This window comes from Ambystoma mexicanum, chromosome 10, assembly GCF_040938575.1.
Source record: "Ambystoma mexicanum isolate Mex_15411 chromosome 10, UKY_AmexF1_1, whole genome shotgun sequence".
Lineage (NCBI taxonomy): Eukaryota > Metazoa > Chordata > Amphibia > Caudata > Ambystomatidae > Ambystoma > Ambystoma mexicanum.
Genome location: NC_090932.1, coordinates 1,431,362,578 through 1,431,506,756, shown reverse-complemented (window position 1 = coordinate 1,431,506,756; position 144,179 = coordinate 1,431,362,578).

The following is a 144,179-nucleotide window of genomic DNA, read 5'->3' as shown; positions in this document are numbered from 1 at the left end:
CCAAAAAGTCTCTAGTGGAGATGCATTCAAGTCTGTATTGCAAATTGTTATCGGTGGATAGAACCAGTTCAGAACAACGAATGAGAAAAGCTTGGAGGCGACCCAACGGAACGGAGAGGATTAAGACAACACACTCGAACCGATCGAAAGGGAAGCCAGGCGCACACAGTACCTTGTTGTGGAGGGCAGCTCCGGCGGGGGCAGTTGTTCCTGGTGGTGGATGCATGTTGGTTCTTTGCCAAGAGTAGAGATGATCTCGTCGTCGAAGAAAATGAAGTCCGGTGCACCACCAGGGAAGAGACCAGGCGCGGAGTGCACCGTCACAAGGCACCACCTTTTGGTCGCGGTTCAGGGGTAGTGGCTATCCGGTTGCCTAGGTGCTTCTGCACGGGCAATTTGACCACTGAGTCATGAGGCGAATAAAACGCAAAGGGGACTGGTTGTTCCCACCAGTCAGGGGAAGAGACTCTCCGGCAGGGAGATCTCCTCTGTCATCGGGAAGTGGTGAGTCGGTTCCGCAGGGCTCCACCGGAGGTGTCGTCGTGTAGGTCGGCTCAGCGTTACCCTCGTCGGATTTTTTGGTCCTGTGGCGACTTCTGAAGATCCAGTCCCAAAAGCCCTGCTTTTATGCAGAAAACCCCATTCATTCAGCCTAGCTGTCAATCAACACATGCTAAGTGGTGAGCGGGAAGGCTCACCACCTGGGCCAATCACTCCAGAGTGCGACCGGAGTTGTCAAGGCAACTCGGTCCAGGGTGCCTAAACCCCCCCCCCACACCCCTGTGGAACCCAGACAGAATGGCACCACTTTGGAGGGTCTCTGTACAGAGGCCCGCCAAAAGTGGAACAAAGGGCTCAACCTTTGGTTTAGGAGTCACAGAGAAGAACACAGACGCCATTTTACAAACCGAGTTCTGGCAGAAAATACCACTCGATAAACCTATTTAAGATAAGTAGATCGGTGGTACGTCAGAGATAATTGAGAAAAAGTATCAATCTCCAACAATGGGACGAGTCCCATAGGGTTATGCTCGGGGTCGAACATAACAAGTAGTTTCCACTGCCACCAGCCAAAACTCGACGAGGGGGGACGAGACAGTGCCCCCTCGAGTAACAGATCCAGGAGTAATCGAATTACCCCTACTAGTACGTCCACAATAAGATGGTTTGTACTAGTTCTGTTAGTAAATTTAGGTCTAGTAAAGCCAATGGTGACTTTACATGCCCGGGGAGACAGTAGTCAGTCCCCGGGTATGGAGTCTATGTTTGGGGACCCGCTAGGGCGCCCCCGTGTTACGGCACGTAGGGTGCGGTGTAACACACATAGAAAAACACATGAGACCCTATGGAGTAAAAGACCCCATAGCCCATCGAACACATTGACATTTCAAAGGAAATACACACATACCCGTCCAAGAGTGGGAGAAAAGAGTCTCACTCTTGGCAGGATGGAAAAAACAAACTCCAGAAATCCAGCAAAGCCGCTTGGGGACTTACTAGGTTAGGAAATTCAGCCTAAACAGTGTCCTCCCTAACAGGCACCCTCCACCAGGCCCCAACTCATGTTCCCCTGCACCCCCACACCCCAGCACTGTGGGGCACCTGCCAGCAGGCCCCCACTCATGTCCAACTCATGTCCCCCTGCACCCCCACCCCCCAGCACTGTGGTGCACCCTCCACCAGGCTCCCACTCATGTCTCCCATCACCCCCACCCCCCAGCACTGTGGTGCACTGTCCACCAGGCCCCCACTCATGTCTCCCATCACCCCCACCCCCCAGCACTGTGGGGCACCCTCCACCAGGCCCCAACTCATGTTCCCCTGCACCCCCACCCCCCAGCACTGTGGGGCACCTGCCAGCAGGCCCCCACACATGTCCAACGCATGTCCCCCTGCACCCCCACCCCCCAGCACTGTGGTGCACCCTCCACCAGGCCCCCACTCATGTCTCCCATCACCCCCACCCCCAAGCACTGTGGGGCACCTGCCAGCAGGCCCCCACTCATGTCCAACTCATGTCCCCCTGCAACCCCACCCCCCAGCACTGTGGTGCACCCTCCACCAGGCTCAAACTCATGTATTTCAGGGGTTCCGTGGAGTACTACACGTGAATTGGCCGTGTGGGTCCTCCCAGGTGTTCGCTCCACAACCTCCAAGGCCCCTGCAGGCAGCCCACACCACGGGGGACTAGCCTGCACCCCCACTCATGTCCCCCTGTACCCACACCCCCCAGCACTGTGGTGCACCCTCCACCAGGCTCCCACTCATGTTCCCCTGCACCCCCACCCCCCAGCACTGTGGGGGACCTGCCAGCAGGTCCCCACTCATGTCCAACTCATGTCCCCCTGCAACCCCACCCCCCAGCACTGTGGTGCACCCTCCACCAGGCTCCCACTCATGTCTCCCATCACCCCCACCCCCCAGCACTGTGGTGCACCCTCCACCAGGCTCCCACTCATGTCTCCCATTACCCCCACCCCCTAGCACTGTGGGGCACCCTCCACCAGGCCCCAACTCATGTTCCCCTGCACCCCCACCCCCCTGCACTGTGGGGCACCTGCCAGCAGGCCCCCACTCATGTCCAACTCATGTCACCCTCCACCCGCACCACCCAGCACTGTGGTGCACCCTCCACCAGGCTCCCACTCATGTCTCCCATCACCCCCACCCCCCAGCACTGTGGTGCACCCTCCACCAGGCCCCCACTCATGTCTCCCATCACCCCCACCCCCCAGCACTGTGGGGCACCCTCCACCAGGCCCCAACTCATGTTCCCCTGCACCCCCACCCCCCTGCACTGTGGGGCACCTGCCAGCAGGCCCCCACTCATGTCCAACTCATGTTCCCCTGCACACCCACCCCCCAGCACTGTGGTGCACCCTCCACCAGGCCCCCACTCATGTCCAACTCATGTTCCCCTGCACCCCTACCCCCCAGCACTGTGGGGCACCTGCCAGCAGGCCCCCACTCATGTCCAACTCATGTCTCCCATCACCCCCCAGCACTGTGAGGCACTGTTAGGCGGAAACCTGTGCAGTTCCCTCTGGGACCACTGCAAAATATTTAGGACTACAGGCGTTGGCGGTGAACCCACTTGGTAGCAGTCTGCACCACATAGATTCACGTGGTAGCTGTGGCTGAGCAGTCAGACCTCTCTCAAGAAAAGTTGAGCAGTATGTGGAGTATACAAAATAGGGCAATTCTTCATAGCAAGACAAGCAAACCCGCAACAAGGCTTAGTGTAAAGATATTAAGGTATTTATTTATAACAAAATGTCTATGAGAAACACTAAGGCAAATCACGGCAAACAAATCAAACACAATTACTCTACGAAGTAGACGATCAATCCCCCTAGCAATATCGACAACTCTAGGTTCTACTGGTACCACTTATTTTCAGACAGAGGTGTATACCTCAACCCAGATGACACTCGAATATTAGTTAGGACGGGAGAGAAAAAAAGATAGGCAGGTTACGAAATCAACACAGTTCGATCCAAGCGGATAAAATGCAAGGCAGGAAGGCAAGAATCACAATAGATCATAAAGTTCAGAGGCCAGGCCCACTCGGAGAGAGGCAAGGCGCGATGTCCCAAAAAGTCTCTAGTGGAGATGCATTCAAGTCTGTATTGCAAATTGTTATCGGTGGATAGAACCAGTTCAGAACAACGAATGAGAAAAGCTTGGAGGCGACCCAACGGAACGGAGAGGATTAAGACACCTCACTCGAACCGATCAAAAGGGAAGCCAGGCGGACACAGTACCTTGTTGTGGAGGGCAGCTCCGGCGGGGGCAGTTGTTCCTGGTGGTGGATGCACGTTGGTTCTTTGCCAAGAGTAGAGATGATCTCGTCGTCGAAGAAAATGAAGTCCGGTGCACCACCAGGGAAGAGACCAGCCGCGGAGTGCTCCGTCACAAGGCACCACCTTTTGGTCGCGGTTCAGGGGTAGTGGCTCTCCGGTTGCCTAGGTTCTTCTGCAGGGGCAATTCGACCACTGCGTCCTGAGGTGAATAAAAAGCAAAGGGGACTGGTTGTTCCCACCAGTCAGGGGAAGAGACTCTCCGGCAGGGAGATCTCCTCTGTCGTCGGGAAGTGGTGAGTCGGTTCCGCAGGGCTCCACCGGAGGTGTCGTCGTGCAGGTCGACTCAGCGTTACCCTCGTCGGATTTTTTGGTCCTGTGGCGACTTCTGAAGATCCAGTCCCAAAAGCCCTGCTTTTATGCAGAAAACCCCATTCATTCAGCCTAGCTGTCAATCAACACATTCTAAGTGGTTAGCGGGAAGGCTCACCACCTGGGCCAATCACTCCAGAGTGCGACCGGAGTTGTCAAGGCAACTCGGTCCAGGGTGCCTAAACCCCCTCCCACACCACTGTGGTAACCCAGACAGAATGGCACCATTTTGGAGGGTCTCTGTACAGAGGCCCGCCAAACGTGGAACAAAGGGCTCAACCTTTGGTTTAGGAGTCACAGAGACGAACACAGACGCCATTTTACAAACCGAGTTCTGGCAGAAAATACCACTCGATAAACCTATTTAAGATAAGTAGATCGGTGGTACGTCAGAGATAATTGAGAAAAAGTATCAATCTCCAACAATGGGACGAGTCCCATAGGGTTATGCTCGGGGTCGAACATAACAAGTAGTTTCCCCTGCCACCAGCCAAAACTCGACGAGGGGGGACGGGACAGTGCCCCCTCGAGTAACAGATCCAGGAGTAATCGAATTACCCCTACTAGTACGTCTACAATAAGATGGTTTGTACTAGTTATGTTAGTAAATTTAGGTCTAGTAAAGCCAATGGTGACTTTACATGCCCGGGGAGACAGTAGTCAGTCCCCGGGTATGGAGTCTATGGTGGGGGAGCCGCTAGGGTGCCCCCGTGTTACGGCACGTAGGGTGCGGTGTAACACACATAGAAAAACACATGAGACCCTATGGAGTAAAAGACCCCATAGCCCATCGAACACATTGACATTTCAAAGGAATTACACACATACCCGTCCAAGAGTGGGAGAAAAGAGTCTCACTCTTGGCAGGATGGAAAAAAACAAACTCCAGAAATCCAGCAAAGCTGCTTGGGGACTCACTAGGTTAGGAAATTCAGCCTAAACAGAGAATTCTCCCTAACAGGCACCCTCCACCAGGCCCCAACTCATGTTCCCCTGCACCCCCACACCCCAGCACTGTGGGGCACCTGCCAGCAGGCCCCCACTCATGTCCAACTCATGTCCCCCTGCACCCCCACCCCCCAGCACTGTGGGGCACCCTCCACCAGGCTCCCACTCATGTCTCCCATCACCCCCACCCCCCAGCACTGTGGTGCACCCTCCACCAGTCCCCCACTCATGTCTCCCATCACCCCCACCCCCCAGCACTGTGGGGCACCCTCCACCAGGCCCCAACTCATGTTCCCCTGCACCCCCAGCCCCCAGCACTGTGGGGCACCTGCCAGCAGGCCCCCACTCATGTCCAACTCATGTTCCCCTGCACCCCCACCCCCAGCACTGTGGTGCACCCTCCAGCAGGCCCCCACTCATGTCCAACTCATGTTCGCCTGCACCCCTACCCCCCAGCACTGTGGGGCACCCTCCACCAGGCCCCCACTCATGTCTCCCATCACCCCCACCCCCCAGCACTGTGGGGCACCCTCCACCAGCCCCAACTCATGTTCCCCTCCACCCCCACACCCCAGCACTGTGGGGCACCTGCCAGCAGGCCCCCACTCATGTCCAACTCATGTCCCCCTGCACCCCCACACCCCAGCACTCTGGGGCACCTGCCAGCAGGCCCCCACTCATGTCCAACTCATGTCCCCCTGCACCCCCACCCCCCAGCACTGTGGTGCACCCTCCACCAGGCCCCCACTCATGTCTCCCATCACCCCCACCCACCAGCACTGTGGTGCACCCTCAACCAGGCCCCCACTCATGTCTCCCATCACCCCCACCCCCCAGAACTGTGGGGCACCCTCCACCAGGCCCCAACTCATGTTCCCCTACACCCCCACCCCCCAGCACTGTGGGGCACCTGCCAGCAGGCCCCCACTCATGTCCAACTCATGTTCCCCTGCACCCCACCCCCCAGCACTGTGGTGCACCCTCCACCAGGCCCCCACTCATGTCCAACTCATGTTCCCCTGCACCCCCAACCCCCAGCACTGTGGGGCACCTGCCAGCAGGCCCCCACTCATGTCCAACTCATGTCCCCCTGCAGCCGCACCCCCCAGCACTGTGGTGCACCCTCCACCAGGCCCCCACTCATGTCTCCCATCACCCCCACCCCCCAGCACTGTGGGGCACCCTCCACCAGGCCCCAACTCATGTTCCCCTGCACCCCCACCCCCCAGCACTGTGGGGCACCTGCCAGCAGGCCCCCACTCATGTCCAACTCATGTCCCCCTGCACCCCCACCCCCCAGCACTGTGGTGCACCCTCCACCAGGCTCCCACTCATGTCTCCCATCACCCCCACCCCCCAGCACTGTGGTGCACCCTCCACCAGGCCCCCACACATGTCTCCCATCACCCCCAGCACTGTGGGGCACCCTCCACCAGGCCCCACCTCATGTTCTCATGCACCCCACCCCCCAGCACTGTGGGGCACCTGCCAGCAGGCCCCCACTCATGTCCAACTCATGTTCCCCTGCACCCCCACCCCCCAGCACTGTGGTGCACCCTCCACCAGGCCCACACTCATGTCTCCCATCACCCCCACCCCCCAGCACTGTGGGGCACCCTCCACCAGGCCCCAACTCATGTTCCCCTGCACCCCCACACCCCAGCACTGTGGGGCACCTGCCAGCAGGCCCCCACTCATGTCCAACTCATGTCCCCCTGCACCCCCACACCCCAGAACAGTGGGGCACCTGCCAGCAGGCCCCCACTCATGTCCAACTCATGTCCCCCGGCACCTCCACCCCCCAGCACTGTGGGGCACCTGCCAGCAGGCCCCCACTCATGTCCAACTCATGTCTCCCATCACCCCCACCCCCCAGCACTGTGGGGCACCCTCCACCAGGCCCCAACTCATGTTCCCCTGCACCCCCACCCCCCAGCACTGTGGGGCACCTGCCAGCAGGCCCCCACTCATGTCCAACTCATGTCCCCCTGCACCCCCACCCCCCAGCACTGTGGTGCACCCTCCACCAGGCTCCCACTCATGTCTCCCATCACCCCCACCCCCCAGCACTGTGGTGCACCCTCCACCAGGCCCCCACTCATGTCTCCCATCACCCCCACCCCCCAGCACTGTGGGGCACCCTCCACCAGGCCCCACCTCATGTTCCCCTGCACCCCACCCCCCAGCACTGTGGGGCACCTGCCAGCAGGCCCCCACTCATGTCCAACTCATGTTCCCCTGCACACCCACCCCCCAGCACTGTGGGGCACCCTCCACCAGGACCCAACTCATGTTCCCCTGCACCCCCACACCCCAGCACTGTGGGGCACCTGCCAGCAGGCCCCCACTCATGTCCAACTCATGTCCCCCTGCACCCCCACACCCCAGAACTGTGGGGCACCTGCCAGCAGGCCCCCACTCATGTCCAACTCATGTCCCCCTGCACCTCCACCCCCCAGCACTGTGGTGCACCCTCCACCAGGCCCCCACTCATGTCTCCCATCACCCCCACCCCCCAGCACTGTGGTGCACCCTCCACCAGGCCCCCACTCATGTCTCCCATCACCCCCACCCCCAGAACTGTGGGGCACCCTCCACCTGGCCCCAACTCATGTTCCCCTACACCCCCACCCCCCAGCACTGTGGGGCACCTGCCAGCAGGCCCCCACTCATGTCCAACTCATGTTCCCCTGCACCCCCACCCCCCAGCACTGTGGTGCACCCTCCACCAGGCCCCCACTCATGTCCAACTCATGTTCCCCTGCACCCCCACCCCCCAGCACTGTGGGGCACCTGCCAGCAGGCCCCCACTCATGTCCAACTCATGTCCCCCTGCACCCGCACCCCCCAGCACTGTGGTGCACCCTCCACCAGGCCCCCACTCATGTCTCCCATCACCCCCACCCCCCAGCACTGTGGGGCACCCTCCACCAGGCCCCAACTCATGTTCCCCTGCACCCCCACCCCCCAGCACTGTGGGGCACCTGCCAGCAGGCCCCCACTCATGTCCAACTCATGTCCCCCTGCGCCCCCACCCCCCAGCACTGTGATGCACCCTCCACCAGGCTCCCACTCATGTCTCCCATCACCCCCACCCCCCAGCACTGTGGTGCACCCTCCACCAGGCCCCCACTCATGTCTCCCATCACCCCCACCCCCCAGCACTGTGGGGCACCCTCCACCAGGCCCCACCTCATGTTCCCCTGCACCCCACCCCCCAGCACTGTGGGGCACCTGCCAGCAGGCCCCCACTCATGTCCAACTCATGTTCCCCTGCACCCCCACCCCCCAGCACTGTGGTGCACCCTCCACCAGGCCCCCACTCATGTCCAACTCATGTTCCCCTGCACCACCACCCCCCAGCACTGTGGGGCACCTGCCAGCAGGCCCCCACTCATGTCCATCTCATGTCCCCCTGCACCCCCACCCCCCAGCACTGTGGTGCACCCTCCACCAGGCCCCCACTCATGTCTCCCATCACCCCCACCCCCCAGCACTGTGGGGCACCCTCCACCAGGCCCCAACTCATGTTCCCCAGCCAACATGTCATCACAATCTAGATCCCTGGTCCCTATGGTCAGCCTCCAAATGCAAAACACCCACCCGAGTATTGCATCCACCCACTTAGAAATGGCAATAACATGATAGAACCCCATTGCAAGTTTGGAAACGAACACATGTCCCTCACATACACCCAATGGGTGTCAGTGAATCTCAAAACCCATATCATGATATGCATGAAACCAATGAGATGATACTACACATTGAAGTTTGAACAAAAAATATGTATTAAAGGAAACATAAATTGAATCAAAAATAAACAAACAGAAATGGGAATGTAAAAAAATAAAAAGAAGCATGTCCGTGAAAAAATGCAAAACCAAAAATCATAATCCAAAGGAATGGTGTCCAAAGTCACAGTCCACAAAAGAAAATCCAATGGAAAATTTTAATTGAAAGCCATTGCTCCATGGGAAAATTGTTAAAAAAAAAAGAAAATCCAACAGTCAACTATGTACAGATGAACAAGCCAGGGTCCATGATCCCAACAGAAGAAATGAAACCTATCTAATAACACTACCTAATAAAAAAAAACTATATACAAAAATGTGGCCCATTGTCCAAAAGGCCCAAAAAAAATGCAAAACCAAAGGAAACCTAACACTAACTACAGAACTATGTACAAGGGCAGCGGGCTAGTCCGACGGCTCACTTTTGGATGTCCCGGGCCAGGGCATCATCGAACTCCTGCTCAATGTCCCGGAGGCGGTCCTCCTCCATGGCCCCGAGGGTCCGCAGAGCCATCGACGTGTCCACCTCCAACCCCCTGCGGATTGCCTCGAGGCACTCGGCCCGCCTCAGGGCCCTCCGCATGGAGTTCTCCGCCCTGACCATCATGAGCCGTGCCTCTTCCGCCCGCTGCCGCTCTGCATCTATGGCGTGGCCCAACCGCTGCCACACGGAAGACATTTTCTGTCCTGGGTCCTCCTACCCTATGGCCGATGCCTGCCCCTCCGATGTCAAAGGCCCCGAGCCTTCATGGCTCCCACCACGTGGCTGCTGCGCCTCTGCCCGTGCACTGCCTCCTGCTGCCTGCACATCCTCCGCTGGCTGGGGTGCAGTCATTGATGTGGCCACCCCTGCTGGACGTCCGACTCCCGACTGTGGCAGGGATGCCTCCTCCACCAGCCTGGCCGCACCGTCAGAGGCAGCTCCACAGGGCACCCAGGTGACTGATGGGTGGGAAGATGGCACGGAGGACGACTGGCGCATAGGGGGTTCAGTTGAGGAGGGGGTCGTAGCAAGCCCCATAAAACGGAGGAATCCGGCCTGGGTGACGTGTCCCAGTAGGCCGACGCAGTCAACGAGCCATTCAAGATGACGTGCAGTCTCCTCATGAAAAGACTGCAGGTCACCTCGCATGCCCCGTTGACGCAACGCCACACCAGTCAGGACAGGCTCAACCCGGACAGCCACGTCCGCAGGCAGAGGAAGGCCAGTTGTCGTGAGCTCATCCCCTGCCTGAAAACGGGTCTGGACGTAGGCATCCCTGCTGGTGCAAGATGATGCAGGGACAGGATCAGGGACAGGATTGCACACAGGCACCTCCGCGGCGGCCTGTGCTGCCTCCTGTCCCTGGTCCTGCACTGCACTACTAGCACCAGTGGAATCCCCACCTCCAGACCCCGTCTCTGTTGCTTGCACGGCCTCCTCCTCCACCAAACCCCCCACCAACCTGGATGACTCCATGCCATCTTCCCCCGTTGGGCCCTGTGGGGTCCCAGCTGCCCCTTCTGCTGCCGAGGAGTCCAACTCCAACCTCTGCCTCTTGGACCTCCCCCCGGCAGCTGCGGCCTGGGACGCGGCACCGGACTCCTCACTCCCCGACGAGATCACAACCTGGGAGGGGAGCCGGGCCTTGCGTCTCCGGCTGGCGGTGGGATCCCCGCCGCTGTGCTCCACAGCACCTTCTCCGCCCTCTTCATCAGTTGACGCTGCAGACAGGGAGAAATAAAACACAGGCATCAGGGCACTGTACAATGGGCACATACACACATGACAGTTTTACATGAGTGGCATTGGCAAACCTCAGACATGCCATCACAATCCCCAACACACATGTAATTTCAACTGGCACACATGAGCCATACCACAGCCATATCGCAACTGCCAGCACCATCCATACACATACAACAGCATGAGCAGGCAAAGCTGAGCTAGACATCACATGCAACACAGGAAGTGCACTAGACATGTACACACACCACCACACTTGCATGCATGTGTACACCTCTGCCAAGTGTCGCAGTGTTCAGATGGGCATCCATGTCACATCTGCCAATCAGGCTTCCACATCCCGCTGTCACATGCATCCATGTTGCATCACTGTTGCACCCTTGTCAAATACACACAAATGCACATGTACACAGTGCTGATACATGCAGCTGAAAACAACATACATGCGTGACATCACGAACATGTCTACTTACATACACATTCATCCAAACATGTGTGCCCACACAACTGCATTTGGCATGCAAGCCTACACACACAAGCACCATCCATGTCTCACACATTACAGCCCTCGCATGTGTTAGCCTCACGGCCCTGTACACCCCCACCCATACTCGACCCCATACAAACAGATGTGCAACCTGCACACTACTGAAACATCACCACACGCACAGCTCGCAATCAGGATGCATGTACACTTACCGCTCGACTCCAGACGGGTCTGCCTCTCAAGGACCTGGACGTGGAGCGCTGGGGATATGCGTTCCAGGACCCTCATCTGATCTTCCGACAAGTGGCCCCGGCGCCCCTTAGCATCCGCTGCCTTCAAGAGGCGCCGGGCCTTGTTCAGGGTCCTGGACCTGAAGTCCTCCCAGCGCTTCTTGACATGTTGGAAGTCGCGGACTGCCACCCCCTCCGCGTTGATGGCAGTCACGATGTCCATCCAGATCCGAGTCCGTCCTTCCTTGTCGGCGCGGGAACTTCCGAAGAGGGCATCATACTGCCCCAGGACTTGCTCCACCAGGACACCAACTTCCCTGGCACTGAAGCTGGTGTCCCTCTGCCTCTCTGGCCAGGGGTTGTCAGTGGTGCCAGATGTTGCAGTGCCCGACATGACAACCCCAGAGGCAGGTGGGCAACTGGGTCCTGGGGCTGGGCTGTGGAGCGATGGAATCCCAGTCGGGAGTCTTCGGTTCCAGCAGGGGTGGTCACAGCAACAGCACCCCTTGCTGATGTGCAGGCAGCAAATGGCAGGGCACGTGGGCAGCAGGCAGTCAGGCAGCAGCAGATGGCAGGTGGGAGCGTGCTCGGGGCTCTGGGGGGCAGTAATTCGGCCTTCTGGGCAGGAGCGTGGTCTTCCGTGTGCTTAAGCGTGGCCAGCTTGATACGGAGTGATTTGGCACGTGAAAATTCTGCACGTCAGCGTGTAATTCGAGGAAAGGCCCTTAGCGCGTAAGAGCGTCTGCACGCATACGCAATTTCATTGGACAGAAGGCCCCTCAAGCGCAAGCGCCCCTGTGACGTGACGCACGCAGGCGTCCATGGGCATTTCAGCGCGTGTGAAAAACTGCACGTCCGCGTGTAATCCGAGGAAAGGGGCCATGCGCGTAAGTGACGTGACGCGCGTGGGCGTTTACCTCAGCACGGGTTGAAGGTGAGCAGGCCCAGCAGCTCGCTGTACGTGCCTTTCGTGGAGACCGACGTGTGTTGCTGCTTCCTGTTGTTTCGCGCACCATCACAACTTCACAGCTATCAAGGACGTATCTCTTCTTTTGGCGGGGGTATTGGCTACGCGTGTTTTTCTGCATCGCGCTAGTCAGATGGTGAGTCGCACACGCTCTTTTTCCCACTGCGGGTGTCCCTGTGTATCGCACCCATTTTCGATGTCATAGTAGCCTGCGTGTCCCACGCGTACGCGTTATTCGTGTTACTGGGTGCCACCGCGTACTGCGGGAGGTTGAATCCACGCACGTAGGCTGCAGGGTTGTGTGCACGGTTTTACTGCAGTTTTGGGGTGCCTGAGCGTTGCGTGACCCGTCACTACATCACCGGGGTCACATACAGCCTTGCAGGTGCAGGGGGGCTGTTAACATCTTGCTTCCCACCCCCTTCACCCCAATTGCCCAGGTCAATTGTGGTGTACACCTCCCATTGGCACCACTCCATCTGTGCCGGCACTACTACATCTGTGCCATGGTTGGGAGGCCACCAAAGGTGAGGGGCGCCTCAGCTGGGCGTCCTCCTCGTGGGGGCGTGGTCGGGGACATGGCCGTGGTGACCAGGGAGTAGGGGGACTCCAGGGTGTCCAGGGCGGCCACAGAGTGGGAAGACCAAGACACGTGTCCCTGGGGCAGTCATGTCATCTGCTGCCCTGAACAGCCGGGTGTTGGCAAGTGCAGGGGCAGATGCACCCAACAACACCCCGGTTGTGAGTCTGCCAACCAGGACTGTTGCGGTCAATGACCCTGCCACAGCTGATGTTGCTGCGCAGGGTCCATTAGAGGGCACCCAGCTGCCACTGACACAAGTCAGGCCTTTGGTCGTCCCTCCACCTGCCACTCCCTCGGCTCAATCCACCGAACCCACTGGCCAGACTGGTCAGGGTGGCATTAGCCAGCCAGGGTCTGTGCCACAGTCCAAGAGGAGGAAGGTTGCACCTGAAGCACAGGCTGGGACCCCACACACAGCCATGACCTCCTGCACGTCGAGGAAGAAGCCTTTCTGTAAGCAGGAACTGGACTTCCTCGTGGACTACGTGTGGGGCCACAGCCGTGACATGCTAGTGGGTGCCAATAGTCAGACTACGGCTGCCCAACATGACACCCAGTGGAAGCATGTTGCGGAACATGTCAGTTCATTCGGCCATGAGGTGTGCACGGCGTAAGAGTGCAAAAAGCGTTGGAATGACATCAAACGCAGCACTAAGGCTAAGCGTGCCTCTAATTACAACTTGACTCTGGTGACTGGCGGTGGGCCTGCACCAGAGGAGGAAATGCTCACTCCGCATGAGGCACTCGTTGTGGAGTTCATACCACCTGAATTGGTTGAAGGAGTGGGAGAGATGCTGGACTTTGATGCCCAGTCCAGTGAGTGTTGATGCGTGTTTGTTGAGGACGTGTGTGTTTCACTTGTGGGATGTGTTGTGCATGTTTGCCACTACATGTGACATGTACATGGTTCTGATGTGTAAGTAATGCAATGCTTCCGTGATGCATGTCTCCTCTGCCCGCATGCGGGGACTCCATGTAGGCATGCTCCCTTGCCCCTCCTCCGCCACTCTGCACCCCAGTTCCACCTTTGCACTGGTCTGCTGCAATCTTGCCAATGTGTACTTTCTTGTTCATGCGTCCTGTGTAGATACTAACTTCCAGCGTAGAATCTGCCAAACATATGCCGTGTGGTACAGCCTTAGTACTTGATGCAGGGTATCTCACTTGTACTGTGCATAGGTCAGATGTCCCGCAGGGACATGAGTGCCCATTCATGCTCCATGTGCATTGCACGCATGCCCCTATGTGTCCTTGACTGGATGATCACTGTAATACAAGTCCTTGGTTACATACATTGCCTGGCATCTCATCAGCCTTCCCATGTCAACTGTGGCTCAGTCCTGCATTGCACACATGTTTAGGGTCTGACAATCTGTGTGGCTCACAGGCCTCAGCCTGTTCAATGGCCAATGACTCTGTCCAACTGTTGTTGTGTCTTCTTCACACATGGGCGGCATCCAGAGTTTTCATCATGTGTCCTGCTTACTGTCCCAGCATCATTTGCAGTGTTGTCACTTGAATCACATTAAGCTGTTGATGCCAGTCAACACTGCCTGTCAATACACAGGTGTATGGTCAGCCTTTTGATACCATGTTAGGCATCCCTGCTTTGGTACTGGGGTGGAGGGGTGCTTGGCTTCTAGATATGGTACACATTGAATGCACAATGCACGTGATGTCTGAATTTGACATTGCACTGCCTTCACATTTCCTGGCACACACCATGGAGTCCTTGTACATGTAGGTAGTGAGTGGCGTACACATTTTCTGCACTGCATAGACCCACTTCCATGGAAACTGCCACCTTTCAACAGGTCTGATCACAGAAGCAATTCAAAGTTGACCCAGCATGCATGCCAGGTTATATGTTGTGTGTCACATGTCTGCCTGATGCGTTTGGTGTCAGTGTGTGTGTGTGTTGTGTGCTTCTGACATGTGTAGTGACCTTTTTTCTCTCTATTTTTCAGGTGAGGATGCAATGGAGGCGGAGGATGGTGTTGTCATGCCAGACACAGGGTTGTTACCACTACATCAACCCGGCACTAGTTGGGGTCGTGGGGTGGCAGGCCACGAAAACCCCCAAGTGCTACAGTCCATCTTGTCTCTGGCTGCCTATGAGTCCAGCCTTGATGACGACTCTGATGTCCATGTTGAGTTGGATGAGCATCAAGTCCATGTGTCAGGGGTGAGTGATTCTGATGTGGACACTCCTCTGTCTGCGACACCTGCACTGAGGGATCAGACAGTCTTGGTTCCTCCGCCCGTGGTGGATCGGGACGCAGGGTCACCCTCCACACCAGTCACTGATGTGCCTGGAACATCACGTCGACGGGGGCATATAGTCATGCAGCCGCGGGCGGTGCCAACACAGCGAGGACCCCCGGTCCTTGGGTCCCGCAGGGGTCAAACCCGGCAACGCGGTCGCCGCAGTATACTGAGTGGGAGCAACACATGACTGCCAATTCCGAACGGCAGGGGGCAGCAATGGAGAACATCGCTGAGAGCATGGAGCGTGTGGCCGATCTGTTCTCCCCCCTGCTAGGCAGGTGCTTCTCCAGCAGCAGGCGGCACGGTCCACGGCCCGCTCGCTCAGGCTGGGCGTGGCGGCCTCAGACAGGGCACGCCAGGCTGAAATGTCGTCTCTGCGTCAAGCAATTGCTGCTCACGCAGAGGCGCACATGGATGCCCTGAGGGAGGAGTATGCTTCCCTCAAATACACTCTGGGTGTCCTTATGATATCCCAGAGGCAGCGGGCAGAGGAGAGGTTTGCACAGCTTGAGCGTACCATCTCGGCTGAGCTACAGGCTTTCCGGGAGGTGCAGCGGTTGTCCAGCCAGGCCTTGCAGGAGAAACTCCGTGTTACATGTGCTACCTTGCAAGAGGAAGCACGTGTATCCAGTGAGGTTCTGCATGCAGACCTACGTCACATCGCCACACAGAACCAGGCTCACCCGTCCGGCAGACTTGCTGCCGACGAGGGGCAAGCTGCGGCTAGGCATGGCCAGGCTACTGTGCCATGTCCTCTTTTACAGGATGAGCCAGACTTGGACGACCATCTATCTCCCACATAGGTCGGGCTGTGCAGGCGTTGAGCCCATGGAGGTTTTTTTTTTGGCTCAGCATCATCGCATGTGGATGTTGAGCAGCACCCTGTACCTCCCCCCTCCTGGGTGCCTCCCCTCCCCCCCGGGTCGTATGTGGCCATTTTTGAGTTTTTCTTTTAGTTTAGTTAGTTAAGTTTCTGTTTGATAGTTAGTTTAATTAGGTAATGTAGGTTTTCCATAGTTAGTGTAATTAGTTAATATAGTTTAAAATTGCTTGTCTATTGTGCTTTCATGTGACGGTGCGGTGCTTTGTGGCTTTTGAAGGTATCCACTGTCTGTTCCAGCTGGGCCCTTCAGGCTTGTCTTGTGTATGTGTTTGCTGCTTGGGGTCCTTGACTCACATATGCCACTCCTGCCTCCCTTATCCATGGGCTCGCAAGGATGGTTCGGTGTCACAACCTTTTACACAAGGGCTTTGGACTGTCATATCTGTGGCATGTCTGGTGCTGTGTGACTTGTGTTTACACCCCTAGTGGGGATGATTTTGGTGTTATTGTCCACTGTTCAGCTTTTGCTAGATGGGGTGTTTCATGATTAATGTGTACATTCATTGCTATGCATTGTGTAGTATGTTTCTTATCTTTACTGTACACGTGCTTGTTGCAATTCATGCCGTAGATAGTGTTCCACACTTTGGATGTGAAAGACGGACTGATGGTGTGATTTCTGATGTGACTCTCTGACATGGCCAAGTAAGGAGATGCCTGAAGAGACACACACAGATGACTTTGAAGCATTAATCATGTGTTTCATGCCCTTTCTGCAGGGGGATGAGCCTCCAGAGCACCTTTGCCAGCAGACATGGCCCATTGGATGTCTGAATTCTGGAGACGTCTGTTGGTTCCCACATGCACATGTGTGCACAAGCAGAGGCACAGGGATCGCAGACCTACATCCTAGAACTGCTGACGTGTTCCAAGGAACTCCAGGCAAGGTGAGCAGCACAGGGGGGCCACAACACAGCAAAGCTTGCACCAGGCGAGTTGCACATGCAGGCTTAGTCACAGCACTGAGGGTGAGCTTGGACGAATATTGGTGTTGAAGCACACAATGCAGCTCAGATGTGTTGGTGGACTGATGGCTGTTGATTGTAAGGTTGTCTGGGACACCTGCAGGGGCAGTGGCACATACCCTCCGGTACACCAAGGTCCATTGAGGCACTTGTATCAACCATGTAGCCTTCTGAAACATGGAAAGGGGCAGCTCACAGGGACATACATTAAGGGACATACTCGGGTGCAGTGCATTTCATTTCCATGTACATTTTGATAAATGCACTGCCAACTTTGTTTCGGTCATGGTGGAACACAACTTGCTCTGAAGTCATGGCTTGCTATATGGGTATGTCTGCTTACCCAGGGAACATTGCATGTTGTGTGAATTGTGACACATTGGTGTTCCATTTGCCACGCACCCACCGGCGGCTGGCTTACTGCATTGACTGTGTATGACCCATCACAGGGGTAATGTTATATATGGGTACGAAGCATCTACACCAGATTGTCTGTTTGTAGAGTAGTTTGTTGCTATGGGGCATGTTTGGTGGTGTGTTTTTGTGTAATTGGCTGTTGTTGACTGTGGCTCTCTTTGCAGCATTGCAGTGCTCCTGTAACCAGACCTGAGAGTGCGCAGGCAGGAGGCCAGCACTCAAAACCAGAGCTAAGTGTCTTGTTGTTTTTCTTTCAAATTGCTCTGCATAGGCTTGCTGGGGGGTGCACTAATGCATGGATGAATGTGTAATTCAATTTGGTATTTTTTCCCCCTAATAACCGAGAATCCTATGCAATTTTGAACCCTGTACCCTCTACCCGGTGTTCCTGCTTCCCGTACCTATCCAAGCAACGTTCCCTAACCCTCTTTCCCCACTGGGGTTGCGGATGCCTGTGTAAGCCCCAAACATGCAGGCGCCAAAACCCTAGAGGGGGTGGTTCGTTCGTGCCACTCCTAAGCCTGGACTACAGAAGGCCATGACAATGATGTCCAAGTTTGTTTGGATTGTGTATGTGTTCATAAAGGTAGTACATTTTCCTGCATTCCCTACTTTCATGTGTCATTCCTCCTCCCCTCTCCTGCCACTCATTCCAGTTATCCAGTGTGCCAACACCTGTCCTGACTGCATATCCCTGACCCTCCTTCCCCACCAGGGTCTCAGGGGCCTGTGTGAGTTTGACCTTGCAGGCACCCGGGACACGGTGGAGGTGGTTGTTTCGTGACACTCCCGCGCCTGTACACGGGACCTGTGACAGTACACATCCGTTCATGGTGCATCATTCTATGTTATGTACCACACATGGTTCACATCCTGTTGTGACATTGTTTTACTGTGCTACCTTGGTTGTTGCATCATTGTGGTAGTACTTGGCCTTTGTGAGGTACTGCTACGTCAAGTCATCTACTGGAGGGTGTTCTGGTTCGTTTTTCTGGCTTGGATTTTGTGATTTTGGAAATGAGTGAGGATTCTGAGGGTCCAGGCACCTTTTTTACACACAAGGTGGGAGATGGTGACGAAGGGGAAAGGTGATCCTGTGGCCAGGTGGAATTGAGGGTTGAAGGCTCCATGACCCAGGTGCAGTTGTTCAGTGGGTCATGGTCATTTCTGAGGGAGTGGGGGGGGGGTTGTTGTTGATAGTTGCCTTGCCCTGCAGTGTGATGGGAACCCTGACATTGTAATGGTGGTATCCTATGTACATGTTGTGTTCTGCTGATCAATGCCTGTTCACGTGTTGTGTTTACCTTTCAGGTGCGAGGGGATAGTTGTGGTTTGACATGCTGGGGTGTACACATGGTGAATGTTCACATGTGATGTGTAGAGAACACTGATGGTCACTTGATTGCACATGCATATGTTGAGTGCATGTCCTTGCTGACCCACACACTTGCACTCTGATGCACTACATGTACAACCACCCTTGCATATCCACGTGTACACTGTTTGCCTTCTGGTGCCCACTGTGTCCCTGCAGCACATATTCTGTGACCAATTATGGATCCTGTACATGCCTAATTTGCTTTTTGATGTGGTCTGCCGCTTAGATGTGATGCTCAGGGTGTGCATCACACACAATGGCTCTTCACTGTGCTGTGCGCTGGGCAGTGTGTTGCAAGAGTAGGACACAGCACACAGAAGCTGCAGTGTTGATTTTGCAATGCACAATGTGTATGTAGACAGGCATTCATTGTTATGTTATGTCTACAACTCTTGTAATGCATTTGGAAATGACTTATTTTGGGTGGGAGGTTGTTGGTCAGTCATTTCATCTGATTCCAGGTCAGGCATCATTGTCTGATGCCACTGTACATTTTGGACATGGCAATGTGTACCTTATTGTTACTGTGTTGGTGTATGGGTATTGCTGGCCATGTCATGTTGTGGTTTGGGAGGGTTTGAGTGACATACCAGTGATGGCCATGGCCTGTTTTGCAGGTATGTGTGATTCACACCTTGCATGTCAGGGTCATCCGCTTCTCAAAGCAACTAGCTGGGGGTAGATCTCTCTCCGCGGCAGGGCCCTCCCTCTGGAACAGCCTTCCTGCCTCACTGGAACTTGAGGAGAACCATCTCCGGTTCGGGAAGCACCTCAAGACCTTCCTCTTTGCTTCTGCTTTCTCTCTGCCTCTCCCTTGCTAAATTCTTCACTGGAACTGCACTGGATCTGCAACTGGGCCACTCTCACCGACCTCGGTCCCTGGCCCAGCCACTCTCCACTTGCACTGCCTCCCTGGCAACCCCTGCACTGCGGGACTGTCTCTCTATCCCTACAGCCCCCCCTTCCCAGCACTTGTCTGCACTTACCTTTGCAGTTGCCACCAGCTGGCCTATGTATTTGTTTTTTGGTCTACGTATCCTGTACTGCACTCCCCCCTCCCTTTCCCCTTGCACTTTTCCCTTCCCCCTACCCCTGCACTTGCACAATCTAAATTACACCTGGCCTAGTAGTACCGTTGTCTGTCTTCCCTTGTTCCCCCCTCCCTGCCTCATCGCACCTTGAAATACTTGTGTATAGGCCATAACATGTCATGTCATATGTGTGCCTTTTGGTCACACAGGATAGCTTGTGTTTAAGTAGCTAGGGATGCAGACAATGTGGCACTTCCATGGCAACTATCTCAGGGTGGTAGGGTTGTGACAGTTGACTGTCTCTTTGTCATCATCGATTGTCACCTGGTATGTGCCAGGCCTGTGTGCACTCCGCAGGGGTTGGAGTTTAGGTGAAAAATGTGGCCACAAGCTGGGTCCGGGCTTCCTCGCCACATGCCCTGTCCCCTCCCATGGACAGCGCCTGTGCCTGTGGCTGGGGATGTGGGGGCACCACCATGTCCACCGGGACGCCCTGCCGTGTTGCAACATTGTGCAGGACACATGCTGCCGCAATGATCCTGCACACTACTGGTGGTGCATAGAGTAGCTGCCCGCCAGAGCGGTCAAGGGAGCAGAAACGTGACTTGAGCACTCCGAATGTGCGCTCCACTATGGCCCTGGTTGCAATATGGGCGGCGTTGTATCTTACCTGGGGTGGTGTGGTGGGGTTCCGGATTGGCATCATCATGTGGTTGCTCAGAGGGTAGGCACTGGTCCCCTGGGGAGGTGTAAATGGTTGTGATTATTGGGGTTTGTTTATTTGTGTGTGTGTGTGTGACATGCATGCATGTGCAAGGGCATTTGTACTCACCTAGGAGCCAGGTGTCGCCATGCTGCCCAGCTTCCAGGGCCCGGCTCAGGGTGGACATTCTGTATATGAAACTGTCATGGGTGGAGCCAGGGTAGTTTGCATAGACAGAGGTGATGATTCCCTTTGCATCGCATACCACCTGTACATTGATGGAATGCCAGTGCTTGCGGTTTTGGTAGATGTGCTCAGTGGCCCTAGGTGGACGTAGGGCCACATGGGTGCAATCTATGGCACCGAGCACTTTGGGGAAGTGTGCCACCCTGAAAAAATCCAGGACAACGGCCTGCCTTTCTGCGGGTGTTCTGGGCATGTATATGTGCCTGCGGACTGAGGGGCGCGCTGTCATGATTGCCAGTACCTGGTGTAGGCAGCGTGACTGCGTGGCCTGTGAGGACCCCCCACTATGGCAGTAGTCCGCTGAAATGACCCAGTGGCCAAAAAATGCAGGACATTGAGCAGCTTCTCCAAGGGGCTCAATGCTTGGGAGCAAAGGGTGGGGGATGTAAGGTCATCTTCCCACTCCCTGACCAGGTCTAGGATGATGTGGGGTGGAAACCTATACCTGCCGTAGACCTGGTCGTCAGGCATCCCAAAAAGGCTTGTCCGTGGTGCGAAAATGCGTGCCCTGGCTATTCTCCTCCTCCTGCGGTGTCCCACGATCAGTGCTGCGACAAATGGGGCATTCATCGTAGCTGTATATACGTGTTTGTTGTTTGCGCGCACTTTTATACTGTGCGTGGGGAGGCTTCCGCCTGCCTTCGTGTGGTGGACGCGTTGACGCCTGTGTGCGTCATTTGCCGTGCGCGGGCTTCCTGTATTCGAATCCATGAATACGGGTTGTTGGCGTGCGTGTAGTTCCCTGCAGTACTTCCCCAGTTACGCCTTCTTTTTCACACGTTATTCCCCATTCCGCGTGTTACGCCCACTGTTCCGCCCACTTTGGTTGTGTGCGCCGCGCTATGTGCGCTTTTGCTGTGTGCGTAGCGCACGCCGTGTGTGCCTGCGTGAGCCATGGCAGGATTGGGCGCACGGACAGCGGGAAACACGCGCAGCGTCTTCCTTGAATCACACACGTGCGCATGCGCTGCGTTTCTCGCGCTTGCGCTACCTTGCGCCTGCTTGCGCACGTTTGCTCCATGAATTGACCCCTAAGTTGTGCAGAATATGCATGGGAAGCTTTGCACAATTTCCTACGCATAGCAAACAAAAACAAAACAAACATAGATATAAAACACCAGGAGAACTCTGCTCTCTAGATGCTGTAAATGTATGAAGATATTTCCATCATCGCTTTATTGCCATGCTACACTTCATTTGTAATAAAACAGTGCCTCCCCTGGGAGAGGTGCAACACTTCTTTTGGAGAAAAGAATACCCAGCCAGAGGAGCATCACACATCCACATGCTTTTGTAGATTAAAGATGCTCCTAAATTTGGTCAGGACAGTGATGCGACTGTTTTGCAGTTCATTCAGAAATATGTCACTTGTGAAATCCTTTCACAAATTACACATAGTGACCTACATGCACAGATTTTACAATTTCAAAGACGCAAGTGTGGGTTGTATTGTCGGCGCAAATATACAAAACAAAGGGAAATACTACACCAAATGTCACTTTGGTTTCCCTAGACCAGTTTCAACAACAGGTCAAGTGAACAACTTCATGTCTTCAGTTAGACATAATGTCAAAGGTAAATCACCTAAGAACACTTACTGCATAAAAACAACAGAAGGATCAAAGTACATCAACGATTACAATGCAATTATTGCCTTCCTTTGGAATGAAAATATAGATGTGCAATACATTGCAGATAATTCTACTGCAATTGCATGATATGTCACAGCCTACTTAACCAAAGCAGAAAAAACAGAGCTCAAAGACCTCTGGGACGACATATCATCTGACAAAACACTGTCACAGAAATTGTACAGTTTAGGCATAAAAATGCCCTCCCATATAGAATGTGGCTGCTCCAAAGCCGCAGACTGTTTAACTGGTACCGAAAATCTGAAAACATTGTATGGCTAAGCCTTGGACCTGCCAAATCCAGAAAAAATTGTTCTTAAAATCATATGAAGACATAGAAACAATAGCCAATAATGATCCCAACAGCCAAGACATTTTGAAAAACTATTTACTAGACACATACTACCCAAACAGGAATACCACTTTGGAAACCATGTGTCTATACTGCATAGCCCAAAATTTCACATACAAAAATAATATTAAACCAGATGAGAAGAAAGGTAGATACAAAGTCGTAAATTGTGAAGGCAGCCTAGTGAACTGTATTACATGTCTCTACTACAACCTTTTAAACCATGGAGAAAAGAAGATTTATGAGATACCCATGCCTACTATGAAGATGCTTTCAAAGAAATTGCAAGCACTATAACAAACATAAATATTTTGCAATACAAAACAATGTTAGACAGTGAACAGCAACAAGAAGAAGAACTCCAAGGACTTGAAGGACTATTTCTAGTCAACTTTGATGCAAGTAAAGTAAATGCTGATATTCCGTGCATTCTAGAATACAATAGACCATGTGCACTCTACACACCCCATCTCAAAACCTATCCTGTTCCTCAAAAAGCAAAGGTTTGTAAAAGAAAACTAGCTCAGACTCAAATTATACAGGATCTAACAACCATACCTCCAAAGAAATTAAAAGAAGCTAATACTTCATCAATGACCAGACCAAAGAGGATCTACCACACAAACAAAACCAACTACATCTTCATAGATACAACACACAGTTCCAATAAATGTCTTAGACACAGAACCATTTGGCCCATTCAAATTTTCAAATACACTGGTGTAAATTGCTATGCAAATGTAGCAATCAATATTTTATTCCAATTGCCACCAATTATTGAAAACATTTACTTAAACGGGACAGACAAATTATGTTTGCAAATGTTAGCTCTTCACAGAAATGCAACCAACAATCCTGACAACACCTACAGTGTTTCTGGAATAAGGCAGGAATTGGATTACTGTGCTGGAATGGCAAGATTCACTATAAACACAAAAGAAGATCCACAAGAATGTCTAATGTACTTACTATAAATACTGGAAAACAAAAACATACCTATAAATGAAATCTTCGAGATTTCATACATATGGAAGCATACATGCACTCTCTGCAACCATGTGGCACAGGTACAAATCCCTAATGAACACTTGGGGCCTCATTACAACTCAGGCGGTAAGGGTTTTACGGCGCCGTAAACAGCGCCGACCCTTACCGCCTGAGTACGAGGTCCCTTAGCGCCATGGCGGATTTAACACCTGCTTTTAGCAGGTGTTAAAATCCATGGCGCTAAGGGACCATGGAGTTAATTACGCCACCGTAATTTACGGTGGCGTAATTAACGCCTTCCCCACTCCCATTATGCCCTATGGGGCAAAAATGGGAATGGGGAAGGGTAAATGGGGATTGGGGACTTACTGCCCCGCCAAGGTCGGAATGGGGCGGTAAGTCCGCCAACCACCATGGCGTAAATGTAGTTTACGCCATGGTGGTAAAGTCACGGCCCAGGCGGTAACTTACCGCCTGGGTCGTAATGAGGCCCTTGGTGTATGTATCCATACCTAACTATGAATCTATTCCATTTCAGCAACTTGTACAAAATGCAAACCATGGCAAATTATGTACTACTTGCAATTCTGACAATCGTTCCACTTTACAAATACAATCACATAGTGAATACGTAATAGTAATGCTTTTACGTTACACTGGAGATGGTACCAAAAACAACTGCAAGCTGACTGGATTCACACATGGACAAGTATCACTTGGTAAGAAAACCTTCACAACAGTAGGCATAATCTACCACAAAGGAGCCACAACCAATGCAGGTCACTACACTGCATACATATAAAAGAAATTTGGATGGTTTGAATGTAATGATACTTCCATTACACTAAAACAAAGATTAACAGCATATCTTGTAAATGTACTCACTATCCTGAGTATAAACATCTACAAAATTTCCTCAACAACCTTTAAATCCACAAACTAATAGAATAGAACAACAGCTACCTAACAGTGAAAAACTATAAACAGTTAGAATACACCAACCGGTATCTAATAACAACCAGAGAACTGCAATATACATTTTCTAAGGGAACCCTACAACACTTATTACTATTTAAACAATCTCAACAACTTCAAAACTATTAACAGTTAGAATATGCCAACAGGTATCTAATTACAACAATAGTACCACCACTTCCAAACCAAAAACCATACACCTATTCAATTCCTCCTACTGAAATCAACCAGCGAAAAATATTGTACCATAATGTAGAATTCTTTTTTTTTTAATCCTCATGGATTTTTTATTCCACAGACCCAATGATTTTACGAACAAACACAGGAACTGGGCAAATTGCACAGTACACTGGTTTGAAGCATAGTGCTTCCAAAGCACTTCCTATAAGGGTCGACAAAGTGCAGAAATGTTTGCGATCCAATGCAATAAATCATTACAAACTACCTAAACTAACATGTGATCTTTTCTTTTATCACAGAGAATGAAATGTCTGCTCCAGTTTCAGATACCATGTACAAACAACATACAAAGTCAACAAAACAAACAGTAAGTATACAATGATTGGAGTCACAAACACTGCAACATAACACACCAATAAAAGCAAACACCTAACCACTCACCACAACCCAAAATGCTTGCTTGCATGGGTGTCTTATACTGCAATGGTTGTGACCAGTGCCTACAGTCTTGGGTGCATTGCGTGACAAAATACTGCATACAGCCTCAACAAAGCAAACAGTAAATATACAATGATTGGAATCACAACCACTGCAACATAACAAACCCATGCAAGCGAACACATGGCCACTAACTACAACCCAAAATGCCTACAGTCTTAGATACCAACATTCAAAACACAGGCCAACAAACCAACTACCACACACCATGTCCACTGCCCTATAAATACTATTACACTACTGGCAACCAATGCACAAACTTTTGAAAACATACCCCCGAAGCAGCACACATACCGCAGTCAAAATATGTGCTTGCATGGGTGTGTTATGCTGCAGTGGTTGTGGCCAGGGCCTTGAGTCTTGGGTGCATGGCCAAAGAGCCAGTGGGAGCATGAATATGACCTAGAACTGAGAAACGTACTCACAGGACACAGGTTCAAATGGCAGCAAGATCCTCTCTGCACCCCTGCTGCTTCTCACACTGCTCACCCAGCCGCCAGCAGACCGCTTCTTGGGCCCATCTCCGCACCCATAGTCAGTCTAACACTGCTCAACCAGCCCCCAGCAGACTGTCTCTTGGGCCCTTCTCAGCATGTCCGCGAACAGCCGCGGTGACCGTGGACACCACAATCACATCACAGCCTTTTCCCACCTAAACAAATACAGCATTTAACCCATCTCTCAATCCCTCACCCTCTCCAGCCATTCTTCCACACCAACACACTCCCCAAAATTGAATTCCAGCTCTGTCCCACGGCGCGCTGTCCGCAATCCAACATTGCGGGCGCATCGAGAAAATGTGACGCTCCTCATGCTTCACTCCAACCAATCAGTGAACACAACGCACGTCCATTGACCAATCAATGTCCTGTCCGTGGAGCGAACAGGTAAGTGTGTCCATGGAGTGGACCCAGATATCACTAATTTTCATTCACCTACTTTTTTATCATTTTAAAAATAACTACTGGACGGATTTCCACCAAATTTACAAAAGCACGCTTTCGAGACCAAGCAGCCGCTCCTGCCGCACATGGTGAAAATCCATCCATCGGTTTTGGCTGTAGGCATGATTTCTCTCCTTTCAGTCTATGGCAAAAAAAGAAATTTTGGGACCCCCCCCTATAACTTTTCCGCCCTTGACCAAACTTTGCAAAGAAAATCAGAGACAGCCATATACTTTTTTCACAAAGTTTGGTGAGGATTCGTCCAGAGGGAGCAAAGTTATAGGCTGCCCAAAAAGTGTTCTTTCTATGAGATGAGCAACTTAACCATAACTACTGGGCCACTACCGCAGGCCCAGTAATAACAGGGCCAAACATAACCCAAACATCTCTTCATCAGGGGCTGTGTACTACATACATTCTAAATAAAAGTGTAAATAAGGTACATTCAGTGGAGTATTTCCTATTGACAATTAATTACAATGCACTCAAATATTCAATAGGCATTCTCATTAATAAACTCAATAACAGTATGACCATGATATTTTATGATCTCCATGTAATCAGTGTCTAGGAATTACGCAATCAATCTCTTGCTCTTTAGACCATTGTACCTTTCTTGTCTAGTGAATCCACTTGAACCCTATTTTAAAACAGATCCATAGTCTGTACCATCTTCATATTTGCGATCTACTCATTCAGTAGTCATAAAGATAATGCACGGTTCACTACAGTTACTTTCTAAGAGCCTGAATGGCATGACATTCTAACCTACTAATGGTCCTATGAACTTGATACAATGCACTATGCCACTGAAAGGTTGTCCAAAAAACTAAAATGAGCTCACCTCTCTGCAGGTGTAGTGATCTCAGAGTTAGAATAGCAAAATCATATGTAAAAATCACCCCAATGCTCACAGGGGGTTGTGAAATCTAAAAATTAAACAATGTATCTATAAACCACTAGCTAAAATACCTATGTCTTGTCATGCAAGCTAAAACAATAGTATGACTTTATTGAACAATGGAAAGTGATTGGGTCTATAATCCATGACTCACCATGGGAATCAATTCATGGATCAAGGATAGTCCCAGGATGGTTCAACCAGGTTTCACAAAAGCTAGATCATCTCCTAGTGCGGCCAGAATCTATCAAAAATATATTTAATAAGGACATTCAAGACTGTCACCTGTCTCTTTGTGATACCATATGTCTAGCCAGCTCCCCCCTTAAATCACATGAACTTCTTTCTGGTATATTTACCTGTGTAGACAGCAAGCCTGTCTTCAGAAGTTCTGTTGACGGGTGCCCTGGCCAAAAACCGTCCGAATGCACTGGCCACCATTAAAATAGTGTGATAACAACGTACTGATGTCATCACGCTTGACGAGTAATGTTTATATTAGCTATGTCTTCCTTGGTTACAATGTAGCTATTTACATGCAAAAATATAATGAGAATATACATATGGATTATGTATACTCTGACATTATCTACAGATTTGGTACAAATCAAGAGGTTTTCTAGATATAGCAGAAAAATACAATGTGAGAGTAAATGTCTGTACTGCAGTCTCTACTGATTTAGCAAAATAAGAGGTTTTCCAGATATAGTGAAAAACTACAAACTCAGAGTATATATGAAAACGTACTGCGTTATTTACAGATTCAGCACTACACCCTATAGTTAAGATGAATCGGACTTCGATAGGAACCTCAACACATTCTATTGCTAACAACTTTTGATTTGGTCAAAATTTTAAAGTCAATTAAGGATGTGTGGGCCCGCCCAGACTGCAACATTTGGGAAAGATTTGTTTAAAAATAAAAAAACGTATTAAGAATAGAACAAAAACAAAAAAATCAAAGTTGCAGTCTACTTCCCATTAATTTTCCTATAGACAAGCAAGGTCAATGTTTGACGGACCACACAGCCCAAACCACTGGACGGATTTGGACCAGGTCTGAAACAACTTTGTCACAAAGTGTTTACTGGAGGCCTTTTTGTGGTTTGGGGTTATTCTGTCCAATAGTTTTCTAAATATCTGAGAGAGAATCGTCTGCCCCTTCTCCAAAATTGATAGCTATAGCTCGGGTAAATTGGCAAAATCTTAGAAAGGAAACAGCTGCCATCTTTATTTGTGCTCGATGCAAGAGATAGCCGAGGATATAGCCGAGGTCATCCAAACATGAAACGCTGGGAAAAATGCCATTTGGACGTAAAAAAACATGCAAATGCATCTGTCTAGATGTGGAGGTGAATAGAGGACACCAAGTGAAATTAGGGAGTTGGAGGGGGTCTAGGGCCTGCCTTTGTAACACAAACCTCTTCTGTAACCTCAGCTATACCTGAGAATAGCAGACATCTCAAAGCAAACTGTGTCACAGAAACAGTGGTTATTGTGAGGAATCGGAGAGGGCAGTGAGGTAAGGAGGCCATTTGGGGAGTGGGAGAGCTGGCACAGATGAAGGGGGCACTTGCTGAGGGCCTGGGGAGACAAAAAAAGCATTTTCTATCCAATATTTTTGGCTACAAAAACTACAGATAACTGTCGCTATCTGTAGTACAGAAATAAAATGACCACAGATAGCCGAGGGTATCTGTAGTTCTGTACCTGTGGCTATAGACATTTTTTCTTAAAAATAAATAGATATTTTCACAGCTACAGTGGCATCGGGGTTGAATATCACTGGCCATGGCCATTGAAACAATATCCATCCAGGTCTCCCATCCATGCAGCAACCAGGACCGATGCTGCTTAGCTTTAAAGCAAGGTAACATCAGCACCCTTAGACCATGTTGTTGAATAAATGAGCACAAGGTACAAGACCACTTAGAACAACTTTGCCTGATGGGCTGGCCCCTTCCTCGCTTTGAAGCTAAGCAGGGTTGGTCCTGGTTACTGCATGTATGGGAGACAGCCACAGTCCTGGATGCCTTGTGTTTTCTTAGTTTTAAATATCTCATGACACAATAATAAAACACACAGCATCTGAATTCTTTTTGTTTTTAGAACCGTTCTACTGTCAGTCCTTGAAAGTATTGCACTTAAACTTTTTTTTTCTTTTGCTGAATTGCATTCTGGTATTTGTAGTTTACCAGTCATGGTAGGGGGAATAATGCCACAATTTTACACCTTTTGCCTAATATAGTTCTATAAGGGTTTATATATTTGAGTAACACTGTGGTAGGTGTACTTTTCAAGATATCTTTATAAAGCAGACTAATGCAGAAAGCCAGCCCTGGTGGTGAGGAGGGGAAATGATGAGAGGGCAAGTAAGTCATGAGTATTTGCCCATGATGTGGCAAGATATTTTGCAATCCTGGACACTGGTGCCGTTATTTGCCCCTGATTGTGATTGATTATTAGGACATATGTGGGTGGACAGCGTAACTTTGTTTCAGAGGGCAGACACAACCCCTGGTTTTTAGGTTGGCAAGCTTGCTCAAGTATTTGGCTACCCAGATTTTACACAGGTTGTCATGTTCCCATTGCAGATGCTAACCCACAAGACCACAAGCATTTGTTTCATATTGGGATTTTGTTTTCCTGGGAATATTTCACGACAGAACGATGGGTTTAAAAGGGGTGAACATTTTATACTTTGCCAGCATTTTTAATCAAACATTTCCTCTCTCAAATTATTTTTCTGACGTTCATTACTTTTTTTAAAGTCCAATGCTATTTTGTCTTTAAGATATGTGTTCACTTACTGTGCATTTATTCATGGTAGACAGCTTTTTATTTTCGCTATGCAGCATGTAGATGGGCATATGATGTTCTTGCAGCCGGTCATTTTGTTTGGGTTGTGCGATGTATCAAAGCAGTCACCAAGAGACCGACCATAAAACAAGGGGCTTGTACCACACTGCTTAGCCAAAGTGTGTGATCTATGGCAAATAACGTAATCTCACTGCGCATTGCCTAAAAACATTGTGAGTTCTCAAAGCCGGCAATCTTTTACACATACCAATAACATTGTCAAAACAGGTCATAATCAGTTGGATGGGATGAACATCTTTGAGCTATGGGTTGCAAGTGTTTTAAAAAATAGAGTTGTTTGGTAGTGTTCTATAATGAACAGTGCAGCCATGGCCAAAGGGTTTGTTAGTGTTTCAAATTGGACAATGGGCACGGTCGAAGGCCGTGGTCACTGGCCATGGTGGAAGGCCATGACTAGTGGTCTGGTAGTGTTGGAAAATATACAGCGGGCCCAGCCGTAGGCCGTGGCCACTGGCCATGTGCAGAAAAATATATGGAATAACAAAACACTTGAAATTCAAGGCAAACACTTTAGTTGCAGGGATGTTAAGGTGAGCAAAAGATTGTAACAAAAACTTTGAAATTCAAGAAATTAGTGGTGCCACCAGTGATGTCATCAAGGATGTCATCAGTGATGTCATCATTGTGGTTATAGGCTATGCAACAAGGGTTGCAAAGTTAAGGTGGTTTTTCCGGAATTTCTGGGGTTTTGTTTTTATAAGTTCTCACCTTAACGTCCCTGCAACTAAAGTTCTTTCCTTGACAATATATATATGTATATATACTACAGTATATTGAGATACAGCATGGCACTAGAGGTTTCCCAGATACAGCGGAAACCTGAAAAGTGAGATGATATATCTGTACTGCACTCTCTAATGATTCAGCGCACTAGTAAAGGTTTTCTAGACAGTGGAAAAATGCAATGCAATGGCATACATATGTTTTACATTATCTTTGAATTCTGCACCATAGTAGATACTTCTAGATACAGTTGAAAACTGTAAAGAGAGAGATAATGTCCGTACTGCATGCTACAGATTCAGCACCATACTAGAGGTTTTCTAGATACAGTTAAAACCTACAATATTAGAGTATACATCGCTAGAATATACAAATTTACTACAGTGTATTGAAATTCAGCACAACACTAAAGGTTTTCTAGATACAGTACTAAACTACAAAAAAAGAGTATAAACATCAGTCTTTTACAGATTTAGCCCAATACTAGAGGTTTTGTAGATACAGTGGAAAACTACAAAGTAAGAGTATCCATATGTGCTGATACATGTGCACTGCACCATCTACAGATTGAGCACAATACAAGTGGTTTCTAGATACAGTGGAAAACTACAAAGTAAGCATATCCATAGGTGCTGATACACGTGTACTATATTAGCTTCAGATTCAGCACAATACTTGAGATTTTCTAGATATGGTGGAAAACTGCTAGTGAGTGTGTACATCTGCGCTTTGGTCTCTACAGGTTAAACATACAGTGGAAAGTGAGAGTATATGTCTATACAACACTATCTACAGCTTTTACTGTATTGGTTAAATCATTTTTTATTTGTTTTGTGTATGTTTTATGTTTATAATTTCAGGTTTATTGTTTAGTAAATTATATGTATTTACAATGACATGTACCTTGATAATTAACATTTGTATTTGTATTAATTCATGAAGTTATATGTTAATTGATATTATTTTGTTTGTAAAGTATAAGAATTGAATGCTTGTGTATATTTTGTTATTGTAGATTTATTTTTGAAAATGTTCTGTGTATTTTTAATTGCAATTTATTTTCTGGGAGTAATTATGCCTATGTATATTATAATTTAAATGTATTATTTTGTAGTGTGTGAGTCGTGAGAGAGACCAGTCTTCTCCAGTCCTTGTGTGTTTTTCCTGGAAGAGGAGCTGCAGAAACGTGTTCTTGCGAAAGACTGTCCCTTTAATTTTGAAGCCTGCCTGCTTAACCTGACTCACGGCTAATAGCGCTGCGCGAGTTGCGAGAGAGTCCACTCTTCTCCAGTCCTTGTGTGTTTTTCCTGGAAGAGGAACTGCAGCGATGTGCTCTTGCAAAAGACTGTCCCTTTAATTTTGAAGCCTACCTACTTAACCTGACTCCCGGCTCATAGTGCTGCGCGTGAGTCGTGAGAGTCCAGTCTTCTCCAGTCCTCTCCTGGACAGGACTAGACCATCAGAGGTATGCAACAGTGAGACCTGGTATGGCTGGGCAAAAGGGCCCTTTGACACGCCAAAAACTAATACAATCTCACCGGCGGAGGGATGACTCCTGTCAGGACGCTGAGACCCAGGGCCATGCACAGGTGAGGGTTTCTAAGGACTTGCTAGATGACGAGAGTAATGCAGCTTATTCTTCCGTTATTCTCCGTTAACAGTGATCTCAGTGGATTGTCTCTGTAAAATGAGCTCTGCCATTCTGGATGTAAACTATCCTTCGGTTACCATCATTAATAGACTTTCACTAATGAACGATGCAAAGCTTTCACTTGCAAATAGAATTACGAAAGGGAAGGAACTATCATATTTTCAAATGGCAGACATCAACCCTAAACTCATCGTGAATCAGCTTGTGAATCGGTTTGACATAACTGACTCTGAGTTAATGGAAATACATTTGCCAAATTTGTCAACATCACAAAATGACAACGATGAAACAAAATTAGGAGAAAATGTTGATATCAGTTCACACTGTAACAACTTTGAGTGGAGGGGAAATTGCCATTTATACTGATATTTCTACTCTACCTGAAACCAAGCAAAATATGCAAATTATGGTAACTTGGAAAGAGACGATTCTCCAAAATGAAATACTAATGGTGTCTCTATGCATTTTAGACGTGCAGCATAAACACTAGTTTGTCGCTCGGATCAACTTGACAACCACCGAGGAAGCCACAAGTGCATCAAGTTGTTTGCAAAAATCAATAATTGAACCACCTTTAAAAACCTAGACCAGCACCAAGTTTTGCAAGTGACCAGGAGGCGCTATCAAACTTGATGTTCATCAATTAGCTCTGTCAGGGTATGCTTCTGATCGAGTAACGTATACAATGGATAAAGGTAGCACACAAATTTACCTTTCATGTTACAATCCAGCGGCTCAGGAAGCACGGCTAACTGAGTGACTAAAATCAGACTTTCTGACATTAAGGGGGTAATTCATAGAATCCAGCGCACAAGTGGCGCACGCGGCTGGCGCACAGTGTGCGCGTGCGAATCCCTGCGCCAGCCGCGTGCGCTAAAATCCAATTCCGCGCACAGCGTATTCATGGATTCCAGCCACCAAAACCAGCCGTGGCGCACAGTGGCGCAGCGACCCTGCAGCAGCGCCAGTTACACCCCCAAGAACGCCTCTCGCGCAGGGAAAAGCCATCAATATACCCAATCCAGCTCAAAGGGCTGCGCTAACCCTGTACCAGCACAGCAAGTGGGCTACGTATCACTGGGATGCGTGGGAAGTACCTCACGCGATTCCATCAGGGTACGTGTATTTCGGGGTGCGCGTGAAGTTCCACACGCGATATCAGCAGGGTACGTGTATTTCAGGGTGCATGGGAAGTTACACACGCGATTTCCGCAGGGTACGTGTATTTCAGGGGTGCGCGTGAAGTTCCACACGCGATATCAGCAGGGTACGTGTATTTCAGGGTGCAGGGGAAGTTACACACGCGATTCCATGAGGGTACGTGTATCTCAGGGGTGCGCGGGAATTTCCACACGCGATTGGGCCCGTGCGAGCAGGGTACACGTATCTCAGGGGTGCGCGGGAAGTTCCACATGCGATTCCATCAGGGTACGTGTATTACGGAGTGCGGGGGAAGTCTCACACGCGGAATCAGCAGGATACGTGTATCACTGGGATGCGTGGGAAGTACCTCACGCGATTCCATCAGGGTACGTGTATTTCGGGGTGCGCGTGAAGTTCCACACGCGATATCAGCAGGGTACGTGTATTTCAGGGTGCATGGGAAGTTACACACGCGATTTCCGCAGGGTACGTGTATTTCAGGGGTGCGCGTGAAGTTCCACACGCGATATCAGCAGGGTACGTGTATTTCAGGGTGCAGGGGAAGTTACACACGCGATTCCATGAGGGTACGTGTATCTCAGGGGTGCGCGGGAATTTCCACACGCGATTGGGCCCGTGCGAGCAGGGTACGCGTATCTCAGGGGTGCGCGGGAAGTTCCACATGCGATTCCATCAGGGTACGTGTATTACGGAGTGCGGGGGAAGTCTCACACGCGGAATCAGCAGGATACGTGTATACCAGGGGTGCGCGGGAAGTTCCACACGCGATTCCATCAGGGTACGTGTATTTCGGGGTGCGCGTGAAGTTCCACACGCGATATCAGCAGGGTACGTGTATTTCAGGGTGCAGGGGAAGTCTCACACGCGATTACAGCAGGGTACGTGTATTCCAGGGGTGCGTGGGAAGTTCCACATGCGATATCAGCAGGGTACGTGTATTTCAGGGTGCAGGGGAAGTTACACACGCGATTACAGCAGGGTACGTGTATTCCAGGGGTGCGCGGGAAGTTCCACACGCGATTCCATCGGGGTACGTGTATTTCAGGGGTGCGCGGGAATTTCCACACGCGATTGGGCCCGTGCGAGCAGGGTACGCGTATCTCAGGGGTGCGCGGGAAGTTCCACACGCGATTCCATCAGGGTACGTGTATTACGGGGTGCGGGGGAAGTCTCACACGAGAAATCAGCAGGGTACGTGCATACCAGGGGTGCGCGGGAAGTTCCACACGCGATTCCATCAGGGTACGTGTATTTCAGGGTACGCGTGAAGTTCCACACGCGATATCAGCAGGGTACGTGTATTTCAGGAGTGCGCGGGAATTTCCACACGCGATTGGGCCCGTGCGAGCAGGGTACGCGTATCTCAGGGGTGCGCGGGAAGTTCCACACGCGATTCCATCAGGGTACGTGTATTACGGGGTGCGGGGGAAGTCTCACACGCAAAATCAGCAGGGTACGTGTATACCAGGGGTGCGCGGGAAGTTCCACACGCGATTCCATCAGGGTACGTGTTCTTCGGGGTGCGCGTGAAGTTCCACACGCGATATCAGCAGGGTACGTGTATTTCAGGGGTGGGCGGGAATTTCCACACGCGATTGGGCCCCTGCGAGCAGGGTACGCGTATCTCAGGGGTGCGCGGGAAGTTCCACACGCGATTCCATCAGGGTACGTGTATTATGGTGTGCGGGGGAAGTCTCACACGCGAAATCAGCAGGGTACGTGTATACCAGGGGTGCGCGGGAAGCTCCACACGCGATTCCATCAGGGTACATGTATTTCGGGGTGCACGTGAAGTTCCACACGCGATATCAGCAGGGTACGTGTATTTCAGGGGTGCGCAGGAATTTCCACACGCGATTGGGCCCGTGCGAGCAGGGTACGCGTATTTCAGGGGTGCGCGGGGAGCACCACACGTGAATTGCACGTGTGGGTCCTCCCAGGTGTTCCCTCTACACCCTCCACGGCCCCTGCAGGTGGCTCACACCACAGGGGCCTACCCTGCACATGTCCTGCAGGCACCCCATCCACCATGGCCATGCCCCCCAGCCAACCCACATGTCAACTTGCACTACTGCCCACCAACGCATGTCCCCCTGCACCCCCAGCCACCAGGGGCACCCTCCACAGGCCCCCACCCATGTCTCCCACCACCCCCACCCCCAGCCACCAGGGGCAGGCTCCACCAGGCCCCCCACCCATGTCTCCCAGCACCCCCACCCCCCAGCACTGTGGGGCACCTGCCAGCAGGCCCCCACCCATGTCCAACTCATGTTCCCCACCCCCCTACCCCCCAGCACTGTGGGGCACCTGCCAGCAGGCCCCCACCCATGTCCAACTCATGTTCCCCACCCCCCCCACCCCACAGCACTGTGGGGCACCTGCCAGCAGGCCCCCACCCATGTCCAACTCATGTTCCTCACCCCCCCCACCCCCCAGCACTGTGGGGCACCTGCCAGCAGGCCCCCACCCATGTCCAACTCATCTTCCCCACCCCCCCACCCCCCAGCACTGTGGGGCACCTGCCACCAGGCCCCCACCCATGTCTCCCACCACCCCCACCCCCCCAGTCACCAGGGGCAGCCTCCACCAGGCCCCCACTCATGTCCCCCTGCACCCAGGTCCTCACAATCCCCAATCATGTGCGTTATGGTCAGCCTTCACAGCCAAAAGGCCCTACCAAGTAACCCATTCACCCACATGGAAATGGAAATTACATGTTACACCCCCAATGTTCATAAAGCAAATGAACCCATGTCCATCACACACAATGGTTGCAAATGAATGGGAAAACACCCAACATGACATGCATGAAACCAATGAGATGATACCACACAGTGAAGTATGAAAACAAAATTGTATTAAAAAAAATTGAATGCAAATGAAATGAAACAAACTACAATGGCAATGAAAAAAAGATAAGCTGCATGTCCGTCCCAAAAAATCAAAACTACAAATCCAAATCCAAAAAAAAGTTGTTCAAAGTCACATTAAAAATAAAATCAATCCAATGAAGAACTATGTACAAAACATCCAAGGGTCCATGAGCCCAACTGAACAAAGGAAACCTACAAAAAACCCTAACTAAAATGCAACTATATACAAAAAGTGGAGCTGTGTCCGTCGACTCCAAATCATAAGAAGAAACAAATGAAACCTAAAACTAAAGAACTATATACAAAGACGGCGGGCAAGTCCAGCGGCTCACTCCGTGGTGTTCCGGGCCAGGGCTTCATCAAACTCCTCATCTATGTCCCAGAGGCGGTCCTGTTCCATGGCCCGAGGGTCCGCAGGGACGACGCCATCTGCTCCTCCAACCCCCTGCGGATTGCCTCGAGGCACTCGGCCCGCCTCAGGGCCCTCCGCATGGAGTTCTCCACCCTGACCATTGTGAGCCGCGCCTCTTCCGCCCGCCGCCGCTCCGCACCTATATGCTGGCCCAACCGCTGCCACACGGAAGACACTTCCCGTCCTGGGTCCTCCTGCCCTCCGGCCGATGCCTGCCCCTCCGATGTTGATGGCCCCGAGCCATGATGCCTCCCACGTTGACTCCGCTGCTGCCTCCGACGCCACTGCCTCTGCCAGCACGACGGCATCCAGGCTGATGGAATCCACCGACGCCGTCGTGCACGTGCCCTGCCTGATGATGCCGGCACATCCTCCATCTGCTGGGGTACAGTTGCTGTGGTGTCCACCCCTGCTGGACCTCTGACTCCCGACTGTGGCAGGGATGGGATCCCCACCGAGCTGGCTGCATTGGTCAGGGCAGGTCCACAGGGGGCCCTGGTGGCATCTGGGCCGGAAGACGGCAAGGAGAACGACTGGCGTATAGTCTCCACAGAGGAGGAGAGGGCCGCCAGATTGTCCGACACATGCAGGAAACCCCCGAACATGGACGATCCCAATTGGGCCACGTCGGCACGGTGCTCTTCGTGATGACGTGCGTGCTCCTCCTGGGAAGCACGCACGGCATCACGAATCACAGCCGTGCGCATCGCGTCCCCAATCAGGACCTTCTCCATACGGCCAGGGGTCCCCTCGTCCGCAGGTGGAGGGGAGTCAGATGACATGGACATCCCCTCTACCTCCGGACAGGCCTGGGACGGGGCATCCCTGCTGGTGCATGGCGGTGCACCCACAGGGTCAGGGACAGCGACATGCACAGGCCCCTCCACGGTGACCTGTGCTGCCTCCTGCCCCTGCCCCTGGACTGCACCACTTGCACCAGCAGGGATGCCCCCACCAGGCCCCATGTGCGCCTCAGTGGCGGCCTCCTCCTCCTCTGTGGAAACCACCAACCTGGATGGCTCCTCACCGTCTTCCGCCGTAGCAGGCCCCTGTGGGGGCTCACCCACCCCTTCCGCTGCAGCCGTGGGGGCATCACTGCCGCCTTGCTCCACAGCGCCGTCTGCGCCCTCTTCTTCACTAGCCGCTGCGTAGAGGGAGACATAGAACACAAGCATCAGGGTACTGTACAATGGTCCCCTAGACAGGAAGCACTAGCAGATGAGTGCCACTGTCAAAGTACACTTCCATCATGTCCCTCCACAACACATGTGTCAGTCCAGGCAAAACACACACAGTGACAGTCATGGTGCATGCCATGGACATTTCCATACATGTCCAATGGACTCTCGAAACATACAATGTAATGGAACTCACATGCATCATGGGTCATGCCTATCACATGCACACACTTCACCTCAGTCACATCCATCTGGCCCCGTACACCCCAATCACAGTGGATACAAGGATGACTAGGCTGCATAAGTGAATATGTACATTGTCACAGACATGTATCATGCATCCATGGCATCCACAAGTCACAGACATGCAGGTCAGGCACACAGACATGGACACCATATATGTACCTGGCATCAGCACCCATCCCCCACCCCCACCCATGTCCAGGAACAGATACTGCCATGCTCTCATGTGTACAATCTGCATAGGGCTCCCCATGTCGCATTTAAACACATGCAACAACCGTGCGGTTCACACATTACTGGTCGCACATGCATTACCATGATGTCCCTGCACACATACATGCGTACATGGCCTATGTCACACATACAGGCAAGTATCAGACAACCAGCACACTGCAACATGCCCTGCGTCACACAGCAATGCTTGGCCACTTACCGCTCAACTCCAGACGGGTCTCCCTCTCAAGGACCTGGGCGTGGAGCGCTGGGTGTACGCGTTCCAGGACCCCCATCTGGATGGAACTCATGCGGCCCTGGGCCAACTCCATGAGGCGCCGGGCCTTCATGAGGGTCCTGGACCTCATGTCTTCCCAGCGCTTCTTGACCTTCTGGATGGTGCAGGTTGCCACCCCCTCCGCGTTGATGGCAACCACCCAGTCAGCCCAGATCCTCTCCCGTCCTTCCTTGTTGGCGCGGGACGATCCGAAGAGGGCATCATACTGCCCCAGGACTTGCTCCACCAGGACAACAACTTCGGTGGCAGTGAAGCTGGTGCCCCTCTGCCCCTCTGGCCGGGGGTTGCCACTGGTGCCAGATGTGGATGTGCCCGACATGGCAACCCCAGGGGCAGGAGTGGGTGGGCAACTGGGTCCTGGGGCTGGGCTGTGGAGCGATGTTATCTGAGTCGGGAGTCTTCTGTTCCAGCAGGGGTGGACACAGCAAATGGACCCCTGCAGATGGCTGATGTGCAGGCACCAAATGGCAGGGCACGGTGGCAGCAGGCAGGCAGGCAGCAGCAGATGGCACGTGGGAGGCTGCTCGGGGCACTGGGGGGAAGTAATTCGGCCTTCTGGGCAGGAGCGTGGTCTTCCGTGTGTTTTCGCGTGGCCAGCTTGATACGGAGTGATTTGTCACGTGAAAATCCTGCACGTCAGCGTGAAAATCGAGGAAAGGCCCTTAGCGCGTAAGCGCGTCAGGACGCGTACGCGATTTCATTGGACCAAAGGCCCTTACAGTGTAAGCGCGTCTGTGACGTTTTGCGCACGGGTGTTGCCCTGGCAGGGCTTGGAGATCCCGCGTGCCTTTACACTGTTCTGTACGTGCTTTTTGTGCGGTGCGTATGTTTTCCATCCGTTGGGGTTCACACGCTATTACTTCACAGCGGGTGTTGGCTACGCGTTCTTCTACACGCAAGGCAGACAGTGAGTGGTACCCCGCTCCCCCAGGCCCGATCGCGTGAAAAACTTCACGCGAACCCCTGAAATACACGTAGCCCGCTCCCTCAGGCCCGATCGCGTGAAAAAGTTCACGCGAACCCCTGCAGTACACGTAGCCCGCTCCCCCAGGCCCGATCGCGTGAAAAAGTTCACACGAACCCCTGATGTACACGTAGCCCGCTCCCCCAGGCACGATCGCGTGAAAAAGTTCACGCGAACCCCTGAAATACACATAGCCCGCTCCCCCAGGCCCGATCGCGTGAAAAACTTCACGCGAACCCCTGAAGTACACGTAGCCCGCTCCCCCAGGCCCGATCGCGTGAAAAAGTTCACGCAAACCCCTGATGTACACGTAGCCCGCTCCCCCAGGCCCGATCGCGTGAAAAAGTTCACGCGAACCCCTGAAGTACACGTAGCCCGCTCCCCCAGGCCCGATCGCGTGAGAAACTTCACGCGAACCCCTGATGTACACGTAGCCCGCTCCCCCAGGCCCGATCGCGTGAGAAACTTCACGCGAACCCCTGAAATACACGTAGCCCGCTCCCCCAGGCCCGATCGCGTGAGAAACTTCACGCGAACCCCTGAAATACACGTAGCCCGCTCCCCCAGGCCCGATCGCGTGAGAAACTTCACGCGAACCCTTGATATAAACGTAGCCCGCTCCCCCAGGCCCGATCGCATGAAAAAGTTCACGCGAACCCCTGAAATACACGTAGCCCGCTTGCACAGGCCCAATTGCTGTATGTTGCTACTTTTGTAATGCGCAGGGACGCTACCTCCTGCCTTCGTGTGGCGGACGTGTTTCGGCTTGTGCGTGTCTTTGGCTGTGCGTGGCTTTGCCCTATTCGATTCCATGAATACGTGTGGTTCGAGTGCGTGTGGGCGTTCCGTCTGCTTCCCTGCAGTACATCCCCAGTTACGCCCTTATTTTCGCGCGTTGTTCCCCATTCCGCGCGTTACGCCCCGTGTCCCGCCCACTTTCTGGTGTATGCGCTGAGGTTGTGCGCTTTCACTGTGCGCGTCGCGCACGCCTTTCGGAATGTTGCTGTGACTTGTGCGCCATGCACGGGTTTGGCGCACATCCCAGGGTGTACACGCGCAGGGACTTCCATGAATCGCACGTGTGCGCATGTTTTTTTCCGCTTGCGCCTGCTTGCGCCTGCTTGCGCCTGCTTGCGCGTAGATTTTCGGCGCACGTTTGTTCCATGAATCGGCCCCTAAGAGACCGGCTCAACGAAAGTAGCACTGACTCTTATAGAAATAGCTCCATAAAATCCAACAGATTCACCAAGGTTCATCTTGAACTGAAACATCGACAAAGATCTGAATTAGATTCTAACTTCAAAGATTTTTCTAGTACGCCGCAATCGGGAGCATCGTCTATGAAGTCAAAGCCTCTTCAAAAGAGTCCAGACAGTGACATTCTGACACCGTCAAATAATGTCGATCTCATAGATTGTGTACGGCCCGCTGCAGTGAATGTACAAACAATGACCGATGAATACTCTACATCATGTGTTCCAGATGCAGACACAGAAACAATGGACAAAAGTAATCTCTCTGTAGCGGCGGGGATTCAAATTCATAACAATGTCTTGGCGGCGCATCAATCACACTAATCCCATTTGTAAAACTTTACGAGGCGATGAATGAAGTAATAAAAGATCAAGGGTCTCTTTTGGCTACCATGATTGCTAAAATAGAAGTTATGGAAGTACAACACCGCCTAAATAATGAATCTGAATCCTCACAGAAAGGGCAGGATTGATTAAGCGACCTAGCAACCAGTGAATTAGTTGCAAAAGCTGATCTCTTTGAGGCAGTCTTAGAGTGCACAAAATGGATGTGACACAACACCAACAGACCCCTTAGAGATGGAAATCCTTTGACATGTCTGTGTTATCCTAAGCACATGTCGATGTCATCTGAAACAACTACGATTCCTCAGTCCAGCAATGGTTCAATCACAGGGAGACTAATCCCTCCCAAGACTGATATTGGAGTGGCCAAGACAACAGAACACTTACCTAGACCAGGATTGCCTTCGTACAGAACTGAAGACACTCCAATGGTCTCACACGACATTCCTTAAACAACATCCATAGCATGTCCTTTGGATTTCCTCCCAAATCTTCCAAATGACAGTTCTGTGTCATTAACGGGTGGACAACTTTCGTTGGTTAAAGCAGTAGTAACTGAAAAGCGAGCTTGTGATATCATTCCAACCGCAAGCGCAGCCACCTACTACATCTGCCAATAAACTCTCATTTGGGATTTTTTCAGGAGCGCAACATCAAACTGTGCCCAGGCAGTAACAAAAAGAAAATTAAACCAAATGGTGTAAAAACCGCTCTATGAAATTCGAGGAAGGAGAAAGTGCAACCAGCACCAAAGAACAGAAGAAATAGTTAAAAAAAGGTTTATTAGAAACCTAATGAACTTAGACAACAGAACACTTACCTAGAGCAGGATTGCCTTCGTACAGAACTGAACACACTTCAACGGTCTCACACAACATTCCTTTAACAACATCCATGGCATGTTCTTTGGATTTGCTCCCAAATCTTCCAAACGACAGTTCTGTGTCATTAACGGGTGGACAACTTTCGTTGGTTAAAGCAGCAGTAACTCAAAAGTGAGCTTGTGATATCATTCCAACTGCAAGCGCAGCCACCTACTACATCTGCCAATAAACTCTCATTTGGGAGTTTTTCAGGAGCGCAACATGAAACTGTGCCCAAGCAGGAACAAAAAGAAAAATGAAACCAAATGGTGTAAAAACCGCTCTATGAAATTCGAGGAAGGAGAAAGTGCAACCAGCACCAAAGAACGGAAGAAATAGTTAAAAAAAGGTTTATTAGAAACCTAATAAACTTAGACAACAGAACACTTACCTAGAGCAGGATTGCCTTCGTACAGAACCGAACACACTCCAATGGTCTCACACGACATTTCTTTAACAACATCCATGGCATGTTCTTTGGATTTGCTCCCAAATCTTCCAAACGACAGTTCTGTGACATTAACCGGTGGACAACTTTCGTTGGTTAAAGCAGCAGTAACTCAAAAGTGAGCTTGTGATATCATTCCAACTGCAAGTGTAGCCACCTACTACATCTGCCAATAAACTCTCATTTGGGAGTTTTTCAGGAGCGCAACTTGAAACTGTGCCCAGGCAGGAACAAAAAGAAAAATGAAACCAAATGGTGTAAAAACCGCTCTAAGAAATTCGAGGAAGGAGAAAGTGCAACCAGCACCAAAGAACAGAAGAAATAGTTCAAAAAAGTTTATTAGAAACCTACCCACTTCGCCACGATCTGGGCTGTTTGAACGAACAACATGAGACGCTCCATTGGAGAAAGCAAAAATTCAACAGGGTACAATATTACCAACTCAATATGACCTTAAAGATCCAATTAATCCAAATAAAAGGCTTAGAATCGATTTAGAAGAATCAGCAAAATCGGACGCCTCATTGTCAATTGATTTATGTGACTTATCAACATACTCACTGGAAGACGATGAAACAGAAGTTGAGGAGAACAAAGCAATCTACGAGTCAAACAAAACTAATAAATCTCTAGGCTCGTGGCCACAACAAAACAGAGACCCAAAGATATTCCTGATATCCAACCCAAGAGATCTAGCTGAAACTCAATCTACTCACCAACAATAAAAAAAAACACATAACAAGGCTTCCTCGCCAGAAAACAGGAGAAAAGTCTCACAAAATCAGAATGAGCATAAGGAAACGATATCTATTTCAAAACTAAATCCAAGACTTACCTCAGCTCAACTTCAGCGACAAGAGTTGGGCTTGTCTGTATGAAGCCGTTCTGTTAAGTTTTCAAACTCCAATCCATATAGGATTCTACAACTGGAAAACACACTGTGCAAAAAAAATGAGATAAACCTGAACAGACGCAAAATTCTAAAATTTTTCCATTGTATTCCCGCTTTGAGGACAATCACAACTGACGATATCACAATCGTGGAATACGCTTCAGAAAAGCATTCTGATTGGGTATTCTTGCACGTTCAATCTCAGTTTGTTGAAATAATATTAAGAGAAGCCAAAGATGAACTCCTCTTCTTTGGTTTTGAGCTATCTCAACATACACAAATTGAAGGAAGATGTCTTGAAGATGTAAAAGACTCCTCAGATGATCAGTCAATAAATGAGCAATGAAGACAACAACTACATGAACATATGAGTTTCATGAATTCCACTTCGGAAGCTGTACGACGACATATTGAAAGTTCAAAAAGACCTGATTGGTCATCTAAGTGGCAATCCAGTAGACAATAGTTCAACAATGGCATAAGCCACAGCCAGCATTCCTTGATCTCTTGGAACACTCAAAGGTTCAACCACCACTTCCAGGACTTCGTTTTCATAGCAGAAGATTATTTCCTGATCTGTCTGCAGGAAACTTGGATGCAAGAGATTCCAACACATGACAGATACTCTATTCTGTTCAAAGCCGCAGCTAAAAATTAAACTGTTTGTCCATTCTCTGGCTTGCTAACCATGGTAAAGAACAATATAAATTGGAGGATAGTAAAATCTGAGAACACAAATGTATTTGTGCAAGGAACATTAATACAAAGAACATGCTCCATACCGAATACAATCAATAACTTTTTGATTGTAAATACATATTAGAATATAGCAACGATTGCCACTGAAAAGTATATTGCATCAGTGACCACGATTATTGACCACTGTATGCGAGATTACAATGACTTAGTGATCATTATTGGTGGCAACTTGAACCATTCGTGGTTCAACGAAAAAAGACAGCCAAGATGTACGGATGCCATTCAACAGCGTAATATGGATGACCGTGGAACCCGTTGGAAGATTGCTTTAGATATCAGAAATTGTTCCATTTTAATGGACACACCAGAGAGGACATACCGTCCGCCTGCACCTGGCATAGAGATCAATGCCAAAAGTCGCTCAATTACATCTGGGCTTCAAAAAAATGTATCAGTAAGATCAATAACTTGACAATATTACAACTGTCAAGTAGTGACCACGATGCTGTTAGTTTAACTTGGCAAATGGCAACCAGGAAAATGCTTGTTGACAAAGATCATCATATTGCAATTAATCAGGGCCTAAATCGGTTGCATATGAATAGGAATAAAATTGAAACCTTGATGCTCCAAATGGCATCTAAAACGAACCTTGATAGCACTTAAGTAAATTATGCACCATTATTGTCACAATTTAGATCAAGAAAATGTGGCTTTAAAGTTGATTGCCAAGAAAATCGGCATTTCTTCAGTTTGAAAGTACAGACGGAAAAGAAAAAAATTGAATAAGGATAAAAGGCGCCTGAAGAAAGATGCCCCTGCGAATCTAATCGAGGCTCTTAAGATACGATGCCAAAAATATCAAAATTGGACTAAGTCATATGCTCTGATACGTGACCAAGAAAGAGGTGAAGAAATATTACATCTGATCATTAATCACCACAGGAGAGATACCTGGTCAATTATTAATGAGGGATCTTTAAATCAAAATGCCACGATGATCAATGATGTCCCCCCTGATGCTTGGACAACACATTTCTTGAAAGTTTATAAATGTTCTGATGCATTGTACACTGACCTTAACTTAACATATGAAGGTCCTTGGTACGTTTGTGAAACAAAGGATGACATTTTAGCTGCTATTTCAAATTTAAAGAACTCAAGGGCCACCGGCCCCGATGGAATGTCAAATGTAATGCTAAAAGCAGACACAAATCTCTGGGCGATATTCATTGAAGATCTGTTCAGAAAGATTTCAATAACAAAAGAACTGCCCTCATCAAGGAGATCAGCAATCATCGTACCCATATTCAAAAAAGGCAATCAGGACGATCCGTACAACTGTTGCCCAATTGACTTGCTTGATACTATTGGAAAGATCTTTTCAGCCTTTCTTCAAAAAAGACTTTCATCATGGGCTACTGGTGCTGGAATGATTGACAGTCGCCAAACCGGTTTCACCAAAGGGGTTGGCACTGAGTTAAATGTAATTCTGCTTAAGGTATTGAAATTACAGACCCTGCCAGAAGGAAAAAAGCAGTTACTTGCATTGGTCGATCTCCTTCAAGCCTTTGACGGTATCAACAGAGAAAAGTGTTGGAAAAAATTGCAGATAAATGCTTGTCCGCCAGAACTCTTGCAACCCTTAATGGCTTTACACTCCAAAACAACGATAAGAGTAAGACCAAATGCCAACAGTGACCTCGCAGATGAAATTCCAACAAAAAGAGGCATAAAGCAAGGGTGCCCACTGGCAGCTCTGATTTTCAAACTGTGTATCTCAGACTTACCATCAGCACTATCGAAAACAAACTCTTTTCTCTCATAGATTAATAGGAACCCAATAAGTTGAGCCATCTATGCCGATGATCTGGTACTGATTGACACAACACACATCGGCCTACAAAGGCTCTTATTCAATCTCCAAGAGTACCTACACTTAAACGACATTTGTGTAAACGTAACAAAATCAAAAATCTTTGCTTTTGGCACTAACTTGGGGAAAAGAGGTAAACATTTCAAATGGTTCATGGACAATGAACCATTGGAATCTACCAATAGTATTCGATATCTCGGGATCTTATTTATTAAGTCGATACAAGAATGAGAATGGCATCAAGATCTGAAATCTAGAATGATTAAATTATCTCTGCAAGGTGCAAAGTTAAACACAGCATATGGTAAATTTACATTAAAACCCGTAATAATGTTTTACACCCAAAAGGTTGTACCTACAGTGACCTTCGGCAGTGAATCTGGTTTTAATATAAGTAGTCCAACATAGGAATCTCTAGAGGGGCTGTTCTGGTGGAAAACATTAAGACTTCCTCAAAATGTTTCAATAACAGCAATCAGGTATGAACTTGACCTAGAATCCTTATTCTCAATTGTGGTTTGGAAATCTGTGGCAGCACTAAGATAAATGCGATTATATCCAACATCTGCTCCTTACCAGATATTATATTTACCACAGGAAAACACCCATACTGGTTTGTTGAAAATTTGAACAGATAAAATCGATGCTATCTTAACTCAAGCTGATAGTAAAATGGACACACTTTTGAATAATCCTCAACTAACAAAGAAAAAGCTCAAGTGGTGGGACTGGAACAATACCATCGAGCAAAGATCGAGGTTAGCTTCATCATTAACTGAAGGAACTGTTGCACGAGGAGAAAATCAAACCCTGATCTACTTATTAAAGTTTCCCTCAATGTACCACATAGATCAGTTTCTGCGGTTTTGAATACATCTCTACTATACAAAAGAGATGTTATTCATGAAACATGATAAGGACACACCTTCAAATGTATGTGGGTTCTGAGAGACAACAGTTGAATCCACAAGACACTTAATCACAGAATGTTTAAGTTTGAATACTCAAAGGAATACTTTTTTAAGTTCACATGCTCCCCTGAATGACAACATGGAGGAATAGTGGTACATCTTGATAACTGGAAATAACTTTAAGTTGAGCTGTGATGTGATTGAATTTTTGGATAAGGTATTATCTGCTGTTTAGATGCTGTTTAGTGGAGCTAATGATGAGGAAAAACTGGAGAAATAATGAATGAATTATGGACTTGTGATGTTATCTTGATAGGGGGGCTGTTAAAAAGTTGATAAAAAGTTTGATAAATGCTTCTATAGGAAGAATTTAAAGGAATGTAACAAAGATATGTAACAAAAGTTTGAAATAAACTAGAGTTTACTAATAAAAAAAAATGTAGTAATTTTGTATTACAAAAAATATTGTAAACTTTCTTTTAACATTTATTAGAGGTGTGCAGTTAATGTACTTTTGCATAATTTGACATTTCATACCATTACTTGTTTTTATGTGTGAAATTACTATAATTGTTTGGCAATAATGTATGCTTTTAATTGAGTGTGTGAGTTAAGTTTGCCATATTCGATTTTAATATAATATTTTTTTAATGTATTGATAATGTTTATGTTACCATAACTTTATTATTTGTGATATGTGTAGACTTTAAGATTTTGTTGGTTTAACCTGAACTTTTTTGTAAAAATAAATAATAATCAAATCATTTCAAACTTTTCTTATGGTTACATTACTATTGTTTCTGAGTGTTTGTTGTAATACTAGCCTGTGTTGTTAGAAAATGTGGTGTGTGTGTGTGTGGCACAACAGCATGCTGCGTAAGAGTGAGTGGTATAAGTATATATGTATAAGTGCATGTGTCTTAAGTCTGTGTGTCATAAAATTGTGAGTCATAAATGTTGTAGCAGCACGTGTTGTAGGAGCATGCATTGTAGGAGCATGTGTTGTAGGAGCGTGGATTGTAGGAGTGCATGTTATAGCATTCTGTGTCCTAGGAGCATGTGTTGTAGGAGTGTGTCATTACAGTGTGTGTCATAAGAGTGTGTGTGGTAGAAGCATGTGTCATAGGTGCATGCATCGAGGGTGCATTTCTCCTAGGTGCATGTACATAAATGCTATAATAATAATAATAATAATAATAATAATAATAATAATAATAATAATAATAATAATAATAATAATAATAGGTGCATGTGAGAGCATGTGTCGTATGTCCACATGTTATGTGCAGTAGGTGCATATGTAGTAGGTTCACATGTTATACAAGCATATATGATAGGAGTGTGTGTCATAAGAGCATGTGTCCTAGGAGCATGTGTCATAGGAATGTGTGTCATTAAAATGTGCATCATGAGAGTGTGCAGTAAGTGTGTGTCATGAGAGTGTGTGAGGTAGGAGCATGTGTCGAAGCATGTGTTGTAGGAGCATGTGTCATACATGTATGTGCTCTTGGTGCATGTCAGAGCACATGGTGTACATCCACATGTCATATTTGGTAGGCACAGGTGTAGTAGGATGATTTGTTGTAAAAGTGTGTGTCGTAGGAGCATATATTGTAGGATCACATGTCATAGAAGCATGTGTCATAAGAGTGTGTGTGTATAGTAGGAGCATGTGTAGTAGCTGCAAGTGTCATAGGAGCATGCTTTGTAGGAGCACATGTTGGAGGAGTGTGTCTCATAAGAATGTGTCATAAGAGTGTGAGGTAAGTGTGCATTGTAAGAGAGTGTGTTGTATGAGTGTTTGTCATAAAAGTGTATATGATTGGAAGATGTGTGGTAAGAGTTTGTGTTGTGCAAGTTGGACCTGGGAGGGTTGGTTGGAGAGGAAAGAAGTCAGCCACGCCAGAGCCTGACCAGTGATACCCAGGTTATCACGGAGATGGTTGAGCAGGATGGCATGGTCGACAGTGTCAAAGGCAGAAGAGAGATCCAGAAAGGTGAGGACGCACGGGGTGTTGGAGTCAAGGTTGGAGAGCAGGTCTGCACGGATGTCCAGGAGAGCAGTTTCCGTGCTTCTGGCAGCTCTGAAGCCAGACAGGTGGTCATGAAGACAACCAACAAATTCAGTGTGGAGATTAAGCAGGGAGATGGCCAGTTTCTCCAGGAGCTTGCCCAGGAAGGGAGTGATGGAGATTGGACGATAGTTAGCAGGGCACGAGGGGTCGGCAGAGGGTTTCTTAAGAAGAGGGTGCACAAGGGAGTGCTTCAGGGGGGAAGGGAAGACTCCCATGGTGAAGGAGTGACTGCAGAAATCAGCCACTTAATATGGTCTAGGTCACTGTAACCTGATTTACTCTGTGTATTTTTCTCCCGATTCTTCCAGACGTGCTCCTTCTGTAATCCTCCACCATTGTACTGGATTTCTCTATGCAACCATCACATTCCCTATATTTGGAAGTATGTTTGACTTAACAACGTTCTCCTTTTAAATGGAAGCTATAAAGTCCTTTGTGCATTAGATATTGTATGTGTGGGTTATGGCAAGAAAGAGACTTGTGAAAAACGTTTGTGTAGTCTAAAAATATTAAAGCGTGGTGCCCACGTTTGTGGATCACAAGCAATGTTTATATTCATGTTGATTTATATTATATAGCAATTGTGCATGCAGAGGTTTTATGGCACAAATAGGTTATAATCAAAATGCAGTACAAGCTTCATCAGCAAAAAAAATCAGTTACCAAACGTTAATTAATGTGAGACAAAATCGTGCCACGACAGATATTACATTGAATCCGACAGAATTTCAAGAAATACAAAGCAGCTGTACAAAATGCATAGCTATCAAGCCAATCACATCATATCTAGTTCCTTTAAACACTCTGACAAACTACCACCTAATATTGTTCTTGATTTAATCTCTAGTGAGAAGCGGTATAACAGAATGCAGATCTTGACCTCTGCCAGCAGCTCCAGTCATGGAGACAGGCCTTAACCTCTTCTGCATATAAAGTAAATGAAAGTGATTGCTTGGGTGCTGCAACATTCCTAGCTTTTCAGAAGCCCACTTGCACTACCACCTCCCACACCTCCAGCACCCCTAGTTCCAGTGCCACTGCCTCAATCATGAATTAGAAAAAAGCTACACAGTAGCCAAATCAACCTTTGTTCCTACCAACTGTCAAATTCTTACACTTACAGTAAGTCCCCTCAAGTCCCGCTTTGCCACGGATGACTGTTGCAGTCAGACGTGCTTTGGACCTGCTTTTCTTCATACTTTTGCTCCGTGCATGCAAGAACTACTCTTACCAGAAGGCTTTCATATCTCCAGGAGATGGAGTTACATAAACTGGTCTGCGCGCGCACCGCGTGCGCACACCCAGCAAGTCCCCTCAAGTCCCGTTTTGCCGCGGGTGACTGTTGCAGTTGGACGTGCTTTGGACCTGCTTTTCTGCTCTGTGCATGCAAGAACTACTCTTACCAGAAGGTGAACCCTGCCACTACTTTATTGACTTTACTATAGCACATTGGTGCTGAAAGGGCTGCCAGGACTTACTAAAGGTTTTACTTTCATTTTGTATAGGCTTTCGTATCTCCAGGAGGCGGAGTTATATAAACTGGTCTGCACGTGCACTGCGCACGCGCACCCAGCAAGTCCCCTCAAGTCCTGCTTTTCCGCTTAGCCACGGAGTTGCGGCTTTGAGGCCAGGGGGCTTTGACCATAGATTTGCAACGCTTTGCTTGGTATTTCTGAGTGCTGAATTGAATCTTATATTTATTTGAATTTTATTCATTTTTTCTTTTAATGTGGTCATTAGTTAACATTATTTTTGTTTACATTATTGTTTGCTGATTGTTTGCTGATTGTAATAACTAATTGCCATTGCTGAATATTAGCTTCATAGACGGAGTGTCACTTATGAGTATGCTACCATATACCCTCAAGTCTAATATGCCTAATTTAATTACACAAACAGGCACCCCCTCGCGCGTTGACTCGAGTAAATCAAATGATACATTAAAAAGAGTTTACTCATGCACTTCTATCACATTAACGCCGTAAGTCAAAACTCGAGTTAAAACTCCTACTTCAAGTAAAGACATTAGACAGTTTTGTCCTCCCTTGAAAATTATGCCGCAGGACACCACTACTTCCCTACCACAGACCAGCCTCCTTAATGCAACAACAACGAACCAAGGAGAACTCCAAAACCCACTAAATCCCTTGGCCCAAGCTGCTACTCCTTCGTTAGCTCAGATCAGCTCCCCCAAGACTGCTTCCATGAGTCATGAAGACATGCAAAACTCATTAAAAATCAAAGCAGAGGACCCTGTCATATCATCGATGAATCACAAAGAATCCCAAAATCATGAGGAGCATCCTGTATCTGACAACACTATGCTGCAAACGCTTAAGCTTTCAGAAAAAGACAAACAACCGCAACAGCAATTGGTTCAAATTGAGGAAATCTCAGATACTGAAGAACATGAAGAAGTTTTCTCGGAAGTCTCCATTCAAGCCAGTAATCGAGGAATGATCGCATCCCCGCGATCTGCAGCAACGGACTACCGCCAACGCTGCTCAATGGATTCCTCTATTTCCTTAGCGGCTTCATACATTCTTCCAACTCCCAGACATCGAGCTTCCTCAAGAGAAAAAGTGGTAACTTCATCGAATACTGGTTTACTCGAAATTACATTGTTTGCAGTAAACTCTACAATCGAAAGTTTACTTAAACTTTTTGAGTAACTTGAACAAAAAATTAATCTGCAATCTGATAAGATTGATCAAATTACAACTTGGATCAAAACACATCCTCATCATAGATTGTTGCCCCCACAGAAGGCGTCAGATGAAAATGACATTTCCAGGATCCTCGCAAATGTGATAACACCTTTAATGGCCGCCTCAAGACCTGTGCAAATTCTTCCCTCTTTTGAGAATATCATCTGCCCAATTGAATCTGACAGTCCTATTACAGCGGATCCTAATTCTTCATGGATAAGTGTGGACAATAATCCAACAATGGTCAACCAGCAGTCAAATAAAGTAACATATGATGTTTTTAGCAAACGTCCTCATGCTAAAGGTAAAGCAAGACATCTCATTACCAAACCCTATCAACCGAGTAATAAAACAACTAAAACCAGCAATCTTCCTCCTTGTACTCTTACGATTGATTTAACAAAACCCACGAAGAATACTGGTGAACAATCATGCTTAGCCGGACAGACATCTAAAAATCAAACTCCCCCAAGACAAATGGAAAAATCGGTCCAACTGCTAATGAGTCACTCTCCTTTGAACCAACTCATTACTGCACTTGAGGCTGATGTACCCACTCCCCACATTGAACTAAAGCCACAAGGACCCTCTAAGGAATCCTTGCAGATAGCGACCTCTGCTCCTTTACTGCTGCTGTCGCCGCAAGCAACTGACTCAAAACATGTGCATACCCATATTGATGCAATTAAAACTGCCGTGGACGCATATCTTTTACAATGCGTAAAGGAAACAAAGGCGGTAGTGCCTGTAAAAGAGACTGAACCAAAAGCTTTAACCATAAACTCGCAATTATAAAATTCAGGTGAAGCTCTGCTACAAGTGAAGCCGCAAGCAATTATGGCACAAGCAAGACTACCCAGTTCAATGAACTCTCCTTTATCAACAATAAGGGAAAACAAGCTTACTCATAGGACTAATGAACAGAATGAGTCTATCAAGGCAGTTATTGAAACCTACTTGGCGCAACACATCCAGGCGCTGAATCCTAGTGCTCAATAAAAAGACATAGAGCACAGCCTCATTCATACCAATAGCAGTGCTTCTTCTAATGAGCTTGTATCTCGACAAAAGACTCCTTCTGTGAAAAACCTGTTAAACTAAAACCAGCACACAACAGAAGGTCCCTACAATAAACATCAGAAGATAGACCCTAAAAAAAAATGCCTTTGCCAACTATCATACGCTGATATTGAAATGTTGTGTGGCTCCTCATCAACAGTATGATCTATCAAGAGCAAGTGTTCTTAATATTTTTAATGACATCCATGCACTAGAAGATCTGACGTCAGCGGACATTGAACTAGTGAAATTCATTTGCGATGTGAACTTATCCATACTTCGGTTATGGATGAAATCTGGACTAGTGTTGACTACATTATGGCAAGCAAAGATGGAACTATTTAGAATGGGTTTCCTACTGGCCCAAGATCCTGAAAGGAAGAATTATGAAACATCTCGCGAGACACAAATAACCAAAAAATCTTGCATTACCGAATGCCAATGCACGTACTTGCCTTTGAACAAAGTTCTCTCACACTCGTATGCTGGAATACGAGAGGTAATTACCATTTGCAATGGGAACAGAACAACAATCTCATTGAAGCGGACATAGTAGTTCTTCAGGAAACTTGGATGACCGTCATTCCAACATGGGACAATCATGACATAGCCCTCATTCCAGCGATAGCAGCGCAAAAAGGCGCCCGATGGCGGGACTTTTAGTAGCTGTTAAATCCAGTTCGGTTTAAAATTACAACCATGGGCATTTCCGAATAATTACATCCAACTTGTTAAAATCTCAGTTGATTCTCAAGACCTGGCTTTAATTAACATATGTAGAAATCCCGCAGTGATATCAGATAGTCTCTTTTTAAAGACTTGTCTGTGTTATTTGAATTGATTGCAAAAACAAACTGAATTACATCAATTATCCTAGTGGGAGATCTTAATCTCGATTGCATTAAAACAACCAGTGGGAAGAAAACACAAGAAATTCATAAATGGAAGCTTCATGAATCATGTCGGCATGCGAATGGCCAATGGCTCACTACCAGATGATATACCATTGCAAGTGACATGGCATAGAGGAGCCTCGACAAGTGCTATTGATTACATATTTCTATCTGAGGCCCAATTTATACTGTCAACATGTTTCAAAATAATAACGCAATCTGCGAGTGATCACCATATGTTAATGTTAATCTGGCCTAGGAAGAGCTCTGATGATCAACAAGAACGCCAATGGATGTCCCAAACTCTAAGCATTAACAACGCTAAATCTTGCTTCAAGTGGACCCTGAAGAACTTGTTATCGCTAAACGAGACATTGAATGCGCTGTATAGTTCAGATCAACCACAATCCTATGTAGATGCATTGTCATTTTACAAAAATCTATACATACCCACCAGGACCAAACATAATCATGCATTTGACCCTCATATGCAACAGGCAAAGAAAGCATATAGAAGAGAACTGAGAACTACTAAACATCTTCCATTGATTGAGAGGATTAAAGCACGTAAAGCTATTAAATCTCGCTTCAGAACCTGGTCTAGATCTCATAAAGGTAAATTGTTCCAGCAAGACGGTGAAGCTTTCCTAGTGGCAACATCCAATAAAAATGCTTCACAAATTTGGCAATTACTAAATGCAAACTCCAATCACAAGCAATCCCAGTCTCAATTAAATGGACTTTCTGAGAGTCCGTGGGTAACACACTTTACGGCCCTATATGCCAACAAATATTTTGATTCATTTCTTTACAAAAGCCAATCCGCATCATCCTGGACTTTGGAATGTTCGGAGCCCATAATAGAAGAACTTATTTAGAAGTCATCATCATCACAGGTGGCTGGACCGGATGGTATTACCAACTATATGCTAAAACAGCATCCCAATTATTGGGCAACCATACTAAACAATATCTTTCAACACATCATCAGCTCACAGAAAATACCGGATTCATGGCGTACCTCACTTATAGTTCCGATTTTCAAAAAGGGTAATCATGGAATCCCTTCAAATTATCGACCAATAGCCTTTTGGACTCCCCAGGCAAAATCTTCAATCGCCTAGTTCTAAGGGACTTTAATAAGTGGGCACAGTCGAACGATTGTCATGATCGAAATCAGACAGGCTTTGTTGCCGGTCTTGGAATGGTAGTCAACTTAATGATACTTAATGCTCTAAAAGAACAAGCACAAAATACAAAAACCTCACTGTTCTTTACATTCATTGATCTAAATGCTGCATTTGACTCAGTCTCAAGAGTGAAGTTAATTGAAAAACTGATCAAAGCACTATGTCCTCAGAGTCTGATTGACATCATTTTTATGCTACATTCATCTACCTCTATACAGGTTCGAATGACCATCATGGGGTTGTTGTCTGCTGTAATAAGAACATCAAGAGGGCTGAAGCAGGGCTGTATCCTTGCTTCAGCCCTCTTCAATTTCTGTATCCATGATGTCAGAGATAACTTTCTTTCCATAGCATCAGACTCACCCTAAATGAATTCAATTGCAATACAAGCATTATGGTATGCTGTTGATCTTGTTCTTATTCAAAGACCCCAATAGGATTGCAAAAGTTATTGTCAGCACTTACTACTTACTTTGATGAGAATTAACTGTATGAATGTAAATAAATCGCAAATAGTAGTATATACTCCTAAATCAACACACAGAAATAAATTTGTATGGAGGGTCAAAGAGTTTACACTGGATGTTGTCCCTAACTATAGATATCTAGGTTTACCATTCGTAGGCAATTCTTCTGCCGCATTGCTTCTCCATACATTGCAAAACAAATTAATGACAGCCATATCTCAAACTAAATTAATTCTCCATAAATATGGCAAATTCACAATTAACCCGGCGCTGCACTTTTGGCAACAAAAGGTATTTCCTGTGCTGTTATATGGGTTGGAGCCAAGAGCTATCACCACTACTGAGTGCTTGAATAAATTAGAAGCCACATTTTGGAGACAACTTTTAAATGTACCGCAATCCACTCCTCGCATATGTTTCAGATATGAGTTGGGTTTCACATCATTAAGTGCAAAATATCACTGGAAATGATGTGCTTTACTTCGCAAATTTCTTGTTAATACCAATGAAGCGTCAATTCTTGCTGTGTTATCGTCTTATATGTTTTCATCAAATCATATATTTATCCAGAAATGGATTAAATATGTTTACCAAGTTATGGCTGAGGCAGATGTTCATCTGGAAACCCTGATAATGAATCCTGTAAGAGCAAAAAAGAAAATCTTCCTCCAAGATTGGATTGATACTTGCTCATTATTTCTGCATTATAAGCACTTTAATAACAAATGCTATGTTGTTGAGAAAACGGGGATTGTTGAAGCCTATTTGTCTAAATCCCCCTCACCACAAATACGTACGGCAATGGTTAGAATGAGATTTAACTTATGGCACACGCAAGATGTTTTGGCCCAACGTAGACAAATCGGTATGACAGAGAATTTCTGTAGATTTTGCAGTGATCCAGCACTTAAAGAAACCTTAGAACATCTTATCATAGAATGTACAGCATTGATTCCCCTGAGAAATAAATTGTATGAGAAGCATATGGCTGCAGTTGCAAACGTATAGCCGGAACTTAGATGGGCTTTCATACTTAATTCTGCCAATATCAGCCTAAACGTAGCCTCGGCAAACTTTCTTACTGCTCTTTCCTTAAATGATTAAAAGTGTAAGTGTGAATTTGATGAAATGTTAAAAAACACAAATTTCTAATTAACAGAATTTTTGGTAATTTTTAGCCTAGATATAATGTTTCAGGTAAACATCTCCTTGACTGTCTGTGTGTAGAGAAGCAGTCTGATTTACTACACTCTTTGGATAAGATCTGATGTTACTGAAGTAAATAATCAAAGTTTTATTGTGCAATTAACTTAGATTGGTTTTCTTTTTTTCTCTTTTTCTTTTCTTTTTTCTTTTTTTTGTTTATTCTGTAACTTAGATTCGATCTACAAAATGTATTTTGAAAAATGTTGATTCATGTAAATAATAATTATTTTTTTTGTAACCTAGTATGGATTGAAGAAATAGATTTTTTGATATATTGAGAAAAGTTGATTGACTTCAGCTAAAATTCAATAAAAAAAATAAAAAAATACAGTATTTTAAAAACACTTTCTGCAACAGTTCCTATTTAAAGTAAAAGTATAAGAACACTGACAATTAGACAGTAGAGGAGTGCCGGGGGGCGCTAGAGAGCCCAACAAAGATGGCTGCAAGCCTGTCAGCTCTGCGCGACCTAACCAAGATCCAGAGCAATACCAGTAGATTCCCCTGTTGGAACCCTCTAAATAGCATAAATACTGGGGTAGAAGCAGACACGGCACAAGCTGGGAGAAATTCCGGTGAAAATTGGAGCAGTGGAACCCTGATATTGAGGCTTGGAGGCAGCTAGCGGATGTCCTGGGTTCGTCAAGGGGCAAGGAGGAGGTGCCCTGGGGCACGCCTGCAGCCTCTTGAACGACAGCAGAGATGGTGCAGCACCGAGTTGGCAGCGAAGGTAGGGGGGCCCATACACGGGACTCCTGGTCATCCGGAGCATCGAGTCGTGCAGTGCCTGGCACCTCAGCCAGAGGGGAACATGCAGCGGCTACCCACGGGGTCCCTCCCGCCAGCACAGAGCGCACTGCGGACGGACCTGGGGACCCGAGACAAGGGAGGTCTTCACCCGAGGCCTCGTGACACGGGCAATGCTCCCGATGAGGTCCAAGGCCTCCCAATAACTAAAAGTGGTCCCGGAGGCTGCACAGGCAACAGTCAGGTGGTGCCGAGAAGCAACCAGCCAGAGTCGACCACGAGGGTTGAGGAGTTCCGACCATCTGGCGAGCTCTCCACTGAGCAGAGGGCAGCATAAAACAGTGGGAGGGTGGCCCGAACAAAGCGTGGGCAGAGGTTTGGCTACACAATATCCCCCGTGGCGTGGTGACTGCCTTCCAGCCGCACATCCTGGTGGTCCGAGCTGGAGGACGCAATGCCTGGAACCATGAATAATTTGACATCCACCGACGAACACTGGGTCCGAGGATCGGCTCGGTGGGCTGCGTCTCCCCCGTTGCACGTGAGAGAAGAGGTCCGGGACTCTATACCCAGCGGCGGACCTCTGCCAGCGAGTAAGACCAGGTGCATGTTGACAGGGCCCACTGTACCGGGAGGTCAGTGGCAGGGGCCCCACACTCCCTGCACACATTCGGACTCGTATGAGACCTGAGGAATGCATCAGAGCCCTCGCGTTGCCGCTGGAGCTGGCACGAGGTGATGTGTGGCGGGAGCTGGGCAAGCCACCACCCGGACAAACAAGGGTCGGCGAAGAGGTCCTGCGGGACGGTGTGAGGCACGGACTAACAAGGCTCACAGCACTCTCCAGGAATACACTGTACAAATCGAGCCTCGCTCAATAACGTGGGTGGGCACAGTCCACTCCGGATCAGGGCTGAGAGCAATGCGGCACATTCTACACCACAGGAGTATAAGCACCGGGGTAACACTCAGCACGACGGAACCCCGTGGGCTACATTGGATGTGGAGCCACAGACTGCTGGCAGAGGAAGGGTGTGAGGCCCGCACCGAGAACAAAGCAGGCCAGGAGTATTAAACAAGACAACCCTATCCCAAGTGGTACAGGGGATGGAAGTGGGCAAGAGTTACAACAATCCTGAAGACATTAGGGTCGCAGGGCAGAGGCCACCATAACGTCAAGAAGCTGGGCACCTCACAGAGTGTGCCATGCTTGCTGGGGGATCACTGGTGGGGCTGATCACACACTCCATAGAACTAATGGATAGCAGGTGAGAGGCTGACCTAGCGACCTGAGGGTAGTCACGCCTGCCCAGTCACCATTGCCTGCCGCACTTGTCATGTGCAGCACAGATAGGATTGTGCACACTGGTCGGCCTGGAAACGTAGGCCGGGCCCCAAAGAGAGCCACTGGAAGGTGGCAGGTCACCATTGCGCTGCCACGACCCAGACCAAACAAATCTACGGCGGTGGAGACTAAAGGGCAGGCCCCGCCCACAGCTGCCCACAATCACTACTACAAGACCACCAGAACACACTGGGGTGAACTCTGAGGCTAAGGACGAGTCTCATCCAGATCTCATAGAAGGCGCAGTGGATAAGTAGGCTCATAAGAAGGAATGCCAGGCAGACACCCACAGTTTGGGGATCCAGCTATGCGCAGTAACCTAGGTGGCACACATCGCTGGTGGAGCATTGCGTCACAAACTTGGTCAGAACTGGCGAGAGTCGACTGTTCTCTCTGGACAGTGTTGCACTGCTGATGGTGACCAATCCTTAAATAACAAGTATCAGCAATCCCTCATTCATCGTTTATCCCAGCCTCTGGCGGAGTTCAAGTTAGGGAAAGGAGGCAAGCACCAGGCCAAATTGCACTTTGATCCACCTGCTCCAGTCAAACATAACAAAACAATGGAGACTACATCGGAAGTGCACCCTCAAACCCTGGCTTAGGACCCGACGAGCGCATTTCAGGACATTAAAGAGATGTTCACACAGCTGCAATCCACCATTAAATTCTTGGATGATAAATTGGACTCCCTGACCTGCAAGGTGGACAACATGCAGGTCCGTCTTGACAAACATGGAGAGAGGCTGGACGAAGCGAAAAGGAAGGTCTCGGAAGTGGAGGATATCTCCACCTCCACCGCCAGGGAAATGTCTGAAGTGAGAAGAGCCTTGAAAGAGCTTATAGATAAACAGGATGATCTGGAATCCAGATCAAGCAGAAATAAAATCAGAATTATAGGGCTCTCAGAGAAAACAGATCGGAAAGATATGGAGGCCCTAGTGGAAGAAATACTGCACAAAGCTCTGGCCCGAAGAGTTTTTGGAACTGTGCATAGTAGAAAGAGCACATCGAATTCCAAGCAGAGGAGACCCGTTCCGGGGGTGCCACCGCGCCCTCTGATAGCATGACTACTAAATTATCAGGACTGGGATGTGGCACTATGCAAGGCTCGGGAGAAAGGGACAGTTCACGACAAAGACTGTGCACTCAAACTTTTCCAAGACTTCGCGGACAAGGTACAGGCATCGAGGAAAACGTTTCTGGAAGTCAAAAAATGACTGCGGGATTGTGGGATGAAATATGCAATGATGTCTCTGGCGAAACTGCGAGTTGAGCATGGTGGCCGGGCGCTCGTCTTCAACAAACCGGAGGAGGACACAATGTTCCTGGAAACACTGCAGAGGAGTCCCAGACTACGGGGGAACACTGACTGATAATGCCTAGTGGGAATATATCCTCTTACTATTTTTCTGCTCTGACGCTTACAGTGATATGCCTTCAAAATCACAGGGGGTCTATGGTTTATTCGGCTGTGTTAGGAGGTTGGGCTCATAGTGGCCCACCGAGCGGAGGCTTGTAAGAGTATATGTTCAGGGAAGAGGGACAGCTGAATGGTTGGGGTGGTCAGCACAGAGGGAGGGAGTAGGCTCGGAAATGTGAGCTAAGAAGTTGACAGGGAAGCGGGAGGGCAGGGAGGGGATTCAGAGTTCACTGATGAGTTGGGGTTGTCAGTAGGGGAGGGGTGGACAGAGGATACACCGACCATACTATCAACGCCCTACCTGGCACCTTAAAGGACTGGTTCACAGGTATGCACTACGAGTCACCAATCAATCATGCAACAGGCAAAACACGGGAAAGAAATTAGGTCAATACTGACAATCCTGGGTGCATGGGCATTGCTAAGAGAGAACCAGTTTTATCTGTTAAATATAAGACATGGCCACGCTGAAATTCTGTACATGGACTGTAAGGGGGCTGCAATGTCCCACCAAATGCCGAATAAAACTGTTGTACATGCAGCGACAGAAAGCAGCATAGCATTCTTACAGGAAACTCATCTTACTTCAGACATGGAATCCAGGTTTGGGAGGGTCTGAGGCTGCCATAGATACTTCTCTTCATATTCATCATACACAAGAAGTGTGTGCACCCTAATACACAACAATCTGGTGTTCTATCAAACCACAGTGGTAAAGGATGAAGGGGGTAGAGGTCTCATTGTCCAGGGCACCATCCAGGGGGAGTTGTATATGTTAATTAACTACTATCGCCCAAGTCTTGACACAGTGGACACACTGGAATGGGTGGATCGACAACTTGGGCAGCAACCACCTGGGAAGATCATTTGGGCTGCGGATTTCAATGCAGTGATGCAACCGGCACTAGACTGGGCAGGGGGATCTCAGGGATCTGGGAATAGAGGGACTAACAGGCTGCAGGGTATGACCATTTCATGGGACATCATAGATTTTTGGAGAGTTCATAATCAAGCAGAGAGACAATACACATACCATTCAAACACTCATAACTCTGCATCAAGGATAGATTTCTTTTTAGTATCGCACTCGCTAATGGATCAGGTGGTGGAGGTGCACATACATGCCGGTGCCATGTCTGACCAGGCCCCTGTCATGCTAGAAGTGAATTTATCAGGAAGGGCAAAAGGGAGGCCACCCTGTTGCTTTAGAAGCAAAGGGCTTACTGACACAGTCTTTCGGGAAAGCATAACTACGTCAATAGACACCTTCTTTGAAGAGAATGAGGGATCAGTGCACTCGGCAGGGACTCTGTGGGAGAGATTTAAGTGTGTACTGAGGGGAGAAAGTATTTCCAAGGAGGTAGGGATTGTCAGGCAGATTAGGCGACAATTAGAACTTAAGGAAAACAGCATACGCATGCTGCAGAGGGCTCCCCAGAGCCCCACGGATCGAGAACAAGCCGAGATCCAGGTCCAGTTACAAGAATTTCAAGATTTAGCACTGCGGGAAGTGAATTATATTAACAACCAGACTAATGTACGTCAATATGGGGAGGGGCACACAACCGGCAAGACCTTGGTAAAGGAGACCAAAATTGACAAATTGAACAGCAGGATCCAGTCCATTACAGATGATATGGGAAAAGACAAATTTGAAGACGCTGATATAGTACAACAGTTCTTCAATTTTTATAGTCAATTATGCTCCTCCCAGATACATGCCTCTCAATCTTATATAGAGGAATACCTAGAACAGGTGGCCTTACATTGGTGCTCCGAGGACCAAAGAGAACTGTTGAATCGCCCATTGACATTATTTGAAATACTGAATGCCATTAAATATCAGCCTAATAGGAAGTCGCTGGGACCCAACGGGTTCACGGCAGAATTCTATAAACATTACGCAGAAAAACTGGGACCCCACCTGTTGGGAATGTATCAACAGAGTCTGGCGAGTGGGTCTCTACTGGATACACTGAGGGAGGCAGTGGTCATAGTACTTTTAAAGCCGGACAAACCTAGCAATGATTGTTCATCCTACCGACCAATCTCGTTAATCAACCTGGATAATAACATTTTGGCAAAGATCCTAGCGTCCAGGTTATCACCACTGATGCCGTTGATGGTTCGGGCAGATCATGCAGGCTTTATCCCAGGACGATCTTCATCCTATGGTCTTCAAAGGATGTTTAGGATGATGGCGGCGATACCGCCTGAAGACTCGGTAGTGGCGGGCCTAACAGATGCCACTAAGGCGTTCGGTTCGGTCGAACGGCCGTTTTTGTTCACTCTACTGCAACAAATGGTCCTGGGGGCTGGTTTTATCTCCATGATCAAGCTGTTATAAACACAATACGTGGCTAGGGTGAGGGTGAACGGCCAGTTGACACCACAAATGGCCCTAGAGAGGGGTACCTGGCAGGGATGCCCGCTTTCACCACTGCTTTTCGCTCTGTTCATCGATCCATTGGCCGAGGAGATGCGGGAGACGCACATACACCGAGGTGTACAGCTACAAACACACAGGATAGTAATTTCGCTATATGCGGCCGATATGGTGTTGTTCGGCAGGGACCCTAAAACCAATTTAGAACCAATAATGAGGGGTGTCCAATGTTTTGGGGAAATATCTGGTCTGAAAGTGAACGCCTCTAAATCAGTACTCTTTCCACTGACAGATGCTGTTGAGCAATATCAGTATGGGTGGGGTTTCCAGTGGCACATGACTCAGACTTGCTATTTGGGTATCAATGTTGCAAGAGATGAAAATGCGGTGTATCATAGCAATTATCTGAGAGTTCTGAACCAAGCCCAGGCAGCTGTGACACAGTGGATGAATCTCCCCTTAAATCTCAATGGTTGGGTATCCCTAATTAAAATGCCACTGCTACCCAGGTTCCTTTACGTGTTTCTGAATGCTCCGATTGCGGTACCCAGGGTATACTTCCGGAACACAAAATCGATCATCTCACATTTCTTGTGGGTGGGGAAACACCCCAGAGTTTCCTGGGATACTCTAGCGGTGCCGGTCTCTGCTGGGGGCCTGGAACTACCTGATCCTGAAACATATTACCATGTGGCACAGGCGGGATATCTAAAACACTGGTTTGAAATGCAGGGTGAAAGGAGACATGTAGAGGTGGAAAGAGCGGTGGCGGCACCAGACCTTCTCAGATCAGTCATACTCACAGCACCAAACAGGGCACACTCAACACAGAATCTAGTGGAAATGACTTGAAGGGCATAGACAAGCCTTGAACATAAACAAGGGGAGCAGTTATCTATTCCCCCAGACATCCCGTAAAACATGTGCACGGGATCCCGATCACAGCCAAACCAGGCTTTGTGGTTCTGATGAAAAGGTTGAGGATATCAATTTTTTGGAGAACTCTTCCCCAAAGGGAAATTTGTGTCTCTGGAAGGACTAAAAGAGAAAGGGGTAATGTCAGCTCTAGACATATTTACGTACCTTCGCTTACTGGTGAGTTTGAACCAAGTATTTGCTGCACTTCCGGAGCAACCCCAGATCTCCCCCATGTTGGACAAACTGCTGCAGGGTATGGTCGGTAGTAAAGTGAAGGGCGGGCTATATGCTAAGTACATGAACACTGAGGGGCCGATTCATGGAACAAACGTGCACCGAAAATCTACGCGCAAGCCGGCGCAAGCAGGCGCAAGCGGAAAAAAAGAGGCGCACACGCACGCGTGCGATTCATGGAAGTCCCTGCGCGTGTTCACCGTGGGATGTGCGCCAAACCCGTGCATGGCGCACAAGTCACTGCAACATCGCGAAAGGCGTGCGCGACGCGCACAGTGAAAGCGCACAACCTCAGCGCACACACCAGAAAGTGGGCGGGACATGGGGCGTAACGCGCGGAATGGGGAACAACACGCGAAAATAAGGGCGTAACTGGGGATGTACTGCACGGAAGCAGAGGGAACACCCACACGCACTCGAACCACACGTATTCATGGAATGGAATAGGGCAAAGCCACGCACAGCCAAAGCCACGCACAAGCTGAAACACGGCCGCCACACGAAGGCAGGCGGTAGAGTCCCAGCGCATCAAAAAAGTGGCGCCGCGGGAAGTTAAATACGCGATTGAGCGGGGTACGTGTATTCCGGGGGTGCGCGGGAAGTTACACACGCGATTGAGCGGGGTACATGTATTCCGGGGGTGCGCGGGAAGTTACACACGCGATTGAGCGAGGTACGTGTATTCCGGGGGTGCGCGGGAAGTTACACACGCGATTGAGCGGGGTACGTGTATTTCGGGGGTGCGCGGGAAGTCAAATATGCGATTGAGCGGGGTACGTGTATTTCGGGGGTGCGCGGGAAGTTACACACGCGATTTGGCCGGGTACGTGGATTTCAGGGGTGCGCGGGAAGTTCCACACGCGATTTGGCCGGGTACGTGGATTTCAGGGGTGCGCGGGAAGTTCCACACGCGATTGAGCGGGGTACGTGTATTCCGGGAGTGCGCGGGAAGTTACACACGCGATTGAGCGAGGTACGTGTATTCCGGGGGTGCGCGGGAAGTTACACACGCGATGGAGTGGGGTACGTGTATTTCGGGGGTGCGCGGGAAGTCAAATATGTGATTGAGCGAGGTACGTGTATTCCGGGGGTGCGCGGGAAGTTACACACGCGAATGAGCGGGGTACGTGTATTTCGGGGTGCGCGGGAAGTTCCACACGCGATTTGGCCGGGTACGTGGATTTCAGGGGTGCGCGGGAAGTTCCACACGCGATTTGGCCGGGTACGTGGATTTCAGGGGTGCACGGGAAGTTCCACACGCGATTGAGCGGGGTATGTGTATTCCGGGAGTGCGCGGGAAGTTACACACGCGAATGAGCGGGGTACGTGTATTTCGGGGGTGCGCGGGAAGTTCCACACGCGATTTGGCCGGGTACGTGGATTTCAGGGGTGCGCGGGAAGTTCCACACGCGATTTGGCCGGGTACGTGGATTTCAGGGGTGCGCGGGAAGTTCCACACGCGATTGAGCGGGGTACGTGTATTCCGGGAGTGCGCGGGAAGTTACACACGCGAATGAGCGGGGTACGTGTATTTCGGGGGTGCGCGGGAAGTTCCACACGCGATTTGGCCGGGTACGTGGATTTCAGGGGTGCGCGGGAAGTTCCACACGCGATTTGGCCGGGTACGTGGATTTCAGGGGTGCGCGGGAAGATCCACACGCGATTGAGCGGGGTAAGTGTATTTCGGGGGTGTGCGGGAAGTCAAATATGCGATTGAGCAGGGTACGTGTATTTCGGGGGTGCGCGGGAAGTTACACACGCGATATTATCAGGGTATGTGTATTACAGGGGTGCGCGGGGAGCAGCACACGTGAATTGCACGTGTGGGTCCTCCCAGGTGTACCCTCTACACCCTCCACGGCCCCTGCAGGTGGCTCACACCACAGGGGCCTACCCAGCACATGTCCTGCAGGCACCCCATCCACCTTGGCCATGCCCACCAGCCAACCCACATATCAACTAGCACTACTGCCCACCAACGCATGTCCCCTTGCACCCCCAGCCACCAGGGGCAGCCTCCACCAGGCCCCCACCCATGTCTCCCAGCACCCCCACCCCCCAGCACTGTGGGGCACCTGCCAGCAGGCCCCCACCCATGTCCAACCCATGTCTCCCAGCACCCCCACCCCCCAGCAGTGCAGGGGCAGCCTCCACCAGGCCCCCACCCATGTCTCCCAGCACCCCCACCCCCCCAGTCACCAGGGGCAGCCTCCACCAGGCCCCCACCCATGTCTCCCAGCACCCCCGCCCCCCAGCAGTGCAGGGGCAGCCTCCACCAGGCCCCCACCCATGTCTCCCACCACCCCCACCCCCCAGCACTGTGGGGCACCTGCCAGCAGGCCCCCACCCATGTCCAACCCATGTCTCCCAGCACCCCCACCCCACAGCAGTGCAGGGGCAGCCTCCACCAGGCCCCCACCCATGTCTCCCACCACCCCCACCCCCCAGTCACCAGGGGCAGCCTCCACCAGGCCCCCACCCATGTCTCCCAGCACCCCCACCCCCCAGCAGTGCAGGGGCAGCCTCCACCAGGCCCCCACCCATGTCTCCCAGCACCCCCACCCCCCAGCAGTGCAGGGGCAGCCTCCACCAGGCCCCCACCCATGTCTCCCAGCACCCCCACCCCACAGTCAACAGGGGCAGCCTCCACCAGGCCCCCACCCATGTCTCCCACCACCCCCACCCCCCAGCACTGTGGGGCACCTGCCAGCAGGCCCCCACCCATGTCCAACCCATGTCTCCCAGCACCCCCACCCCCCAGCAGTGCAGGGGCAGCCTCCACCAGGCCCCCACCCATGTCTCCCACCACCCCCACCCCCCAGCACTGTGGGGCACCTGCCAGCAGGCCCCCACCCATGTCCAACCCATGTCTCCCAGCACCCCCACCCCCCAGCAGTGCAGGGGCAGCCTCCACCAGGCCCCCACCCATGTCTCCCACCACCCCCACCCCCCAGCACTGTGGGGCACCTGCCAGCAGGCCCCCACCCATGTCCAACCCATGTCTCCCAGCACCCCCAGCCCACAGCAGTGCAGGGGCAGCCTCCACCAGGCCTCCACCCATGTCTCCCACCACCCCCACCCCCCAGTCACCAGGGGCAGCCTCCACCAGGCCCCCACCCATGTCTCCCACCACCCCCACCCCCCAGCAGTGCAGGGGCAGCCTCCACCAGGCCCCCACCCATGTCTCCCACCACCCCCACCCCCCAGCAGTGCAGGGGCAGCCTCCACCAGGCCCCCACCCATGTCTCCCACCACCCCCACCCCCCAGCACTGTGGGGCACCTGCCAGCAGGCCCCCACCCATGTCCAACCCATGTCTCCCAGCACCCCCACCCCACAGCAGTGCAGGGGCAGCCTCCACCAGGCCCCCACCCATGTCTCCCACCACCCCCACACCCCAGTCACCAGGGGCAGCCTCCACCAGGCCCCCACCCATGTCTCCCAGCACCCCCACTCCCCAGCAGTGCAGGGGCAGCCTCCGCCAGGCCCCCACCCATGTCTCCCACCACCCCCACCCCCCAGCAGTGCAGGGGCAGCCTCCACCAGGCCCCCACCCATGTCTCCCAGCACCCCCACCCCCCAGTCACCAGGGGCAGCCTCCACCAGGCCCCCACCCATGTCTCCCACCACCCCCACCCCCCAGCAGTGCAGGGGCAGTCTCCACCAGGCCCCCACCCATGTCTCCCAGCACCCCCACCCCCCAGCAGTGCAGGGGCAGCCTCCACCAGGCCCCCACCCATGTCTCCCACCACCCCCACCCCCCAGTCACCAGGGGCAGCCTCCACCAGGCCCCCACCCATGTCCAACCCATGTCTCCCAGCACCCCCACCCCCCAGCAGTGCAGGGGCAGCCTCCACCAGGCCCCCACCCATGTCTCCCACCACCCCCACCCCCCAGCACTGTGGGGCACCTGCCAGCAGGCCCCCACCCATGTCCAACCCATGTCTCCCAGCACCCCCACCCCCCAGCAGTGCAGGGGCAGCCTCCACCAGGCCCCCACCCATGTCTCCCATCACCCCCACCCCCCAGCACTGTGGGGCACCTGCCAGCAGGCCCCCACCCATGTCCAACCCATGTCTCCCAGCACCCCCACCCCCCAGCAGTGCAGGGGCAGCCTCCACCAGGCCCCCACCCATGTCTCCCACCACCCCCACCCCCCAGCACTGTGGGGCACCTGCCAGCAGGCCCCCACCCATGTCCAACCCATGTCTCCCAGCACCCCCACCCCACAGCAGTGCAGGGGCAGCCTCCACCAGGCCCCCACCCATGTCTCCCACCACCCCCACCCCCCAGTCACCATGGGCAGCCTCCACCAGGCCCCCACCCATGTCTACCACCACCCCCACCCCCAGCAGTGCAGGGGCAGTCTCCACCAGGCCCCCACCCATGTCTCCCAGCACCCCCACCCCCCAGCAGTGCAGGGGCAGCCTCCACCAGGCCCCCACCCATGTCTCCCACCACCCCCACCCCCCAGTCACCAGGGGCAGCCTCCACCAGGCCCCCACCCATGTCCAACCCATGTCTCCCAGCACCCCCACCCCCCAGCAGTGCAGGGGCAGCCTCCACCAGGCCCCCACCCATGTCTCCCACCACCCCCACCCCCCAGCACTGCAGGGGCAGCCTCCACCAGGCCCCCACCCATGTCTCCCACCACCCCCACCCCCCAGCAGTGCAGGGGCAGCCTCCACCAGGCCCCCACCCATGTCTCCCACCACCCCCACCCCCCAGCAGTGCAGGGGCAGTCTCCACCAGGCCCCCACCCATGTCTCCCAGCACCCCCACCCCCCAGCAGTGCAGGGGCAGCCTCCACCAGGCCCCCACCCATGTCTCCCAGCACCCCCACCCCCCATTCACCAGGGGCAGCCTCCACCAGGCCCCCACCCATGTCCAACCCATGTCTCCCAGCACCCCCACCCCCCAGCAGTGCAGGGGCAGCCTCCACCAGGCCCCCACCCATGTCCAACTCATGTTCCCCACCCAACATGTCATCACAATCCAGAACCCTGGTCTCTATGGTCAGCCCCCAAATGCAAAACACCCACCCGAGTATTGCATCCACCCACTCATAATTTGCAATTACATCACAGAACACCAATTGCAAGTTCCGAAACAAACACATGTCCCTCACATACACCCAATGGGTGTCAGTGAATCTCAAAACACATAACATGAAATGCATGAAAACAATGAGATACCACACATTGAAGTTCAACAAAAAAATAATGTATTAAAGGAAACATGAATAGAATCAAAAATGAAGAAACAGAAATGTGAATGTAAAAAAATGAAAAGAAGCATGTCCGTTCAAAATTAAAAAAAAAAAAGAATATTGAAATCCAAAGTAATGTTGTACAAAGTCAATGTCCACAAAACAAAATCCAATGGGAAATAAAAATAAAAGCCATTGATCCATGGAGAATGTTAAAAAAGAAAGTATGTACAAGTCTACAACTATGTACAATGCAAGAAGCCAGGGTCCATTATCCCAACAAAATAAAGGAAACCTATCTAACTACACTAACTAATAAAAAAAAATATATACAAAAATGTGGCCAATGTCCAAAAGGTCCAAATGAAACAAAAACAAAAATGAAACCTAACACTACCTACATAACTATGTACAAGGGCAGCGGGCTAGTTCCACGGCTCACTTCTGGATGTGCCGGGCCAGGGCATCATCGAACTCCTCCTCAATGTCCCGGAGGCGGTCCTCCTCCATGGCCCCGAGGGTCCGCAGGGCCGTCGACGTGTCCACCTCCAAACCCCTGCGGATTGCCTCGAGGCACTCGGCCCGTCTCAGGGCCCTCTGCATGGAGTTCTCCGCCCTGACCATTGAGAGCCGTGCCTCTTCTGCCCGCTGCCGCTCCGCATCTATGGCGTGGCCCAACCGCTGCCACACGGAAGACACTTTTTGTCCTGGGTCCTCCTGCCCTCCGGCCGATGCCTGCCCCTCCGATGTCGAAGGCCCCGAGCCTTCATGGCTCCCACCATGGTGCTGCTGCTGCTGTGCCTCTGCCCCTGCACTGCCTCCTGCTGCCTGCACATCCTCCGCCGGCTGGGGTGCAGTCGTTGACGTGGCCACCCCTGCTGGACGTTCGACTCCCGACTGTGGCAGGGATGCCTCCTCCACCAGCCTGGCCGCACCGTCAGAGGCAGCTCCACAGGGCACCCAGGTGACTGATGGGTGGGAAGATGGCACAGAGTACGACTGGCGGGTAGGGGGTCCAGCTGAGGAGGGGGTCGTGGCAAGCCCCATCAGACGGAGGAATCCGGCCTGGGTGACCTGTCCCAGCAGGCTGACGTGGTCAACGAGCCATTCGAGATGACGTGCAGTCTCTTCATGAAAAGATTGCAGGTCACCTTGCATGGCCCGTTGACGCAACGCCACACCAGCCAGGACAGGCTCAACCCGGGCCTGGATAGCCACGTCCGCAGGCAGAGGAAGGCCAGTTGACGTCAGCTCATCCCCTGCCTGAAAACTGGTCTGGACATAGGCATCCCTGCTGGTGCAAGATGATGCAGGGACAGGATCAGGGACAGGATTGCACACAGGCACCTCCGCGGCGGCCTGTGCTGCCTCCTGTCCCTGGTCCTGCACTGCACCACTAGCACCAGTGGGATCCCCACCCCCAGACCCTGTCTCTGGTGCTTGCACGGCCTCCTCCTCCACCAAACCCCCCACCAGCCTGGATGACTCTGTGCCATCTTCCCCCGTTGGGCCCTGTGGGGTCCCAGCTGCCCCTTCTGCTGCCGAGGAGTCCAACTGCAACCTCCGCCTCTTGGACCTCCCCCCGGCAGCTGCGGCCTGGGACGCGGCACCGGACTCCTCACTCCCCGACGAGATGACAACATGGGAGGGGAGCCGGGCCTTGCGTCTCCGGCTGGCGGTGGGATCCCCGCTGCTGTGCTCCACAGCACCTTCTCCGCCCTCTTCATCAGTTGACGCTGCAGACAGGGAGAAACAAAACACAGGCATCAGGGCAACGTACAATGGACACATACACACATGACAGTTGTACATGAGTGGCATTGGCAAACCTCAGACATGTCATCACGATCCCCAACACACATGTCATTACTACTCGCACACACGAGCCATACCACAGCCATATCGCAACTGCCAACACCATCCATACACATACAACAGCATGAGCAGCCAAAGGTGAGCCAGACATCACATGCAACACAGGAAGTGCACCACACATGTACACACACCACCACACTTGCATGCATGTGTACACCTCTGGCAAGTGTCGCAGTGTTCAGACGGGCATCCATGTCACATCTGCCCATCAGGCTTCCACATACCGCTGTCACATGCATCCATGTTGCATCACTGTTGCACCCTTGTCAAATACACACACATGCACATGTACACAGCGCTGATACATGCAGCTGGAAACAACATACATGCGTGACATCACGGACATGTCTACTCACATACACATTCATACAAACTTGTGTGCCCACACAACTGCATTTGGCATGCAAGCCCACACACACAGGCACCATCCATGTCTCACACATTACAGCCCTCGCATGTGTCAGCCCCACGGCCCTGTACACCCGCACCCATACTCGACCCCATACAAACAGATGTGCAACCTGCACACTACTGAACAATCACCACACGCACTGCTCACAATCAGGATGCATGTACACTCACCGCTCGACTCCAGACGGGTCTGCCTCTCAAGGACCTGGACGTGGAGCGCTGGGGATATGTGTTCCAGGACCCTCATCTGTTCCTCCGACAAGTGGCCCCGGCGCCCCTTGGCATCCGCTGCCTTCAAGAGGCGCCGGGCCTTGTTCAGGGTCCTGGACCTGAAGTCCTCCCAGCGCTTCTTGACATGTTGGAAGTCGCGGACTGCCACCCCCTCCGCGTTGATGGCAGTCACAATGTCAGTCCAGATCCGAGTCCGTCCTTCCTTGTCGGCGCGGGAACTTCCGAAGAGGGCATCATACTGCCCCAGGACTTGCTCCACCAGGACACCAACTTCGGTGGCACTGAAGCTGGTGCCCCTCTGCCTCTCTGGCCGGGGGTTGTCAGTGGTCACAGATGGAGTTTGCCCCGACATGACAACCCCAGAGGCAGGAGTGGGTGGGCAACTGGGTCCTGGGGCTGGGCTGTGGAGCGATGGAATCCCAGTCGGGAGTCTTTGGTTCCAGCAGGGGTGGTCACACCAACAGCACCCCTGGCTGATGTGCAGGCAGCAAATGGCAGGGCACGTGGGCAGCAGGCAGTCAGGCAGCAGCAGATGGCAGGTGGGAGCGTGCTCGGGGCTCTGGGGGGCAGTAGTTCGGCCTTCTGGGCAGGAGCGTAGTCTTCCGTGTGCTTACGCGTGGCCAGCTTGATACGGAGTGATTTGGCACGTGAAAATTCTGCACGTCAGCGTGTAATTCGAGGAAAGGCCCTTAGCGCATAAGCGCGTCTGCACACATACGCATTTTCATTGGACCAAAGGCCCTCAGCGCGTGAGCGCGTCTGTGACGTGACGTGCGAGGGAGTATCCCTCATTGCACGTGATGACAGAACACACGTGGATTTCAACCAATCGCGTGTGAAAGTTCACGGCACCCCGGAACACACGTACCCAGGCCAATGGCGTGTGGAACTACCCGCGCACCCCGAAACACACGTACCCAGGCCAATGGCATGTGGAACTACCCGCGCACCCCGAAACACATGTACCCAGGCCAATCGCGTGTACGCTCGCTCCCCTCCGATCACACGCGATGACACCCGAATACGGGAAACCAACGAGTCCGCCCACACGGAGGCGTCCCGCGCCCGCGCACAGCATAAAAGTGCGCGCAAACAACAAACGCGTATATACAGCGACGATGAATGCCCCATTTGTTGCTGCACTGATTGTGGGACACCGCAGGAGGAGGAGAATAGCCAGGGCACGCATTTTTGCACCACGGACAAGCCTTTTTGGGATGCCTGACGACCAGGTCTACGGCAGGTATAGGTTTCCACCCCATAACATCCTAGACCTGGTCAGGGAGTGGGAAGATGACCTCACATCCCCCACCCTTTGCTCCCAAGCATTGAGCCCCTTGGAGAAGCTGCTCAATGTCTTGCATTTTTTGGCCACTGGGTCGTTTCAGCGGACCACTGCCATAGTGGGGGGGTCTCACAGGCCACGCAGTCACGCTGCCTACACCAGGTACTGGCAATCATGACAGCGCGCCCCTCAGTCCGCAGGCACATATACATGCCCAGAACACCCGCAGAAAGGCAGGCCGTTGTCCTGGATTTTTTCAGGGTGGCACACTTCCCCAAAGTGCTCGGTGCCATAGATTGCACCCATGTGGCCCTACGTCCACCTAGGGCCACTGAGCACATCTACCGAAACCGCAAGCACTGGCATTCCATCAATGTACAGGTGGTATGCGATGCAAAGGGAATCATCACCTCTGTCTATGCAAACTACCCTGGCTCCACCCATGACAGTTTCATATACAGAATGTCCGCCCTGAGCCGGGCCCTGGAAGCTGGGCAGCATGGCGACACATGGCTCCTAGGTGAGTACAAATGCCCTTGCACATGCATGCATGTCACACACACACAAACATCCCAACCCTAATAATCTCAATTATTATCGCCTCCCCAGGGGACAGTGCCTACCCTCTGAGCAACCACATGATGACGCCAATCCGGAACCCCACCACACCACCCCAGGTAAGATACAACGCCGCCCATATTGCAACCAGGGGCATAGTGGAGCGCACATTCGGAGTGCTCAAGTCACGTTTCCGCTCCCTTGACCGCTCTGGTGGGCAACTACTCTATGCACCACCAGTAGTGTGCAGGATCATTGTGGCAGCATGTGTCCTGCACAAAGTTGCAACACGGCAGGGCGTCCCGGTGGACATGGTGGTGCCCCCACATCCCCAACCACAGGCACAGGCGCTGCCCATGGGAGGGGACAGGGCACGTGGCGAGGAAGCCCGGACCCAGCTTGTGGCCACATTTTTCACCTAAACTCCCACCCCTGCGGAGTGCACACAGGCCTGGCACATACCAGGTGACAATCGATGATGACAAAGTGACAGTCAACTGTCACAACCCTACCACCCTGAGATAGTTGCCATGGACGTGCCACATCGTCTGCATCCCTAGCTACTTAAACACAAGCTATCCTGTGCAACCAAAATGCACACATATGACATGTGACATGACATGGGCCATACACAAGTATTCCAAGGCGCAATGAGGCAGGGGGGGGGGAATAAGGGAACACAGAGAACGGTACTACTAGGCCAGGTGTCATTGAGATTGTGCAAGTGCAGGGGTAGGGGGAAGGGAAAAGGGGAAGGGTGGGGGGGAGTCCAGTACAGGGGAAGTAGGCCAAAAGAATAATACGTAGGTCGCCTGGTGGCAACTGCAAAGGTAAGTGCAGACAAGTGCTGGGAAGGGAGGGCTGTAGGGATAGAGAGACAGTACTGCAGTGCAGGGGTTGCCAGGGTGGCAGTGCAAGTGGACAGTGGCTGGGCCAGGGACCGAGGTTGGTGAGAGTGTCCCAGTAGCAGCTCCTGTGCAGTTCCAGTGAAGAATTCTGCAAGGGAGAGGCTGAGAGTAAGCAGAAGCAAAGAGGAAGGTCTTGAGGTGCTTCCAGAACTGGAGATGGTTCCCCTCATGTTCAAGTCAGGCAGGAAGTCTGTTCCAGGGGGAGGGCCCTGCTGCGGAGAGAAACCTACCCCCAGCTAGTTGCTCTGAGAAGCAGATGACCTGGACATGCAAGGTGTGCATCACACACACCTGCAAAACAGGCCATGGCCATCACTGTCATGTCAGTCAAACCCTACCAAACATCAACATGACATGGCAAGCAATACCCATACACTGACGCAGTAACAATAAGGTACACATTGACATGTCCTAAATGTACAGTGGCATCGGACAATGATGCCTGACCCGGAATCAGATGAAATGACAGACCAACAAAATGTCCCACCCAAAATAAGTAGTTTCCAAATGCATTGCAACAGTCGTAGACGTAACATCACAATGAATGCCTGTCTATATGCACTTTATGCTTTGCAAAATCAACACTGCTGCTCATGTGTGCAGTGTCCCACTCCTGCATCACACTGCTCAGCGCACAGCACAGTGAACAGCCATTGCGTGTGATGCACACCCTGAGCATCACATCTAAGTGACAGACTACATCAAACATCAAATTTGGCATGTACTGGAACCATAATCGGTCACAGAACATGTGCTGCCGGGACACAGTGGGCACCAGAAGGCAAACAGTGTACACGTGGATATGCAAGGGTGGGAGTACATGGAGTGCATCTGAGTGCAAGTGTGTGGTTCTGCAGGGACATGCACTCCACATATGCATGTGCACTCAAGTGACCATTAGTGTTCCCTACACATCACATGTGAACATCCACCATGTGTACACCCCAGCATGTCAAACCACAACTATCCCCTCGCACCTGACAGGAAAACACAACACATGAACAGGCATTGATCAGCAGAACACAACATGTACATAGGACAACAACATTACAATGTCAGAGTTCCCATCACACTGCAGGGCAATGCAACTATCAACAACAACCCCCCCCTCCCACGCAAATGAACATGACCCACTGAACAACTGCACCTGGATCATGGAGCCTCCAACCCTCATTTCCACCTGGCCACAGGATCACCTTTACCCTTCGTGTCCATCTCCCACCTTGTGTGTAAAAAGATGCCTGAACCCTCAGAATCCACACTCATTTCCAAAATCACAAAATCCAAGGCATGAAAACGAACCCAAACACCCTCCAGTAGATGACTTGACTTAGCAGTACCTCACAAACGCCAAGTACTACCACAATGATGCAACAACCAAGGTAGCACAGCAGAACAATGTCACGACAGGATGTGAGACATGTGTGGTACATGACATAGGATGATGCACCATGAATGGATGTGTACTGTCACAGGTCCCCTGTACAGGCGCGGGAGTCTCATGAAACAACCACCCACACCATGTCCCGGGTGCCTGCAAGGTCAAACTCACACAGGCCCCTGAGATCATGGTGGGGAATGAGGTTCAGGGATATGCAGTCGGGACAGGTGTAGACACACTGGATGACTGGAATGAGTGGCAGGTGAGGGGAGGAGGAATGACACATGAAACTAGGGAATGCACGAAAATGTACAACCTGCATGAACACATACACAATCCAAACAAACTTGGACATCATTGTCATGGCCTTCTGTAGTCCAGGATCAGGAGTGGTACGAACCAACCACCCCCTCTAGGGTTTTGGCGCCTGCAAGTTCGGGGCTTACACAGGCATCCGCAACCCCAGTGGGGAAAGAGGGTCAGGGAACGTTGCTTGGATAGGCACGGGAAGCAGGAACACCGGGTAGAGGGTACAGGTTTCATAATTGCATAGGATCACGGGTGATTAGGGAAAAAAACATACCAAATAGGACCACACATACATCCATGCATCAGTACACTCCCCAGCAAGCCTATGCAGGGCAGTTTGTAAGGAAAACAACAAGACACTTAGCTCTGGTTTTGAGTGCTGGCCTCCTGCCTGCGCACTCTCAGGGCCGGTTACAGGAGCACTCCAATGCTGCAAAGAGAGACACAGTCAACAACCTGTATGTGCCAATTACACAAAAACACAACACAAAACATGCCCCATAGCAACAAACTACTCTACAAACAGACAATCAGTGCTCGATGCTTCGTACCCATATATAACATCACCCCTGTGACGGGTCATACACAGTCAATGCAGTAAGTCAGGCGCTGGTGGGTGCGTGGCAAATGGAACACCAATGTGTCACAATTCACACAACATGCAATGTTCCCTGGGTAAGCAGACAGACCCATATGGCAAGCCATGACTACAGAGCAAGTTGCGTACCACCATGACCAAAACAAAGTTGGCAGTGCATTTATCATGAGGTACGTGGAATAGACATGCACTGCACCCAAGTATGTCCCTTGCTGTATGTCCCTGTGAGCTGCCCCTTTCCATGTCTCGGAAGGCTACATGGTTGATACAAGTGCCTCAATGAACCTTGGTGTACCGCAGGGTATGTGCCACTGCCCCTGCATGTGTCCCAGACAACCCTACTATCAACAGCCATCAGTCCACAAACACATCTGAGCTGCATTGTGTGCTTCAACACCAATATTCGTCTAAGCTCACCCTCAGTGCTGTGACTAAGCCTGCATGTGCAACTCGCCTGGTGCAAGCTTTGCTGTGTCGTGGCCCCCCTGTGATGCTCACCTTGCCTGGAGTTCCTTGAAACATGTCAGCAGTTCTAGGATGTGGGTCTGCAATCACTGTGGCTCTGCTCGTGCACACATGTGCATGTGGGCACCAACAAACGGGTCAGGAATTCCGTCGTCCAATGGGCCATGTCTGCTGGCAAAGGTGCTCTGGTGCCTCATCCCCCTGCAGAAAGTGCATGAAACAAATGATTAATGCATCAAAGTGATCTGTGTGTGTCTCATCAGGCATCTCATTACTTGACCATGTCAGAGAGTCACATCACAAATCACACCATCAGTCCGCCTTTGACTTCCAAAGTGTGGAACACTATCTACAGCATGAATTGCAACAGGCACGTGTACAGGAAAGAAATGAGACATAATACACAATGCATAGCAATCAATGTCCACATTAATCATGACACACCCCATCTAGCTAAAGCTGAACAGTGGACAATTACACCTAAATCATCCCCACTAGGGGTGTCAACACAAGTCACAAAGCACCAGACATGCCACAGATATGACAGTCCAAAGCCCTTGTGTAAAATTCTGTAACACCGAACCATCCTTGCGAGCCCATGGATAAGGGAGGCAGGAGTGGCATATGTGAGTCAAGGATCCCAAGCAGCAAACACATACACAAGACAACCATGAAGGGCCCAGCTGGAACAGACAGTGGATGCCTTCAAAAACCACAAGGCACCGCACTGTCACATGAAAGCACAATAGACTACAAATTTTAAACTAACTCAACTATTAACTAATTACACTAACTATGGAAAACCTACATTACCTATTTAAACTAACTATCAAACAGAAACTTAACTAACTAAACTAAACGAAAAATCAAAAATGGCCACATACGACCCGGGGGGGAGGGGAGGCACCCAGGAGGGGGGAGGTACAGGGTGCTGCTCAACATCCACATGCGATGATGCTGAGCCAAAAAAAAATACCTCCATGGGCTCAACGCCTGCACAGCACGACCTATGTGGGAGATAGATGGTCGTCCGAGTCTGGCTCATCCCGGAAAGGAGGACGTGGCACAGTAGCCTGGCCACGCCTAGCCGCAGCTTGCCCCTCATCGGCAGCAAGTCTGCCGGACAGGTGAGCCTGGTTCTGTGTGGCGATGTTACATAGGTCTGCATGCAGAACCTCACGTGATACACGTGCTTCCTCTTGCAAGGTAGCACGTGTAACACGGAGTTCCTCCTGCAAGGCCTGGCTGGACAACCGCTGCACCTCCCAGCAAGCCTGTAGCTCAGCCGAGATGGTGCGCTCAAGCTGTGCAAACCTCTCCTCTGCCTGCTGCCTCTGGGACATCATAAGGACACCCAGAGTGGATCTGAGGGAGGCATACTCCTCCCTCAGGGCATCCATGTGCGCCTCTGCGTGAGCAGCAATTGCTTGACGCAGAGACGACATTTCAGCCTGGCGTGCCCTGTCTGAGGCCGCCATGCCCAGCCTGAGCGAGCGGGCCGTGGACCGTGCCGCCTGCTGCTGGAGAAGCACCTGCCTAGCAGGGGGGAGCACAGATCGGGCCACACGCTCCATGCTGTCAGCGATGTTCTCCATTGCTGCCCCCTGCCGTTCAGAATTGGCAGTCATGTCTTGCTCCCACTCAGTATACAGCGGTTGCGCGCGGCGACCGCGTTGCCGGGCTTGACCCCTGCGGGACCCAAGGACCGGAGGTCCTCGCTGTGTTGGCACCACCTGCGGCTGCACGACTACATGCCCCCGTCGACGTGATGTCCCAGGCACATCAGTGACTGGTGTGGAGGGTGACCCTGCGTCCCGATCCACCACGGGCGGAGGAACCAAGACTGTCTGATCCCTCAGTGCAGGTGTCGCAGACAGAGGAGTGTCCACATCAGAATCACTCACCCCTGACACATGGACTTGATGCTCATCCAACTCAACATGGACGTCAGAGTCGTCATCAAGGCTGGACTCATAGGCAGCCAGAGACAGGATGGAATGCAGCACTTGGGGGTTTTCGTGGCCTACCACCCCACGACCCCCACTAGTGCCGGGTTGATGTGGTCTTACCAACCCTGTGTCTGGCATGACAACACCATCCTCTGCATCCATTGCGTCATCACCTGAAAAATAGAGAGGAAAAGGTCACTACACATGTCAGAAGCACACAACACACACACACACCGACAGCAAAGGCATCCGGCAGACATGTGAGACACAACATATGACCTGGCATGCATGCTGGGTCTACTTTGAATAGCTACTGTGATCAGACCTGTTGAAAGGTGGCAGTTTGCATGGAAGTGGGTCTATGCAGTGCAGAAAATGTGTACGCCACTCACTACCTACATATACAAGCACTCCATGGTGTGTGCCAGGAAATGTGAAGGCAGTGCAATGTCAAATTCAGACATCACGTGCATTGTGTATTCAATGTGTACCCTGTCTAGCAGCCAAGCACCCCTCCACCCCAGTACCAAAGCAGGGATGCCTAGCATGGTATCAAAAGGCTGCCCATACACCTGTGTATTGACAAGCAGTGTTGACTGGCATCAACAGCTTAATGTGATTCAAATTGCAACACTGCAAATGATGCTGGGACAGTGGGCAGGACACATGATGGAAGATCCGGAGGCCAGCCCCGTGTGAAGAAGACACGACAAGAGTTGGACAGAGTCATTGGCCATTGAACAGGCTGAGGCCTGTGAGCCACACAGATTGTCAGAGCCTAAACATGTGTGCAACGCAGGACTGAGCCACAGTTGACATGGGGAGGCCGATAATATGGCAGGCAATGTATGTAACCAAGGACTCATATTACAGTGATCATCCAGTCAAGGATACATAGGGGCCTGCGTGCAATGCACATGGAGCATGAATGGGCACTCATGTCCCTGTGGGACATCTGACCCATGCACAGTACAAGTGGGATACCCTGCATCGAGTACTAAGGCTGTACCACACGGCATATGTCTGGCAGTTTCTAAGCTGGGAGTTAGCATCTACACAGGACACATGAACAAGAAACTACACATTGGCAAGAATGTAGCAGACCAGTGCAAAGGTGGAACTGGGGTGCAGAGTGGCGGAGGAGGGGCAAGGGAGCATGCCCACATGGAGTCCCGCATGCAGGCAGAGGAGACATGCATGACGGTAGCATTGCATTACTTACACATCAGAACCATGTACACGTCACATGTAGCAGCAATCATGCACAACACATCCCACAAGTGAAACACACACGTCCTCAACAACTACGCATCAACACTCACTGGACTGGGCATCAAAGTCCAGCATCTCTCCCACACCTTCGACCAATTCTGGTGGTATGAACTCCGCAACGAGAGCCTCATGCGGAGTGAGTTCTTCCTCCTCTGGTGCAGGCCCACCGCCAGTCACCAGAGTCAAGTTGTAATTTGAGGCACGCTTAGCCTTAGTGCTGCGCTTGATGTCATTCCAGCGCTTTTTGCACTCCTGGGCCGTGCGCACCTCATGGCCGAATGAACTGACATGTTCCGCAACATGCTTCCAGTGGGTGTCACGTTGGGCAGCCGTAGTCTGACTATTGGCACCCACTAGCATGTCACGGCTGTGTCCCCGCACGTAGTCCACGAGGAAGTCCAGTTCCTGCTTACAGAAAGGCTTCTTCCTCGACGTGCAGGAGGTCGTGGCTGTGTGTGGGGTCCCAGCCTGTGCTGCAGGTGCAACCTTCCTCCTCTTGGACTGTGGCGCAGACCCTGGCTGGCTAATGCCGCCCTGACCAGTATGGCCAGTGGGTTCGGTGGATTGAGCCGAGGGAGTGGCAGGTGGAGGGATGACCAAAGGCCTGACTTGTGTCAGTGGCAGCTGGGTGCCCACTAATGGACCCTGCGCAGCAACATCAGCTGTGGCAGGGTCATTGACCGCAACGGTCCTGGTTGGCAGACTCACAACCGGGGTGCTGTTGGGTGCATCTGCCCTTGCACTTGCCAACACCCGGCTGTTCGGGGCAGCAGATGACATGACTGCCCCAGGGACACGTGTCTTGGTCTGAGCAGCCCGGCGTGCCCCTATGGTTTCCCCCCTGGCCTGTTGGAGATCTACCAAGGGCTCTTCAAGTGCCAACGCAGCCTGCGCTGGCAGACCTTGAGCCTGGGTGGCGGTGTCCACAGCTGCACCTGCAGCTACTGCTACCCTTGGGCCCGTGGCAGTCGATGGAACGGACTGCCGGGTCATACGGGTGCCAGTGCCAGATGCAGGAGCTGCATCCCCCGGAACCACAGGGGGTGGTGGCATGGCTGCACCAACACATGGCACAACATTGTGCTCAAGTGGCGCACCCCTGCCTCTTCCCCCTCTGTGGCTGCCCTGGACACCCTGGAGTCCCCCTACTCCCTGGTCACCACGGCCACGTCCCCGACCACGCCCGCCACGAGGAGTACGCCCAGCTGAGGCGCCCCTCACCTTTGGTGGCCTCCCAACCATGGCACAGATGTAATAGTGCTGGCACAGATGGAGTGGTGCCAATGGGAAGTGTACAGCACAATTGACCTGGGCAATTGGGGTAAAGGGGGTGGGAAGCAAGATGTTAACAGCCCCCCTGCACCTGCAAGGCTGTATGTGACCCCGGTGATGTGGTGACGGGTCACGCAATGCTCAGGCACCCCAAAACTGCAGTAAAACCGTGCACGCAACCCTGCAGCCTACGTGCGTGGATTTAACCTCCCGCAGTACGCGGTGGCACCCAGTAACACGAATAACGCGTACGCGTGGGACACGCAGGCTACGATGACATCGAAAATGGGTGCAATACACAGGGGCACCCGCAGTGGGAAAAGGAGCGTTTGCGACTCACCGTCTGACTAGCGCGATGCAGAAAAACACGCGTAGCCAATACCCCCGCCAAAAGAAGAGATACGTCCTTGAGAGCTGTGAAGTAGATGGCGCGCGAAACAACTGGAAGCAGCAACACACGTCGGTCTCCACGGAAGGCACGTACAGCGAACTGCTGGGCCCGCTCACCTTTAACCCGTGCTGAGGGAAACGCACGCGCGCGTCACGTCACATGCGGACGTGCAGTTTTTCACGCGCGATTACGCGCGGACGTGCAGTTTTTCACGCGCGATTACGCGCAGAGGTGCAGTTTTCCACACGCGATTGGCCTGGGTACGTGTATTACAGGGGTGCGCGAGAAAATCTACACGCGATTGGGCTGGGTACGTGGATTTCAGGGGTGCGCGAGAAAATCTACACGCGATTGGCCTGGGTACCTGTATTACAGGGGTGCGCGAGAAAATCTACACGCGATTGGGCTGGGTACGTGGATTTCAGGGGTGCGTGAGAAAATCTACACGCGATTGGCCTGGGTACGTGTGTTCCGGGGTGCCGTGAACTTTCACACGCGATTGGTTGAAATCCACGTGTGTTCTGTCATCACGTGCAATGAGGGATACACCCTCGCACGACACCTCACAGACGCGCTCACGCGCTGAGGGCCTTTGGTCCAATGAAAATGCGTATGCGTGCAGACGCGCTTACGTGCTAAGGGCCTTTCCTCGAATTACACGCTGACGTGCAGATTTTTCACGTGCCAAATCACTCCGTATCAAGCTGGCCACGCGAATACACACGGAAGACCACGCTCCTGCCCAGAAGGCCGAATCACTGCCCCCCAGTGCCCCGAGCAGCCTCCCACGTGCCCTCTGCTGCTGCCTGCCTGCCTGCCTGCCTGCCTGCTGCCACCGTGCCCTGCCATTTGGTGCCTGCACATCAGCCATCTGCAGGGGTCCAGTTGCTTTGTCCAGCCCTGCTGGAACAGTAGACTCCCGACTGGGATACCATCGCTCCACAGCCCAGCCCCAGGACCCAGTTGCCCACCCACGCCTGCCTCGGGGGTCGCCATGTCGGGGCAAGCACCATCTGAGACCAGTAGCGACCCCCAGCCAGAGAGGCAGAGGGCCACCAGCTTCAGTGAGAAGGAAGTTGGTGTCCTGGTGGAACATGTCCTGGGGCATTATGATGCCCTCTTCGGAAGACCACGCGCCAACAAGGAAGGACGGGAGAGGATCTGGGACGATGTAGTGGTTGCCATCAACGCGGAGGGGGTGGCAACCCGTGACATCAAGCACATCAAGAAGCGCTGGGAGGACTTGAGGTTCAGGACCCTCAATAAGGCCCGGCGCCTCGCGGAGGGGGGCCGGGCACGCCTGAGTGACATCCAGATGAGGGTCCTGGAACGCGTAGACCCAGCGCTCCACGCCCAGATCCTTCGGAGGCAGACCCATCTGGAGTTGGCCGGTAAGTGGCCAAGCATTACTGTGTGAGACAGGGCATGTTGCAGTGTGCTGGTTGTCTGATACCTGCCTGTATGTGTGACATAGGCCATGTACGTATGTGTGTGTGCAGGGACATCATGGTCAGGCATGTGAGTACAGTGATGTGTGAACCACATGGTTGGTGCATGTGTTCTATTGCAACATGGGGGGCTCTGTGCGGAATGGACACATGGAAGCATGGCAGTCTCTGTTCCTGGACATGGGTGGGGGTGAGGGATGGGTGCTGGTCCCATGTACACGTATGGTGTCCATGTGTGTGTGTCTGACCTGCGTGTCTGTGACTTGTAACTGCCATGGATGCATGACACATGTCTGTGACAATGTTCAGATTCACTGATGCAGCCTAGTCATCCTTGTATCCACTGTGTCTGTGGTGTACGAGGCCAGATGGATGGAACTACGGTGAGGTGTGTGCATGTGATGGCAAGACCCATGATGCATGTGAGTTTAAAACCAACATTGCATGAATCATGAGTCCCTTGGTCATGTATGCCAATGTCCATGGCATGCGCCGTGCCTGTTACTGTATGTGTTTTGCCTGCACTGACCCATGTGTTGTGGAGGGACATGATGGAAGTGATGTATGACAGTGCCACTCATCTGCTGTTGCTTCCTGTCTAGGGGACCATTGTACAGTACCCTGATGCTTGTGTTCTATGTCTCCCTCTACACAGTGGCAAGTGAAGAAGAGGGCGGAGAAGGCGCTGTGGAGCAGAGCGGCGGGGATGCCGCCACCGCTGCAGCGGAAGGGGTGGGTGAGCCCCCACAGGGGCTTGCACGGGCGGAAGACGGCGTGGAGACATCCAGGTTGGTGGTTTCCACAGAGGGGGAGGAGGCCGCTACTGAGCCACACATGGGGCCTGGTGGGGGCATCCCCGCTGGTGCAAGTGGTGCAGTCCAGGGCCAGGGGCAGGAGGCAGCACAGGTCGCCGTGGAGGTGCCTGTGCATGTCACTGTCCCTGACACTGTGACTGCACCACCATGCACCAGCAGGGATGCCCCATCCCAGGCCCGTCCGCAGGTAGGGGAGATGTCCATGTCATCTGACACTCCTCTACCTGCGGACGAGGGGACCCCTGGCCGTGTGGAGAGGGTCCTGATTGGTGTCGCGTTGCGCACGGCTGGCATTCGTGATGAGGTGCATGCTTCCCGGGAGGAGCATGCACATCATCACGAAGAGCACCGTGCGTACGTGAACCATTTGGGAGCAGCCATGGTCGGGGGTTTCCTATATGTGTGTGGCCTTCTGGCGACCCTCTCCTCCTCTGTGGAGGCTATGCGCCAGTCGTGCTCCATGCTGTCTTCCGGCCCAGATGCCACCAGGGCCCCCTGTGGACCTGCCCCGACCAACGCAGCCAGCTCGGTGGGGACCCCATCCCTGCCACAGTCGGGAGTCGAAGGTCCAGCAGGGGTAGACACACCAGCAACTGTCCCCCTGCAGATGGAGGATGTGCCAGCATCATCTGGCAGGGCACGTGCACGACGGCATTGGTGGATTCCATCAGCCTGGATGCCGTCGTGCTGGCAGAGGCAGTGGTGTCGGAGGCAGCAGCAGGCTCGACGTGGGAGGCATCATGGCTCGGGCCATCAAGATCAGAGGGGCAGGCATCGGCCGGAGGGCAGGAGAACCCTGGGATGGCAGTGTCCTCCGTGTGGGAGCAGTTGGTCCAGCGGATAGGTGCGGAGCGGCAGCGGGCGGAAGAGGAGCGGCTCACCATGGTCAGGGCGGAGTTCTCCATGCGTCGGGCGTTGAGGCGGGCTGAGTGCCTCGAGGAAGCTCGCAGGGAGTTTGAGGTGGACACGGGGTTGTCCCTGCGAGACCTCGGGGCCAGGACAGAGTCCCGCCTCCGGGACATCGACATGGAGTTCGATGATGCCCTGGCCGGCAACATCACAGAGTGAGCCGCAGGACTTGCCCGCTGCCATTGTATATAGTTCTTTAGTTAGTGTTAGGTTTCCTTTATTTTTAAAGTTTTTTTTGGACCGCTCGGACAATGGCCACTTTTCTGTATATATATTTTTTATTAGTTAGTAGTAGTAGGTTTCATTTATGGTGTTGGGCTCATGGACCCTGGGTTATTCTTGTACATAGTTTGATGTTTGGAAAACATTTGTTGGATTTATATTTGTGTTCACCATGAGGCAATGGTTTTTCCTTATTTTTTCCCCCCATTATTTTGCTTTGGACTACATTAGTTTTTGGATTCCTTTGTTTTTTGATTTTTTCTATTAGTTCTCGGACATGGACCATTTGTTTTGTCATCCCCATTGTTGTGTGTTTTATTTCTTTACTTCATTTTCATCTTTAATACATATATTTATTACTTACATTTGTGGTATTTTCTCATTGGTTTCATGCATGTCATGATATGGGTTTTGACATTCACTTGCACCCATTGTGTATGTGTGTGTGAGGGACATGTGTTCATTTACATACTTGCCATTGGGGTTGTATCATGTAATTGCATCTACTATGTGGGTGGATGCAATCTTTGGCTGGGTGTTTGTGCTGGGTATGCTGCCCATTACTGCCATGATTGCGTTTCGTCAGGACCTGGGGGCAGGGGGACATGAGTGGGGGCCTGCAGGGGGTGGGGGTACAAGGGGACATGAGTGGGGGCCTGCTGGGGGGTGGGGGTGGTGGGAGACATGGGTGGGGGCCTGGTGGAGGCTGCCCCTGGTGACTGGAGGGGTGGGGGTGGTGGGAGACATGGGTGGGGGCCTGGTGGAGGCTGCCCCTGGTGTCTGGAGGGGTGGGGGTGGTGTGAGACATGGGTGGGGGCCTTGTGGAGGCTGCCCCTGGTGACTGGGGGGTGGGGGTGCAGGGGGCCATGAGTGGGGGCCTGCTGGGGGGTGGGGGTGCAAGGGGACATGGTTGGGGGCCTGCTGGCAGGTGCCCCACAGTGCTGGGGGGTGGGGGTGCAAGGGGACATGAGTGGGACATGGTTGGGGGCCTGCTGGCAGGTGCCCCACAGTGCTGGGGGGTGGGGTGCAAGGGGACATGAGTGGGACATGGTTGGGGGCCTGCTGGCAGGTGCCCCACAGTGCTGGGGGTGGGGGTGCAGGGGGACATGAGTGGGGGCCTGCTGGGGGGTGGGGGTGCAAGGGGACATGGTTGGGGGCCTGCTGGCAGGTGCCCCACAGTGCTGGGGGGTGGGGGTGCAAGGGGACATGAGTGGGACATGGTTGGGGGCCTGCTGGCAGGTGCCCCACAGTGCTGGGGGGTGGGGGTGCAAGGGACATGAGTGGGACATGGTTGGGGGCCTGCTGGCAGGTGCCCCACAGTGCTGGGGGGTGGGGGAGCAAGGGGACATGAGTGGGACATGGTTGGGGGCCTGCTGGCAGGTGCCCCACAGTGCTGGGGGGTGGGGGTGCAGGGGGACATGAGTGGGGGCCTGCTGGGGGGTGGGGGTGCAAGGGGACATGGTTGGGGGCCTGCTGGCAGGTGCCCCACAGTGCTGGGGGGTGGGGGTGCAAGGGGACATGAGTGGGACATGGTTGGGGGCCTGCTGGCAGGTGCCCCACAGTGCTGGGGGGGTGGGGGTGCAAGGGGACATGAGTGGGACATGGTTGGGGGCCTGCTGTCAGGTGCCCCACAGTGCTGGGGGGTGGAGGTGCAGGGGGACATGAGTGGGACATGGTTGGGGGCCTGCTGGCAGGTGCCCCACAGTGCTGGGGGGTGGGGGTGCAGGGGGACATGAGTGGGGGCCTGCTGGGGGGTGGGGGTGCAAGGGGACATGGTTGGGGGCCTGCTGGCAGGTGCCCCACAGTGCTGGGGGGTGGGGGTGCAAGGGGACATGAGTGGGACATGTTTGGGGGCATGCTGGCAGGTGCCCCACAGTGCTGGGGGGTGGGGGTGCAGGGGGACATGAGTGGGACATGGTTGGGGGCCTGCTGGCAGGTGCCCCACAGTGCTGGGGGGTGGGGGTGCAGGGGGACATGAGTGGGGGCCTGCTGGGGGGTGGGGGTGCAAGGGGACATGGTTGGGGGCCTGCTGGCAGGTGCCCCACAGTGCTGGGGGGTGGGGGTGCAAGGGGACATGAGTGGGACATGGTTGGGGGCCTGCTGGCAGGTGCCCCACAGTGCTGGGGGGTGGGGGTGCAAGGGGACATGAGTGGGACATGGTTGGGGGCCTGCTGGCAGGTGCCCCACAGTGCTGGGGGGTGGGGGTGCTAGGGGACATGAGTGGGACATGGTTGGGGGCCTGCTGGCAGGTGCCCCACAGTGCTGGGGGGTGGGGGTGCAGGGGGACATGAGTGGGGGCCTGCTGGGGGGTGAGGGTGCAAGGGGACATGGTTGGGGGCCTGCTGGCAGGTGCCGCACAGTGCTGGGGGGTGGGGGTGCAGGGGGACATGAGTGGGGGCCTGCTGGGGGGTGGGGGTGCAAGGGGACATGGTTGGGGGCCTGCTGGCAGGTGCCCCACAGTGCTGGGGGGTGGGGGTGCAAGGGGACATGAGTGGGACATGGTTGGGGGCCTGCTGGCAGGTGCAACACAGTGCTGGGGGTGGGGGTGCAGGGGGACATGAGTGGGACAGGGTTGGGGGCCTGCTGGCAGGTGCCCCACAGTGCTGGGGGGTGGGGGTGCAGGGGGACATGAGTGGGGGCCTGCTGGGGGGTGGGGGTGCAAGGGGACATGGTTGGGGGCCTGCTGGCAGGTGCCCCACAGTGCTGGGGGGTGGGGGTGCAAGGGGACATGAGTGGGACATGGTTGGGGGCCTGCTGGCAGGTGCCCCACAGTGCTGGGGGGTGGGGGTGCAGGGGGACATGAGTGGGACATGGTTGGGGGCCTGCTGGCAGGTGCCCCGCAGTGCTGGGGGGTGGGGGTGCAGGGGGACATGAGTGGGGGCCTGCTGGGGGGTGGGGGTGCAAGGGGACATGGTTGGGGGCCTGCTGGCAGGTGCCCCACAGTGCTGGGGGGTGGGGGTGCAAGGGGACATGAGTGGGACATGGTTGGAGGCCTGCTGGCAGGTGCCCCACAGTGCTGGGGGGTGGGGGTGCAAGGGGACATGAGTGGGACATGGTTGGGGGCCTGCTGGCAGGTGCCCCACAGTGCTGGGGGGTGGGGGTGCAAGGGGACATGAGTGGGACATGGTTGGGGGCCTGCTGGCAGGTGCCCCACAGTGCTGGGGGGTGGGGGTGCAGGGGGACATGAGTGGGGGCCTGCTGGGGGGTGGGGGTGCAAGGGGACATGGTTGGGGGCCTGCTGGCAGGTGCCCCACAGTGCTGGGGGGTGGGGGTGCAGGGGGACATGAGTGGGGGCCTGCTGAGGGGTGGGGGTGCAAGGGGACATGAGTGGGACATGGTTGGGGGCCTGCTGGCAGGTGCCCCACAGTGCTGGGGGGTGGGGGTGCAAGGGGACATGAGTGGGACATGGTTGGAGGCCTGCTGGCAGGTGCCCCACAGTGCTGGGGGGTGGGGGTGCAAGGGGACATGAGTGGGACATGGTTGGGGGCCTGCTGGCAGGTGCCCCACAGTGCTGGGGGGTGGGGGTGCAAGGGGACATGAGTGGGACATGGTTGGGGGCCTGCTGGCAGGTGCCCCACAGTGCTGGGGGGTGGGGGTGCAGGGGGACATGAGTGGGGGCCTGCTGGGGGGTGGGGGTGCAAGGGGACATGGTTGGGGGCCTGCTGGCAGGTGCCCCACAGTGCTGGGGGGTGGGGGTGCAGGGGGACATGAGTGGGGGCCTGCTGAGGGGTGGGGGTGCAAGGGGACATGGTTGGGGGCCTGCTGGCAGGTGCCCCACAGTGCTGGGGGGTGGGGGTGCAAGGGGACATGAGTGGGACATGGTTGGGGGCCTGCTGGCAGGTGCCCCACAGTGCTGGGGGGTGGGGGTGCAAGGGGACATGAGTGGGACATGGTTGGGGGCCTGCTGGCAGGTGCCCCTGGTGACTGGGGGGTGGGGGTGCAAGGGGACATGAGTGGGACATGGTTGGGGGCCTGCTGGCAGGTGCCCCACGGTGCTGGGAGGTGGGGGTGCAAGGGGACATGTGGCTTGGCTGGGGGGCATGCCCATGGTGGATGGGCTGCCTGTGGGACATGACTAGGGGTGCAGGGTAGTCCCCTGTGGTGTGGGCTGCCTGCAGAGGTCGTGGAGGGGGTAGAGGGGAGACCTGGGAGGACCCACACTGGCAATTCACCTCTTCAACTTCCCGCACACCCACGTAATACACTGCCCCACTCGCACCCCTGTAATACACGTACCCAGGCCAATCGCGTGTAGATTTTCTCGCGCACCCCTGAAATCCACGTACCCAGGCCAATCGCGTGTAGAATTTCTCGCGCACCCCTGAAATCCACGTACCCAGCCCAATCGCGTGTAGATTTTCTCGCGCACCCCTGAAATCCACGTACCCAGGCCAATCGCGTGTAGAATTTCTCGCGCACCCCTGAAATCCACGTACCCAGCGCAATCGCGTGTAGAATTTCTCGCGCACCTCTGAAATCCACGTACCCAGCCCAATCGCGTGTAGATTTTCTCGCGCACCCCTGAAATCCACGTACCCAGGCCAATCGCGTGTAGAATTTCTCACGCACCCCTGAAATCCACGTACCCAGCCCAATCGCGTGTAGAATTTCTCGCGCACCCCTGAAATCCACGTACCCAGGCCAATCGCGTGTAGAATTTCTCGCGCACCCCTGAAATCCACGTACCCAGGCCAATCGCGTGTAGATTTTCTCGCGCACCCCTGAAATCCACATACCCAGGCCAATCGCGTGTAGATTTTCTCGCGCACCCCTGAAATCCACGTACCCAGCCCAATCGCGTGTAGATTTTCTCGCGCACCCCTGTAATACACGTACCCAGGCCAATCGCGTGTAGATTTTATCGCGCACCCCTGAAATCCACGTACCCAGCCCAATCGCGTGTAGATTTTCTCGCGCACCCCTGTAATACACGTACCCAGGCCTATCGCGTGTGGGGACACCCGCACACCCCTGAAATACACGCTCCCCGCTCTGCGTTTGCTGCTGCCCTTTGCGCTGGATTGGGGATTTTGATGGCTTTTCCCTGCGCAAGGGGCGTTCTTGGGGGCGTAACTGACGCTGCTGCAGGGTCGCTGCGCCACTCTGCGCCACGGCTGGTTGTGGATGTTGGAATCCATGAATACGCTGTGCGCCTGAATGTGTTTCGGCGCACGCGGCTGGCGCAGACTACCGCACGCGCACACTGTGCGCCAGCCGCGTGCGCCACTTGTGCGCCGAATTCTATGAATTGGCCCCTAAGAGTAATAATGTCTGTAGCTCACTGAGGGCAAAATGGGAAAACTCCTTAGGGAGGGAAATCCCGGAAGAGATGTGGACATTTTGCTGCATAGGGATTAGAAGGGGGGCCTTTAATGCACAATTCAATCTGATTCACTTTAAATACATTCACCAGTTTTACCACACCCCTGCTAGGCTTAATGAATTCTACCCAGACACCTGAGGGAGATGCAAAAAGTGCAACACTGAACAGGCAGACTTCCTTCACATGTCTTGGAATTGCCTGGCCATACAGCGATACTGGGACAGTGACATAACAGGCCCAACAACACGTTTAGATCCACTAATAGGCCTATTGGGGTACACCAAAGAAGTCCACAGGCACACCAGGAAACTGGTTAGTCTATTACTCATACTGGCCATACGGCGGGTGGTGATGCACTGGGATGGGCGGGGGGGGGGGGGGGGGGGTCAAGGGGCCCAAAACATTTGCAATGGAAATTAGACATAACATTCTGTGTCAATATGGAAAATGGCTGGGGGTCACTGAATCAAATTTGTGGCAATGTCGGTAATATTTGGGATGCATATGCACACTATTTGATTCGACTAGCTGAGGATGCTGAAGAGCGGAGTGATGCACAGCAAAGTAAAAACTAAGGAGTGATTGTGACATGGCTATCACTATTATACCAGCACAAGATTGATGTGACTCAACGCATGGGACAATAAAGCATCGGGACCCCTGAACAGTAATATATCTCTGAAACAGTAATAAAGCTCTGTAACGTTGGGGGTGTACGGGGGTGGGGGGAATAGAGGGGGATTGACAGAACATGATGCTGATTGTTTGTTCTGTGTGGAACTAAATGCCAATAAACAGAGTTAAAAGAAAAAAGTAGAGGAGTGTCACTTCGATCACTTACCTCTGCACTCCTTGATCAGGGGTCGCAGGGGCAGAGCCAGAGGTCGCAGGGGAATCACCAGGGGTCACAGCCAAATTAATTGCCATTTTCAAAATATTTAACTTTTGTGAAGGCCTTCTATAGACATTTCCAGCCACAGTGAAATGCTGCCACTTGCTGTACAGTTGGGTTATTGCACTGCAGATTTTTTAATCTATGTGCTGCCTTCTTTTCACGACCTCCGCAATGCTATTGGGCCCCTCCCACAATGCTTTTAGTGGGAGATGCACAGGGAATTCATGCCTGTCCTGCATTACGGTGCAGTCACTGACAACGCTTTTGTCTTTGTGTACCCGTTCCTAGTGCACTGCCTTACATGCAGAATCATACACGCAGCATGGAGGGTTTGGAATGCAGTACTTAGCTGATAACATCAGACCTCTTTATGCACATGACAACGGTTGTCAATGGTGGCTCAGCCTCCAATCATGTTTGGAAGCAGTTTAACTATGATATAACATGATCCAAGGAAATATAACATTTACCAAGAGAAATAACATTGAACAATGTTTCATCACATGGACGTTATCCGTATATCAATGTATGCATACTGGATTGATAATGGTATGTTATTTAAAATAAAAAATATGTTCCTTTCTGAAGAAATGCAGTGCATTGTCTCAGTGCATAGGCACTGTGCTAGGAGTTTTTCACTTGTAGGTACACTCACATTGATGCAGACCACTGATGGTGATTGCTGTGTGAAAATATGTGAAATCACTGTTTAGCTGTCTCTGCCTGCTCTTAATGAAAGCTCTGTTTTCGAAACTAGCATGTATCCACCACAAACAACGCCCAACAATATGGCACATTGCAGACAAATAAATGGATTGTTCAATAGAGGGCCTATGAAATATTGTAAAGAGCAGCTTCCTTTCTCTCACTTGTAAAGGAGACATTCTATTCCTTGTGGTTTACAATAAAGAGACAATGGCCAAAACAATAGGTTCAGTAGCCCACTTCCTACTGCCACTAGGCACTTGGAAAACATGTCATACTGCTATTGGGGAATTTTACTAGTGCCCAGTTATCCATATTGACTGCTCACCAGTTGTGATGAATTGCCATCTGGAAAAGTTGTGCAAGCCCTGGCTTTTATCTGTATTTTTATGAAATAATAGAATGATGCAGGTAATTCCGTCTCTGAAAGGGAAATCTGCTAGTCATACTCCCCTGTCATAAGCAATAACATGCAAAAAGCATAGTGTGTAATTGTGCCCTGCATTATCAATATCCTGATTCGCAGCACCTGCTCTAACAGTGACACAGAGGTCACAGGTGCCCTATTAACAGCTGCAATGACATTCATGTCTCTGCAGCACATGGACTGTATGTAAAATAGGCACCTCTGTTCCATAAACCCTATAATTATGGATCTACATCGTGGTAGCAGAGTAATCTTTTAACATAAACCATGCCTGAGTTAGGGTATGGTGGAAGGTATTCTAATAGCAATATGACTCAAGTGGCGGGGGCATTACCAACTCAGGTAATGCCCCGGGGCCCATAAGTATAGGCCCGAGCGAAGCATTATGCGCTTGACCAGGGCACTAAAAGCATTTTTTTCTGTCCCGAAACGCTGCAGCGTTTTGGGGAAAAAAAAATAATAAAAGAAATGACCAAGAAAATGGGCGCCATGGAAAGGGAAAACGGAGTCCATTTTCCCTTTCCATGACGGCCATCGGGAGTGGACGCGCTGGGAACACAAGTGTTCCCAGCGCGTCCGCTGTCGAAAAAGGATCAAAAAGAAGGTAAGTGGGGTTGGGAGGGCGGGAGTGGGATGGGGGAAGAGGGGAAAAAAAGCGTACCTGCGTCCCCGGCGGGGGACGAGGTAAGCCCCCAGCCGTGTGGAGGCGCAGAACAGGAATGGCCCCGCTCCGAGTCTCCACACGGCTGGAGGCTTCCGTCGTCCCCCGCCGGGGACGCAGGAACAAGAAGGTAAGTTGGGGGGCGGGTGGGAGGGAGGGAGGGAAGGAAAAAAAAAAAAAGACTTACCCGTGTCCCCGGCGGGGGGCGAAGGCAGCCTCTCGACCACAGGGAGGCTCGGAGCGGGGATGGCCCCGCTTCGATCCTCCTCATTGGCTGAGGGGTTGCCACGCCCCCCGCCGGGGACAAAGGCTGTGGAATCCCGACGGAGGGATTCCCGGCCTGGTAATGACTCGGCGAGGGTCAATCAGAATGGTTCTTGCATTCAGATTGCGCCCTCACCGGGTACTAATAATTATTTCACACATCTGTCAGCCCGGTGGACCCAGTTCGGCTGTAGAAGGATTATGTGTATTCCTCCCAGACAATGCCCACCCCTAACAGGACTGAAGCCTTAGTAAATTGATTCTCTTTGTTCTTTTGAAAGGGCAGGTAACACCCTTGACCCCAGAACAGCCACTCCACAGGATGCTGGCCTTGGAACAGGAATCAAATGGCACACCCATTAACAAACAGCCAGGACTCACACCAAGGGGCTGTGTTTCTAAAGGCTGTTGTTTCTATTGAGAAGGGAAGGCGGTAGAGTTAAGAGTAGTCAGGGGAACTCTGTTCAAGGGAAGGGAACTTCCACCATTTTGAATCTCACTGCCTCTCTTTGTCTTTCCTGTCTCCTCCACTTCCTGTGGCACAAGCACTTTGGATGTGATGTCATAAGGTCAAAGTCCAGTCATTTCAATAGCAGGGATCAGACTCTTAAAGCGGGCTAGCTTTAGTCCAACCGCCGGCAGGCTTTTGCCTTTAAAACAAGGGATCCCATGCCACTTCTTGGAATCATCTTGAAGCATCTTTTGGATTATCAATTGAGAAGATTTTGCTGGACCCTTCTGAGAGAGCAGTCCTCTTTAAAGTCCTCCAGTTGTGAGTTGGAGGCAGGTGTTCCAAGAGAACGAGGGATCAGTGCAGTCGGCAGGGACTCTGTGGGAGAGATTTAAGTGTGTACTGAGGGGAGAATGTATTTCCAAGGAGGTAGGGATTGTCAGGCAGATTAGGCGACAATTAGAACTTAAGGAAAACAGCATACGCATGCTGCAGAGGGCACCCCAGAGCCCCACGGATCGAGAACAAGCCGAGATCCAGGTCCAGTTACAAGAATTTCAAGATTTAGCACTGCGGGAAGTGAATTATATTAACAACCAGACTAATGTACGTCAATATGGGGAGGGGCACACAACCGGCAAGACCTTGGTAAAGGAGACCAAAATTGACAAATTGAACAGCAGGATCCAGTCCATTACAGATGATATGGGAAAAGACAAATTTGAAGACGCTGATATAGTACAACAGTTGTTCAATTTTTATAGTCAATTATGCTCCTCCCAGATACATGCCTCTCAATCTTATATAGAGGAATACCTAGAACAGGTGGCCTTACATTGGTGCTCCGAGGACCAAAGAGAACTGTTGAATCGCCCATTGACATTATTTGAAATACTGAATGCCATTAAATATCAGCCTAATAGGAAGTCGCTGGGACCCAACGGGTTCACAGCAGAATTCTATAAACATTACGCAGAACAACTGGGACCCCACCTGTTGGGAATGTATCAACAGAGTCTGGAGAGTGGGTCTCTACTGGATACACTGAGGGAGGCAGTGGTCATAGTACTTTTAAAGCCGGACAAACCTAGCAATGATTGTTCATCCTACCGACCAATCTCGTTAATCAACCTGGATAATAACATTTTGGCCAAGATCCTAGCATCCAGGTTATCACCACTGATGCCGTCGATGGTTCGGGCAGATCATGCAGGCTTTATCCCAGGACGATCTTCATCCTATGGTCTTCAAAGGATGTTTAGGATGATGGCGGCGATACCGCCTGAAGACTCGGTAGTGGCGGGCCTAACAGATGCCACTAAGGCGTTCGGTTCGGTCGAACGGCCGTTTTTGTTCACTCTACTGCAACAAATGGTCCTGGGGGCTGGTTTTATCTCCATGATCAAGCTGTTATAAACACAATAGGTGGCTAGGGTGAGGGTGAACGGCCAGTTGACACCACAAATGGCCCTAGAGAGGGGTACCTGGCAGGGAGGCCCGCTTTCACCACTGCTTTTTGCTCTGTTCATCGATCCATTGGCCGAGCAGATACGGGAGACGCACATACACCGAGGTGTACAGCTACAAACACACAGGATAGTAATTTTGCTATATGCGGCCGATATGGTGTTGTTCGTCAGGGACCCTAAAACCAATTTAGAACCAATAATGAGGGGTGTCCAATGTTTTGGGGAAATATCTGGTCTGAAAGTGAACGCCTCTAAATCAGTACTCTTTCCACTGACAGATGCTGTTGAGCAATATCAGTATGGGTGGGGTTTCCAGTGGCACATGACTCAGACTTGCTATTTGGGTATCAATGTTGCAAGAGATGAAAATGTGGTGTATCATAGCAATTATCTGAGAGTTCTGAACCAAGCCCAGGCAGCTGTGAAGCAGTGGATGAATCTCCCCTTAAATCTCAATGGTCGGGTATCCCTAATTAAAATGCCACTGCTACCCAGGTTCCTTTACGTGTTTCTGAATGCTCCGATTGCGGTACCCAGGGTATACTTCCGGAACACAAAATCGATCATCTCACATTTCTTGTGGGTGGGGAAACACCCCAGAGTTTCCTGGGATACTCTAGCGGTGCTGGTCTCTGCTGGGGGCCTGGACTACCTGATCCTGAAACATATTACCATGTGGCACAGGCGGGATATCTAAAACACTGGTTTGAAATGCAGGGTGAAAGGAGACATGCAGAGGTGGAAAGAGCGGTGGCGGCACCAGACCTTCTCAGATCAGTCATACTCACAGCACCAAACAGGGCACACTCAACACAGAATCTAGTGGAAATGACTTGAAGGGCACAGACAAGCCTTGAACATCAACAAGGGGAGCAGTTATCTATTCCCCCAGACATCGCGTAATACATGTGCACGGGATCCCGATCACAGCCAAACCAGGCTTTGTGGTTCTGATGAAAAGGTTGAGGATATCAATTTTTTGGAGAACTCTTCCCCAAAGGGAAATTTGTGTCTCTGGAAGGACTAAAAGAGAAAGGGGTAATGTCAGCTCTAGACATATTTACGTACCTTCGCTTACTGGTGAGTTTGACCCAAGTATTTGCTGCACTTCCGGAGCAACCCCAGATCTCCCCCATGTTGGACAAACTGCTGCAGGGTATGGTCGATAGTAAAGTGAAGGGCGGGCTATATGCTAAGTACATGAACACTAAGAGTAATAATGTCTTTACCTCACTGAGGGCAAAATGGGAAAACTCCTTAGGGAGGGAAATCCCGGAAGAGATGTGGACATTTTGCTGCATAGGGATTAGAAGGGGGGCCATTAATGCACAATTCAATCTGATTCACTTTAAATACATTCACCAGTTTTACCACACCCCTGCTAGGCTTAATGAATTCTACCCAGACACCTGAGGGAGATGCAAAAAGTGCAACACTGAACAGGCAGACTTCCTTCACATATCTTGGAACTGCCTGGCCATACAGTGATACTGGGAGGAGGTATTTGACACTATCAGTGACATAACAGGCCCAGCAACACGTTTAGATCCACTAATAGGCCTATTGGGGTACACCAAAGAAGTCCACAGGCACACCAGGAAACTGGTTAGTCTATTACTCATACTGGCCATACGGCGGGTGGTGATGCACTGGGATGGGGGGGGGTCAAGGGGCCCAAAACATTTGCAATGGAAATTAGACATAACATTCTGTGTCAATATGGAAAATGGCTGGGGGTCACTGAATCAAATTTGTGGCAATGTCGGTAATATTTGGGATGCATATGCACACTATTTGATTCGACTAGCTGAGGAGGCTGAAGAGCGGAGTGATGCACAGCAAAGTGGAAACTAAGGACTGATTGCGACATGGCTATCACTATTATACCAGCACAAGATTGATGTGACTCAACGCATGGGACAATAAAGCATCGGGACCCCTGAACAGTAATATATCTCTGAAACAGTAATAAAGCTCTGTAACGTTGGGGGTGTACGGGGGTGGGGGGAATAGAGGGGGATTGACAGAACATGATGCTGATTGTTTGTTCTGTGTGGAACTAAATGCCAATAAACAGAGTTAAAAGAAAAAAGTAGAGGAGTGTCACTTCGATCACTTACCTCTGCACTCCTTGATCAGGGGTCGCAGGGGCAGAGCCAGAGGTCGCAGGGGAATCACCAGGGGTCACAGCCAAATTAATTGCCATTTTCAAAATATTTAACTTTTGTGAAGGCCTTCTATAGACATTTCCAGCCACAGTGAAATGCTGCCACTTGCTGTACAGTTGGGTTATTGCACTGCAGATTTTTTAAATCTATGTGCTGCCTTCTTTTCACGACCTCCGCAATGCTATTGGGCCCCTCCCACAATGCTTTTAGTGGGAGATGCACAGGGAATTCATGCCTGTCCTGCATTACGGTGCAGTCACTGACAACGCTTTTGTCTTTGTGTACCCGTTCCTAGTGCACTGCCTTACATGCAGAATCATACACGCAGCATGGAGGGTTTGGAATGCAGTACTTAGCTGATAACATCAGACCTCTTTATGCACATGACAACGGTTGTCAATGGTGGCTCAACCTCCAATCATGTTTGGAAGCAGTTTAACTATGATATAACATGATCTAAGGAAATATAACATCTACCAAGAGAAATAACATTGAACAATGTTTCATCACATGGACGTTATCCGTATATCAATGTATGCATACTGGATTGATAATGGTATGTTATTTAAAATAAAAAATGTGTTCCTTTCTGAAGAAATGCAGTGCATTGTCTCAGTGCATAGGCACTGTGCTAGGAGTTTTTCACTTGTAGGTACACTCACATTGATGCAGACCACTGATGGTGATTGCTGTGTGAAAATATGTGAAATCACTGTTTAGCTGTCTCTGCCTGCTCTTAATGAAAGCTCTGTTTTCGAAACTAGCATGTATCCACCACAAACAACGCCCAACAATATGGCACATTGCAGACAAATAAATGGATTGTTCAATAGAGGGCCTATGAAATATTGTAAAGAGCAGCTTCCTTTCTCTCACTTGTAAAGGAGACATTCTATTCCTTGTCCTTTACAATAAAGACACAATGGCCAAAACAATAGGTTCAGTAGCCCACTTCCTACTGCCACTAGGCACTTGGAAAACATGTCATACTGCTATTGGGGACTTTTACTAGTGCCCAGTTATCCATATTGACTGCTCACCAGTTGTGATGAATTGCCATCTGGAAAAGTTGTGCAAGCCCTGGCTTTTTCTGTATTTTTATGAAATAATAGAATGATGCAGGTAATTCCGTCTCTGAAAGGGAAATCTGCTAGTCATACTCCCCTGTCATAAGCAATAACATGCAAAAAGCATAGTGTGTAATTGTGCCCTGCATTATCAATATCCTGATTCGCAGCACCTGCTCTAACAGTGACACAGAGGTCACAGGTGCCCTATTAACAGCTGCAATGACATTCATGTCTCTGCAGCACATGGACTGTATGTAAAATAGGCACCTCTGTTCCATAAACCCTATAATTATGGATCTACATCGTGGTAGCAGAGTAATCTTTTAACATAAACCATGCCTGAGTTAGGGTATGGTGGAAGGTATTCTAATAGCAATATGACTCAAGTGGCGGGGGCATTACCAACTCAGGTAATGCCCCGGGGACCATAAGTATAGGCCCGAGCGAAGCATTATGCGCTTGACCAGGGCACTAAAAGCATTTTTTTCTGTCCCGAAACGCTGCAGCGTTTTGGGGAAAAAAAAATAATAAAAGAAATGACCAAGAAAATGGGCGCCATGGAAAGGGAAAACGGAGTCCATTTTCCCTTTCCATGACGGCCATCGGGAGTGGACGCGCTGGGAACACAAGTGTTCCCAGCGCGTCCGCTCCCGAAAAAAAGGATCAAAAAGAAGGTAAGTGGGGTTGGGAGGGCGGGAGTGGGATGGGGGAAGAGGGGAAAAAAAGCGTACCTGCGTCCCCGGCGGGGGACGAGGTAAGCCCCCAGCCGTGTGGAGGCGCAGAACAGGAATGGCCCGCTCCGAGTCTCCACACGGCTGGAGGCTTCCGTCGTCCCCCGCCGGGGACGCAGGAACAAGAAGGTAAGTTGGGGGGCGGGTGGGAGGGAGGGAGGGAAGGAAAAAAAAAAAAGACTTACCCGTGTCCCCGGCGGGGGGCGAAGGCAGCCTCTCGACCACAGGGAGGCTCGGAGCGGGGATGGCCCCGCTTCGATCCTCCTCATTGGCTGAGGGGTTGCCACGCCCCCCGCCGGGGACAAAGGCTGTGGAATCCCGACGGAGGGATTCCCGGCCTGGTAATGACTCGGCGAGGGTCAATCAGAATGGTTCTTGCATTCAGATTGCGCCCTCGCCGGGTACTAATAATTATTTCACACATCTGTCAGCCCGGTGGACCCAGTTCGGCTGTAGAAGGATTATGTGTATTCCTCCCAGACAATGCCCACCCCTAACAGGACTGAAGCCTTAGTAAATTGATTCTCTTTGTTCTTTTGAAAGGGCAGGTAACACCCTTTACCCCAGAACAGCCACTCCACAGGATGCTGGCCTTGGAACAGGAATCAAATGGCACACCCATTAACAAACAGCCAGGACTCACACCAAGGGGCTGTGTTTCTAAAGGCTGGTGTTTCTATTGAGAAGGGAAGGCGGTAGAGTTAAGAGTAGTCAGGGGAACTCTGTTCAAGGGAAGGGAACTTCCACCATTTTGAATCTCACTGCCTCTCTTTGTCTTTCCTGTCTCCTCCACTTCCTGTGGCACAAGCACTTTGGATGTGATGTCATAAGGTCAAAGTCCAGTCATTTCAATAGCAGGGATCAGACTCTTAAAGCGGGCTAGCTTTAGTCCAACCGCCTGCAGGCTTTTGCCTTTAAAACAAGGGATCCCATGCCACTTCTTGGAATCATCTTGAAGCATCTTTTGGATTATCAATTGAGAAGATTTTGCTGGACCCTTCTGAGAGAGCAGTCCTCTTTAAAGTCCTCCAGTTGTGAGTTGGAGGCAGGTGTTCCAAGGCAGAGACTTACTCTGTCCCCTAACAATGAACAGGGCCCATTTGGGTAATCTACTGCTGGAACAGGATCTGCATCTCGGCCATCCACAGCATTACCGACAAGCTGACCTGGTTGGAAGACCCTGTAGTTGTGTGCCAGCCTCCCGGTGTTTGGGAGCCTGAGAAGAAGGATTCATCTTGTCCCTGAGTCGCTTGCGTTGAACTCACAGCAACCTAAGGAGTGCCCTGCTGCTGGATCAAGACTGCCTCTCTGCCAACCACAGTGGTACCCAGGACCTCACCATGCTTTAGAACCTCTGCAGTTGTGTGCCAGCCTCCTCCATGTTTGGGAGCAGGAGAAAAGGCATTGGGGGTCATTCTGAGGTTGGAATAAAGGGAAAAACGATGCCGGTAAAGGATTACCGGCATCGCTTACCGCTACGGGCCATTCTGACCAGTCAGACCGCTATTTACGGCACAATAATCTACGATGCTGTAAATACCGGTCTTGGGTCGCGTGTGCGCCCCACCATGCTGAAATTTGCGGCATGGCGTAAACCGGAGCTGATCACAAGTATGGAGCACACGTAAATAAGGGCCTCATTAAGGCCGTAAAGTCACTTACACAATCAGCACAGGTGGAGGCAATGGAGTGTGCCACAGCACAAAAGGACCACGCCCAAACACCACACCCCCTCCCACACCAAGAAAAGACCAATTGTGGTAGCAGCACATGAGGCAGGAGGCCCTGCCAGCAAGGTCACAACCACTAGAACTACTCCAAAAACACCAGGCCTCCCAACTGAGGAGCCACAGGGGGAGAAGAAGGGGAGAAGGAGGGGGAGACAGGCCCAGCATGCAGCACCAGTGTAGCCTCTGCCACCACCCCAGCAGCCCCATTCCCACGCAGCAGGTCCTGTACCTCAAGGAAACCCCTGAGCAGACACACACCCCCTACCCGCTAGAATGTGACAGCCTCACCACCATAATTTGGTGGCTAAATTACTAGATAAGTGAGCAGCATACAAATACACACCACTCTCCCGGCACAATTGAAGTTGGTGCCTGTGCCCCACACCCATGCCACAGGCACCTATCAGCACACAGCTGGACTCATGCATGGCATGTCACAACCGTCCAGTACACGGACGCAGAACGAAGTGCTGGAGCACCTCCTCAGGCACACAAGGGGCTACAAATCCCTAACAGGGACTACCCAGGAGATATACGACACAAAAGTTGGACCCCATGCATTGGCAGGCATGCCAAATGACATGGGTGCCCCTGGCAGCACCCACGTGGATTAGGTTGACCTTCATGGCATGCATGTGGCGGATCACAACCACAAGCAATACCATTCCCCCAACGTGCAGACGGAAAGAAAGGCAAGCAAGAACAGTTACCCTACATGACAGTCCAGACACTTAACTACATTGGCTACACATGCAGGTGTTGGCGGCTGTCCCTTGACACCATGGTACCGCACCCCTGTCAGAAACCCACAGACCAGGCCCAGGGAGCCCTATTATAATGGCCATACCCGTGCATGCGTGGAGATAAAGCAGCCACCTGGCTTGCATTAGGCACATATGAGTTGCCGAAGCTGGACTGGTGGGGGACCCATCTACTGCAATGTGCTGTCCAAGACCCCCATGTCATGTGTACAGCTCAACAAATTGTGCATCCCTTGGAATGTGGCTCTGTCCCCTGACATGGGACTGCTAGTACCAGATGAAGATTGAGTGAAGGAGGAGGAGGAAGGGGCGACAGCATCATGGAGGCGGTGCATGGGAAGGACATGTCGTGTGGCTTACAATGTTTGGACATAATAACCAACACACAAGACAGCAGAGGCCGGCATTATATGGGCACACAGGGCCCTGGGTGTGTGCATACTTGTAGACCATGCACTGTCAGACGTCATGATACACATGCTGAATGATGAACTCCAAAGGTGTATTTAAATTTTAAATGGATGAGTGTTAACAATCCCTCCACCGCCCAACCACCTCCCCCCAACTCCACAACAAACCCACTCCCCCATCCCCCCCAACTCCACAACAAACCCTCACCCCCCTCCCCCCCAACTCCACAACAAACCCTCAACCCTCACCCCCTCCCCCCTCCCCCCCAACTCCACAACAGTACTCCAATGTAGTGCATTAAGGCCACATGTGGCAGCAATGACGATTAATGCATGCTCCCGGGGCCCGGGGGAGGCATGTCCCGGCGCTGCATGGAACGCAGAGTGTGTCGCGGAGGAGTTGCTGGTGTGTCACGACTGGATGTGGCCGTGTCCTCCTGCTGATGCTGCGAATTGGAATGTGCAGCCTCAAGGGCATAAGATATGCGTCCTAGGACGTCACACAACCTGCTAGTGCTCTCAGTGACTGCCTGACGCATTTCCCAGAGTTCATTTAGCCATTCCACCCTGGCCTGGCGGTTGTCCTCCATGAACACAGTGATGAGGTCAGTCAGCTGAGTTGCATGACGTGCTTCAGATGATGGGTGTTCATCACTGGAGTGACTTGGCCCTACGTGCTCTGGCATGGACTGGACTGGTGAACTTGGGCCACGATCATCGTATCCCTGTGTGTCTGTTGGAGCACTGCGGCCAGGTGTTTCAGGATCCCCATAGTCACTGCATGATGCCAGATGGACATTGCTGGGCTCAGGGGTGTGGACTCTGGGGTAAAACTCCTCCTCGGATGCCCCACAGATGGATGAAGGGCTGTCCACATTCTTCTCGGGGCCCGTAGCTGCAACCTCCCCAGCAATACTGGACTCTGCCGACGTTGGGGTGGCCATTGTGGCAGGCGGAGATGCTGGGAGGGATTAGGGTGGTGCAGCCTCCACTGACCTTTCAGGAGCCGGGGTGGGTGTTTTTTTCGGTGCTGGAATGCGTCGGACCCTGCCACTGCCCATGGTGGTGGTTGGACGGCTTGTCTGTGGCTCACCGCTGTCATGATCAGTGCCTGTGGGGGTAGAAGAGAGGGCCAACATGAGTGATTGTAGGATGTCCTAATAGCATACATGGCTGTATTCACATTTCAGTCATTGGGGTTTGTGGCCTTTTGGGTGTAGCAACAGCAGTGGTACAAGTGCATGAGTATGATATGTGCGCAGGTTTCGGAGTGACTCATCCTGGCCTGGTATTATGCTGTCTGGCTGGCACATTGCCGAACCTGCTGCACAGTGTGCATGATGGGATGTGCAAGTTAGTGCACTATGGTTGATGTGCATTATGTACTTGCACTTGGCCCTTGATTGCGTGGAAGTTGGCTCTGCAAAGTTGGCTCTGCATTAGTTGGATGTGGGGGAAGGCAACATGACAAGGTGCCTTTGATGGCCCTTGGGGGAGTATACATCATGCAATTGCCATTGGCAGTGTTGAAATTGGACGCTCACCACGACGTCGCCCCACACTCCATCTCGCCGACGCCCTCAATCGATTCCGTCCCGATCAATGCCGCACATGTCTCCTCCCACGGCTCAAGTCTCACTGGGGAACTTGGGCCCCCTCCAGTCTGCATTGCCTGACTCCGGTTGGCGGAGAGGAGGCCCTGCACCCGCACCCGCAAGTCATCCCACCGCTTGCGGCAGTCCTTGTGGGTGCGGGGGGTGGTGCCTACTGCGCTCACCCTCTGGGTGATTTGTGCCCAGATGGTTTTTTTTTATGGATTACTGACTCTCTCCGCATGTCGGGGCTGAACACAACGTCAGCATGCTCTGCCAGGTAGTCCACCATGGCCTGCAGCTCTTCAGGGCTGAATCTCTTCTTGCGGAGCCGGTCCGCAGACTTCTTTGGGGCTTTTGGCATAGTTCCTGGTTGTGTGGTCCTTTCCCCGACTTTGGATTGCTCCCAAGGGTGCTGCCTGATGAGGATGGCAATGGATTGTGTTTTTAAAGATGGCCGCCGCGCTCCTTCCCGTTCCTGTGCGATGACGAAATTTCTGGTTCCGTTGTTTTGCGGTGACCGTAATTTACTGGATCCGTAAATTACGGTCACCGTTATTTACAGATGCTGCTGCTTCCAAGGCGGTGTTGTTATGTACGTGTCGCAGCATGCCGGTAGGGGGTTTTGCGGGTCATTTAGAGACATGCCGCTAGGTACATTTCCGGCATGGCGGAAAGCGCGTGTCCGTGAGGTCGGAATGGGCCGCAATTAGCGGTCTGACGCCAGGCCGGTGTCGTACTTTCCGCCATGCCGGAAAGTACCTGTAGTTACCTCCTAGCTCGGAATGAGGGCCATAATCCTGTCCCTGAGCTTCTGGATTGGGATTCACAGCACCCTCAGGGCCAAGACAGCCGGACCCTAAGATTTTCCACCGCTGAACTGCTTGGAGCATGTTTCATGAACTGTTCAACATATTTGAACTTTGGAGTCTGTTTTTCTCTCTTGCATTCTCTCCCTAGCATTAAGAGGTCTGGTTCAGCGCTGACAAACCACCATGAACTGCAAAGAAGGTGCTTTCGGCTGCTAACTGCTCCCTTGGTCCAAATTAGGTGACTTTGAACGGTTTTTGCTCACAAGTACATATTCTTTTTCACAAGTATTGTTACCTTTGCTTGCGTTTCACCCCTGATTCATTACTCAGAGTGATGCATCTACTATCTTTGATTATTCTGTGTTCCTTCCTCAGGGGTGGGTTTGTGTATTGTTTTTCTAGCTAGTTATTATTGTACAAGGTGTGTTTAATTAAAGTGTATATATTTTGATAGAACCTTGATTGAACAGTCCTTTATTTTGTCACACAGGTGCCCAACAATAATGTGCTCTGGCAATTTCATGAATACAACACTGGAAAATTATTTTTAGACAACCCTTTCATTACAAATTGGCAGACAACCCTAAATGGATAGGATTAGAGGGAAGGTAATCATAACAAGTGTAAAAGTAGGCACAAAAAGCGAAAAAGGAGATTTTGTTTTTAAAAAGCTGAAAGGAAAATATAGTCAATGCACAGGTTGCTATGGGGTACATGCTCCCCAAATTAAAAAATAAATGTTATGTTATTTTTACATTGCATTTGTATAGCACCTCCTGCCACAGTTTATGTTGTCGAAGCGCTGTGCATGTCAGAGAGGCTAAAATAAGAGTATGATGAAGAATGCAATAGTAGTAGAGAGCAACAAAATTGGTCTATATAGTTGGGATATGAGGGAGGATAGATAGAAGGCTATAGAAGGCATGAGGGCAAAGAAATGGAAATATCCATGTGCACAGTTGGACCAAATGTATTCTAGTACTCAGGTGTATTTAAAAAAAAAGTTTTCATTTATTTATAGTTGTATTTAGTTCAAAAATCAAACTTTTACAACTTTTCGTAACACATATTTTACAATAGAATCATGCAGACATAAAACATTGAACATACTTCTCAATAAATAATGATTAGATACAAATTATCTATCTTGCAATCATTTCATATAGTGCTCTAAAATCTAAAAAGTACTTATCAAAAATAAAAGTAAGATCATCCGTTATTTCATTACAAATTATCATTACCCAAAAACGGTAGAGGGTTTTCCCAGACTCTGAAAAGTGCGCTGTGCATACCTCCTAACTCAGTATTCAGACAGTACTGCCAGAATTCCATCAATTTAATTGTATGGTAATGATGTATATATTTTGCAAATAGGTTCATGTACACAGACCCTAAGGGTGGACCTTCTATAAGCACATGACTGGCGGATTCGATGTTATTAACGTTTTTACACATGCAACATATTCTTTGATCAGGGGACAGCTTCCACTTACCACTGCATAGGGCACAAACAGGAAGTTGGTTGGTACACCTTAGCAGCCTAAACGTTCGTACAGTAGGATCAGGACATTTTACCAAATACATTTGGCGGTGGAGGAAAGAGTGCACTATGCCATGGATGTAGATATAATTGTGTGATTCACTTAAGTTGATATCATTATTGGCCCAATCCCACTTCTTGACCTGACCTATAAGTGTATGCTTTTTTTTGTTGGCATAACTACCACAACGAACGGGGCCTGGTGCCAATTAACTTCAGGAGTTTGCCAATTGAACATCCATATAGATCTGAGTAATGTAATGTTTGTAACTTTCCTTAAGATCGACACCTAAACACTAACTATAGTTAGGACGCTACGTCCTCTTTGTCGATTGATACTGCATGGCAACGGCGCTCCCATTTGCAGTTGCTAGTTTGAAGTATGTTGTTCTCAATCCTGACGCCCTGTTGGCAAATAGGGATAGTTGAGGAGATAGAAGGGGTAGGGATCTACACTGCTGGGTTAGGGGAGGCAGTGAGGGAGGGGGTGGGGAAGACATAAAGGGGTCGCAGCCAGACCACGATGCTACTCAATACGTTAGTTGCGTTAGTTGCTACCAGAGCGCTTGTTGCACTCCCCCACCAGTACAGCAGGTGAAAACTATTAAGAAACTGGCGACTGGGCCCAGAGGCACACGGGATTCACATAATCGGGAAACTGCAGCTACATGCACAGACAGATAACCACAATCCACTGAAAAGGCAATGGCACAACAGGTAAAGATACTAAGCTGGAACATCTGCGGCCTAGGTAACTTCACCAAATCCTGCAAAATAATTTCCCACGCACATAGGCAAAAAGCCAATATACTATTCTTACAAGAAACTCATGCCAAAGAAAGCACTTGCCGCAACATAGCTACCTCATGGGGCGGAAATAGATACTTTACCTCATTCTCTACTCAATCCAGAGGCGTCTTGGTGCTGAAGCAAAAATTCCTGAAATTCGTAGCAAAACACACCCATGTAGACCCAGACAGTAGATTCCTTGTGATACATGGGGTCTTGAAAGGGCTGAAACTCATACTCATGAACACGTACTGCCCCAATATAGACTCACCAGAATTCTTTACCCAGCTCAACGACATCCTGGCCGCATACCTTTGATATGGAGAGGTGACATGAATCTCATCCTGGACCGCTTACTAGACAGGACTAACAAAGCCCCCGAACTCCAAACACGTGCTGCTTGCTAACTGTTATCCATTATGCAGGCACTTGAACTTAACAATGTTTGGTGAACCACAAATCCGCTATCGAGAGAATATACTTTCTATCCTCAGTACACGATATGTCGTCCCGCATTGATCTTTTCCTCATCTTTAGTTCACTTTAGGGGAAAGTGTCTGACATGCACATCAGACCCCGAATGCTGTCCGACCACTCCCCAATTTCACTCATCCTGAAAATCAAAACAGTCGTCAGGTTGCGCTTGGAGGTTTATATCCACGGCACTGCTTGATGCTGTATAGATGGCGGACATTAAGTCAGATATCGACACATTCTTCGTGTCCAAAGCACCAGAAGACAGTTCCCACAGCATCAGATGGCAGGCCTTCAAACTATACATCAGAGGCATGGCAATGTCAAGTGAGGCAGGGGTACTTAAATGCATCAGGTACAGACCTCTGTTACTCATACACTGTGACACTAAAATATATGTGAAAGTCCTGGCCAATCACCTTCTCCCATTAACCGCACACTTGGTCCACACTGACCAGGCAGGTTTCATCCCAGGAAGGTCCACCACCCTCAAAATCAGGAGGTTAGTCAATATAATGGCTAGAATTGATCCCGGTGCACAAGCAGTAGCGATAATGATAGATGCCCAAAAAGCATTCGACATGGTCACCTGGAATTGCCTATTTACAACATTGGAGGCAAAGGGATTTGGTCCCAATATGATAAAGTATATCAAATTCATATATACACAACCACTAGCCAGGGTTCTTGTTAATGCTTGCATGTCCACAACATTCCAGCTCGAAAGGGGAACCCGAGAAGGTTGCCTGTTCTGTCCTATCCTGTTTGTCCTGGCTATCGAGCCCATGGCAGAACACATCAGAATACACCACAGTCACTGAGGAATCCGTCTGAGCTCCCCCCTGAGATTAACTCCGTCTATGCGGATGACGTGATATTATACATCCGAGTCCCCATAACCAACTTGACTCCAATACTTGAAGACATCACACGCATAGGGAGACTCTCGGGCTTCACAATCAATTTCAGGAAGTCCGAAATATTCCCCCTCGCCGATGCCACTGGTGACTGCTGCGGTACTTCCTCTTTATGCTGGTCCCCAGACCTCATCAAATACTTGGGAGTGGTAGTGTCGCGCTCCCATCCATCCATGCTTCAGGACAACTACACCTCACTCAATTCATACACAGAATCCAAAATGCATAAATGGAAAGCCCTCCCGCTGCTAAACTCTTGTTAATCAAGATGGTAATACTTCCCAAGTTGCTATACACCTTCACCAACGTCCCAGTGTGGCCGGGAAAGCCATACTTTGCCAAAATGCATGGCCTATTCGCGCAGTTTCTATGGCACTGAGCGGCGGTCCGCAGGAAATGTGTTGAGATGACCTACCCTTATGATAAGGGGGGATTCACCACCCCCAATTTAGAATTGTACTGTATAGCGGGCCAGGCACAATTCGCCACGTTCTGGTACCTTATGACATGCCCCCCCCACATGTAAATTTGGAGACACTGGGTGCATTTGATTCAGATCTCAAAACGCTGATACTTGATCAGCGCTACAAAGACGACTGCCCCTTTGACGCAGTTGCTTCCACACTATGCGCATTGGCGCTTACTATTCGCTCACACGGGCGTGGGGGAAACCCTACTACCACTGGCTCCCCCTCTGGAACTTCCCCGAACTAAAACCCACATGGAATAAGATGATTCAAGCGGCATGGGAACGCTTGTGTTACAAAGCCTTGGCGGACCTCTTCCCAGAGGGCCAATTCATCACACCCGCTACCTGGAAACCTGGACATTGGAACACAGGGATGGAGCAGCTCCAATACTATAGGATGCGGGCGGCCGTATCTACCAGATGGCTCTCCTACCTGATTGAACCCCCGGAGAACAATTCTTTAGCCTACATCACAAACTCTGGGATTGTAGACATATTCTCTCTACACTATATAATTGCAAACTCAGGGGATTGTAGACATATTTTCTCTACACTATATAAAATACTAATAGACATCAACCCCCCAACACATCTCCCAAGCCCGTCAGGTTTGATCCCGAGAACTTGGCTCCGAATTTACAGATAACCAATGGACCCGCATGTGTATGCATTCCCAAAGAGTCACACTGAATTTACGATTCAAATTTATAAAGTTCAAACTTCTGAATAGACTCTACTACACCCCAGCCAAGCTGTCAAAGGTGGCTCACACACAACCTCAGGCCTGTCCAAGATGCCAAACTCTCCTGCAGACCATCTACAAATGTTCTGGGCATGTCCTCGGATAGGAGAATACTGGGACCACATTTTGAATATAATCTCACAGGTATTGACCATTCCAGTTGAGCGAGACCCCCTAAGCACATTGTTTGGCATTTTGCCGACTATTACTAGTAAAACACATTGCGCGTTTGTCTATATAGCATGCAAGATTGAAAAGAGAGCTAGTTTACTGAAATGGAAAGACAGGAATCCCTCAAAGCAAAAGAATGGCTGGCCGCACTGACATGGGCTCAAGAATGCAAAGACCTATATGTCTCCTCCCTCCCCTTCTAATCCAGACCCTGAGATGCCTGGGTGACCTTCTGCTCTTACAGCTGCGATCCTGATGTGCCCAAACCGAACTGTAATGCGCTTTTTCCTACAACTGTAATTCATTAATGCATCTCTGCCTCATGTGCTGTCTTGTATACATAGTGGTCTGAACTTAATATACAACATTTTATAAGGTAAAATGTAACCCTACTGCCCTGTACCTGCTTTGCCAGTAATTAATAAAAGTTAAAAAAAATAAAAAAATAGTTGCAGTAAGATAGAAGCCAATTCTTTCGGATTCCATTTGATGACAAGATTTGCTAGCCATCTGGCCTGGGTGCTCTGGATGATTTCATTTTATTTATTATTTTCAGTATGTCTACTATGTCAAAAGGAAATGCCATCCTACCACTATCCAAGCTCATTCTGCTTATCCTGTTTGACTTATTCTTCATATAGAATAGCTTTGTTATATATTTTGTCCATTCTGCCAATGTAACAACATTTACATCTTTATTCCCATCTTCAATGGTGTGCTGTCTATATAGGTACCAACATTTTTTGGAATCATGTGTTTTGCATAGAATGTAAATCATTTTCCAATTGGCATTATTGACATCCTGTTTGTGGGTTTTAGCCAATTTTTTAACTTCCCCCATATGGCAGTTATTCTCTGCCTCTTCACACCCTCTTTATCTCCTTATCCTTATTTAAGTTGTTTATTTCCTCCTTTACTCTCTTTTTCTTCTTAGTAATCATGCTGTCATATAGGTTATTATGTTTTTCCCATACTTGGTGTTACACTAACTCTACTATTGGTTTTCTGTATCATACCAAGTAGCTCCCGTACCACCTCTAGGCATTTTAAGGCTATGTATTGTCCGTCAATGGGCAGTATGTTAAGCCTGGCACTTAAAGGGTTAACCATATTATCACATTTTTCCAAATTATTTTCCATCCAAAGCATCCCATTTCCCCCCGCTGTACCTTGTATATTCATAGGATCTCCTATTGGCAACTATTTTGATATGTTTTTGTCAGTTTACATTTTAATACCATATGATCGCTAAGGGGTGTAAATATGTGTTTGAAACATTCCACTTGTTTTCGTAGACCTTTACTAGCAATCATATAGTCTAGACAATAGCTCACTTTTCCATTTGTCGAAGTGATATGTCCCTGGCTCCTAGTAGGATAATCCCCAACTCTGTAGCATATTTACCTAGGAGATCCCATTTGTGATTCGTAGGGAATGGTTTTATTTAGTTCCAAATTTCCCCAAATCCGATGGGGGGCTGTTTCAAATTCCCCAGAAAAACCATTCCATTTTTCCATCTGTGGCATGGCCTCATCACAGTGGGCATTAAAATCCCCCACTATCATAATTTCTGATTTGGGGGATTCTATCATCCATCCTTCAATAGTATCTGTCATTACCTTTCCTACTGCTTCTTTGTTAACCCCACATGGGTGTGAATAAACATTGATAAATAGTATATCACCAGTAACACCCAACTTCCCTATAATGGCACACGTAACAAAAGGGTAACAGCCAAATTCATTATACTCTCTGATAGTTGTATGGCATTTAGCCCCTATTCAAATCCCTCCCACTGGCCACCCCTTATCACCTCAACCAGTATATTATAACCATAAAGAAGTATTGTACCACTTACCCACGTCTCCTGGAGAGCAAACACATCACAATTTTCCACATAATTAATCCCATCTTTATGTAAAAAGGATTAAAACCCTCTACTGTTCCAAGAGGTACATATAGGCTCATAGCCTACATCCTTATCTAAAATAATTCCTATCCGGGACCCACCTCTCCATTCTCTTTCTACTATTATTACACATTATCATTTACAAATATGTATCCCATAGTACCTTTGAGTGCTCCCTGATCAATTCCACCATCACTGCTGTCCCAAACTGGATGCTTGCAAAGTTATCCCAGCTGCCAGATTCAGGGCGTATCATCCTCTCAATATATGTGGTTTTTAAATATTGGAGAAGAAGGACCCTATGAAAGCGTTCTAGGAGCCATGTCTGGTTTAGAAATGGGCTTTCCTCTTGTGGAGTTCTCTCCATTATCTTAATACTCTTACCAAGGTTAAATACAAATCCTCCTTATCCTTTACCATTCCTAACACCTTTTTCCTACCACCTCCTCTATTCTTACACATTGCCAATCTCTCCATTTCTCCCATATAAACATCTTTTTCTCTAGGATTGAGGGCTACAATTACCTTATTAATAGGGATATCCAAGTACCTCACCACCATTCCTCTGCATCCTCTTGTTCCATAAATGTCCTCATTATCTAATGATATCCGTGCTACATCAGATCCAGCTACCATCTGCTTCCCTGCTAGCCATTTTTCTATCCCTTTGTAATATTTGCCAGAACGTTTACTACCTTTGTCTATTTATTTTGGGTTCAGGTTTAACTCAAATCTATTTCCTACCTCAACACACTCAGTATCCTTTTTGGACATCTCAGTCAAGGCTACACTATTCCTATTAACTCTGTTTTTCTTTCTTACTTTGTCCATTTTTCCCTTACTTTTGGACCCTTTTCTATTATTACGTTTACAACGAATACAAACATTTTTGTCCCGTTGCATTGGTATTGTCAACTTCTGGGTTCGTGTCTGCATTCTCAGTACCCTCCGCCACTGATTCTTCTTCATTTATCTCTGATATCTTTGTGTCCATTCCATTCACCATACCACATTCTTCATTCTCAATCATACATAACTCGCTTAAGTCACCTATGACCTCTTCATCATTCCTACTTTTTCTGTAATCTGTTCTTTAGTTATTTCTCTTCTCATGCTTTCCCCTGTTATTTTCATATTTTCAACTACTGTCAATACTAGGTTCTTAATGTCTTGCTGCTCATTCATGAGCTTAGTACATATACCAAGTAAAATATCCACCGTTGTTGTTATGGAATCTAATTTACCTCCCATATTTAATGACATGTCGATTACGCTTTCCGGGTCGTTCCATGATTGATCCCCATCCTCATTTATGGTATTCTCTTGAGCCAGTTTTTCCAGATCCAGTGTTCCCGATAGGTTTGTTCCTATCACATTATCCATATTCTCTATATATTCAATACTTTGTTCTACTTGTGGAGAGCCTAAATATACCAGGAGCCCCATTGGATGTCCTCTGAAATCATGGCATACATTCAATAATGAGTTGTTGTCTATCATGGAGCTGTTTACAGGTAACAAGGTTATTTCCTCATTAGACAGTTCTTTTACAATATCCCTTTTAGTTAAGAAGCTTGGTATTTTGGGTTGCTCCAACATCGACCTGTCATTTATCCAGCTTTTTTTATTTCCCAATCTTGGGCCTTTTTTCCGTTTCTGGGAGTCTTTAGCAGCTAACACGAGACTAATAGGTGAAACACTTCTTTTTTGCTTTTTCTTTTTCAAATTATGTGAGCGAGGTTTAGGGCCCATCCTAACTCTACTTTAATATTACGCTCTCTCAGGGGACAAATAGATATAGAGACGCAGCGATAGCAGAATTTACAAAGATGGGAAATTATCCAACTCACTGCGTAAAACGCCTTTCTATAGTGTACCTAATATGGGCAAAAGTAATTAGCCCAAGTTCACCCTAGATCACTAACACACCAATTCACCTTTGGGATTTATAATTAGCGATGCCATACTAAGTTACAGTGTAATCGTTATAGAACAACACCACTATATGTTACACTGCCGCTATCACCCATGCCAACCAGTGCGTTTTCTACGATATCATTGGGTTTTCTAAATATTACAAAAAAACACGCGGTTAGCTACGTTCCTCTACACAGCTTGCAACACAATATTCGAACACTTATGAGTTTCAAAACAATATCCTCACGAGGCTCGTTTTTATATAAAAAACACTCTTTCATCAACAAAGAGAAAAAATGATGAGGAGCAAAATATAAACAGTTAAACGTATCACACTCACACCCACACCCACAATACGACCATCGCGCACCTCTCTGTTTTTAACTGCGTTCTTTGAAAAGGGGGAGCACCCCAAGTTGTACATGCCTAAAACAGAGAATAAATGAAATTAAAAAGTTGAAAAGCAGTTCCTTATAACTCCAAGCTCTGATTAACACCTTCTAATTTGTGAGGAGCTGCGAGTCCATAGAAAGCAGTCTGTAGCCCAATAATTATACAATGCTCCTTTGAAGTCCCACAGAGCGCTACCAGCGATCAGCAATCCACTTGGCAATGCACGTGCACCAATACGCACACCGCTCTGTTTTTAACTGCATTCTGTGAAAAGGGGGAGGAGCCCAAGTTTTACGTTCTGCAATAATTATGCATTGTTCCTTTGAAGTCCCACAAAGCGGTAGCAGCGAACAGCAATCCACTTGTCAATACACTTGAATCATATTACCTGCAACCCAGTGCACTTGTAGTCTTCCCCTTGCAGCCATGTGAACAAAACAAGGTCTGGGGATGAGAAGAAGGACAGGGAAGTTGTATCGGGGTAGAGGTCTAAGGTTGTTTCTTGGAAATTGCCTGGAACCTGGCAGAGAAGAAAAAGGAGGGATCCCGGTGGGCTCCTCAGGTTGTGGAATGACGGGATTTATTGTCAGCCGGTCGGTATGGACCATATAACTAGAACAGGTATTTCATGCATGTAGTGTTGAATATGATTGTTTACATGAGAGGAGGGTTAAGGTAAGGTCCAGGTTTAACACGTTGGATCTGTGAATGAAGGTAGAGATGGTTTGGTGTGTTCAGAGCCGGAGGAAGATTAGATGTGGGTGAGTGTGTTGGTTTTCATGGAATAGTCAATGTCAAGGCCCGTGGCAGGTCGAGAGTGCAAATCTGGATGAAGTGAGAGTGAAGGAAAACTGTACGGGCAAGTGTGCGCTAACGGCAGGAGAAATGCTGGGGTGCAAAGGAGGCCCAGAGAGGGTGGAGAAGGTAAGCCTACAACAGTGTTTATATGTTTTACTGAAGTGAATGATACGGAGGAGTCGAGTTAGAAGAGAACATTTATGCTTATAATAACTAAAGAGAATTATAATTAGGGGGGATGGCTGGGAACAACCCAGTCTTCAGAGCTTTCCTGAAGAATAGGTTGTCTTCTATGTTGCGTGTGTTTATTGGGAGGGAGTTTCATATTGTTGGTGCTTGAACTAAGAAGGAGGAGCCATTGATCTGCTCATATTTGGGCACATGGATTTCAGGGATGTCATTTCGCCAAAATGCCAGTGGTAGCGGATGTGACATTACACGACCCTGGACCTCTGATGACATCTCAGGAGGTGATGTCATTTGATACCACCCCAAAGTGACATCACGGGAAGCGATGGAACACAACCTTTCACCCCTTAACAAAACAGGAAGTGGCATCACATAGCATTGTTTCTAAGTGCGCTACAAAAAATATGGTTACTATATCACTGTAAATTGATCACCATATGGATCATTAATATCAGCACGTTTTGGCCCATATCACTAAATTACTGTGAATGCAAGAAGACGTCCAAGGCCAAATGATGATGTGTTATTATATAGCACTCACGCTTAAGCGCTTCGCGCTTCATGTAGCATAAATATACTTACAATATTACCCAACCTTTGTTGGTACTCATTTATCAACCACAGCAGGATGAAAGGCTTAGTTGATCTTGCCGGGTGTTGAACTTGCAAACTGCAGATCACACACACATTGCAGCAGCGAGTGCTCAACCCACTGAGCTATCTTAACAGCTCTAGCCATCAGAAAATCAGCCACTCCAGAAACAAAGAGCTCCCTCTTTTTCTAGGGGTAGCGAGGGAGACCACCGGGGTAGCAAGGGAGACCTCATCGGTCACATGTGCGACACCTGGAAACCCTTAAATGACGACCCTGATGGATTTCAATTAGCGATACAGGGACTCATCTGAGGGTTCTGGTGGGTATGTATTGAGAGATATTCTTTTACATGTGTTCTGAACCTATGCAGTGTTTAGCTCAGTGAGCAATACAAATGGCCATGAAGGCGACTCGCCAGGTGACCAGAAGAGTATGTGAAGTGCAGGTGAAATGTGCGCCCTGGTCCTTAGTGTGAGGGCAGTCTTGCTGCAGTGTTCCGATGGCACTGTCATTTTGTCAGATGAGATGAGGGGGAGGCAAGGAGCAGTGGCATAGTCTAAGCTAGAGAAGATGATAGCAATAGTTGCTGACACATTTGTGGGAAACTAAGGAAGGGGGAAATGCATAAAAGGACGCAGATATGATGGAAGCAGGTTTTCACCACCAAGTTAATATGTGGATGAGAGAAAGGTTGGGGTCAATCAGAAAGCCCAGCTTTGTTTTTAGTTTCATAGAGGGCATAGCTGGAGTCCCTAGTGGGAGAGGCCAGGAGGTGGTGGGGCGGAGGAAGACAGGTGTGTTTCTACATACAGGCATCATCAACAAAAGGACGTTTTAGTTCCTTCATCAAAATGTCAAGAACGACCCTTGGACGCAGAACGCAAAAATAAATCAGACAAATCCCCTTATTTTTTATTTAATCTATTATGCAAAGTGTGCCACGTGCGAATGACATACATGTGCTAACCTTTCCCCTTTGTCTTGTCCTTTTGCTACATGCGTGTTAATGTCAGCGAAGGATGCCAGTGCAGCATATTTCAGCGATACAGCTAAAATTGTACATGAGATGATATGAGCTTACAGTATTAGCAGACGCATGCAAACCACCCCTCCAAAGTTCTGATTTTAATGCCAGCGAGTGAATAATTATAGGACGTGCCCTTGTAGTAGGACATGCCGACAAGTGCACTTTCAAGAGTTGAGAAGCAAAACATCCTTCTAAGGGCTGGCACATCTTTTGCTGCGCCGTTTTTTTGAATACCCTGGAGTGGGTCTTGGATACGTGATTAGAGGCTTGCTGTGTAATGTGTTCTTTGAAGCTGAAGGGTCCGCCTGACTCCCTTTATGGATGCCAAGCGTGCTCCTTCTGAGGAGACCAGCGCTGATGTATTTTGTTGAGCGTGCAGTCTCGTGGCTTGCAGCATTTCTTTCCTAACCTTAAAGACATACGCAGCTGAAGGAAGGCACGAATCAAGATGCCATCAATTGTTCCCGTTGCTCTGCATGTTTGAACCAGTGAGGGTAATTTGGCACAGATATTTGATGACTTGTGCAAAAGGTCATATTTGCATTGGTTACTACGTGCAAAAGTAAAGTGGAAACTTTGTTGCAAAAAGTCCCGGCACCAGCACAAATAGGACCAGCGCTGCGGAACACGTGACATGTGTCAGGAGCACTTTATTTCATCTGCTTCACAACGGTCATTAACTGCCATGTTCACTTCTTCCAGCCACACAAACTTTACATTGAAGTCATTTTACGAGCCCTGGAGTGCTAACGTAAGGTGTAAAAGCAACGTGTTAAACCCTCATTATAGGTTTGCCGCTCCACTGTCCGACATCCCAGTATTAGCAGGATATTATGAGCGATGGCGTTCCCGTAAATTCCCGTTCCTATAGGACTCCATAGGATGGGATTACTGGAAATAGTGGCACTGGTAGCAAATATTTTCCATTAGGAGCCTGATCTACCGGCAGGTCAGGCCTCCCAGAAGATCCATGGCCCCCACTGGAAAACCTGAAGTGTGCCAGTCCAGAAAAAATACCACACCTGGAATCACCAGAATTTTCTCTGGCATTCTTTCTGGACTGGCACACTTGTAATGAGGCCCTCAGTCTTTTTTGACTTACAGTTACACTCCAGGGCATTTTACTGTCATTTGTAGGCACAGTATGGGCACATTGACACCATGCAATTCGTCCCTGCCATCAAAGGGTACATGCTTTAACGCCTGCATGAGATCTACATGCAGCTGTAAAAGGAAAGAATTGCGGTGGAATCTGTTCCATTGGAATCCATTGCAAATGTTATCTGTAAGGCATACATTGTAGGTGACATTTACATTGCTTACAAAACGGAATGTAAAAGCAAGAAGCAAAGATGTGTATTGCAGTTTTTACACTCTACTTTTGTACTGTTTAGCAAAAGTTGAATATTGCATGTGCAAGACCCAGTAGAACCTAAATGCTGACATAGGTCGATGGAATCATCAACTAAACACGTGTACACAGATCAAACATCAAAGGCAGTTGCTATTACATAAAAGCCAGAGTCTAAATTACATCAAAAGTTGCCAGTCGACAACAAAGAGTTGCAAGCTCTGAAATACATCAGGCCTCCACACTGTTGTTATGATTGCTTTTGTGGTTGAGAAAGTATCCTTTTGGTACAGTTCACTTGAATTTCTAATTCTGCCTACTCAGATGTGTCCCAATTGTAAGCCCTAGAGCAGTCTCTAGTGGTAATGGTAACATTTCAACAAATTCAGTATTCACCACACATACTCCCTGTACTTCTGCTTTCCAAAAGGCGACATTGCCTACCTTAAAGTGATCACCTTGCTAATCGCCCCCAGAGCAGCAACTCTACCATCACCTGTGGAGCCCCACAATTATCCATTCCCTTACCTGTGATCTTCAATCTTTACATGGAACCACTTGGAACCTTCCTTGCTCCACATAGCATCTGCATCCACCAATATGCAGATGACACTCAGCTCTACCTCAAGATATCCTCCACCGAAGACATCCACAGCCTCAAGGTCTACCTCTTATTGATGCAGTCATGGATACTCAGTGTTTACCTGAAGCTCAACCCCTCCAAGAATGAATTCCTACTCCTAACCAACAAAATCCAATGCCCTGGCATCCAGACCTGGCTCTCTGCTATGCATCTCAAAGGCTTCACACCCCAGGTTGTCACCCGGGCAAAGTCCCTTGGGTTCAATATCAACAGACACACCTCCTTCAAACAGCATAAACAGTGTGGTAACAATTTTTTGAGGACAATCAAAGCCTTCATCCCAGAAAACAAATACAGATCTGCTGTTCACGTCTTGGTCCTCTCCCACCTGGATGCCGTCAATTTTATAGCTGCTGGAAGACCTTCCAGCAGCTATCCTGTTACCCCTGAAATGAGCCTTGCATGTTGCAGCATGACTTATCAAATGACTCTTCAATTTCAACCACATCACACTGACCCTCATCAAACTGCAATGGTTACCACTGCAAGCCCAGATCATCTTCAAATCCTGCTGCATCACCTACAAAGCTGTCATCCCGAAGTCCCCAAGCTACCTCACTGAGAAACTCTGCATCTCTGCAGGCCTGCGATCCACCAGAAGTAAGGACAAGTGCAGACTTGAACTCTACACAGGATGGAAAGAACCAGAAGATAGGCCTTCTCTGTCTACACCCCAAGGCTTTGGAACATCCTCCCAGTCAGCATTGGACTTCCCCCTAACACCTAGGTCCACCACACTGCACTCCCACCCTACCTGAGACTGGGTGATCCGATGGCCACAATTTTCTCTCCTGGTTGCTTGTAGACTCTTTGATGCCAAATTGCCCACCTCCCCCTCCCCTGTTGTTAGCTCCCCACTCTCTTGTTTCTCTGCTCCCCTCACCCTGTTATTCCCCCTGTGATTGTAAAGCACTCTGTTGTTTCTCAAAGCTAGGTCTGTGTCCGATAAATACCCTAATAATAAAAATAAAAAAATAATTGTGTACCTTCTAGTAACTCCTGGCTGGCAGACACACATTTCAACTATGCAAGTCTATGCAAGCAGGTTAACATTGAAGTTGGCATTGAAAGGCCTGCATGTATGTTCATATGTCTTTTCTTGATCCTTTCCCACACTTTCTCTTGCTCAACCTCTTTCATTCAGTATGTGTAACTTGCAGCTAATTTGTACAATGGATATCTGACTGGAGCCACAGATACAGAATCTGTAATTGTTCTTACTTAAACACAGAATGAATGAACATTAAACTTAAATAAATACATCTAAATGGTAAAAAAAAATAACTATGCAAGTCTAAACAAATGATTTCTCAAATATATCCTCTACTAACATTACCCCAACTCCAGCAAGTGAAACGACCATGCCAGGTGGATAGAAGAGCACTGAAAGCACGGTATGGAGAGGTAGGCACAGTGCTGACACAGACATGGGGGGAATGGACCTACATCTCAATGACACAGCCTGAGTGTCTAACAACATGTGGTATCACATGACCAAAGTAGGTAAGGAAACCACCGGGGAGAGCTGTTATGTCTGCTCACTAATCCCCTATGCCATGAGTGTCAAAACATTCAGAGCAACTAAAATATCAGCTGCAAGAGCCCAATGCCTCATTTACCTATCCATGGTTACAACCCGAGGAAGGTTCCAAGGGAAAACCGCAACGCTGAGATGGATGTCTCAAACAACATTCCCCTATGAGGATAGTTACATGATGAACAATTACTGGCAGCTAGACCAAGCTATAAAGTACATAATTAATGGCCGGCAGACAGGAGACACAAAAACAATAAGCCTAAAGAAGCTGCCCTGCCTGAAGAGGGGAGGTGAAGGAAATAAGAGGAGAACCAGGATGTTGGGAGAGACCACATATGCTTGTGTATGGCCAAGTATACACAGAGGAAGGATGGAAAGATGAAGTAGTAGGAAGCAAAGCACACACCCTAGTGCAATCACCAGTGAATATAGTGCAAGGAGAACATGACAAATGCCTGAAAGAATGGGATGCGAGTGCCAACTTGATCACCTGGGTAGACAATGAAGCTGGACCATTGCCTATAATACCTCTGAAGAAACCAGCATTGTGCTACAAGAATGAAGGAGTAGTGAAAGTTGGAGATAACACAGGATGTTGGTACACAGAAAAGCATCTAGCAATGAAGGTCGGCACCGCAGTCCTGATAGATCATTATTGGTTGTGTGGATCTAAGGCATACGAGAAGCTGCCACCCAACTGGGGAGGAGTTTACTTGTTGGTGCACATCAACATGCCATCGCTGGTAGTGCCCCAGAAGAACATAAAGATCGATGACTTCCTGAAGATGGACACTGCCATGAGAAAGAAAAGGATGGGGATAGAAGAAAATGGAAGAAAGAAACGATCAGTGGAAGTGAGAAGAGTAAAAAGAGACAACTATTTCTCATCAGTGTCAGAAGCATCCCTGGATGATGTACTACCAGAACATAGGTTATTCAGCAGGACTGAATTTTTTTTGCGTCAATGTTTCCAGCTGTCCAGACATATACCAATCCAAAATGGCTACAAATAACTAGGTGGGAGCTAATGGTGACAAGAAACTCTACAGTAAACGGCTTCAATGCAATAAAAGAAGAGCTCCAAGCAGTAAGGTTGATGACGCTATAGAACAGATATGTTCTAGATCTACTCACAGCAATGGAGGGAGGAGTTTGTGCAAAAATAGGTAGGTCTGTTGCACATTCGAACCTGCCAATGACCGAGACAATGACACACTGACAGTAGCATTGACAGGACTATAAAAGATGCATGCACAGATGGAGGAAGAAGCCAAAGGGACTTGAAAAGGCCAGAGCTGGATAGCATTTCTATGGTTGTTGATGCCTTCATGGCTGGCGGATGGATTGAAAGTACTCTTAGGGGCACTAATACTAGTACTAGTGGGACTGTACATGATAAATATCTGCATAACTCAATGCCACAATACTACAGAGAAATCAATAGGAATGAAGGTGATGATGGATGTGAATATGGGAGGAGAAAAGGACAAGATAGTGGATGAAAGAGAGAATCTGAGAACAAGATTAGGGGGATGTACACTGTTCCCAACTAAGATAGTAATGTTCGACAAACCATTTGACAACAAGATCTACAGGGGAAAATGGGTATGGTGCAACCCAGAAGGAGAATGCAGTTACCTGACCTGGAGGTTTAATGATCATGCTAATTACTATATACATCTCGGAGGCATGATAAAAATATGGCTACCAAGAACAAAGGTGACAAGGTATGGTGGAGTGGTCTACAGGTCAACCAGTGGGGTATTGAAGAGAGGGTCCCAGAAATGCCTCTCCTCACCCCCATGAACATGACAGGCCAAACAGCCAGTAAAGCTCAAAGTCACTCATCCTTTTTCAGACAACTCCCAAGTGCACCACTGGCTGGCATATGTGCAGAAAGGTATCCCCTCCAACAGCCATTCAAACCATATCCAGTGCATATCCTTACAGACCCAGAGAACCCAATGGAGACACTATAATGGACTGCATTGATTAAAATGCAGAGAAATCACTGAACTGATGTCACTAGGGACACCACGACGTAGCAACATTAGTCATGATGCACACTCGCAGCCCGGGAATGCATTAAGTTAACACACATTCAAAGACACGCAGTTTTATAGATAGAGGACGGATATATATGCATACTGTCAAAGCTTTTATTATTTTTCCCATTAGCCAAATGCAGTATCGCTGAAACACAAGGCAACAAGAAATCCTGAGCAAGCTTGCAGATGCTTATGGCAAATTAACTATATGGAACGACAGGAGTATATCTGGAGCCTGGTAGGACCATGCAAGACTAACGTATAGGTAACATAGCACAGTAAGAGCATGAAGAAATCACATTAAATGTCTAAAGAAAATTAAAGAAGGCCTCAAGCCACAGAACACCAGGAGAATGCTCCTGTGCAGACCGAGCTCACAGCCAAGGTCAGCGATAAACAGTCACATTCCAAGCTCAAGACGACAAGGGAACAACTGTAGACAAATAGAATACATTCTCATGAATGCAGACCTGAGGAGCTACATGTTGTGGTCTATAACCACGTGATGCAGCCGAAGTAGAGCATGGGAATTCACCCGTGCTGGGAATCGAGTCGTTCTCAGTGATCCAGACGAGAAGTGAAACAAGTGTTGCAATGTGGAAATATACTTCCACAGGCAATAGGTGGTCTACTTTCAGATAGAATTCCAACACATAGTCATTTCACATCACCTTGAAGAGGTGCACAGTGGGATGAGAACTGAACTGGGTCCCAGGCCTCAGCCAATCAAGAGACATGAATCCCGGGGTGAATGGCAGAAGGCAAGAGCCAATGGTAAGTCCATAAACCTGTAACAATGTAATAGATAATTTCTGGGGATGGGGCAGGTCAGTCACCTGACATGCGAGAGCCAGTATAATAACTATTGGGGTAGATATAGGTGTTGCCACTATAAGCACCCAACCCAGAGTGGAGATAGGTTTTTGGGGGAGGGCCCAGGTGATGACACCATTTGTGTACAAAACTGGGGAGCACGTCTTGGGGAACAGAGAATTTGGGAGAATTGAGATTGTCCTGTATGATCCGTGTCAGGTTTTTGTAAAAAAACAACAGTTGAACTTGTCCTCGGCTGAGTCCTCTGTTATTGTGGGGTGAGGGTTGTTATGCCCTCGAGGGAGAGAACCCCAGGCCTCTGGTTCTCATCAACAAGTAATTCTATGTTATGGTTCAGGCTGGCAGATACACATTTCAACTATGCAAGTCTATGCAATCAGGCTAGCATTGAAGGTAGCGTTGAAAGGCTTGCATGCATGTTCATATTTCGTTCCTTGATTCTCTCCCATACTTTCTCTTGCTCAACCTCTTTCGTTCATTATGTGTAACTTGCAGATAATTTGTACTACTGGATATCTGACTGGAGCCACAGATACAGAATCTGTAATTGTTCTTGCTGAAACAGAGCATGAAATTAACATTAAACTTAAATTAACAAATCCAAATGGTGAAAGAAAACAACCAAAAACTATGCAAGTCTGAACAAATGATTTCTCAAATGAGCTTCCGTAGCCAGGCGTGCCCACGGAAACTTTTTAATGTATAACAAAACTTAACTATTCAACAAACGTTTCACTTTTTGTTCAACGTTCGTGTGAAATATTGCTTAATGCTCTCTCAAAAAGCTAACACCTTTCACAACACTTGAAGTTCTAAGCAGCCTCTTCCCCAGGTCAATGTAACAGTCAGTCAAATGGATGTAAGATAGATTCGCTGAAGTACTGATTGAAGAATTTTCTAACCTTGGTAACAATCAAGCAGTGGATTTTCAAACACATGATATAGAACATTACCTACTCTAAGATCCCAATCATCCTCTGCTCCAGTGTTGTGCTTCCTTCATGATGCATCTCTGCACTTGTCCCCTTCCCCAAAGCCAATCAGCGTGCAGTTAAGCTTAACCCCCCACCATTGAAGTAGACTGAACAGCTCTGGAGATAAACTGGGAAAAGTTGAGCCTTCCCACTCTAAGGCCAAGAACTCTTTTGAATCTACCAGCATCTTCTCCCAACATTGTGCTTGGATTTTCAGCTTCAATGTGACTGTTCTGAGATAACTTGATATCCTTCCGGTATAAAATCCACACAACTCAATCCAATCTATCGCTCTTGGCTATGCCTCGAGCAGAATTAAAGGATGAAGGTAATCCCAACAGAGACATTTTATCCAAAGAGAGGAAGAATAATCAACCATCAGTGGGAATCCCAGGCAACACTAACCTGCTCAGTCAAACTGAAAATTAAGCAAAAGTGCAAAGGTGTGAGAGAGCAGCAACTGTGTGAGAAAGAGTCTGAATCGACCAACAGATAAGTAATATGGTGAATTAATTTCATAACGCCTCTACATAACTCAAAAGTCACCTATGAACATATATTTTTCATCCATTCTCAACTTAATTAACATTTGTACAATACTTTTTTATTAAACCTCTTTCTTCAAAATGGGAATAAAAACAAAAACACACAGCAAACTGCATTGCCATTTATGCAAATAATTAAAACACAGTATTACGACAAATGGGGCAGAAGGGGTGTGCAGAAGGAGTGTGCAGAAGGAGTGTGCAAGTAGTTTCCAAGTGCTGAAGAGTGAGGTGAATACTTTAGCCACATGCACGGGGTCTTTAACTTTGGATAATCGTCACGTGTACATAGTTTGTGGTAGAAAAAGGCATGCATGCACAACCTCCACACCCATGAGTGAAGACTATGTGCCCATACGAAGGTCTGCATTCATGGATAAGCAAATGGGAACGCAGCAATTAAGATAGACTTCTGACCTGCCCATCTATGATAGAGTAGTATGCTGTACTGTGTCACTATGCCACAACACACTCCTGTGTGTTATCTCCTCAGCTTCCACTCCGGCTTCTGTCATTGCAGATCTGCTGCTGTTGACTGCAACACACTCTGCTGTGGACTCTTTTCTGTCCTGCCATAGATTGCTTCTCTCTACACTGGACTGCACTCTGTTGGGCCACTTGTGTACTGTCATGGGAACTGCTGCAGCTCGAACCTGAACTCCACATAACTGCTACATATATGCTCTTGTGGCCGTCCCTGATTACCTTTGTCTCATCCATGGAAGCCCTACTGCCACTCCTCCCACCCCTAACTATTGAAAGTGCAGCAGAACCAGGTTCTAAAACTGGCTTCTGCACTTCAATGCAATATGTGATCCTTAGTGATAGTATGCAATCATGTAAGTATTGGGTTTTCAGTAAAGTGGACCTAGCTGTGAAGCAACTGAGCTCTCTAAAAGAAGGGTAGAATCTTATATTTTCAATTGAAAGGATAGTGTAATAAGAATACAGTTCAAAGGATATGAAGACATGGGATACAAAGGGCTACAGGCCAGAGATGCAGGCTAAGGAGGATGAGGAGAAACTAGCCTGTGCCAGGTTGTTTACCAGTGCCAATTCTCTCCAGTTGGCCGCTCTGTGCAAACTAGGCAGTCCCCGTAGGAACGCATTAGTAAAGGCTGTCAGCAAAGTGTCATTTGCAGGAATTGTTTTCCTTTTTTGAAAGACAGAAGAGTAAACATTATTTCTCCTGGTTTTCCTCTTCTTTTTTCCACTTTCCCTGCAAATATTGAAAATGGAGCGCAGTTAACCCAACAGCACATACGTGTTGACATAGGTCGTCCTTTCAGGAACAAGAATTGTGCTCCCCAAACCCCCACCACTGTCAATAAAACATATGGGCCACCCATTGATCTAAAATTTATTTATATTTAAGTGTGATACAGTTCACAAAGAACTGTTCACACAATCAACAGTGGCAAAGACAACATTTATAAAATGGTATGGGTGAGGTATCCCAGACAACTGGAAGGACCTGTGTGGAAATCCACCTGGTTCAAGGTATATTGTTAGGCCAGTCCTGATGTATACTTCAAGGAAAATGCAACCAATTGTGTAAGAGTTTTCACAACTAATAGCTTTTATTCTTAAAATAATTTAGAGGTAGGCCTTTGGCAAATAATGTCCATGTCCAATGCATTTCGGTCAGTGGTGACCATCTTCACGGACTGTTCAAGAAATCAAACAAAAACGAATATGCTAAGTATTTGAATCTTCACATTTTTCATATTCACATTTCTGGAAATAGTACATAATATGCTTGGTATAATTTACCTTGACCTATTACCAGACTTCTTGGTTCATCATACGGGCTAAACCCAGAGTTATCTATTGTAGAGTATGGTGCCTTACATCACTCTGAAATACATTAGTTCATTCACGAATGTTATAATGTCCTGTTAATTATCATGAGAAATGTACAGTACTGTGTGCAAGTACATCATATGTGCAATACTCATCTGCTATGGGAATGGACGTGCAATACTCCAGATAGACTGGGTGCGCATTATTGCATGTTCTGGGCTTTCAAAGGATGGGATTTCCACAATGCAAAGTGGATGGCACTGAATACACAATTACAGAATGGCAAACCATTTTCCTTGCCCAAAGTTTGCAGATGGCAATTAACGTTGCATGCGTAGCAGCGTAAACAATAGGTAGCACATGATAGACTATCCCTTACCAGTACCTGGCAGCATGCCAATGCGGCAGTTGCGATAGGCGTGGTATGTGGTAGGCTATGTCAGTTGCGAGTGTATGGTGCATGTCCAGCCCCAGTGTATCATCATACTCTGAATGCTAAGCGCTGCAGTGCCAGGAGTGTATGTACGGTTACAGTGTGCCGTCAAAAAGGACTCAAGGTCAAAAGTATATGCCATGTACTACCAAATCTTGACCGAATGTGGCATAGCAGAACAATGTATGATAAAGGTTAAAAAAGCTTTTATTGCATACGAAGGATAAATGGCATGGAAGGCGTTAAAAGCAAGGAAAGCACAAAATGGATGGACGGCATACGCAGTCATTGAGGCATGAAGGCAAACGAGCTTGGCAGAGTTAAAGCCACAACAGGTTTAGGTTGAGGGAAGGCTAAGAAGAGATTGAATGGACAAAGTCTTACAAAACATTCACTGGCACATAACAAGCTTGAGCGTCAAGTAATGCTAAAAGACATGGACAAGTAAAAGGCAAAGAAGGCAATAACAGGGTCTCATTATGAGTTTGGAGGCATGACCACCATTCTCACATACCGTTGCCACATGCAGTAAGCATGAATGAATAGCAAGGCTCTAAGATGCAAAGGTAGGATAGCTCAGTGGCAACGCCTGGGTCTTGGAACATCACTGGTTCAAATCCCGGGTCCATGCTTAAAATCGACCTCGGATAGTACGTGCGTTATAAATACTTGCACTTGCATGACCAGAATGTGCAAGGACTAGTAGGATTGTTCCCCCTGTCCCACCACCCCTTTCCCTTGAGACGTATAGATGCATTACAAATGAATAATACATTAGGATTCAGAGGCACGCCATTTTGGATTGCCATGGGACTCTATTGGAAACATGCGGTAATACGTCATAGCTAATATTGCATGCGATCATGTGTTTGTGTGACAGTATTTTCCCCTTCTCAAAAGCAGGCGTTTTTCAAGAATTCCATTTATAAACAACCAGTATTTCCAAGTACTGTTGCAGCCATCGAAGTCCTCAAAGACATGAAAGGCTCAAAAGGCATGCAGTTCGTCGAAACCCTGAGGGCATGCAAGAAGGCTTGAAGGCGGCTAAGGTATACACATCATGGAAGGTATTATTAGCAAGAAAAGAATACAAAAGTTGCTCAGCACAGATGGAATGCCTCACTGGAATGGGCAATCTTACATAGATGAAAGATATACAAGTTGTTAAAGGCATACCAAGCGTGGCAGGGCGCCTAAAGAAGCATTGCATGCTTAAAAGGATGGCAGGCATTAATAGACATGACAGAATCAACAAGCTTGGAAGGTGCTAGCAGCACAGAAAGTATACCAAGTATGCAAACAGTCTCACAGAAATGAAAGGCATACAGGGCACACAATGCTTGCAATGCATTGGACCCTCAACATTCATGGAATGTTTCAAATGATGGAAGTTGTAATGGCATGCAAGGTATTGAAGGAAAGGCATGGTGGTCATAGGAAGTATTGAAGTCGTATAATACATGGAAGACTTATTCATCTTTGAAGACATAATAGCCAGGAGGTGATGGTGGCATGGAAAGTATAGTGGCATGGAAGGCATAACGGAATGGTAGGCATGGCAGCATGGGTAGCAGTAAAGGTAGAACAAGAGTAAAGGTATATAATGCTTTTTTACCATGGACAGCTTAACAGCACAGCGGGAGATAACCACATGGCAGGCTTTAATTGGCTGACAAGTACTAAAGGCATTGGGAGCATTGACAGCATTGCAGGCCTTATTATCATGGAAGACATTAACTGCCTGGAAAGCATTCATCATGGAGAGACTATGGAAGGGAATTTCCAGCATGAAGGACAACACTGACATAGGACATAGGAGGCCTAAGAAGCATGGATTGCATAAAGAGTAATGGAAGACATACAAAGGAATGGGGAGGAACGGAATGGCATGGAGGTTATTGTGGGATGTGTCGAGGCATTATCATGTGTAACTAGTCATAGAGGGCCTCACAAAAGCTTTGCAGACATAAAGGCTTTAGAGTGATTAGTGCATTAATGTCATGAAGGCCAGAAAGTCTTGGAGAGTTTTGGAGGCAGTGGTTGAAGGCATTAGCGGCAAGGAGGCATAGAAGGCATTAAAGGGCATTAACACTAGACTGCAGACTTGTACTGAAACATGACCACTCTCCTATGTGAAGGGATAGTAAGGTGGCTTTGAGTGTGTTCCTTCCACAAGACATTCCAGTGTCACCTGCCATCTGTCTTTGATTGAATGTGTCTTGGACTATGTCTAGCTAAGCCGACAGAATTGTAAAATTGATGAGCACCTCTCTGGTAATGGCCATGGAAATAGCCTTAGTCCATCTGCCATGGCTTACCCACTTCCATCATCCTGCATCAGCAGTGCCAGGACACTCACTGGACCTACAATTTCTGTTCTCTTCTTGGGTTACTGAGTCTTAGGCCTTTACCATTTTCTGGCCCTTGTTTGCCCACTCACTGTCCCATGCCTGTTGTGCCCTTTCTGCCACTGATCTGGTGGACGGAGTGCACCTTCTACAGCTTTGGTTAGAAAAGGGAGAGATGGATGTGGTGATTGTTTCCCTTCTTCAAATCTTCCCTCACTCCTGCAACCCTCCCTAGCAATGGCTCATCCTGACGGGTAGCAGAGTAACAGCACGCCAATAAACCCAGTTCCTGCAGCTCTAGGAAGAAGCTGAAGGAGCACTCCTGGGATATCATAACTGTAAAAAAGAAGTATATTTGGATTGATTTGAATATCAAGGATGTCAATTTCGATCAGAAAGGACTTACAATAACACATTTACAGATGGTGAAGGCATTCCTCACAAGGGTGCCTGTACACTATCAAAAAGGTGTGTACAAGTGGTGAATCAGTTTATGGGGGTGTAAAGAAAATTAGGGCATAGATCAGCGACCCAAATAAAACAGAACCAAATGTATTTAAGAAAAAAGTGACTTACAAAGGTGGCATTAACCAAAGGGGGCAAGTGTTTCAAATTAAATAGGACTAATACATCATAAATATAGACAATTACATGTGTTACATGTGGATCCTTTCAAGACTGACACGGGGTACAGTAATCTGTGAAATTTTAGGTTCTATAGTCAAAGAAGGGCCTGAATACAGAAGCAAGGCGTTTCAACTTATTTAAGGAGGTTTTCTTGAATTTGAGGTGAAATTACAGTCGTATATTCAGAGGGCTCACAGGGTCTGGAGGCTTAAATGCAAGGAAAGATAGTGCCCTCATCCAATCATCAGGAAGAAACTGATCTTCTTATCAAAAGAAAGGAACTTGTTAGTTGTGGTGGATTACTTTGTTTACTGGCTTTCAGATGAAAGGCAACAGGGAATAACGAGAGGGTGAGATATGGAGCTGTGCATTAACCCCTCAGAATTAGGGTGCGGGGCAAAGGTTTTCCACCAGTTTTCAGAACCATATAAAATGAATTGGAAAACTGGGAAATGCTTTTTTTTCCAAACCAAACATGATACTTTAACACAATATTTTATGCTGGAGTCACCTAGGCCAGGTTCTCAAAACTTTTTGGGGATCAAGTGAGGAGATTGGCAAGTGCATCTCCTCACTTGTGTATAAAAAAAGTACCAGCCCAATACACAAAAGGCATCTGAATGAACATATCTTAGATGCGCTCATTCAAATTCCCTTTTTTCTCACTTTGCGCATTTGTGCAAATAAGGGGGCGTTTCTGGGCATTTTAAAGTGCATCTCGAATTCATAACCGGGACACGGTTTAAAATGCACAGAAACAAAGGTCTTCCCCATGTGCCCGTTCCCAAACAGGCGCTGGGGGAGATGAAAATTATAAGAGGGTAATTTCATAAATTCTCTTTTGCAGTGTGACAGCTGCGGCTTAAACCACGTGTTTGCTCTGAGACCGTACGGCTGATTCATGGAATGTGTGCGCCGATCTGCCCGAAAATCCCCATTTGTTAAGGAAATAGAGAGTTATGTGGCAAGCTACAGTTTGAATTTTTGTCATTAAAAGTAGCTTCATCCTTATGGCAGAGGTGATGTGCAATAATGTTTGTGTTATATGTAAGTGCAGAGTGTGTGGAGGTGAGCCCGTGCCTTCTGCTAAGTTGGAAAGCTGAGGTGTGCGAGAGGATAAAAGGGTTAACTTAACACACAACAATGTCTACTTTCTAGATTACACAGGTTTCACAGGCGATCTAAGTGATAGATGACTTACACAATTAGGTTAAATGCGGGATGTGGCTAACACAAAAAAGACTAAAAGCAAGGTAACGTTAACCTACACAATTAGGGTAACTGCAAGATATGTCTGACTAACACAAGTCGGCTAAAGCAAGGTAAGGCTAACTTACACAATTAAGCTAAATGCGAGATATGGTTACCTTACCCAAAAGGGCTAAAGGCAAGTTAGGGCTACCTGCAGGCTAAAAGCGATATATGGCTGACTGTCACTACGGCCTTGGAAACTATGGCATTCCTGTAAGCACCATTGATTTCCCCGTCACGCTAAGGTGACGTCCAGGTGAGCGGTCTAGTTGTTGTTTCATGCCCCCCCTTTATACGGCCAGGGTTTGTGGCGGCCCGTGCGTTGCATCTATGTTTCTTCGCAGACTACGCTTGTTGTGCTTTCACTTTTGCTTCTCCGCAGCCTTCCTCTGTGTGGCGTCCTCTAGTCAAGCTTTCCTTTGCCCGTATCTTTCTGATGCTGCTTCGCTCCTTCCTTCTGTGTTTACACAGCATTATCCTTGCATTGTTCTCTACCCATCCTGTTGGCTTATCCCGTCTTACGGTACCCGACTCCTCGGCTCCCGCACGCCTCTCTCTCTATAGCTGCTTCGCTATCCTGCTGTGCTTCTCTATCCGTCTCGTCCTTATTCTAAGTCAGTTGATCTCTTTCCCCCCCCTCTCATGTCTCCTTCATCGCATAGCATATATAATTAGCTCAGCCATATTCTTTCATGCCTCTCTCGCTCCTCTCTCTCTCTCTCTCTCTCTCTCTCTCTCTCCCTCTCTCTCACTCTGTCTCTCTCTCTCTCACTCTCACTCTTCCTTCATCTTTTCCTCTTTCTCTCTTATTTACTGCAACCCAAAAGAAAGACATTCTTGCTGTGAGACTGCCCAGTACAGTTCTTCCTGGAGCATGGATTCATCATCACTGCAGGGAGATCCGTCCCTCAGAAAACTGGGATTCCAGCAGTAGAGTTTTCAAGGACGTTGGCGTTGCCATCCAGAACTAAGACTCTTCTGGGTTTTTTCACCCAGGAGTCTTTTCCTCTGTCTTGGGACTTGCTCCTGGGGTACCCCGCCATCAGGTGTTCAGTCATCCAGACAACGTGGCCTCCGATGGAGCTCACCCTTACCTGCACAAAAAGAAACCAAGAAAGAAGTCAGAAGAGAAGAAAGAAACCTGAAGAAGACGGAAGACGGACCCCCAGGAGAGTCCACCCAAGGAAATAGGTGAGGGGGAAGGGTGGGAGGAATCAGCAATATTTGACACTGACTGACACAAATGGGCTGAAAGTAAGGTAACAGTTAGGCTGAATCTGGAATAAGGATGACTAACACAAATGGGCTAAAATCAAGGTTAGGCAATTAGGCTAAATGATATGATATATGAATGTTTGATATGGCTACTAAATACTTGACATGTACTTTCGGGAAATGATGGAAACCAGTGATGATAGCAAGCTGGCCACGTTACTGTATGCCGAAGGACCGGCTGTACATGAGATCTTTGACTCTCTCCAGCCTGCAGACACCACCTATGCTGCAGCAAAGACAGCTCTACACAACTACTTCCTTCCACTGGCTAATACGGACAACGAGCAGTTCATCATGCTATCCACGAAACAGAAAGAAGACGAGACCCTCAACACTTTTCATAGTCGTCTTAGGAGACTGTCGGACGGCATGTGCATAGGACAACACCGTCGACATGGTGAAAAATCAGCTATTCAAAGGGTGCTCCTCAGGCAAGTTGAGGAGACAGGTACTGAGAGAACCAGGAATCACCCTTTCTCGAATCTTGGAGCTGGGCGGCTGCCAGGAGATTTCCAAGGTACGTGCATCAAGGATGGAAGTGGGGTCCTGCGCGGTCAAGTAGAAAGAGGTCTGCACTGTGGGTCGTGGTGGCAGTGGTTCCCGGAGACCGGCTGGCAATTTCTGCAACAGGGGCTGTAAGTCGGGAGAGGCATGCCAGAAGTGAGGGTACGATCTGCCGCACCCGGTGAGTACCCAGCTGCAGGGAGGCCATGCGGACGTGTGGCCTGATGGATCATTTTGCAAGGGTGTGCAGGAGGCGAAAGGTACCCAACCTGACGAGGAGGAGGAGGAAGAGCAAAACATCTGCTTCATGTCAAGTATTGACACCCTCCAGTCCAACGGCCGAAGACAGCCGAGGTGCATCGTGGCAGTCAACGACTCTCCTGTATCGGTACTGGTGGACACAGGGGCATCAGTCAACATCATGGCCCATGAGCATTATGATGCCATTCCCTGCCCCCCCCCCAGACTTTCAACTCTGAAAGCTTGTATTTTCACATTTGGGGGCTCTCATCCCATTCCCCTGGACGGTGCATTTGTGGCTTGCGTGGGGCATGGAAGCTCGAAGATCAAAGCACATTTCTATGTAACGCCCGTCAATCACATCTTACTGAGCTGTGCGGCGGCCGAAGCCTTCGGACTGGTGAGCTTTGCAATCCGTATATGTGGAGGATATACAGACGCTGCTGGAGAAATATGCGGGCCTGTTCCAAGGGATTGGTAGCATGGTTGGGGATCCAGTGAGACTGCACATCGATGAGTCAGTGCAGCCAATTGCCCTCAAGCACCGCAGGATGCCATTCCATCCAGAGGCATAGGAGACACATAAATTCTGGGGGGGACAGGGGGCACCTTGGGGACTTTTTTATTTGTATTTATTGTGTTTTAGTCAAAGAACTCGACTTTTCACAAAATTTAAATTAAAATAACAGTACGTATTAAATTATATATATAATCACTGTATAAAACAAGAGAAAAGAAGAAAAGAAAACAGAAGAAAATGAAGAAAAAGAAAAGCAGTTCAGAATATAACATCCTTCAATTTGGCATCTCACTTCAGAAGGCTCAGTTCATGTAAAAATGTTACCATTTCAAGTCAAAAGGCTTTCATGGCCAGAGCATAGCGGTCCCAAAAAGATTGGGTATCCACCCACCATTCTTTGTCCACAAATCTCACAAACTTTATGACCATCTTGACTGGGACTTTGTTGCAGATACAAGCCACAGAGTAAAATGATCTGCCAATTATTTTGTAGTGAGTGATGATCATGAGCATTTCTTTAAAAAAACAAATATTGTTTTCCGGCGTTTGGTACCCATGATACATTCTTTTGCTATTGTTTGTATGTCAACCAGATCCATTATATCTTTGTGTATATTGCACACACAAACATGATTGAGTCTTTTCTGAGTCATAATGTGCAATTTTAATATATTGGAGAGGTGGCTCAAGACAGACACCCAATGTTACAACATTTATTTAAATCAGGCCCTCCGTGTTCTAACCATGGCTTAGTGAATACCAGAGGACATTAACAGCATGTACTGCAGTTAGGATAAAACTATTGGGGTAGGACTGGATGCATCCCCTCGCCTGGCACAGTGTCTATTGGGTGTGGCACCAGGCCATGTAGAAGCATTAAGTGAAAAAGCCCTTTCTCCTGTATAGCGGAGCAGGGCGTGCAGCGGGCTGTTGGTGTGAGAGATCTGTGTGCTTTCGGTGACAGCCCAACCCAGCCAGCCAGTGCACTGTGTGACAACGGTGCACAGTTTGTGACTAAGGAAGTAGAAAGGTATCTTGGCCAACGTTGTATAAAACACAGGAGGGCAGGCTGTGCCTCCCCAAAGTAATGGGGTGGTGGAAAGTGTTATTCGCTGCCTGATGGATGCAGTGCAAATGGTGAGTCCAAGTGATGTGGACAAGAAGGAGGCAATCCATGAAAGAGTGAGTTGATTGCACCAATCTCCACACAAGGTCATGGGAGTCTGGGATTGATGGTTGCTGGGAGATGAGGCTGAGGCTTGCCATGCAGGGACTTTGTTTGATGTATACGGTGTGGAACCTTCAGAGGTGGTCTAAGTGCATGTGAGACATTGCTCAAATATGTGTATGAAGAGGTGTGTGTTTTTGTCATTGCTTGAGCTCATATGGCTCCCTCATTCCAAGTCCTTCCTAGAAGGGTGTCAAATGCAGAGTCCCGGCCTTGTAGGGTATTCTATGTCTACAAAATAACAAAAGGCTGTGCTCCCATATAAAAATAAATGTTCCCTTCCTCTTTGAGGTGCCTGAGCACCACCAAATCGCAGTGATTGAACCACTGCAGCTGGTTTCTATCTTGGCTCCAACCAAAATACATGGTCCAGGATAATGCAATTTCCTACACTCCAGGCCTCTTGTTGCCCACACCCGTGAGCAGAATGCATCAGCCCACCCATTAGCCAAAACCTGCATTAGCGTCACGTAAAGTAGGGCTACGAGGGCTCCCCATATACAGCAACTTCAATGTCATCCTCAGGTTCCCCTATACCTCCATCCCCTACCCCACAATATATAAAGCTTCTTTTATTATAAGGATTTTTTTGCAGATGTTTATTCTATTGTCAATAACTTATTTTTGAAGCCCCACGTCTAAGTGCTTTCATCTTACTTTCACAAATAGAGTACATGTACTCACACAATATGTTCTTCAATTGATTTTATCCTAACTGAGTTGAAAAAGAACAAGTATTGACAATGCCAACAATTTGGGCTTTTGAGTCAGCAAAGTCACTTGTGGTGTGAGTACCTGGGCATCTAACAGCAGTGCTTGACAAATGCCTAATACTTGTACACAAGCCAAAACTGCTGGCTTTGCCAATGTTTGTTTTTACCAGGACTTCAGTGAAGGACTCACATAGTGCTTATAAATCGAGTGGCTGAGCATGAACCTGGTTACGACATTTGGATTACACCAATAGAGCATTGGCAGCCGCAACATCTATTTATCAGCTGTGTGCCTACAATCTGTGGGAGCTGGCGTAGGCTGGTGTAGGCAAGCATGTTTTTCCAGCATCCTGGGACGTGCTGCGGCTGAATGGGACATAACTTCAACTGAGTAAGCAGTGATTAAAGGAACTAAAATTCTGGAATGGTGCAGAAACACTCGTCGTTCGCAGCCGCCACTTCCAGTTCTTTGAGTGGTAGGGCATTCAGGGTGGCCACTTCAACCACCAGCTGTATGTGATCACTGGCCTCTTCTGCACAGCCGTCAGCTTCTCCGTCCTGGTGACTTCTCGGGTGGCGAGAGAGGTAGTCGTCTGCATTGTTGGCACCAGACCGATACACCAATGAGACCCCATATTCTGGCAGGACCAGCATCCACCTCTCAATACTCACTGGTGGTTTTGAGGACGAGCCGGCCAGGATCGGCGGCAGGGGCTTGTGGTCCGTCACAACGGTCACCAGCCTTCCCAGATGTACAGCTGGGAAATGGCTGGACCCCCAGAGAAAGGCCGGCGCTTCTCGCTCTATCTGAGAATACTGCTGCTCAGTCTCTGACAGAGCCTTGCTGGCGTAGGCCACGGGACGGACACTGGAGTCTTGCCCAACTTGCGTTAGCACTGCTCCCAGGCCAAATGGGCTGGCGTCCACAATGATTTCAGACTGCAGAGCAGGGTCGAAGAAGGCCATTGTGTCTTCCTCTGTGAGGGCGCTTTTAAAGTCCTAGAAAGCATCCTGTTCCAACGGTCCCTACTGCCAAGCAGTCTCTTTTTTTGTGAGGGCCTGTAACCGCTCTGACCTAGATGCCAGATTTTTGATAAAGCGGCCACAATAGGTGACCATTCCCAAGAAGCTTCTTACTTCGGACACATTTTCTGGGGGTTTCGTTTCCTTGATGTCCTTTACTTTCCTGGAGGGAGAGACACCCCTCCCTCGTTGAACATGAATCCAAAGAACTCTATGTTCATTCTCAGGAACTCACATTTTTCGCAGTGGAGTCTCAGGCCAATGATTGAAGCCTCTCAAAAGTTTGCAGTACAAAATGACTATGCACTGTAAAATGCCATGCCCCGTGCCACACATCTCTGGGAGGTCATCCACGCTGACTATGGGTCTACGTCGCAGGGAACACATTTCTTGGTGGTGGTGGATGAGTACTCCAGATATCCCGAGGTGGAGTTCATCCAGTCGGTCACCTTCGAACACGTGGTGGTGACGATGGAGAAGGTGTTTGCGGCTCATGGGCTGCCTACAGTACTCTGCTCTGACAATGGGGCTCCATTTCAAGGAGAACAGTTTGCTGCCCTGATGGATGACTATGGGTGTATCATAGGAAGGTCACCCCGCTGTGGCCAAGGGCCAATGGAGAGGCCAAAAGGATGATGCGCACATTAAACAAAGCCTTCCGGATTGCACAATATCCAGGACAGCGTTGGAGAGGGCCCTCTACCAGTTCTTGCGGGTCTATCAAAGGACCCCGCACACCTCGATGGGGATGGCCCCGGCCGAAGCCCTGTTCAATCGGTGCCCGAGAGGGTTGCTGCCGGATGGGGGGAAAAGGAGCTGGGAGTCATCGACACTCAATGGGTGGAGATGGAGTGGCAAGCAGGAGAACGAAAGGAGGGGTCTCTGCCCTCAACAACTTGTGCCTGGGGACGAGGTGCTAATAAGAAACAGGCAACCCCATGGGAAACTGTTGCTAACATATGAACCAGAGCCACTGGATGTGATAGCAGTTAAGGGTTCCATGGTGACTGTGTTAGAAGGCCGAGCTTCGGTCACAAGGTACGTCAGTTTCTTCAAGAAGCTGGGGGAGCCCAGGACCGAGGCGCCCCTAGATCAGGACATTGCAGGCATACCCAACGAGGGCGGGGGTTCGAAGCCCCTCCCTTGGTCTCCCACGAGAGCGCCAGCTGACAGCGGGACACCCAACCCTGAGGCGAGCAGGAGCTACCCCCTGAGGACAGGGCGAGGGAAACCTGCTAGTTTCAGTGACTTTGTCTTTGAGCCGTGACAGAGTCTGACCCGGATGGGCCTGCCCAGCGGGGGAGGGGGGTGGCTGTGAAGAAAGGGGCTCATTGGGGATCTAGGTGTTTGGATTAAGGGTGTTAGTGTGTTGTAGAGTTTAAACATAGTTATCCATGTTTTGGTTTTGTTGTTCGTTGTCCTCATGAAAAAGGAGGAGTGTGGTGCTGCCCCTTTAAGGGACTAGCACGCGGCATAGTGCAAGGGGCGTTCCCGGCCGCAGCATTGCGACCGGGAAGCCTGAGCCTGACGCATGTCTCTCTGTATGTCTCTGGTAAAGCGGGGGCCCAGGACTCACGGAAAAACGCAGTGGGGCCAGGGATTCCCCCACAACAGGAACTACCTTGAACCGGTAAAACATTAGGACAGGTAGAATGGAAAACCACCCATAAGTCTGATTCACAGCTCATGCCTGACTTGACAATGCCTTTGTTGTGGCTTTCAGACGACACAACATAGGAGCCTCTGAAACAGTGTATCTCAGTTACACCCCTAAATAATTGATCATTGTAACCTGCTCGATATTTTTGCCATCAAGTCTCCAGGAGTGTGCGTTTTTTCTTCTGTTCGAGTTCCCAAACATCAGAATTTTAGTCTTTGCCGTGGCATCTGGCAGCTCACACAGTGACTTAATAAGATTGGCAGCACAATTGTGAAGAAATATACAATAAGCTTTTGGGTAATTACCCGCACTCTGTTTACAATCGTGCTAGAGTAGAATCTTTTACCAACGAGAACACAAGCCTTGAAAAAGAGCAGTGCTCGAAACTTGTGTCGGCTGGTTTCGCTGTGTGGTTGTATCTCTGTAATTTATAGTTCTTAAATGCCTCATGACTGTAGCATGGTTTGTTTCTCCATCTTGTGATGGTCTTCTGTTTTTCATCTAGAGCGTGTTTGTCTATATTTTACTGGTACTTGATTGCTTTAATGACCACTCATTGCCTTAGGTTCTCATCTGGCATGATTGTGAGCCAATCTTCCATTTTTAATTTTGGAGGACAACCCTGCAAGTGGGAGAATGGGAACCGGGAAGCACTTCCAAAGTGGAATTGCACATTTCGTTGATGTACATGGAAAGTAGAAGGCAGGTTCAAGCCCTCTTGTGGTGGGACATTGTTTGCTTAGCTTACAGACCTGTGACATCATCTGGGATAGAGTATGCTTGTAAACATAGACCTTGTAATTGCACAAACATTTTGTCTAAGCCCAGTTTGGCTTGGTTAATCCACAATGAGTTTCTGCAAACTCAGCCAAACATTAATATGAAATCCAAGAATGCCACAAGCAGCCGCATCTCTGTAGGTAGGCTGTACTTGTGCACTATGTAAGTAAAAGCAAATACCTGGTCTGTTATCATCAGGCAGAGTCAACAACCTCCCTCGGTTGGATGTAAAGTTCTTCTTCTCAAACCCGATCCTACAAAACTGTCAATATTATCATGCAGGATGTTTTACAGTCAATATCATTCAAGCCTTTGTGATTTTACATAGTAAATTGGTCCTTTTCAGATCTCTCTAGAGTGAGCTTTGCTCACTGCCGGAGCTAATGAGGTTACATACTATGGAAGGTTGTACATTCATGTCACTGTTTGTGTAGTTAAGTTATGTAGGAATGATGTTCATTATCCACAATGGCTGCACGTTGGCTGAGAAAACTTTGAAGTATTGTCTTTAGTTAAAGTGTGCGTGAGCAGCCACCCCGCCTTCTTCTTCATGCCTCCAACATTTTCATTGACCCATCACAAACTAGAAGTGAACCTTCATTGTAAGAAAGAGGTTTAGGTTTGCAGATATCCTAATGAGTGATATCTGCATACCAACACATCTTTGCAGACCCAACCTAAATTTTTGTAGAAACAATATATAAAAGCATTTACACTTCTAATATAAAAAACACAGCGCCTCTGCTGGGAGGATCAATGAGCAGGAGCATCATTTCGTCTTCTGGTGGCATGTGATTGCAGCTGTCAATGCTCATCCAGTCATTTAAGGACGGCTGCCTCTGATGCGACAGCTCCGATTTCTCCAAGGGAGGTTCCATGCACACTATTTCCGAACTCACTGCACATGACAGTGCAGCCTTAACAAGAATGGATCTTTTGTTGTTGGAAACGTGAAAAAATGCTGCTGCTATTCACCTTATCTATCTATGGTTTAGGTAAATTCAATCATTTTTTTGCCCTAGATCATCAATACATTGGTTATAAGTGCGCAATAGAGAGATTTTCAAAATTGCTTACCTTGCTTTTATGCGTGTCCTCACTCTGGCCCTTGACCATCTTTTCTCCAAAGTTATTTCATATGTGCTAGAGAATGGTATTTTAAGTATGAATCAACATCTCTTACCCATGCTGAGACGAATCAACTTCCGGGGTACCAGCGATCCAGGGGTGAATATCAGTCTCTAAACCATGTAAGTGATTTCAATCCGGCACACACCCAAGTCAACGCCTAACATGTAGTGCACAACTGAAATCCTTATTTATTTTTGTCTAAAAGTTCATTATTCTGAATGATGTACCACTCATATCACGCCCGTCTCCTAGAACCACCCCCGGTCACACTGAACCAGGAATCAAGCTGGTTTGCAAAGGTAAATATATTTTTTATGTTTTTATTTTTATTTGTTTGGCTGATAAAATCAACCTTTCAAATGCAGTAACATTTAAACATTAAAAAAATATTTATCTATTTAGCATTTAATCACAATATGTCTTAATAGGTACACAACAATCACAAATGTGATGATGCAACACTGAATAATATCTTTAATACACTAGGGGTAAGTAGTGAGCAAAACAATTCAGCACAGAAAATAATACTTTAGTGTGGGTTCAGATCAGATAGCACTGTGGTTAGAGGTTCCCCCTGCACACCCCTCAACCCCCAGTAGGTAATGTAAAGAGATAGGAGGAGAGAGCAGGTATTCAGGAATGGGAGAAATCCAACAGAATATCAATCCCTCTTTCCCCCTTTCAAACACAAGAGAAAACGGAATTGACTGTCAAGCTGTCAGAATGGCTTTTAAAGTTATCTTTAGAATGGACTGGGCAAAAACACCAAATATGGTCAAAATTGCTGAAATTGTTATAAATTATTATAGGAGCCACTTTGGAGAGTTGCACACAAACACAAGCAGTGATTTAATCCAAAGAAAACATTTGAAATCTTAAAATTCAAGTCGGAAGCAAATAAAAGCTGTTTTACACATGTAAAAATGTCCCAAAATGGAACTTTGCGGCAAACTTTTCATTGTGCGATGTTCGCAATAACGGGAGAATCGCATTGATTTACAATGCAGTTTTGGGTGCTATGGATAGATGTGGATGTTAGCTACAAGTAGGAGATGGGGGAGCTACAGACGTTTTAGTAGAGGTTGTTTTTCGAGATAGGCGCAAGAAGGAAAACAGGAGTGCACTTTTAAAAATGACAAATGGGTTTCTTACTCTAGAGGATGACCATGAACAAAACGAATACCACACAGGAACACAGTCACTTGATCAGGGTGACTGCCTGCTAAGGAAACTCGCCTTCTTCAGATGAGAAAAGGATCAGCACAGAGATAGTTCTCACAATACTAGTTCTGGAGGGAAGATAGGATGAGTTGGAAAGAGGGTTCAGACAATGCAAAGATACTCCTAACAAAACAGGTTCTGAATACAAGATGGGATGGTTCTAAGATAGGGATAAGACTATTCAAAGTACATATGCTAGTGACACAATTCTTCCTCTTTATACTCACTGGATACGTTTTTTAATGGGACCATCAGTTCTGGGCAGGGTCAGCAAAGCGTTCTGGTTATAGCATGGCACAGGACTGGACAGGGCCATCAAGGTGCTCTGGTCACAGCACGGCACAGGACTGATCTGGATCTGCCCTTCTTGGTTCTGAGGCTATTTCAATTTAGCAGGCAAGCAGTAACAACACAGCCCGGCTGTATTATGATGCTTCCCCTTCGGCTTGTGGGGTTCTGTTCTAGACTTTTGAGGCCTAGCTGAGAATGGTTCAGCTATGCAATGGGCCTTTTTATTTGCCAAGTTTCTGGAGTCTGGAGACGGGAAGAAGTAGATTTCAGCAGCAGGGTGCTCCACCAGCATCAGGAGAGTAAATCTGTCTGTTTTTATGAGTGGTGAGCTGTCTCTATTTATACTCTGAAGTGACATCATAAAGGGGGTGTGTGGGCCGGTTTAGCCAAGCTTGCCCGTTTGAAAGGTGATTGGGTCAGAGTCTACTCTCTGCCTTGATAGGAGGAGAGAAACAGAGTGTCATCTTTATGGTGCAATTTTATGAGGCTGAGAATCCAGCCCTATCCCCTGGAACACAAAATCTACTTGTGGCAAAATACATATTTACACATGTGCAATCTCACCTATACAGGGTGCATATTTTACATAGCAACTATTCTTCAAAACCCCGTAGCTGTGGGATCTTGTCTCTGCTTTTCACAGAACTTTGCCCTTTTCACTATGAACACAATGTCCAATTTTTAAGCAAATTTCTACAAGTGTGCGTGTTTAATATGGGATGAGTGTATAAAGTTTCACAGTTCTAGCGGAAATACATTTTGCGTAAAAATCACATTTCTTGTCATTGCTGTCCAGAACATGTCACCCAGTCTTGACGCCTCTTTACCCGTGCAGCCATAAATTAGATTAACAACTCTGTTATTTTTATATTTTTCACAATTTTGAATAGTAAATTATCAGTCTTTTTAAAATGTGTTCTTTGTCCATGTTAAGCAACAAATGGTCGCTTGGCTCAACACCTTGGTCTCTCCCTGGAAGCCCAGGGGCCATCCCCCATGTTTGTTCCTTCCAGCGGCCATATACGACCGTCTTCACACTTCGAATTTCCTAAACTGCAGCTTGTCATTGTTCCTTTTCCCACTGTAGACCAGGTTCTTTCCTACCCTGTAATTAACGCCTCTGTGTGAATTCCTGTTGGGGGGAAACACCTTCCTTCTGTGAGAAAAAAACCTGCTATTCCAGTTTGGCAGCTTCAGCCAGGTTTAATTTAATTGTTAACTCTGTTAACCTATCCTTAGCACAAAACAAACTTGTTGTATCAAATAACAGCTAGAATACTCATTCAAGATTGTAAACCTGAGGTATCAACTACAACTATAATATGGGTTACTATCAGTAACAGGCCTCTTAGATTGCACACATTTGACTTTCAGTTTATACATGTTAAAGTTTAATCAGGCAGGCCCCTGACAGCTGTCATCACAGTAGCCGTCTGATGCACAGAGATTTTTTACAGAACCACAGACGGGCCGCTTTTGCTGTGGAAATCTCTTTATGCTCTCAGCTTTTCAGGACCTTGTAAGTTCACTATGATTTCTTAAACTAAGTGAATTGTAGCACCCAGTGAGAATTTTAAATATTTGAAAGGTGTTCTGTACTGGCATTCTGAAGTTTCAGCAGCAAAGAAAAGGTGATTTAAAGCAAGATTTGGAGTTTCATTTAGCAAAGCACTGCTTTTTCCTTCTGCACTCCACTTTCAATTGTTGAGGAGCCCAGTGACACATTTCAGTAGAGAGAGCTCTGTTTCACCACTGACAACATGCATGGCAGATTGGGCAGCCATCTTTTTGTGCGTTGAAAAGCGTGATTTTCAAGGATTTAGGTGCGCACAAAGGTTTTGCGGCCATTTTGCTGTTTCTGGCACCATCATAACAGAGTGATGCAGCATAGCTGAGCAGAAGTGGGTCAATACATGCCACAAAGCCCCCCCTCCCGAGTTGAGTTTGACTGCCCATCAAGGGGAAGTCGGGAGATTGGGATGTTCTTTTTTCTTTGGTCCAGGTGGAGAAAGTCATCTGCTTCTCCCATCAGTGCCGGAGGAGACCCGCTCTCCTTGCCGGTTCTGGTCAGGAGTCTTGCTGATTCTGGTTGGGAGTATGGCATGGCACTCCAGGCTCCTTGGGTCTTTCCTCCCGGTCCCTGAGTGGTCCTCCTCGGTAATTAGAAATTATTAGTTCCAGATGCTAGGCAGAAGATAGCAGAGTTATGGAAATGTTCCCCACTACTACTCCCCGAGGGTGTTGTGGGGCAGATGCATACATTGACTACAATTTACAATATTCTGTGCCTATATTTACTAATGGTTTTAACGGGTGGATTCTTCTAGGGTTCCGGATCCTCCCCCTCTGGGTTGCCGCAAACTCTTTAGCGGGTTTATGTGGACCCACCTATCTTCCCCTTCTGCCAAACTGCCCTTGGGTATGCGGATTCTGTAGGCGACTGGTGAGATTCTGTCTACAATTTCAAAAGGACCCCGCCAATTTAGGAGGAAT